A 121,896-nucleotide genomic window follows, 5' to 3' on the forward strand; every position below is an offset into this window, starting at 1 on the left:
GTTATTGGTGCGGAAAGCAATATTGAAATTAAATTTCTTAAAAATGTTAGTAATCTGGTAAATATTCCCGTTATTATAAGTAAAGGTGGCGAAGTTCTTCTTTTTATGTTCTTTTACTAGCTGCGTTTGAGGTTTATTCTTCATTTTATTCACTAATCTATCTATGTAGTGTTTTGTGTATCCGTTGCTTATCGCTATTTTATAAATGAGATTAATTTCTTTTTGGAGGTCGTTTTTAGATAAGGGAATGTTGAAGGCTCTGTTTAACATGCTTAAAAAGGAACTCCTTTTATGTGCCTCAGGATGGTATGAATCTTTTCGTATGGTGTTTATAGTTTGAGTCGGTTTTCTAAAGATTGTAAAGGCCAACTTTTCTTCTTTCCTTTCGATTGTTAAATCAAGGAAATTTAGTTTTTTATTGTTCTCGGTTTCTAATGTAAATTTTATGAAAGGGTCTAAACTGTTGATTTGGTCTAATAAATTAGTGCTACTATTGATTTGTTCATCTATAATTGCGAAGATGTCATCGACAAACCTTAGCCAGATAATGATGCCTTTTTCATCGTTTAAAATTTTATGTTTTTCTAAGTGATCCATGTATATTTCAGCAAGGATACCTGACGCTGGAGATCCCATAGGAAGACCACTTTGTTGGTATACTGTGTTATTGAAGGAAAAATAATTATTGTTAAGTGTGAATTCTAGGAGTAACATAAATTCTTCTATTTCATGGTTACTAAGTTTTCTGTGTGTCTTTAAGTTGTTCTTAATTATATTTAGAGTTTCTTTCGTGGGGATCGTAGAATACATATTAGTGACGTCAAAAGAGTTCAAGGTGAAGGATGATTTTAATTTTGTGTTCTTGATAATTTTACAAAATTCTATTGAGTTATTGATTGTGGTTCTGCTTTGGAAAGTATAGTACTTCTTTAGGAAGCTATTGATAAATTTAGAGGTTTTGTAGGTGGGGCTATTTCTAAAGTTAATAATTGGTCTAATGGGTGTGTCAGGTTTATGTATCTTAGGCAAAGCTCTTGCCGTTGGTAGTCTTGGATTCATATTAATTAGGTTTGATATTTCGTTCTCATTAAGGATGAAATTAATGTTTTTAAGTATTTGTTTTAGTTTTCTTTGGACAGAATTAGTCGGATCTTTTTTAATTTTTGTGAAAGTGTTATCTGAAAAAAATGCTTCGGTTTTTTCTATATATTCTTTTTTATGCATAATAACTGACACATTGCCTTTATCCGCCTTTGTGATTATAAGGTCATTATCTTTTATTTTTTGTTTAAGGCCTTTTATATCTGTAGAAGGTAAATGGGGTGTGTTAACTTTCTGATCTTTAAATAATTCTACAAGTTTCTTTTTGACTTCGAATTTAGTTTCGAGTTGTTGATCTACTGGAAGCTGAGCTATGACCTGTTCTACTTCAGCAATGGTTGTTATGTATTGCTTTTGGTTGTATGGATTAGACCAATTATGTTTGGGTCCTTTGTTGATAATCTGCAATTCTTTGTCCTCGAAAACAACGTCAGTTAGATTCTTAATCGGGGGGTGAAAGGTTGAATTGGGTTCAATGTTGATGGAGGATTCTTTTGACTGATTTATGTTTTTTTTGATTTAGAGTAAGACCGTGAAGTTTTTTGTTCAAGATTTCTTGTTTCTTATCCAAGATATTTTGAATTTTTATATCACCATATTTCAAAAAGGAATCCCATTCAATAGGGGCCATAAGGGAGGAAGCTTCTAGATGAGCGTTATATAACTTAGAGTTTAAAAAAGACTTTTTTCTGTACAGAAATTTAATTTCATTTTTGAGCCATAAGTCGTTAGTTTTTTCCTGAGTAGCTTTGTGCCATTTTGTTGTACAAGGTTTTCTCTGTACTGAATTTAGAAATTTAGGAACGAGTTTTTGATGTAAACATTGTTTTAGGAAATTTATGTCTTTGCCAATTTTTGACAATTTAATCTTTAAGTTCAAATAGGTATTTGATTGTTTTTTTGCCTGGTTGGCTAAATTACAGCTAATAAATCTCATGTTTATTCCGTATTGGCTCAACACAACTAAGGTTAAGTTATGAGTAAGTTCCCACCTTCCAATACTTATCAATTTCTATATAATAGACTTATTAACCCGGCAGTGGTCGCGCGCATGGTGCATCTTAAAGTGGTCGCGGTGGGTCACCATGACCCACATATTATTATTTAACTTATTTCGTCAGGACTTGTTATTTTTTAAAACTATGTTTGTACATCAATTAATACTATTATCTAGGACATAAAAACAATTGAACCTTTATTTATGTTCTTACTATACATCTACAAATGAATTTTTAAAACTTTAATACAAAACCTCAACTTAATTGCATGCGTTACAAGGATTAGTAATATTTTCTGGAATATTGTTAAATTTCAGAAATAATTTTACATGAATGCCTTCTAAGAACATGAAGAAAGATTTAGAGATCATTTTTGAATAGTCATGATATTGAATTTTTCAATGATTTTCACACATTAACTTTTGGTACGAGTAAACATATAAAAAAAAAACAGAAAATAATAAATGGCGAAACCAACTGATAAATTCAGAATCTCTGGCTAAGATTTAAAAAAATATTTACTAATACACCTTCTCACAGTTCTCAGTCTCTGGTTTAGGCATTTTCCAGACAGTCTAGGCAAGTCAGTTTGCCATGGATTCCACATACAAACTTCTTACAGATCGCACACGTCTGATACGTTTTGTTGCCAGTCCTGGAGCATAGCGCACATCTTTTCCGTTTTCTGGTACCTTCATCTTCTTGAGGTCCCTCAGGGAGTGAATCCGTTTCTTTCAGAGTGCGTAGAATTTCCGTCCTAAGCTGACGGCTGAGATTTCCAGTCAGCAAACGGGTCCTCATATACGGCGTAACCAATTCCTTGGCGAGTTCTTTCAAGAACTGTCTCCTCACCTGATGCTTGTCTTTGTTGCTCCAGGAATAAACAACTAGTGCATTGATAGCTGTCACGTCCATAAGATGAAAAAATCCAGTAAGGGGCCACCTGTTTGTTTTTCTACCCACAGAGTAACTTCCCGACATTTCATCGACTACGTCAACCCCACCTTTCGTTAAATTATAGAACGTAGTGATCTCTGGTTTCTTCGCATCACCTGTGCTAGGATCAATAGATATACCGTGGTGCATCGTTGAAATTAAGATGACAACCTTTCCTTTCTTTGGTACGTAGGATACCAGAGTTGTAAGATTCTTGCCAAATCCAAACATGGAAGAATGTACCTCACGCCCCGTACTTTTCACAAAGCAAAGAGGAAGCTGTGTCTTATTTTTTTTAATGGTACCAACAGTTGTTAGGTTATGTTGCAGCAACATGTTGTGAGCTAGGGGAACGCTTGTGAACCAGTTGTCGTGGGTGACATTACGTCCACTTCCTGAAATAGGTGATACAAGCCTCATTACAACTTCAGCAGGAGTTTGTGTGACTTGATGATACTGACCTTGTGGTTGTTTCCCCAAGTAGACCTCCATGTTCAGGACGTAGAAAGTGCGAGCATCAACAATGGAAAACACCTTTATGCCGTACTTAGCGGGTTTATTTCGCATGTACTGACGAAAGGGACACCTGCCACGAAATCCCCACAGCATTTCATCGACTGTGGTATATTCCGATACACTGAAGTTTGCTTGACACTTAGCTACGATGTATTCAAAAACCTCACGCAGTGGAGCGAGTTTATCACCAGCAATTCTAATGTGACGATCCCCTTTATCGTCAAAGCGAAGAGCTCTGAGAAGAAACCGGAAGCGCTGTTGAGACATTACAGACCGAAAAATAGGCACTCCAGTCCCATCGTCACTCCACATTTCATCCGTATTCAAGTGCGATGATTTCAATACTCCTGCATAAAACAGAAGTCCTAGTAATGCCTTTATCTCCTCTAAATTTGTGTTCTTTGAGTCTCTTTCACGTTCGTAATTGTCTTTTATTATATTGATGTATATATTGGTATAATCAACGATCTTCTGTAGAATGTCATCTGTGAAGAAACACTGCCATGCTTTCACCGGTGTGTTAGCTTCTTTCGCTGCTCCTTTGCACCCTGGAAGATGAGTTACAATACTCCGGCGTCTTGTACGGACTGATTGTGTAGGTTCAGCCAGTTTCCATTTAGTGCCGTCTTTACCAGTGTAGTTACCTCTATAAAGCAGTGGGATGTCATCATCCGAAGTAGAGTTGCCTTCCGAATGTCCATCGTCAGTGGCTACTTCGTAATCACTGTCATCACTTTGTTCCGTATCTGTGTCCCGGACTTGGTCGTCTTGTATTTCTTCTTGTGGATCGACATCAGTCCCTACATCACTTTCATCACCACCCAGTTCATTGTCTGTTTCTGCCGAGAATGATTCATTTAGCAGAGAACGAATACGGTCTGCTTCTCTCTCATCCATTTCACCGAAACAAGGATAACGTACTGAAATGTAAAATTTAACTCAGAACATTTAAGTGAACACAAAAGGTCGCGGTGGGTCGTGGTGACCCGCACACTACTTTCCTCGAGAATTGTTACGCTCGAACTGAGTGCCGCCTGTTGTGCTGTGTAGAGGGGGTAGACTTAGGAAGATACTGGGAGGGGTGTTGCTGTGTCGCCATTGGTGGAGGGGGAGTGAACGGAAATGTAAGCGTGCGGGTCATGACGACCCACAGCGACCGTTCTCGGGTTAATTACATAATATAATCCATATAACCTCTAGTACATGTTTCGTTCCGATTATGGAACATCTTCAGCTAAAATTGGTAAAATGGCAAGACAATTAAAATACATTGATGTTAAGATGATACATAAGCTAAAAGATATGATAAAATGGCTCGAAAATTAAAACATATGATAATGATGATGAGATAAAGTTCATTCATGTTGGTTAAAAATACAACAAGTCAGTTTTCCAAATGGCGAATTAAAAACGGCGATAAGGTTCTTCATGTTGGAGGCGTGTACATTTTGTCGATCTTGAAGATAAATTGAAGAATACAGGATTTTCTTATATGTAATTTATCGGGGGAAATCTTGATAAAATAACCGTAGTTGAAGTTGAGTTTGGTAGAATTATTGAAATATGTCTGAAACGAGAAAAGGAGAAGTGAAATAGAAAATATTGAGGAGAAAACCTTGTTAAAAATGTATGTTCGCGAGAAAGAAGGATAATGGAGTTGATTACCTTAAAGACAATCTTGTCGTATTTAACGTCCTCCCTTACGCCGTGTTGTTAACTGACTGAGTCCTGTGTACGTGTGTGAGGTGCTTGCGGTGGGCGGGGAGTATTGGAGGGAGAGGTAAGTGACGTGAGGAGAGCGGGTGAAGTGTTGTGTAGGGTGGAGCTTACTGAGGAGTGGTGTTGTGATAGGCTGGGGGAAACGGACGGAAAGGTAGGGGGACAATTATGTAAGGTGGAGCTGTTCGGAAGGAGGTGTGTTGGTTGTTTGTTGGGATTCTTTTTGATGGTTTTTCTGGATGAGTCTAAATTGGTAGCCTCTTCTAATAATATATTTATGTTTTCCGTAATTTCGTTAACATTCTGGTTGGGATTTCGCTTCTGATCAATTTCAATAAAGATATTTTCAAGGATATTCATTAATTTACCTTTGTTTAGCGTTCGTAGGATGGTTAAGTCCCTTTCAATCGATGTAAAATTGTGTTTATATTCGGTCATGTGAAGACTCATGGCCGAGTACTTCCTGTGTTTTTCGGCATTAATATGTTCTTGATATCTTACTGAGAAATTACGGCCTGTTTGTCCGATATAAGAAGTGGCACAATTTGAGCATTTAAGCCTATATATCCCGGAATTTAAATATTTGTTATTGCTTGCAATGCTTTGGTGATTGAAAATTAACCGTTGATTGTTGTTATTGGTGCGGAAAGCAATATTGAAATTAAATTTCTTAAAAATGTTAGTAATCTGGTAAATATTCCCGTTATTATAAGTAAAGGTGGCGAAGTTCTTCTTTTTATGTTCTTTTACTAGCTGCGTTTGAGGTTTATTCTTCATTTTATTCACTAATCTATCTATGTAGTGTTTTGTGTATCCGTTGCTTATCGCTATTTTATAAATGAGATTAATTTCTTTTTGGAGGTCGTTTTTAGATAAGGGAATGTTGAAGGCTCTGTTTAACATGCTTAAAAAGGAACTCCTTTTATGTGCCTCAGGATGGTATGAATCTTTTCGTATGGTGTTTATAGTTTGAGTCGGTTTTCTAAAGATTGTAAAGGCCAACTTTTCTTCTTTCCTTTCGATTGTTAAATCAAGGAAATTTAGTTTTTTATTGTTCTCGGTTTCTAATGTAAATTTTATGAAAGGGTCTAAACTGTTGATTTGGTCTAATAAATTAGTGCTACTATTGATTTGTTCATCTATAATTGCGAAGATGTCATCGACAAACCTTAGCCAGATAATGATGCCTTTTTCATCGTTTAAAATTTTATGTTTTTCTAAGTGATCCATGTATATTTCAGCAAGGATACCTGACGCTGGAGATCCCATAGGAAGACCACTTTGTTGGTATACTGTGTTATTGAAGGAAAAATAATTATTGTTAAGTGTGAATTCTAGGAGTAACATAAATTCTTCTATTTCATGGTTACTAAGTTTTCAGCTTCCAGTAGATCAACAACTCGAAACTAAATTCGAAGTCAAAAAGAAACTTGTAGAATTATTTAAAGATCAGAAAGTTAACACACCCCATTTACCTTCTACAGATATAAAAGGCCTTAAACAAAAAATAAAAGATAATGACCTTATAATCACAAAGGCGGATAAAGGCAATGTGTCAGTTATTATGCATAAAAAAGAATATATAGAAAAAACCGAAGCATTTTTTTTCAGATAACACTTTCACAAAAATTAAAAAAGATCCGACTAATTCTGTCCAAAGAAAACTAAAACAAATACTTAAAAACATTAATTTCATCCTTAATGAGAACGAAATATCAAACCTAATTAATATGAATCCAAGACTACCAACGGCAAGAGCTTTGCCTAAGATACATAAACCTGACACACCCATTAGACCAATTATTAACTTTAGAAATAGCCCCACCTACAAAACCTCTAAATTTATCAATAGCTTCCTAAAGAAGTACTATACTTTCCAAAGCAGAACCACAATCAATAACTCAATAGAATTTTGTAAAATTATCAAGAACACAAAATTAAAATCATCCTTCACCTTGAACTCTTTTGACGTCACTAATATGTATTCTACGATCCCCACGAAAGAAACTCTAAATATAATTAAGAACAACTTAAAGACACACAGAAAACTTAGTAACCATGAAATAGAAGAATTTATGTTACTCCTAGAATTCACACTTAACAATAATTATTTTTCCTTCAATAACACAGTATACCAACAAAGTGGTCTTCCTATGGGATCTCCAGCGTCAGGTATCCTTGCTGAAATATACATGGATCACTTAGAAAAACATAAAATTTTAAACGATGAAAAAGGCATCATTATCTGGCTAAGGTTTGTCGATGACATCTTCGCAATTATAGATGAACAAATCAATAGTAGCACTAATTTATTAGACCAAATCAACAGTTTAGACCCTTTCATAAAATTTACATTAGAAACCGAGAACAATAAAAAACTAAATTTCCTTGATTTAACAATCGAAAGGAAAGAAGAAAAATTGGCCTTTACAATCTTTAGAAAACCGACTCAAACTATAAACACCATACGAAAAGATTCATACCATCCTGAGGCACATAAAAGGAGTTCCTTTTTAAGCATGTTAAACAGAGCCTTCAACATTCCCTTATCTAAAAACGACCTCCAAAAAGAAATTAATCTCATTTATAAAATAGCGATAAGCAACGGATACACAAAACACTACATAGATAGATTAGTGAATAAAATGAAGAATAAACCTCAAACGCAGCTAGTAAAAGAACATAAAAAGAAGAACTTCGCCACCTTTACTTATAATAACGGGAATATTTACCAGATTACTAACATTTTTAAGAAATTTAATTTCAATATTGCTTTCCGCACCAATAACAACAATCAACGGTTAATTTTCAATCACCAAAGCATTGCAAGCAATAACAAATATTTAAATTCCGGGATATATAGGCTTAAATGCTCAAATTGTGCCACTTCTTATATCGGACAAACAGGCCGTAATTTCTCAGTAAGATATCAAGAACATATTAATGCCGAAAAACACAGGAAGTACTCGGCCATGAGTCTTCACATGACCGAATATAAACACAATTTTACATCGATTGAAAGGGACTTAACCATCCTACGAACGCTAAACAAAGGTAAATTAATGAATATCCTTGAAAATATTCTTTATTGAAATTGATCAGAAGCGAAATCCCAACCAGAATGTTAACGAAATTACGGAAAACATAAATATATTATTAGAAGAGGCTACCAATTTAGACTCATCCAGAAAAACCATCAAAAAGAATCCCAACAAACAACCAACACACCTCCTTCCGAACAGCTCCACCTTACATAATTGTCCCCCTACCTTTCCGTCCGTTTCCCCCAGCCTATCACAACACCACTCCTCAGTAAGCTCCACCCTACACAACACTTCACCCGCTCTCCTCACGTCACTTACCTCTCCCTCCAATACTCCCCGCCCACCGCAAGCACCTCACACACGTACACAGGACTCAGTCAGTTAACAACACGGCGTAAGGGAGGACGTTAAATACGACAAGATTGTCTTTAAGGTAATCAACTCCATTATCCTTCTTTCTCGCGAACATACATTTTTAACAAGGTTTTCTCCTCAATATTTTCTATTTCACTTCTCCTTTTCTCGTTTCAGACATATTTCAATAATTCTACCAAACTCAACTTCAACTACGGTTATTTTATCAAGATTTCCCCCGATAAATTACATATAAGAAAATCCTGTATTCTTCAATTTATCTTCAAGATCGACAAAATGTACACGCCTCCAACATGAAGAACCTTATCGCCGTTTTTAATTCGCCATTTGGAAAACTGACTTGTTGTATTTTTAACCAACATGAATGAACTTTATCTCATCATCATTATCATATGTTTTAATTTTCGAGCCATTTTATCATATCTTTTAGCTTATGTATCATCTTAACATCAATGTATTTTAATTGTCTTGCCATTTTACCAATTTTAGCTGAAGATGTTCCATAATCGGAACGAAACATGTACTAGAGGTTATATGGATTATATTATGTAATTAATAAGTCTATTATATAGAAATTGATAAGTATTGGAAGGTGGGAACTTACTCATAACTTAACCTTAGTTGTGTTGAGCCAATACGGAATAAACATGAGATTTATTAGCTGTAATTTAGCCAACCAGGCAAAAAAACAATCAAATACCTATTTGAACTTAAAGATTAAATTGTCAAAAATTGGCAAAGACATAAATTTCCTAAAACAATGTTTACATCAAAAACTCGTTCCTAAATTTCTAAATTCAGTACAGAGAAAACCTTGTACAACAAAATGGCACAAAGCTACTCAGGAAAAAACTAACGACTTATGGCTCAAAAATGAAATTAAATTTCTGTACAGAAAAAAGTCTTTTTTAAACTCTAAGTTATATAACGCTCATCTAGAAGCTTCCTCCCTTATGGCCCCTATTGAATGGGATTCCTTTTTGAAATATGGTGATATAAAAATTCAAAATATCTTGGATAAGAAACAAGAAATCTTGAACAAAAAACTTCACGGTCTTACTCTAAATCAAAAAAACATAAATCAGTCAAAAGAATCCTCCATCAACATTGAACCCAATTCAACCTTTCACCCCCCGATTAAGAATCTAACTGACGTTGTTTTCGAGGACAAAGAATTGCAGATTATCAACAAAGGACCCAAACATAATTGGTCTAATCCATACAACCAAAAGCAATACATAACAACCATTGCTGAAGTAGAACAGGTCATAGCTCAGCTTCCAGTAGATCAACAACTCGAAACTAAATTCGAAGTCAAAAAGAAACTTGTAGAATTATTTAAAGATCAGAAAGTTAACACACCCCATTTACCTTCTACAGATATAAAAGGCCTTAAACAAAAAATAAAAGATAATGACCTTATAATCACAAAGGCGGATAAAGGCAATGTGTCAGTTATTATGCATAAAAAAGAATATATAGAAAAAACCGAAGCATTTTTTTCAGATAACACTTTCACAAAAATTTAAAAAGATCCGACTAATTCTGTCCAAAGAAAACTAAAACAAATACTTAAAAACATTAATTTCATCCTTAATGAGAACGAAATATCAAACCTAATTAATATGAATCCAAGACTACCAACGGCAAGAGCTTTGCCTAAGATACATAAACCTGACACACCCATTAGACCAATTATTAACTTTAGAAATAGCCCCACCTACAAAACCTCTAAATTTATCAATAGCTTCCTAAAGAAGTACTATACTTTCCAAAGCAGAACCACAATCAATAACTCAATAGAATTTTGTAAAATTATCAAGAACACAAAATTAAAATCATCCTTCACCTTGAACTCTTTTGACGTCACTAATATGTATTCTACGATCCCCACGAAAGAAACTCTAAATATAATTAAGAACAACTTAAAGACACACAGAAAACTTAGTAACCATGAAATAGAAGAATTTATGTTACTCCTAGAATTCACACTTAACAATAATTATTTTTCCTTCAATAACACAGTATACCAACAAAGTGGTCTTCCTATGGGATCTCCAGCGTCAGGTATCCTTGCTGAAATATACATGGATCACTTAGAAAAACATAAAATTTTAAACGATGAAAAAGGCATCATTATCTGGCTAAGGTTTGTCGATGACATCTTCGCAATTATAGATGAACAAATCAATAGTAGCACTAATTTATTAGACCAAATCAACAGTTTAGACCCTTTCATAAAATTTACATTAGAAACCGAGAACAATAAAAAACTAAATTTCCTTGATTTAACAATCGAAAGGAAAGAAGAAAAGTTGGCCTTTACAATCTTTAGAAAACCGACTCAAACTATAAACACCATACGAAAAGATTCATACCATCCTGAGGCACATAAAAGGAGTTCCTTTTTAAGCATGTTAAACAGAGCCTTCAACATTCCCTTATCTAAAAACGACCTCCAAAAAGAAATTAATCTCATTTATAAAATAGCGATAAGCAACGGATACACAAAACACTACATAGATAGATTAGTGAATAAAATGAAGAATAAACCTCAAACGCAGCTAGTAAAAGAACATAAAAAGAAGAACTTCGCCACCTTTACTTATAATAACGGGAATATTTACCAGATTACTAACATTTTTAAGAAATTTAATTTCAATATTGCTTTCCGCACCAATAACAACAATCAACGGTTAATTTTCAATCACCAAAGCATTGCAAGCAATAACAAATATTTAAATTCCGGGATATATAGGCTTAAATGCTCAAATTGTGCCACTTCTTATATCGGACAAACAGGCCGTAATTTCTCAGTAAGATATCAAGAACATATTAATGCCGAAAAACACAGGAAGTACTCGGCCATGAGTCTTCACATGACCGAATATAAACACAATTTTACATCGATTGAAAGGGACTTAACCATCCTACGAACGCTAAACAAAGGTAAATTAATGAATATCCTTGAAAATATCTTTATTGAAATTGATCAGAAGCGAAATCCCAACCAGAATGTTAACGAAATTACGGAAAACATAAATATATTATTAGAAGAGGCTACCAATTTAGACTCATCCAGAAAAACCATCAAAAAGAATCCCAACAAACAACCAACACACCTCCTTCCGAACAGCTCCACCTTACATAATTGTCCCCCTACCTTTCCGTCCGTTTCCCCCAGCCTATCACAACACCACTCCTCAGTAAGCTCCACCCTACACAACACTTCACCCGCTCTCCTCACGTCACTTACCTCTCCCTCCAATACTCCCCGCCCACCGCAAGCACCTCACACACGTACACAGGACTCAGTCAGTTAACAACACGGCGTAAGGGAGGACGTTAAATACGACAAGATTGTCTTTAAGGTAATCAACTCCATTATCCTTCTTTCTCGCGAACATACATTTTTAACAAGGTTTTCTCCTCAATATTTTCTATTTCACTTCTCCTTTTCTCGTTTCAGACATATTTCAATAATTCTACCAAACTCAACTTCAACTACGGTTATTTTATCAAGATTTCCCCCGATAAATTACATATAAGAAAATCCTGTATTCTTCAATTTATCTTCAAGATCGACAAAATGTACACGCCTCCAACATGAAGAACCTTATCGCCGTTTTTAATTCGCCATTTGGAAAACTGACTTGTTGTATTTTTAACCAACATGAATGAACTTTATCTCATCATCATTATCATATGTTTTAATTTTCGAGCCATTTTATCATATCTTTTAGCTTATGTATCATCTTAACATCAATGTATTTTAATTGTCTTGCCATTTTACCAATTTTAGCTGAAGATGTTCCATAATCGGAACGAAACATGTACTAGAGGTTATATGGATTATATTATGTAATTAATAAGTCTATTATATAGAAATTGATAAGTATTGGAAGGTGGGAACTTACTCATAACTTAACCTTAGTTACACCCATCAGGGTCGGTAGGTACGAAGGGAGTACTCATTTCTTTGGTGTACCAAATCCAGAGGTATGTTTCTGTTTCTCAGAAGTTTTTCACAGGATCTCCTCTATGTGTCTTTTGGTCTTAATCTTCTTGCAGGCGGTCCTTCGATACTTACGGCTCTCTGAACGAGGTGATTTTCATCTCGGTGTTGGATGTATCCAAACCAATTCATCTGCTCTTTATCTATTTTATCTGTTATTGCAGAGACTGTCATCAAGCCACTAATGTGATCACTTTTGATCCAATCTTCCTGTGTCACACACATTGACAAATGACATTTTGCAAGCATTCTTTTATCACTCATCACATCGATCACTGATTACCACTTTAGCCAACCAGCATTGATTCAGTGTTGTACATCAGCATCTGCTATTGCCTTGCTGCTCATGATAGATCCAAGGTACCTGAATTCATCTACTAACTTAAAGGGCTGATCATCTAGGAAAATTACATTGTGGGCCAACGTGTTGTGGATTGAAAAAGTTTATGTGCATATACTCGGCCTTTGCTCTGCCCATTCTTAGTCTGTGGCTATGTAGTGCTAGCCTCCATCTCTTAAGAACCTCTTCAACCCACTCTCTTGCTTCACCAATCAAGTTTAGGTTATCCACATACAAAATGTTCCATGGTAGCTCATACATGAGATGTTTGGTTAGGCAGTATATGACCAAATCAAATAAACACTGAACTCTGGTGAACACCAACCCTCACAGGAAAACTATCAAATTCCTCACCTCAGCATTGGATGTGTCCAAACCATTTCATCTGTTCTTTGTCCATTTTATCTGTTACCGCAGAGACTGCTATCAAGCCAAAAATGTGAGCATTTTAGATCCAATTTTCCTGTGTCACACCCATTGACAAATGAAGCATTCTCATTTTGGCAATGTGCAGTTTCTGATTATGCTTGACTTGCCTGGCCCACATCTTTGCATTGTATGTCATTGCTGATCTGATCACACTTGACATTAGTGAGTGGCATTTCATAGGATTTTTTCACTGCATTTACCAATCACTCTGGCATGTTTTGCCTACATAAGACGTTCCAAAACAATTCTCTGGGAACTCATCATATGCATTTTTCTAGATCACATGAAAATCTTCTTTTAGTTCCCTCTTCTTATCTGTTATGATTCAAAATGCCCGAATCACATTGGTAGTTGACCTTCCTCAAACAAATCTACACTGGTCACTGTGAATTTTGACTAGTTTTTGTATCCAGTTTGTCAATATACATACCCAGATCTTAAGCATGTGAGACATTAATTTAATTCCTTGATAGTTCCCACATTCCCTGGAATCACCCTTATTCTTGAAAATCGGTACCAGGAAACTTTCATGGAGCTGATATGGAAGGGATTCACCAGCTAGCAGCTTGTTGAACAGTCATTGCAGCCAAATATATCAATCTTTACCATACTTTTCCCATAATTCAGCAGGGATTTCGTCAAGGCCAAAAGCACAACCTTTCATCATCAACACTGCTTCTTCCACCATTACAAGATATTAGAATCATTCCATACTGACGGTTTTTACTTTACAAAGGAAATTTATTATGTCCTCCTATTCAATACATGCACATCTCCATCATCAGATGGAGTAATAATAGTCATACATGTTTCAACTCATTTGAGCCACCTTCAGTGAAAAAAGGTTAGTTTTTTTTACATAATATATGCTAAAAAAGTGTTAAAACATAATGAAGAAAAGAATGAAAACAAATGAGACATGACGGAATTAAAACAATAAGTGATTATGGCAAGGTTGTGGACCTCTTAGTCTAAAACGTGCAGTGTGTTACAATTAAAAAACGAGGACGAATTTACTATCCTATAATTTAAAATGACAGTCTGTCTTCTTTGAGTCACCATCACAAATAGTTAAGAGGGCAGCGAAAACTTGAGAAACTATATTTAAGAAGAAAACAAGTGACAGGTAAAATGTATGCGACACACAGTGGAAACTGCCAATTAAGTTCAAATTTAATAAATAGTTGCCTTCTCGAAAGGCCTGACCTTCTCAAATTTAGCAGTCTCGTTCTCATTGGACAAGAACGATTGTGACCTCGATGTTGGATTAAGGAATATGAATATGAATATGATATGTCTAATGCTGGCTCGGCTGTATTTGCCTTATTTTTAAGTAGCCAAAAGGGCAGCGAAAAATTGAGAAACAGCTGAGGCAACATTAGACACAATCAATGAGAATGGAACCGCTAAATTTGAGAAGGTCAGGCCTTTCGAGAGGGCAGCTATTTAATAAATTTGAACTTCAGTGGTGGTTTCCACTATGTGTTACATACATTTTACGTGGCACTTGTTTTCTTCTCAAACATAGTTTCTCAAGTTTTTGCTGTCCTCTTAATTATTTGTAATGGTGACTCAACGAAGACAGACTGTCATTTTAAATTTTAGCATAGTGAATTCGTCCTTGTTTTTTAACTGTTACATACTGCATGTTTTAGAGTAAGAGGTTCACAACCTTGCCATAATCACTTATTGTTTTAATTCTGTCATGTCTCATTTGTTTTCATTCTTTTCTTCATTATGTTTTAACGTTTTTTTAGCATCTATTACGTAAAAAAACTGTTTTAACTGAAGATGGCTCAAATGAGTTGAAACATGTATGACTGTTATTACTCCACCTAATGATGGAGATATGTATGTATTGAATAGGAGGACATATTAAATTTCCTTTGTAAAGTCTTTCACCATTGTTTTAAGTACCAGCTGACCTGACCCTTCTGTGGGGTCAGATTCCTCTGCTTCTTGATGGGGAAATTCTTCACTCAAAAGCACTTCAAAGAATTCTTTACATCAGTTGTGAATGTCGGGTTCTTTTATCAATAATGTGCCTTGTTTGCTATTAGTATATATCTGGAACATCACATCTTATGACTGTTTACACTACTGGGATGCCAGCTTGTACTCTTTGTTTGCACTATTCAACTCTTCTAACTATTTTGTCTCAAATTTCTCTTCTATCACAGCTCCTTTTGCTTTTTGCACTTTGGTTTCTCCTTTAGCTTTGATTGAATAGCTTATTCCCACCAACAGGTTTATTTTTCTATCTGTAATTTTCCTCTTGATACCCCTAGATGCTCCTTCACCTTACCTATGCAGATCTTTGAAGTGGCATCCACATTTTTGGCACACTCATCTCAGCACTGGTAACTAAATCTTAAATGAAAAATTAAATGTGTGGGCTCTTTCCTCATCTTTTAGCATAAACTATTTGAACTTTTTCATTGGTACAACTGGCTCCTTATAAATGGGTACTGCAGTCCCACTTCAGCTAATAAAAGGTGATGTGATATGAGAGACTTGGCCATAATCCCTTTACAATCCACAAAATATTGCGGTAAGTCCTTGCGATACCATTTTGGGATTATGATTTTTGAGTTACGAGGTGTTCATCTTTTCTTTTTTTGGAAGTGTGTGTTGACAATGGCCAAATCATATACCAGAGCAAGGTCTAAGAGCTACTGTCCTTAATCATTTTTTGAACCATATCCAAAGCTCCCATGACACTCTTTGTAATCTGGTGAATTTCTGCCCCTATATCCATTGAAGTCTGCACCAAAAACAATCTACTCAGATGGTGGGAACTTTTGTAAGAGTTGCTTAAGCACTTCCCAAAAGGCCTGCTTGGTCATTGTATCCTGATAACTAAATCTTGTCTGAAAAAGTAAATCTGTTGGCTCTCTCCTCATCTTTTAGCATAAACCATTTGAGCTTTCTATTGGTACAACTCACTCCTTACAAACTCACTCCTGCAGCCTCATTTGAGCTAATAAAAGGTGATGTAAGAGACTCACCTGGAATTAGCGGAGCATGTGCAGATATTACATCCTTATTCCACCACCAATTTTATTGACTTCAATAAAACATTAACTTTCTCCACACAGAATTGGATTTTCTTTGTCAGACGTTGATTAACGATGATGCCAACTCCTTTATGTCCATTTTTATAACCATTGTAGAAAACCTTATACCCCCACCCAATGTTTATGGCTTTGGTTCATGTCCATTTTGTCTCTTGCATACAAGCAGTGTCAACATGTCTCTGTTCCAACACTTCTGCTAGTTCACCTATCTTTTCCATCAAGTTATTGATGTTGCATGTTATGACACTTATTCTCTGCTTCCGCAGCTCTTTTCTTGCCTCACTGATGTAACAAGACTTCCTGTCACGCAATGGTGTGCTGATATGTGCCTCACTTTTATGGGAGGCAACCTATTTTGAACCTCACTTCTGCAGGGAGGTGACCTATTTTCGGCTTCACTTTTGCGGGAAGGCAACCTATTCTGTTTCAAACACTCTCTTCATATTGGATCAAGATTTGGCTAGGGATTTTTATGGCCGATTGCCACCTGATGCTAACCCAGAATAACCCTCTGACCAGGCCTGGAGGCTGCTGCTGATCCACTCTGAGTTCATCTACCACCACTCCTACTGCTAATACTGGAGTTATGACAGTGCCTGGGGATTTCAGTGGCATTTCCTTTACTTAGGGACCTTCACCTTCCTGGAGCTCATTCGCCCAAAGCCATTGGCTCCCTCAGGTTGTCAGGCTATTTCCCACTGCCGAACACTCGGCCTTGAGAAACTAGCTATATGGTCTACTCCATTATCAAAGCAGGATATCCTGTCTTCAACATATAAAATTAAAATTCTAATTTTCTTTCTATGAAGGTGACCCAGAAAAAATGCACCACATATTTTTTCTCAGCCCCCAACAATGGTACGAACACAAAACTTTAGATATGAATTCTTTGATATTTTCGGAGTGTGTGTGCAAAGTTTCCGTTTTTTCTGACAGATAGCATACTTGGAGCAATGGTTCAACATGGCATCTGTAAGTGATTAACATTCACAAACGTTTATGTGCAGTTTATGGAGCATCACCAGTCGACAGAAGTACGGTTAGTCACTGGGAACCGAGGGTGAGGCCATCTGAAAGTGGTTCGGCAGAGCTCCAAGATTTGCAGCAGGTGGGGGGGGCCACCCACGGCTGTTACACCTGACAAGATGCAGCGTGCTGATGTGCTCGTTCTCGAGGACCGATGCAGAACAACTTGGCAGTTTGCAGGGAAACTGTCAATCAGCAAAGGAAGTGTGGGTGTAATCATCAGTGCTCTTGATTATGCAAAAAAAGTGTTCACGATGGGTTCTGCGTTGTCTTACGGAGGAACACAAAACTCTCTGAAAAAACATTTCTTCTGAGTTGCTGCACCATTTTGAAGCCAAGGGGGAAGCCTTCTTGTTGCGGATTGTCACAGGTGATGAAACCTGGGTTCACCATTTTCAGCGTGAAGCAAAACAGCAATCGATGGAATGGCACCATCCTGACACTCCACAGAAGTAAAAATTTAAAGCAACTGCTTCTGCTGGTAAGGTCATGATCACTGAGTATTTGGACTATGATGGTGTCATACTCATTGATGTGATGCCGAGAGGCACCACCATTAAATCTGAGGCATATGGAAACGCATTAACCAAATTTAAGAGGTGCTTCTAGCGATTTGGACGCCATAACAACCTAGGTGATTGTTTGCTTCAACATGACAACACATGCCCTCACACAAGTTTGAGGATGTCGGAACACATCACGAAACAGGGTTGGACAGTGTTACCCCATCCAGCCTATAGCCCTGACCTAGCTACCTTAGACTTTCACTTGTTTGGGCCATGGAAAAATGTCATTTATGGGGGACATTTTGAGGATGTTGAAGAGGTGATTCACACAGTGAAGAAATGGCTTTGTGAACTGAACAAGGAATGGTACCAACAGGACATACACACCCTTGTGTCTCACTGGAGGAAGGACATAGAACAGGAAGGAAATTATGTGGGAAAATAGGGAGTGTAGAAGAAACATAATTCTTTCTTGTGTGTAAGTTTCACTGTGTTTAATACATAATTGTTGAAGAAAAAACATGTAGTTCATTAGTTTCTGGGCTACCCTGGTAGTTTTGTTAGATTCTTTACTTTAAATTTGACATTTTTTTCCTTGGTGGTTTAACATTGATTAACCCATACATATCTTCATTAATGTTGAAATGAGTTAGGGATAGGACTGGGAAGGTAAAGGCTTTTGCCATGATTATGGTACAGTTTCATTATTTGCCTATTTTCAAAATTGAAAACCACAGAAAACTTTGTTAGGGCTGCTGGTATGGTTCAAACCCACCATCTCCCACCTCGAATGCAATCTTACTGCTATTATCTGCGCACTTTTTAGCGATAGATTTACACCCTAGTGCTGAAGCGGTCGACCTCGGCAATCTTCGAGATTCATACTGGCAACCTTTGAAACACAAACTATGAATCACTTATGCATCGCTGTGCGACATCTGGCGTACACTTTACGTACTAGTACTGTTGTTATTTACACAGCAATGCCAAACTATAGAATTCACTCCAGGAATAAGATTCGCATTGGGAAATGATATATAATGTGTTTGTGAGACACAGCTGTTGGCTTAAGATGACAAAGGTTTAGAAAATTCATATCAATCGATCATATTATCGATTCAATTCAGATTTCATTTCCATTCAGTTGGCAATACTAATGGAACCGGAAAAGCTCCCTCCTTACTCCTCAAACCCGTACACAAATCATCACTAAAAAGTGCGCAGATAATATACGTCCTTATCACATTTTGAACTCACTCAGTGAGTTGATTTTTATCTTTAACATACTGAAAGAGCACTTCACGTCAAAGAATGATAATGTGATACCACTAACATTTTCACTTTAAAATTAGGATTGGGAAGGGAATGGGCATGGCCTTCATTAAGTTACAGCACCAGCACTTCCTGGGAAAACATGTGTGTTTGTCAATAAAAGTGGGAAGGGGAGGATGACAGAGCAAAGGTAGTGGGAAGTTAAATGCGAGGCAATTTTTCTTGGGAACTTGGCAGGGAGAGAAGTGTTGCTCTACAAGATAGTGGCAATTCTTAGTACACCATTTAACTAAAAAGATTTTCTAAAATAAATATGTAAAATTATACATTTATTTAACATTTCTTTAATGAAAGTTTCTAATTTAAATGCATTTTTATCTGTTTCAGGCCTAGTGTTACATACAAATGAGTTTCACAACATGAGAGTGTCAGAAGGTCATGAATACACCATTAGTGAAGGAAATAATACATAAATCTATGCCTACTACTAAGCTCTCCAGAAACTGTTTATAGCATGCTTTTCATCACTTTTACAATAAAAACCAGTCCAAAATTCCTTCAATAAATAGCCAATTTCTTATTTTTAAAAATCCAGTTATAATATCAAAATGTACTGTGTAATAATTATTTATGAAAAAGAAAGAGTATACCGGTACATATGATTGTCATATTACTTAACATTATTAACAGGATGTAGTTTCCATCATCCTAGGAACCTGGCAAGTTTAAGCCTAAGCCTAAGCTCCAGGGTATTCAAATTGTGGTATGTGTATCCCTATTTGTACGTGAGTAACCTTTTGAGAGTATGAAACAAGTTCTTAAGAAAGCCAAATTTACAGAAAACTTTGAAATTTTCTCTCGTGCAACTACCACACAAACTTTTCTACGCAAGAGTTGTGAACTAGAATTTGTATGCTGCATACCTAATTGTTGTCAATTACAGTGCAATTGTTAGATGTTTAATATTTGGTTTGTGTTGTTTTAATGACAGGGTGTGAAAACAAATCAAAATGTACAAGTGTCTAATTAAGGAAACTGGGCTTGTTATTAAAAAGCAAAAAACTAGAGAATTTAATAGATGGTGAAGCAGAAGACAGTAATAAGTTTATTAAGTGTTTAATCCTACTAGTGACAGTAGTCAGAAGCCCAGAGTAAGAAAGTACATACCAGAATATTTGTTACTCAGATTTTCTAATGCAGAAAGTGAATCAGAACATCTCTATGTGCTATTTGTCGTGAACCTCTTTCCAAAGAAATTCATTGAACCCATCTTTGCTAAAAAGACATTTTCAAACATACCGGTAACATGAGAATCTGAAAAATAATCCATATTAACTTTTTTAAGCAAAAGGATTCTGAGGTAAAATCTGTAATGCAAAAACTTACCTCTTTTATCTGTGTAAATATGGCATGCCTTGAGGCATCATTCAAACTCCCTCCCTCCCTCCCTCCCTCAATCAATCAATCAATCAATCAATCAATCAATCAATCAATCAATCAATCAATCAATCAATCAATCACTACTGACCTGCATTTAGAACAGTCACCCAGGTGGCAAATTCCTTATCAATATATTTTACCTAGCCTTTTCTCAAGTAGCTGGCCCTGTGGTGTAAGGGTAGCATGCCTGCCTCTTACCCTGAGGCCCCAGGTTCGATTCCCAGCCAGATCAGGGATTTTTACCTGGACCTGAGGGCTGGTTCGAGGCCCACTCAGCCTACGTGAATAAAATTGAGGAGCTATCTGACGGTGAGATAGCGGCCCCAGTCTAGAAAGCAAAGAATAACGGCCTAGAGGTCGCTTGGTAGGCCAAGGCCCTTCAAGGGCTGTAGTGCCATGGGGTATGGTTTGGTTTGGTTCTTTTCTCAAATAATTTCAAAGAAGATGGAAATTTATCAAACATCTCTCTTGATAAATTATTGATAATGATAATCCATAGCCTGTTTCCAGTCATTCGACCGGGTCAGGAATGAAATGAATGAAGCCCCCATCTAGCGGCGAGGATAGGAACTGTGCCAGCTGCCGAAGCCTGTCGCACTCCTCTGAGGGAATATGATAAATTATTCCAAATGAATATTTGCCCCAATTTGTCTCCTTGAAATAACTTTATGTTCATACTGTGATATTTTCTACTTTTAAAAACATCACCAAGTCTACTATTGTCATTCCACACCATTTCTCCAGTGGCAAGTCAGAACAAACCACTTGGTTGAGCAGCTTGTCTTCTAACTTACAAGTCTCCCAGCCCAAAGTTTACAACATTTTCATAACACTACTTTTTTTATCAGAAATAGCCAAAACTTGCGCTGCTTTGCTTTAAAAATTTTCCAGTTTTTTAATCAAGTAATCCTGGTGAGGGTGCCATACACTGGAAGCATACTCTAATTGTGGTCATAGCAGTGACTTACATGCCCTCTCTTTTACATCTTTATTACAACCTCTAAATACCCTCATAACCATAAGAAGAGATCTGTAACCTTTACTTACAATCCTATTTGTGTGATTACCCCAATGGAGATCTTTCCTTATATTACCACATGGTTACTTACAGGTAGCAGGTAGGGACCCTCTTTGGGGGCAGTCCTACCCAGGAAGTGGCGCCCCTGCTTATGTGAATAACAGAGCACACTGACTCAGTGTGTAACATCTGGTAAGGGTCCCAGCTCAGGATTATGAGTGAAGACCTCAGTACGGTGGAGATGGCGGAAGAGGCAGCCCTGGACTCGGGGATAAATAAGAGTACAATCTAAAGAGGCCAATGGCTTTGGGTAGATGGTCCCTCAGTAGAGGAAATGCTAATGAAACACCATTACTCAACGGTTTACTCAGCAGAGAAGATGGGCTTCGCTACAACAAGTGAATCGGAAGAGAAAACGCCAGGCAGACTGGCTATGAAGGCGCCACTCGATTTTCCTTGAGTCAGCGGCAGTCCATTGAAGTTTTGGTGTTTGACACCACATGTCTCATGCCTATGTGCCATGGTGAAGGATTCCAAAATCATAGTGTGTGGGTCACTTCCTGGGAAGCTGTGATCCACCTCAAACAAATCCACACCAGTGGCACTTTCTTCAGCTGTCACTTTCACTCCAAGTCCAACAGCGATGAGATAAGGACAGTGGAGGCAGGTTCTCGGGTGAAACTGGAAGCCTTCAGTTTGGACCTGCACAATGGCAGCAGGTGTGTGACGGTCGTCTTTCTAAGAATTGTGACTACTTGGGAATTCGGTCCTGCGCCTGTATTTGGGCAGGCCTATTTAGAATCACCGCTGCCCACCCCTAAATGGAGAAGTCCCTAGAAAGGAGAACAGCTCTGGAACTGATTCAAAGTGGAGGCCTACCCCTAAAGACTAGACTTCATACTCTTATCCTCTTAAAATGGGAAACCTGCAAAGTACCTGATGACCTTAAAAAGGCCACTATTGTTACTCTTTCCCCCCCCCAAAAAAAGGTGATTGTAGTGTTTGTGGCAACTATTGAGGCATATCATTGCTATCTATAACAGGTAAAATTCTTGCTAGAATTTTGCCCAATTGCCTGCAGATTATTTCTGAGAGGATCCTACCTGAGTCGCAATGTAATTTTTGAACGTCCAGGGGCACAACAGATATGATCTTCTGCGCAAGGCAAATCCAGGAAAAAAGCAGAGAGCAGCAAACTCTTTTATACCTAGTGTTCTATGATCTGGAAGAGGCTTTTGACTCAGTCCCGAGACCAGGTATATGGACAGTACAGTACGCAAAACTTTTAGTAATACCTGGGCTCCCTAGTGCTGAATCAGTAGACCTCGGTTATCTTCGAGATTCGTATTGCCAACCTTTGAAACACAAACCATAAATCGATTATGCATTGCCGTGTGACACCTGACATACACTTCACGTACTAGTACTGTTGTTGTTTACACAGCAAAGCCAAAATATAGAATTCATGCTAGGAACAAGATTCACATCGAGAAATGTTATATAATGATATATAATGTGTGTGTGACACAGTTGTTGGCTTAAGATGATAAAGGTTTAGAAAATTCATATCGATCGATTTCATTTCCATTCAGTTGGCAGTATTACCTGAACCGGGAGAGCTCCCTCCTTACTACTCACGCCCGTAAAACCGGGTATCACTAAAAGTTTGCGTACTGTACTGAAACACTTTGGCTGTCCACATTATTTTGTAAATCAAGTCAAGGCTTTTCATGATAACACGTCTGGGCATGTCGTTCATCAAAATATCATCTCTGATCCATTTCCAATCACTCATGGATTGAAACAAAGATGTGTGTTTGCTCCAACACTCTTCGTTTTTTACCTAGCAGCCATGCTATATGGAACATCTACAGACAACCAAGGTGTCAGATATCACTTCGATGGGGGACTGTTCAATCTGGCTAGACTTCATTCCCAATAGCTTACTAAGATTTCCTCCGTTACGGAATTGCAGTATGCACATGATGCTGCCACACCTGCTCTCACACCTGAGGAGCTGCAACAGTCAGTCAGTTGTTTCAAGACTGCTTGCGATTGTTTTGGTCTCTCCATTAATGCTCAGAAAACCAAGTACTGTCACAGTATGCACCTTGATTGAACCTCCCACCTTTCAATATCTCCACTGCAGATATTCCACTGAAGCAGCTTGACCACTTTTTATATCTAGGAAGTATCCTCTCAACAAATGCTAACTTCTCACAAGATGTTGATAGGAGAATTTGTGCTGCCCACTCAGCATCTGGACGTTTATCCCATTGTGTCTTCATGAATAAGGACCTTACAACGCATACCAAGATTGTGGTTTACCAAGCTGTTATCATATCAACACTGCTTTTTGGTTGTGAAACGTGGACCCTCTGCCATCAGGATATCAAAAAGCTAAGAGTGCTTCCATCTGCAAAAAGCTTAAATCCGTCTTGAACATCAAATGGGAGGACCGGATCACCAACCTTACAGTTCTTGTGAAAGCACATGCTATAAGCATTGAGGCTACCATCATTGGCCACCGTCTCAGATGGTTAGGGCACGTCCATCGCATGAGTGAAACCAGGCTTCCTCATCAACTCTGTTCCAGCACAAGACCTCATTGAGCCCCTTTAAGGCATTTCAAGGATCAGCTAAAGCATACTATGAAAAGAGCTGGAATTAACTCTCAATCCTGGGATACGCTTGCTGAGAATCATACACTTTGGCGCCACACTGTTTCTACATCAGTTTCAGTGTTTGAAGAGGAATGACGGCGATATGGAGAGGACAAATGGCAAACATGGAAGCTCCATCAAGCTTAGTTCCGCCCTCCCCCAACCATTTCATGTGATCTGTGTGGATATATGTTTGATGCCAAGATTGGGCTACTGAGTCATACGAAACATATTCACAAAGCTTTGTGAGTGTGAAAATGTAAACTGCTGAAGAATATGTTTACTTGGATACGACTTGTAGCCAACGACTGATGACAACAACGACTTACAGTGATCCTCATGAAGTACTTTCATTCCATCAACATAGTGATTCAAACTGAGAGCATTTTTCCACTTAGTAAAATTCACAATCTGGCTTCAATCTGTAGATCATACCATTTTCTGCTGTCCATCTCACAATATTGTTCAGGTCTTTTTGCATTTGCTCACTATACTGTAACTTATTTATTATTATTATATACAAATAACATCATCCACAAAAAGCCTTATCTCTGATTCTAGTTCTTTACTCACATCATTTATATATAAGAAAACATGAAGGTCCAATAATACTGCCCTGCAGGATCTTAATCATTACAGGATCACCCACCCACTCTAACTCTCTGAGTTCTATTTTCTAGAAATGTAGCCACTCATTCAGTCACCCTTTAGTCTAGTCAATTTGCTCTCATTTTTGTCAGTACTCCTATGAACTAACCTATCAAAAGCCTTGGAGAGTTGAAGTCAGTAGGTTAATAATCAGTTCAAGAATAGCAAGAGCAAGAAATAACACACTGATGATTGAGTCTTATTTACAACTCCTGCTGCCAAAGACATGGTATCAAGTGTTCTTGGCAAGCAGCAAGCAAACCAATTAGAAGCTATCACTTTATCCAACTATACTGTGCCTCACAGGATCATGAGTATGACTGATGATTTAGAGAAGCAATTCATAAGTAAACTGAAATCTGCAAAATACTTTGCTATATAATTAGATGAGAGTACAGACTGCACAAATATGGCACAGTTGCTATCATTTATTATATTTATTGATTATAGACCTACCTCTAATGTGAGGGAAGAGTTTCCATTCTGCAAGGAGCTTCCATGATGAACAACAGCACAGGATATATTTAATACACTTGATGACTTCATGCCTGAGCATGGTGTAGACTGGAAGAAGTTCATTGAAGTTTGCACTGATGTTGCACAATCTATGACGGGGAAGCATGATGGTGTTTCTCAGATCAAGATGGTACTTCTGCAGGCAAGATTCATCCACTGTAGTCTTCATAAGGAAGCTCTAGTTGTCAGAAGATGTCCAAATAATTTGAAAGAAATATTGACAGAAGCTGTTAAAACCATTAATTTTGCTAAATCAAGAACAGGTAATTCTACATTATTTGCTATTTTATGTGAAAATCACAATTGTGAGCATAAATTGTATTATTTCTACATCAAAGTCAGTTGGTTGTCCAAAGGAAATTGCCTTGCACGTTTATATGAATTGAGACAAGAAGTTCAAGTTTGAATGTAGGTTTGATTTTAGTGGCAGATTTACATATTTATTCCTTGTAAAAATATGTAAGAAAGTATGAATAGAGATGGATGTGAAAGAGCTGGTTATGGATACGACTGATGGTGGTGGTGGTGGTGAATATTGTTTTAAGAGGAAGTACAACTAGGCAACCATCCTCTAGGATAGGATTGATGCCTGAGCACTGAAATGATGCGGACATGCCCGAAAGATGCTGGACAAACCTCTTCTAAAGACACTGTTACCTTGACATTGGTGTGGGGGATTGTGTGCTTGTTGATCACAAGGGCTGTGTCAACTCAGGGTTAGTCATGCTAGATTGACCTCAGAGTAGAGCCAGACTTAACATTGGTCTCACCAGAAACAGGTCCCATGGTTGACCAATGAAATTGCAGCAACTATACTTCAAAAAATCAAATCAAAATCACTTTATTTGCAAATGAGGTGTCTACCTCGGTGGCAGATGGTACACTAAAATACATTATTATCAAGCATTAAATTTTAAATTAACTAGAGAAGAAGACATTTTCCTAGAATACAGTATTAGGCCTATACAATTTACACTAACAATATTTTTTCTATTAATATTTATATTGTTTACAAAATTCTACTTATAATATCTCCTGTACTTACAAACATAGTCAACTCGTATACAGTATGTGGAATTACTGAACATTGGCAGGCTTTCAAGTACTACTGTTGGAAATTTAGGTTGGCCATTCATATTACATTTAAGCGCCTGCACACTAAGACCCATTGTTTGATTTGAGTGGGTAAGAAAGTTGCTCGGGAAAAGTATGAAACTCCCACAAAAGCTCACACTCCATTATCACAACTGTTGACAAAACTCCGTTATATTATTGGAGTATGTAACTCACCACCAGAACTAGAAATCTCCATTAATGGAGGTCAGTGGCGTATGCTGCAATTAAGACATGGGCTATCACTAGACTTAGGTTACCCATTTTCGATAGTTGGTTTAGTGAACGTCAAGCCTTAAGGGTTTTGAGCTGCATCTAATAGCCATCGGAGTAGCCTGCTGTGTTAAGGGTGGTTCACAAGCCCTAGCCTCTGCTACTGCCAATACTCAACACCTGATCAATGTAGATGGTAGCTAAAGAATCAGCCTCTTCGTACTCTTAATTCCCCTAGCTCGGGGACTGGGTGCTTATGATGTCTTCACTATTCATTTCATCAGTTCACCATCAAGTCTTTCCAGAGGCTATGCATTACTATTACTATTATTATTATTATTATTATTTCTTAATCCGTTTGTCCTCCAGGTTGGTTTTTCCCTCGGACTCGGCGAGAGATCCCACCTCTACACTCAAGGCCAGTGTCCTGGAACGTGAGACATTGGGTCGGGGGATACAACGGGGAAGGAGGGCCAGTACCTCGTCTAGGCGGGCTTACCTGCTATGCTGAACAGGGACCTTGTGGGGGATGGGAAGATCAGAAGGGATAGACAAGGAAGAGAGAAGGAAGCAGCCGTGGCCTTAAGTTAGTTACCAACCCGGCATTTGCCTGGAGGAGAAGTGGGAAACCACGGAAAATCACTTCGAGGATGGCTGAGGTAGGAATCGAACCCTCCTCTACTTAGTTGACCTCCCGAGGCTGAGTGGACCCCGTTCCAGCTCTCGTACCACTTTTCAAATTTCGTTACAGAGTCGGTATTCGAACCCGGGTCTCCAGGGGTGGCAGCTAAACACACTAACCACTACACCACAGAGGCGGGCATTATTATTATTATTATTATTATTATTATTATTATTATTATTATTATTATTATTATTATTATTATTATTATTATTATTATTATTATTATTATTATTATTATTATTATTATTATTATTATCATCTCAGTTGCAAACAATAAGCAAAGCCAACAATAAAGTTTGTGAAGTTCGCATGAGCCACGGAACCACAAATACTTTTCATACTTAAGTTGAAATACCCTTTGTATGGATTCTTTTTCTCCTCCTGTTCACAATGTAACTAAGTAAGAGGTGGGGTAGGCTTATCATCTTTAATTATCAGCAATTTATCTTCATATTTCAGTTGCGAGAATGATTTATCCAACAACTTACACACGGTTCAGCCATTTCACAAAAGTAACATCACAAGGTCACAGTCACGTTAAACACTATAACTTCAAATAAACTAAAATTGTTCTAAGATCAACTGAAATATACCAATAATTTCCAACTATAAGCTACCAATAAGATGTCCTGCACATGCAAAAACAAACTCGTGATACTGTAGCACATGGGTAAATCCCATCAATTCGAACACTTCCGGAGAACTTCGAGTCTTTGGGCCTTCTCTTTCCACCACTGTCTCTCTCGTTAGCGGCGGCGATTTGAAGGACCGAAGCCTAGCACAATTCAAGGTTAGCATCCCCTCGTTCCCTGCACCATTCCCACATTCGCCAGCAAGCCTCGCGCGGAGGGTCGAGGGGTGTGGGCCGAAACCCTGGGCTGCGATGTTAGTCTCCGATGCCTTGCTCTCAGAAATACGAACGACGTTCTTTCTCAATACTTTCAAGTTTTGTAAATGGAAGAATGTGTCAGAAGCTTACATTACAATAAGATTTAGATTTCCATCGTTCTTGTCACCGGTTGGTGGGACGGAGAACTGAAACTACAGTGTGTTTGGAAATGTAAATTTTAATTTTTTATTTGTCTGAAGGATTTAATTTTTTGCAACTCTGGACTCTACTGGAATTTTATGTAACGGCAAGAAATGAACTGCATGAACATTGCAACATGCAAAAGTGTTTTGAAGTGATTTTTTTTTTAAATGTAGTTTTTATGTAATCTGATGTAAAATTTGTAAGGTGATTTATTTTGGAGCATCCTGTACCTGTACTGCAAGCGCGGTTTCCTATGATGAAATTTTGGTGTTGTAATCGTAATGTTCCAGAACTTGTGCAATTGCTAACGATGTTAAAATGACCATATATGGTCACTAGATTTCCTATTGGCAAAAAGGTCCAGGAATTTAGGGTAAGTTTGATCTTATTGGTTGATTGTAATCGGGCCATTTCCGGTCTTCTTGCCGGCTTGGGAAAAATGATGCGTGAGCTCGGTGTCAATTTCCATCCGACCGCCCAAGCGAGCGTTCGCGCTCGAGGGCTCTACCCTCGGGAGCTCCTGCCTTTCCGAAGTAAGTGTTATTTCAGTGTTTTTGCAATGTTATTCTCTATGTTTTCTGGTTTCGTTTCATTTAGTTTAATTCCTTTTGTGTTTCATTATTTCTTCGCTTAATGTCATTTTAAAAGTTTAATTTGATGTGTCCGAGTTTACCCTAGGTTCCAATTGCCGTACTTTCAATTCTTTCATCCATTAAATACTTTCGCTTTAAACTATACCTTTAAGGTAGCATCACCTTCTTTGTTAAATCACATTTTATGTTAAGTTACTTAAGTATGTCTTGTTTCCGTGTCGTGGAACTGTATTTTGTAAAACTTTGTCATTTTTAATATAGTTGAGCTAGAGGGTGTTTCTTGTAAGTCTTTTCTCCCCCATAACGTCATACGTTCCATGTACCTTGATAAGGGTTTCCCGCAGCTTCCACTATCCTGTCTTAGTTGTCATTTTTAGGCCTGTAAGTGTTCCTTTATTTGGTTTATATGAATTCTCCGCCACTGCGTCATTTTCCTATCATTATCATTATTATTACTATCTCTTCATCATCATTATTTATGTGTAACTGTAGTTGACCGAAACAAGCGGTTACAGTTCTCATTTGAGGCTTGGGCTTCACTGATAGTCTTGGTAGCCCACAGTATACGCCACTGATGGAGGTATAGTTACAATTCTTCTGTCACTGCAAAGCACATCATGTCACATTTTTCAGATATATCCAGCTCTAGAAGATATGCTCTGCATTTTTACATATAAAGCATGAGACAGAGGCTCACCAACTCTCTTTTGCCTCTAGTGCCTCATATTCCTATAATGTGCCTTTCATGGAATGGGAATTGTGAAGTGCACTTTCACTGTGCAGGAACATGAATCGTGGACTGTCTGGCTCTGTGGCTGGCCTTTGGTCACAGGGGTCCCAGTTTCGATTCGTGACAGGGTCGGGAATTCCAACCATAATTGGTTCATTTTGCTGGCATGGAGGCTGGGTGTATATGTCGTCTTCATCATCATTTCATCCTCATCATGATGTGCAGGTCGCCTATGGGTGTCAAATCAAAAGACCTGCACCTGGCGAGCCGAACTTGTCCTTGGACACTCCCGGCACTAAAAAAGCCATGCGCTATTTCATTTCATTTCTTAGTGATATCCTCACCCTACTCGATAGAATATGGAGTGAGGGAGAGTTTCCACCTCAAAGGCGTGAGGGAGCTGTAATACAAATTCCCAAGCCAGGTAAAGATCCAAAGTTTTGGATAGCTATAGGCCAGTACACCTAGCAAATGGTCTCTGTAAACCGTGTGTGTGTAAGAGAGTCTTGGAAGAGAGAGATCTCACGATTAACTACCAGTGTGGTTTTCGCTCTCATAAGTCTGCCACTGATTGTCTGGTAAGACTGGAGAACACCATTGAAGAGACCTTCCTTCAGAAAGGGCCCTTGATTGCATGTATTTTGATCTGGAAGAGGCATGGTTAGTCTCTCACAGTGCACTGGTACTGCTGGTGGCTCCAAGTAGCCTACACAGTGGACTCCACGGTGTGCACTAGCCATCCGTCTTGGTAGGTGTGCTATTTACCAACTGATGAACACAACTTAGCACACGGGGGGAAAATGCTGGCAACCTGGAATAAGTTAGGTGGAAAATTTATAATGTCCAATAACGGACCAACTATATTGGTATTATAAATTTATTCATTTGGAACAAATATTTCAGGTTCCCTATGGGAATCATCATCTCTGTTATTGATGTCGGCCTGTGTATCCAGAACCAGAGCTTTACTTACAAAACAGTGTCCTACCTGTGGTAGACATCTGCAGGATTCTGAGTCTCCATTTTGATAAGAAACTAATGTGGCAGTACCACATTCATCAGCTGAAAGTAGTATGCATGAAGAGACTTAAAAAGCTTAAGTTTCTCTATGGCATTTCATGGGGGGGTATGACCATGTGGTACTACTACAGTTTTACATGACTCCAGTTCATTCCCAGATATGCTACGGTAGTGTGGTGTGTCGTTCAGCATCAAAAACTGTGCTGAACGTTTTAGATAGTAGGCTGGCAACTGGAGCTTTCAGTAATAGCCCAGTTCCCAGCCTACTCCCTAAATTGGAAGTTCCACTTTAGCAAAAAGATGGCAGCAGATATTCCCCTAGTACAGAGCCTAAATTTGTGAAATACCACACCATCCAAGCTATCAATGCCTCTTTGATACCCAGTACCACCAGAGTTATGAAAACCAGGCAAATGCCACATGACCGGCTGGGATTCGAATTGATAACTTGTGTTGTGAGTTGGATGTGGCTATCGGTGGTTGTCTTGTGTGGACCCCTAGTGAGGTACCTCCGTGGCTACTTCCACAACTGCATATATGGATACATCTATTCCACGGGCCCAAGGTGAACAGGGATGCCTTTCTTCATTGGAGGTATTTCCATTACTTCATTCACCAATATCCACGACTTGTCTGCACGGAAGTTTCTAAGGTAGGAGAGAATGTTGGATGTCCATTTGTTTTTTATGTCGGCACCAAGATCTTGCTTTGTAAAGTCTGTAACATAAATACTGCAGAGCTCTTTGCCATCTTAGCTTTATGTGTGAGAGGATTATTCAAGAACATATATACATACATTATACATCTTCAGTGTTCTGTTGTTTGATATATTTGTTTACATTTTGGCTTAATAAAATTTTTTTTTTACTTTTTTCAAATTTATTCATTCAATAAATTATTTTATTTTTGTTTCCACTTTATTTGTTGAGAGAGGATCATTTCCTAGTGGCAAATCACCACCACAACTACTTTGATGAATATTATCCTGAGAATTTGGACAGTGAGTTTTATATGAGAGATTCATTTTCTGCAGTACAACACTCAAACCTACCAGGTTTATTATTGAAAAAGAAAGCGATGAAATTATTGAACTAACATATAATGAAGTCCTCAAAGGTAATTTCAAGGAAACATCTTTGACTGACTTCTGGTTTCATGGACTGAATAAGTTCCTTAATTTGCTAATCTTGTTATCAAGTTTCTGATGTCTTTCTCAACAATCTATCTTTGTGAGAGTTGTTTATATTTTGTGAACCTCAAAAATGTATGTATGTTTAGTCCTCAGCCCGAAGGCTGGTTGGAGCCTCAACAGCTCCGCCATCAGCTGTCATAGATGGCCTAGGCATCACTGAAGAGGCGTACTAGGGAAATGAGGAGTGAGGTAGTTTCCCGTTGCTTTCCTCACCGAGCCATAAGTTGCTATTACATATCAGTCTGCCAAGCCCACTGAAATGCATGCACCAACCGACCCTATGAGCAATATTTTCACACCATTCATAGCAGGGACTGGCTGCAGAAGGAATGGCATTACTAGCATCACTCATACCTCAGTCACTTTCATTTTGTCAAAGCCAAGGATAAAGCTGAGACAGATCAATGAAAGTAACAAGATTGCTCTAGCCCATACCAGAAGACATAGTGCACTGTAAACACAAGGTCCCGCCAGCAAAGGCATACCTCAAAAATAAGTATCAAAATAGAATAAGTTTGTAACCAGACTTTGATTTGAAACTTCCAACTGGACAACCAGACACAAAAAAAAAAAAAAAAAAAAAAAATCACTGATATTTAGAAATTTCATGATCCATATTGAAATGGGATTACAATAATTGAATACCATTCATATTAATAAATGTCTTTGTATTGAATAGGAGGACCCCTAATAATTTAAATTATTATAAAAAATCAATCACCACCGATTTACATTTAGGGCATTCACCCAGGTGGTCGATTTACCTAATCTATTCTTAAATCATTTCAAAGCATTTGGAAATTTATCAAACAGCTCCCTTGGTAAATGATTCCAAATGCTAACTCCTCAGCCAATAATTTAATGAATGAAAACCTACAACATGCTTTCCAGTCATTGACCGGGTGAGGGATGGAATGAATGAAACAGATATAGGCTATTATTACAATGGGGTCGCCACTCCCAAGGTAATATTGATGACTGATAAATGCTATGAAATGATAATGGAGAGTGTTGCTGGAATGAAAGATGACACGGAAAACCGGAGTACCCGGAGAAAAACCTGTCCCGCCTCCACTTTGTCCAGCACAAATCTCACATGGAGAGACCGGGATTTGAATCACGGTATCCAGCGATGAGAGGCCGACGCGCTGTCGTCTGAGCCACGGAGGCTCCCCAATAATTTAATATTTACCCCAATTTGTCCTTTTAAATTCCAACTTTATCTTCATATTGTGATCTTACTTTTAAAAATACAACTCATACTTATTCATCTACTAATGTCATTCCATGCCATCTCTTCAGCGACAGCTCAGAACAAGTCAAGCAGCTCGTCTCCTTTCTCCCAAGTCTTCCCAGCCCAATGTCTGCAACATTTATGGAATGCTACTCTTTTGTTGGAAATCACCCTGAACAAATCGAGTTGCTTTTCTTAAGATTTTTTCCAGTTCTTGTATCAAGTAATCCTGGTGAGGGTCCCATGCTCTGAAACCACGTGGTCTTATTAGAAACTTATATGACCTCTCCTTTACATCCTTACTACAACCCCTAAATACCCTCATATGAAGAGATCTGTAACCTTTATCTACAATCCTGTTTTTTGATTACCTCAATGAAGATCTTTCCTTATCTAACACCTAGGCATTTACAATGATCCTCATGTGGAACATTCACCCCATCAACAAAGTAATTAAATCTGAGAGGACAAAATATCTCAAAATATTGTTGAGGTCTTTTTGCAGTCACTCACTACCTTGTATCTTATTTATTAGTCTATAGAGTATCAACTTTCAATATCTCCATTGCAGATATTACACTACAGCAGGTTTACCACTTTTTATATCTAGGAAGTATCCTCTCAATAAATGCTAACTGCTGTTGACAGGAGAATTAGTACTGACCACTCAGCATTTGGATGTTTATCACATGTCTTCATGAATAAAGACCTTACAGTGCATACCAAGATCATGGTTTACAGAGCTATTGTCATATCAACACTGCTTTATGGTTACAAAACTTGGAACCTCAACCATCTGGATATCAAAAAGCAGAGCACATCCATATGCAAAAACTTAGATCCATCTTGAACATCAAATGGGAGGACTGTGTCACCAACTTGCAGTTCTTAAGAAAATGCATGCTATAAGCATTGAGATTACCATCATTGGCCATCATCTCAGATGGATAGGGCACGTCCACTGCAGGAGTGACACCAGGTTTCCTCGTCAACTCCTGTATGGTGAACTCTGCTCTGACACAAGACTTCATGGAACCCGTTTGAATCGTTCCAAGGATCAGCTAAAGCATACTGTGAAAAGAGCTGGAATTAATACTCAATCCTGGAATATGCTTGCCGAGAATCATACACTTTGGCACCACACTGTTTCTATATCAGTTTGTTTGAAGAGGAATGATGCAGACATGAAGAGGCTAAACAACAAGCATGGAAGCTCTGTCAGTCTTAGCCCCACCTCTCAGCCATTCCATGTGATTTGTGTGGACGTATGTTTTATGCCAAGATTAGGCTATTAAGTCATATAAATTATACAAAGGCTGTAAATAAAGTATAGTGGCTAAGTAGTCCAGACACTTGCAGGAGATCGAACACGCACAAAGCGTGGCACTGTTGGCAATATGTAGTGTGCATTTGACAGGCATCAAGTTGGGAGTGTTGTTGCTGTGTGGCGCTGAAGTGAAGAGTGTTGAGTTCACTGCTCTAAAGGTGATCAGTGTTTGTGGATTAAAATCTAGGTTGCCCATGGCAAAAATGCATCAGAATATTTTCGAGGATTATGTGAAGCCTGTGACAAGAATGCATTACCATATAGGACAGTTACACGATGGGTCAAGGCATTTCGTGTGGGTCGGAACAAGACTGTAGATTTGCACCGCACAGGCCGCCCATCCATTCTTCAAGATCAGATTGATATTGTGAGTGGTCTTGTTTCCGTAGACCATCAGTGGACTGTCCGGGAATTATCTGTAGAGGTTGGTCTCTGTCATCAAATGGTGTTGCAGATACTGACAAAATGACTTAACATGAGGAAACTTGCATCCCATTGGGTTCCACATCAACTCACAAATGTACACAAATGCCACTGGTATGCACTGGCTGACATCCACCTGGACAGAGACCGCAACGAAGGAGACGAATTTATGTAGTGTATTGTCACCACTGATGAGACGTGGGCATGAGCTTGAATTAAAGTGTCAATCGAATGAATGGCGTCACCCAGGTTCGCCACGTCCACAGAAATTTTGATAGAAACCCAGTCGGGTGAAGCTTATGCTGATTGTGGCATACAACTATGAGGGTGTTATTCTTATGCATGATGCACCTGAGGGACAAACCATCGACAGTGACTACTATTGCCAGTTTCTGGAGTGACACCTGCGTACAGCTATGCAGCGCAAACGTCCACGTTTGTTGCAAGATGATCACCCTATCCTGTTGCATGCTGCAAACCATGTCAAGCTCTTTTTGTAATGGTGGCATTGAGAGGTCTTGGAACATCCTTCGTACTCACCAGACATGAGTCCTTGTGATTTCGATCTGTTTTTGAAGTTGAAGGAACCCCTCCAAGGCCGCCGATTTCCTGATTTGCATCTGTACTCCACGCAGGAGAGCGCTTCGCTACTGTCGTCCACAAAGAAAACCTTACCAGTGGTCCCAAATGGCTTCCTACATTTGGCAAAAGGTAATAGACTTTGTGGGTGACTGCATTGAAGGAATGTAATACAATTGTACTTGTTAGTTCATTAAATATTGTGTTCTATCAATATTGCCAATACTTTATTTACAGCCCTCGTATTCACAAAGTATTGTGAGTGTGAAAATGTAAACTGCTGAAGAATTTTACTCGGATACATGTTGCAGCCGACGAGGCACTATACTATAACATTGTCCTCAAAAAGCCTTATTTCTCATTCCAGTTCTTTATTCATATCATTTATATATATAAGAAAACAAACTCAATAATACTGCCTTGAAGAATTCCCCTGTTAATAATTACAGGATCACCTGCTCTAATCTCTGAGTTCTATTTTCTAGAAATATAGACACCCATTCAGTCACTCTTCTGTCTAGTCCAATTGCACTAATTTTTTTTCAGTAGTCTCCCATGATCTACCCTGTCAAATGCCTTGGATATGTCAATCACAACACAAAATATCTGCTATATCTTTCTGGAATCCTATAAGTTTGAGCCTTTCTGAACCCAATCTGACTTCTATTAAACCAGTTAGTAATTCATTCATTCATTCATTCATTCATTCATTCATTCATTCATTCATTTAGTTTCCATAGACTGTACAATTATATATTTTGAAATATGCCAACAGTATAGGAGATGTCGAGTTATTTCTTAATACTAACAATAATAGATGCACAATAATGAACATTTTGAAAAAGAAAAAGGAAAAAAAAAAGAACACCAAATACCTCTATGTTAGGACAGCACATCCTAATTTTAAAAAATAATAATATTAATAACAATGTTTACAAGACAAAATAACAATCTACGAGTGTGGTGTTAACAATATGTACATAATCAGTGTGACATCAACATATTTTTAAGGTTATATACTAGATATTAAGAATGTTTACAAGTTAATAAGTAATAGGATCATTACCAGCACTTCATAATGTATTCTTCTGTACTATAGAAGCAGCTACTCAGCAGATTTTTTAAAGCTGTGGTAAATGAACCGACAGGACTAATATCTTTAATCTTATCTAGAAGCTTATAATATAATCTGATTCCAACAGAGTCTACATGTCTCAAGGGAATGGTTTTACTCTTGTGCTCAATAAAAATATTATTTCTTGGTCGCATCTGGTAATTGTGATTGTCAAAATTCTTTCTGAAGTGATCGATATTTGTTTTCACGTGTAGAATGCATTGCATGATGTATATACTTGGTACTCGGAGTATCCTTAGTCTCTTAAATAATGGTCTGCAATGATCTAACCTGTTATGTCTCGATGTAATTCTGATAGCTCGTTTCTGTATTCGAAAAATAACATCAAAATTTTATTTGTAGCAGCCCCAGAGACCGATAGCATAAGAGACGAATGAATGAAAATATCCAAAATACGCTATTCTAACATATTCTTCACTAAAACTATTAGACAAAATCCTTAAGGCAAAACAAACAGAACTCAGAGACTTCCCTATTTTTTTAAATATGACAATCCCATCTTAATTTTTCCTGTATATGGACACCTAAAAATGTTGTGGTCAACATATTTTCAATGCATTTGCATTTAATATAAGGTTGCATATTTTTGTAGTTTTGTCATGGTAGTTAGATGCCTTGAATTCCATGTATTGGGTCTTTTTTAGGTTCAATGTTAATTTGTTTTTCTTGAACCATGATTCTAACCTAGACAGCACTGCATTTGCTGCAATTTCTATAGACATAGGATCAGGATTATTAATAATTATGTTTGTATCATCAGCATACAGAACTGCAGTTTCTACTTGATTATTGTGAGGAAGATCATTCACATAGATCAAGAAAAGAACAGGCCCCAAAATACTACCCTGCGGAATACCTAAGTCTATGTTTTTCACCAGAGAGTGATATGTCTCATTATGCCCTTAACTGCTACAATGTGTAATTTCAACAAACTGGGATCGTTTATCCAGGTATGATCTAAACCAGTCGTTAACAATTCTTCTAACCCCAGTCTGCTATAATTTGTGGAAATAGTCCTATCACAGTTTCATCATTATCAAGAGCATTTACAACCAACTGTGTAAAATGTGATAAAGCAGACAAAGTACTTTTGCCTGCTCTGAACCCGTGTTGCGCATTATTTAACAAGTTATATTTGATTAAAAATTTAGAAAGCCATTTTTGCAAGTATGTCTAATATAAATATAATGCTTTCTCACAGCTTACATACGGCACATATCAAGCTGACTTGCCCATGATTAACCCTAGAACATTTCTCTTACATGATCCTTGCCTAGAACGCTTACCGGGGTGACGCGCCACTCCACCGTGCTCTTTTATTCTGTTTTTCGTGGCTGCACTTGCGCATTGGTCTCTCATTTTCTCAGTAGTCTCTAATAAAAGCAAGCCGAGTGACACCATCAATGTTGCTTAGGCATGTGTTGAGTGTAAGTGAATGGAGACGCGTTGTGGGGTTACGAGCCACCCCGGTAAGCGTTTACGTATGTGATATATTGTCCACTGCATTAGAAGTATTAGCCGTTTTTATAATGGAAATTAGTGTGACTGACACTAACTTTACTGATAAGGTTCTCGCCATACTTCATGAAGAAAGTGAAGGTGAAAATGACAGTGAATTTCAGGAAAGTGAGACCCGAACTGCTCTGCGCAATATTGTTGTAATCTACAAGACGGCAAAACGAATTGAGAAGATGAACAACCGTTCCTACTTGAAAACTCTTGGAACTGAACTTGCTAGGTCCTATATGCAATGACGATTGACTCAAGCAATCTCTAAAGACCTTGCTACTAATATCAGAACCGTGTTAGGTGCAGAAATGGTTGACACAGGTCCAGGACTGAAAGCAAAGGAAGTAAAACAATGGCGCTGGGCTATCTGCCCAAGAGCCCAAGACAGGAAAACGAAAACCAGCTGCGTTTCATGTGACAGACTTGTGTGGGGTGACATTTGTACAAAATGTGCAGCAAAAGGTAATAAATAATTCGATTAATGGTGAAAATGGGACTTTTGTTCGGTTTACCAGAGGTGCATTTAGAATGCTAGACTTATGCACAAGGAAACTGTGAAACGAGTAGAGCCATTTGTGTACTTTGTCCCTTGAATTTCAGACTGCTATTTCCCAAGACTGTGTTTCAGTATGCTTTTGTCTATACTATTATAGTTATCATAATTAGAGTTTATGGTAACTTTTTTAGAGTGCCTGACACTATTCGAAATATTAAGAATTTTGCAGGTGTGAATTTTACTAGATTAAAAGGAGGTATATTTTCTAGTGTATTGATTGTGTTCCTGATTTCTATTTAACTTCACACATCATATCATACTGCTCTATGGGTTCTGTGTAAACCTATATCCAAGTGCATAAAACAAAATATGTCCATATACCTCAGAAACAGGAAAGAAACTAATGGGGTGACGCATCACCCCAGGTAAGCGTTCGTGAGTAGCAGAAACAGGTAAGCGTTCTAGGGCACCCTTCACTTTGTACACAGGGGCTACTATAGCAACTCTCTTTTTGTTTGGTATAGCTCCTTCATTCAAAAAGTAATCATATAAGTACTTCAGGTATGGTACTATATCCCAACCCACTGCCTTTAGTATATCCCCAGAAATCTTTTCAAAACTAGCTGATTTTCTAGTTACCAACTTTTGTATCTTATTGTAAACATCTTCTTTATAATAGATAAATTTCTATTCCTCTACCTGGACATTATCCTTGTAACCAACTATCAGTACAAACTACTGTCCGGCTCCATGGCTAAATGGTTAGCATGCTGGCCTTTGGTCACAGGGGTCCCGGGTTTGATTCCTGGCAAGGTCGAGAATTTTAACCATAATTGGTTAATTCCCCTACCACGGGGACTGGGTGTATGTTTCGTCTTCATCATCATTTCATCCTCATCACAACACACAGGTCGCCTATGGGCGTCAAATCAAAAGCCCTGCACCTGGTGAGCCAAAGTCCTCGGACACCTCCCGGCACTAAAAGCCATATGCCATTTCAATTTTTTTTCAGTACAAACTACTGATTTAGTACTTCTGCCTTCTGTAAATCCTCACATTCATTAATGATTCCTGGAATGCTCTTTTTGAACTTTTTTGGCACTGTGAAAAATATGAGGGAAGCAATCAAGGCTAGAGACTTGAAAATAGAGAATCTAGAGTGTAAGCTTGCAGATTTCGAAGAAACAGTGAAAGCACAGATAGAAACTATCACAAAAAAGAGCAAGGAATCAGAACCTGATTATATTCCTATAGTTAACTTCTTACAATCTCATTTCACACATTTTTACTGTACTATAGGTTTATTTTAAATAATTGGTAGGTAAAATGGGTCTACCTAATCAATACCACACTAATAAAACATGTAACTATATTTGGTCAAAAATCAGTTACATTGACATATAATTAGTACATAGGACCAGTTTCGGCCGTTTGCGCCACCTTCAGGCGTAAAGATTTTAAAAATGGCAGAACTAAAAACATAAAAGACCATGAAACAAACAAAGACATCTGAAACTGTTACACATTAAAATCAATCTCTGATAGAAAACTTGATGTCCCCCTCAATCACTCACAAGTGTACGTAAGTTATTTGTTAAGATCAAGCAAGTTAGGAATAGATTCCACAATAATAACTCACCAATTCAAAACCAGGGCACAACATTTTCTGACGTATGGACACAAATGTCACCAAGCTTTCCATCGGAGATTTATTTAATGTGTGTTCTCTTATCTTGATAAATCTTAGCATTTTTAAAGTTTTTATTATGCCAAGGTCTAAATTCATTGTACAATATATAAGACACATGAATTTAATAGGTGGACCCATTTTACCTACCAAATGTAACTACTATCAATACAGTTCATAATGAAATTTTTATTGTGCGATTCATTTTAAATGTCACAACTGGTAACAATTTTGCAGTCATTTTGTACATGGTCATGTGACTTCAATGGCATACCACTTTGGCAGAGCGGAATCATCCTGCATGTTAGTTTCACAGAAAGTGTAGACTTAGTAAGCTATATTGCTGGAGTCTTCTGCAATGCAAACATTGTAGGAGAAAGAGGTAATTGTGATAAAAATACTTCAAAGATTAAAAAGCAGAGAAAAGCTATAACGCGAAAGTGAATATTACATATTGTACGTATGTTGGGTATTCAGCCCAAAGGCTGATTTGATCCTCCACAGTTCCGCCAACAACTGTCATAGATAGCCTAGACGTCACTGAAGAGGCATACTAGGGAAATGAGGAGTGAGGTAGTTTCCCGTTGCTCTCCTCACCGAGCCATAAGTTGCTTTTACATATCAGTCTGCCAAGCCCATTGAAATGCATGCACCAACCGACCCTATGAGTGACATTTTCACACCATTCATAACAGGGACTGGCTGCATAATGAATGGTATTACTAGCATCACACATACCTCAGTCACTTTCATATTGTCAAAGCCAAGGATGAGACTGAGACAGGTCAATGAAAGTAAAAAATTTATTCTAGCCCATACCAGAAGACATAGTGCAGTGTAAACACCACATCTTGCCAGCAAAGGCTCATTAGATATTATAAAGTGGTATGAACGTAATGAGCATACAGACAACATAGAGCTACAATAATATTAGAATAAGTTCTAAGAATGATAAAAAATCAAGTGGACAAAATGAAGGACAGTTGAAAACATGCAATGAGAAGGTCAACAACTAAGATAACAGGAAATTGTACCAACTATGGAGGAACTGGAAGGAATATTGACTCAATGGATCAAACTTGAAAATCAATGTGCTCTTCTGTTCTCCATCTTGGAAACAGGCGAAAGCGAAAAGAAAAATCAGAAAATCATTATCAGGAAAAGAAGGAAAACTTTTAAAGTTATACCATCACCTAATTGTGCTTGATGCTCTTGAAATACACAACTCAAAAATGCCAGTTCAGTTGTAAAAGGAAAGTGGTCTCTCATTTTGCAGACTTTACATGCCCCTCTTATCTTTCATCAGTAGGCTACTTAATGACATCATGCAAACTCTAGCCAATCTGTCAATTAAATTTACACTTGTTTTTTGTAAGTTTAAATAATTCATTTATAAATTATTATACTCTCAGAAGTAAAGTTTTCATTATAAAACATCCTTTTGAAGAAACCTCAGTCACTTTTCTCGCCCATGAAAAATTCAACTCATTTTATGTGATTTTGTGTTGCATGTGTATTTCACAGAGCCAATTAACCACAGAAAGAAAGAAAGAAACACATATATATATAGGTACTGATATATTGGATCATTCAACATTCTCTGGACTGCTGGTATCTATAATTCTTATTTCTCCGAACTTAACCCTACACTCTTGTCTTGCTGAGATAAAACTTTCATGTTCAAGAGGATGAATTTGATGAATGTGAGCCCTAATATTACTATTTCCTTCGTAAAACTTTCAATAGTGCAAAAAATCTAGATCACAAGATATATCCCAACATGCTGTATTGTAACTGTATTTGCTTTATTCCATGGGACTAGTAGTATGTACTGTTATGTGCCACAGTGACCTCTGCATTAGCCTAAAAAGAAAAAATTTACCTTTTAAATAAAGCAGAACATTTAAAAAGTGTAATATAACGTACAGCTAACAGGCAAGTGTACAGAGATAGGCTACCAGGTATCCTGATTTAGGCAGGATTCTCCTGATTTTCCTGGCAAAAATCTGACTGTCTAATAAAGCCAGCCAGGATTGGTAGGACTTGCAAAAACCCTGACTACCCCAAAGTAGACAATATTTCACATAGGCTACTGTAATTGATAGTGTCTACTTTTTGATTGTCCATTAGAAGAATTAGAGGGTTTAAATGAAATGAAAAGGCTGTATTATAAAGGCGACATAATTGACAATGATATGAAAATGATGCTCCTAGTATGGTACTTCCCTGAGTTCTGTGGTAGTAATTATTGCACCCCACTACAAAAAGTGACAATTCATTAGTCGATGATATATTTGGGGACAAAGCATGATGGCCTCAGTTCCTGGAAGTGACTGGAAGCCAGCAGTCAATCACACCCTGCACCCTGCTGAGTTAACGAGTTCTAAGTGATCCTCGTTTGGTGCGGAGAGGTTGTCGAACCACTTTCTTCCATACTCTGTAGTATTTACCCACTTTTTTTTTGTGTGGAGTGCAGTAGACAATTTGGCAACTCTGGCTACAGGAGATGTAGTAAATCCTACAAGCCGCTAATAGACTCCGGGCTGCCGCTGGAGAGTAGTGGTGTGAGGTGAGGTCGTCATGTTTTGTCCCCAACTATATCATGTCCCTGACAATCACTGAAAGAACGTCACAGAAGTTTTTGCAATATTTCACTATTGATTGTTACAGTGTATTTTACAGTTTTGCACAGCATTTTAACAAATGGATTTATGATTAGGCAGTGAATGTAGTGAAGTACTGGTGTTGATAAAGAGGCAAAAGTTTGATAGTAAATATTCTTCATGCCTTAGAAAAGGTAAAGATGACTATAACACTGGCTGAAATAAATCAATCAATCAATGATCCATTTAGGGCTGTCACCCAGGTGGCAGATTCCCTATCAATTGTTTACCTGGCCTTTTATTTAATGTTTTCAAGAAACTCGGAAATTTATCAAACATTTCCCGTGATAAATTATTCCTCGTCCTATAAATGAATAAGGGAAACCACTCCCTAAAAATACCCGTATTCTATCTCTCGTTCCACCAAACAAAATCTATATAAAATGGTGGTTCCTGAGAAGTAATATGCTCATATTTGGATCTCTGGATGGCAACTATACCAAGACGATGAGAACAATGAATGAGAAAGAAAACTAGAGAATATGAAGAAGGAAATGGAAATATACAAAATCAGTATTTTAGGATTATATAAAGTGCTATGAGAACAAGAAGGAGAGTTGAAATCTAGAGAGTTCAAGATCTACAAGAGAGGAGACCACAAGGAAGGATGCATAGTCTTATTGTACAAGAAAATTCTAGATAAGAACATAATTAAGGTAATGCCTGTAAGAATTCTGGTGCCTTATTTATTCAGGTGTATATGCCCACATCAGAAGCAGATGAGGAAGATTCAGCAAGATATATGAGCAGATAGAGGAGGTGTCTGAAGAAAAAGGAAAGGGCCAAGTAAGGCTGGTGATGATGGGAGATTGGAACAGTGTAGTGGGTAGAAGGTAGCGAAAAGAATAATATAGCTGGAGATTATGGCCTAGGAAAACGGAATGAAAGGGCAGAAAAACTGATAGGAGTTTTTGAGATTCTTGATCTCTGAATTGCTAACACCTGGTTTAGGAATCATATATGAAGACTGTATACATGACAGAGTCCTGGTGATAAAGCCAGGTACCAGATAGATTTCATTTTAACTAACCAAAGGTTCAAAAAGATCAAGTAGCTAATCTTTCTCTGGAGCAGATGTCTATTCAGACCACAACCTGTTTGTGGCAGATAGAACATGACTGAAACATATTGAAAGGAAACATGTAAGGAAGTGGGATACGGCAAAAATGAAGAAAGATGTTAGTTTAGTTTTGTAATGTTTTATTTTACCTGGCAAGATTAAGGCCTTCAGGCCTTCTCTTCCATCTAACCAGACACTGAAATATACATATATTACATTGTATTACTTACAATAATTAGATTTAATACAAATTAAATTATTAATAATAATAATACAAGAATGGTAAGATTACATTGAAATGAAATAAATTAAGATTAAGATGAAATAAATCAGATATAATAAAAGGATAAATTCTTAAAACTAATATCCTACATGTACAAAAAGAGGTAGTAAATAAAATTTTATTTGAAAAACAAATTGGGTAAGAATTTTAGACTCTCCATTACCAGGACATCCATAACAATAAAATGGTTGTGAGTAGCATTATCAAGTTTACAGATGATCCCCACTGGTGCATAAAATGTCTCCAAAGTGCTTCCTTGAAATTGCGAATAGCGCATAACCCCCTGATACTTTCAGGAAGGAGATTCCACTCACGGTAGGCAGTTACTGTGAATGATTTATCATAGATGGCAGTTCTATGGGTAGGTAAAGCAAGGATGGAATTATTAGCAGATCTGGTGTTAAGACTGTGATAAGAGGATAGGTATTTGAAATATGAAGTAAGGTAAAATGGCTGTGAAGAGTGAAGCATTTTATGGAGATGGAATAGGTACGCACAGTGCGACGGATTTCTAGTCGGGGCCAAGATAGGTGGTTATATGAAGGAGTTATGTGGTCATAGTACCATAGGTTACAGACGTATCTCACACGTGCATTTTGACCATGTTGTAATCTGTTCAATAACTTGCCCCGAGCGTCTCTATAAATCGCGTCACAATAGTCAAAATGAGGGAAAACCAGAGCTTCTACCAGCATTCATTTGAGTTTTTCAAGAAATAAGTATTTACGCTCGTGCAGCATGTGCAATGCAGCCCTTCTCAGGTAAAACAGACTAATGATTAGAAAGTACAGGACAGAGTAGGGATGTATCAGAAGAATGGATTATCGTCAGGAATGTAATGATAGAAATCTTAGAGAAAGTCAAAGATGTGGAGATAAGAAGAAATAAAAAAAGAATGGATCATGCAGGATATACTTGATAAAATGAATGAGTGAAGAAAATGGAAAAATGATTCTTCAGATGAAAGAAATCAATAGTATAGAAAACTCAACAATGAATTAAGAAGGGCTCCTGGCAAGGTCAGAGAGGATTGGATGGAAAGAAGAAGTAGGAAAACAGAAAAGCAAGGAAAAATGGAACACATGTACAGAGCAGCAGAGATTTAAAACATGGAGAGAACCAAGGAAAATTAGCAAACAAGGAATGATCAACAGACAGAGAAAGAAAACATAATGCGTTGATGAAAATAAAGACATGTGGAAGACATACATAGAAGAGTTATATGATTCTTCAACCGATCACCAAAGATCAGTATTAGAGAATGAACAAGAATATGACAACGATGTCAAAGGACCAATTATAAAAAAATGAGAAGTGAAAAAAAAAAAAAAAAAAAAAACAATGATAGAATACCATCTGAGACTCTAAAGGGTTTCGGAAATGGTGCAATAATTAGATGGACCAATCTAATCAATAGAATATGATACAGGGATTTGAAGATCTCCTCAAGGCCATTCTGTTCTCCTTAGAGAAGAAATGCAACACCAAAGAATGCAAAGATTAGAGGAAGATTGGATTTATATGTCATATTGCCAAGGCTATGACCACGTTAGTGCTGAGGAGAATAGAAAAGAAGATTGAAGAAAATATGGGAGAAGTCCATTTTGGTTTAAAAAAAGACATAAGTATCAGAGATGCAATTGAGTGACCGAGGATGATGACAGAAAGAATTTTGGAAGTGAACAGGGAAATGTATATCTGTTTTATTGATTTGACAGAGTTGATTGGTGTATGATGTTGAAGATTTTGAAAGATTTTTGGTATTGACTGGAAAGACAGAAGACTAATAAAGAAGCTGTATATGGGACAGAAAGTGGTAATATTTAAATTTTTCACAACTATTGGCTAGCTTGGTGCAGTACTTGTAAGGCGGACTATCTATCAGATGAGGTTATGTAGCATCTGCCGAGTATAGGAAACTGCGTGTTATTGTGGTGGAGGGTAGTGTAGTGTGTGAATATGATTTTCAGGGATATTGGAGACAGCACAAACACCCAGTCCCTGAGGTAACGGAATCAAACGTTTAAGATCAAAATCCCAGATGCAGCTGAGAATTGAACCTGGGGCCCCTCCGAATTGAAGGCCACTATGCTGACTATTCAGCCAAGAAGGCAGACTACAGAAAATGGTAGTTCAAGTTCAAGTTGAAGATAATATTAGATGAGGTGTGAGACCAGGATGTATGCCATCAACACTTTTCAATATACAGTACATGTTGAAAAACTAACCGAGAAGGCCTTGGAAAAAATCAAGAGGATTTGTATTGGGGGAAGAAAGAATAAAGACTATCAAATACGCAGATGATATGGTGGTGTTGGCAGAAATCAAAGAAGAAGAAGAAGAAGACGAACAGGAAGTTATAATCAGTGATTTCCAACCTTTTGTGACCCATCTCCCTTTTCTGGAGGTTGAGTAACATCTATCACCCACTTTTCATTTCCATTGTATACCTAATTTTAATTTGAAGTAAAGTGTAAATAATCAAGCAGTTTTATTATTTTAAACAATTTTACTACCGTATATAAAAACAACCAAAGCAGTTTTATCCGGTCACTCTTAAATAAAAGAGAAAAAAATTAAAATGTAAATTTTTACAGAATTTTTTAAGAACAAAGAAGTGAAATAATTATCTAAGATCATTGACAAACATTTAATAAACAGGAGTACGTGTTTTCATTTTTAAATTGGAATCTGGAAAAATTGAGAAAGTTGACAGTTAAAATTTAAAAAAATAAATGAATGTTTGAAAACCTTGTTATTGTTTTATTTTACCTTTTCAATGTTTGGTGGATTACAGTTAAAGCTTGAATATCCGGCTTAAATATTTGTCAAGTTCAGGCGCAAGTCTCCTTTGAGACAAATGTCCATCTTATTTCTTTGTTTGGTGAGGAGCTGGACAATAGAACTAAATACTTTTTTAACTAAATATGTTAACGAGAACGAGATGAGAATTGGATCAGTTTTTTTTTGCACAGTTGTGGATAAGTGTCAATAAGCTTCACCCAGGCTAACTCGTAACCGCTCTGCTTGAAAATGATTTTCGCCTCACAGTCATACTTCGGATCTAGAAACTCTGTCTGCAAATAGTTATCAAGCTTATCCACAGCTTCAAACGAGAATGTATCTAGAATCAAATTCGGAATTTGTAACTTGGTCAAATCTTCAATTCTTGATTTCATGTCAGTTTTTAACTGGTCAAGGTGATCAGTAAAAATTAGAATTTTGTCTTCTAGGAGTTCATGAGTCTCGTTATCCAACATGGAACACTTTTTAAGGGTCGGAAACTGAACCAGCTCTTTATGGCCAATATCTACTTGGCTATGAATGATGAAATAATTCCTTTGGCCTTGATAAGGTTCATCTTGTTTCCTTGAAGCCTTTATATTGACTTCATTCATTTAAAAAAATATATATGTAAGGTACGCAAGTTACAACTTGCGTTGCTTCAAATCCTCACTTAAGACAGGATCAGACGTGTCGAGAAACTCAGTAACCGTGTCAAATAATTCGAAGAAATGGCACAAATAGTTTCCTTTGGAAAGCCACCTCATGGCCGTATATAGAAGCAAGCCTTCAAATTCCTCATCGTTTTCAAGGCAAAGTTGACTGAACAGACAGTCATTGAGGGAATTAGCTTTGATATTGTTGACACCAGTAATAACCAGTTGTAGGGTTTCATGCAGGACACCACTCAGTTTTTTCGCAGCTAAGTGTTGACGATGAATGACACAGTGAATAGTGATGACCTTTGGCACTTCTTTCTTAAGGTGGGCTTAAGACGACCTGACATGCGTAAGCGCTCACATTTGTTAGGGGAATTTCTTTTTCCTCAAAATAACCTTGCACCACTTTAAAAATCGACCATCCCTTTGTATCAGTGAGCAAATAACATTTCCTCGGTTATTTCCTTTTGTTCATTGATAAACCTCACATAAGCTAATAAAATTGCTTTGTTATCAATCACAGTTGAATCATCAATCTGCAATGCAAATTTATTTTTTCAACCTATTAGTGAATTTCGATTCAACGTCCATAGCCATTTCGTCAATTCACCTGAAAACAGCATTGATGCTCAAAGGAACATGATTTCAACTTTTTTTTTGGTAGCCAGTAAAACAAGAGTTTCGTCAATTGTGTGAAATTTACCACATTTAGCGAACAATAAAGACACCTCGTAAGAAGCAAGAAGACCTTCGTCAAGAGCAGCCGCTCGTTTTTTAAATAATTCACTCACATTAGGTCGTTTATCAGCTTTAGCTTTGAGGTGTTGAAAATAATTTCTTTACTCACTTTATCACTGTGTACTCTGGACAAATGATCTTTCATTCGCGAAGGCTTCATGGCTTCATTACTAGTAAATGTTTTATCGCACAAAAGACAATGTGGAAACTGCACATTTTGGGGTGATGCAATAAAACCGAATTTTAAATACTCAGCTGAGTATTGACGACACTTCTTCTTTTTTGAATCCATTGTGCAGCAGGTAGGGAACATTTTCGGAGGCAGCCCTACCCAGGGAGTGGCGCCCCTGCCTATGTGAGTCCCAGAGCACACTGACTCGGTGTGTAACATCTGGTAAGGGTCCCAGCTCAGGGTTATGAATGAAGACCTCAACGACTTCTACAGCGGAGAAGGTGGACTTTGGTATGGTGGAGATGGCAGAAGAGGCAGCCCTGTATTCAGGGATTAATATGAGTACAACCTGCTGCCTTGTAGGTTGAGGTGACTGGACACCAAAGGCTAAGGGAGAAAACCCTGAAAGAAAATCTCCGTCTGTGTTAGGCTCAGCAGGTCAACAGAAGGATTACTGAAGAAGTTGCTTTCAAGAATAATACGAGCCTCAGATGTAGGAATTCACGACGACATCAGTTTGGTGCGAATAATGGTTTACGGCCCGATGTTACACCAGCTACCCAAACCAAATGAAGACAAAGTATCAGAGTGGGAACATTAAATATCCTGACACTGACAAACAAAACTGAAGAGCTGGTCGACCTCATGGAAAGGAGGAAACTTCTGATCATGGGCCTGAGTGAAACAGAGTGGAAGAAAACTGAGAAAATGAATATCAGATTGGACTATAGTCTCTACTGGTCTGGAAATGAAGTAGAGTCTAAGAATGGAGTAGGATTTTTAATACATAAAGGCATAGATGCTTGTAGTGAAGTTGAGTTTGTTAGTGAAAGGATAATTAAGTTATCTGTGAACTTAGGAGGGAAAAAGTACAATGTGATCCAAGTCTATGCTCCACAGGTAGGATGCTCAAAAGAGGAAAAGGCCAACTTCCTTAATAACTTGGAAGAACACACTGAGTATGACAATCTAATTGTAATGGGTGATTTTAATTCACAAGTTGGCTCACAACGAACAGGATATGAATCCATACTGGGCCCTCATGGAATGGGAAATAGAAATGAAGAGGGAGAATATATGCTAGATCTATGCATGAGAAACAACCTGATAGTGAGTAACACTTGGTTCAAGAAAAGGGACTCCCATAATATCACAATATAAAGCTGGGATGATAAAATAGGTACAGTAATAGATTATATTCTGATAGATCAAAATGTATGGAAAAATGTCAATGATGTTAAGGTTATTCCAAGTGAAGACCTTGGTGGAGACCATAGACTGTTGGTTGCAGTTATTGCAGAGGAAAGACCTCCCAAAGTCTGTAACGAAAGAGTCCCAAAAATAAAACTTGGCGACTAACCGAGCCAAGTGTAAAGGAAGAATTCAGGGAAGGTGTCCGCAGGTTGTTGCCAAGAGAAGAACTGAAATTGGTAGATGAAGAATGGGATACTCTAAAGAAGGTTGTGGCTGGTACAGCAGAAAAAGGATGTGGACGACAGAGTCAAAAATCTAAAGAAACTGCCTGGTGGAATGATGATATTAAAAAGGCTATCAATGACAGAAACCGTGCAAGAAGATCCTTATATCAAGCTTGAATGTGGGGAGATCAACAAGAAATAGAGGAGAAGCTGTCACTTTACAGAAAGAAAAAATTACAGGTCAAACAGTTGGTTGTAGCTGAAAAGTAGAAATGCAAGGAAGATCTTGCTAGCAAAATAATGCAGGATGGAAATAAAAAACTGTTATACAGTATTGTTAAGAATAGAAGAACTCAAAATGAATCTATCCAATCTGTAGAACTTCCTAATGGTGATGTGACTAGGGATAAGACCAAAATATTACAGGAGTTCCAAAGGCACTTTGAAACTTGGTTGAACTGTTATGAAAATGTCACCCCATTAGACGACGAACCTTATGATTTTGGCAGCACAAATACCACTAATCTGACATGGTTGGAAGTAGAGACAGCAATATCTAAGCTGAAAAACAACACATCAACTGGATCAGATCAATTAAGTGTTGAGATGATCAAAGCACTAGGAGAGGTAGGACAACAGTGAATGTACAGGGTACTAAATAGAATCTGGAAAATGAATGTAATACCCAATGACTGGAAGCAAGAAGTCATCATCCCATTGTTGAAAAAAGGTGATAGAAAGAAATGTACCAGCTACAGAGGTATAACTCTGCTGTCACATGGCCTCAAAATCTACGAATCCATCCTTGAGAGCAAGATTAGAAAATATGTTGAACCTACACTTGAGGAGGAACAACATGGATTTAGACCTCATAGATCAACTATAGACCTCATTTTTGCCACCAGAATGCTCTATGAGAAGTATTGGGAGAAAGGTAAAACACTTATAACCATTTTTCTGGACATCGAGAAAGCATATGACCATGTACTACGCAGGCATATATGGGAATGTTTGAGACATAAGAAAGTGCCCGATGACATCATAGCACGAGTACAACGATTATATGATGAAACCAAGTATTGTGTCCAGGCCCAAGATGGAAGGTCAAGTTGGTTTGAAACGAAGAGTGGAGTCCAGCAAGGAAGTTGTCTTTCACCACTTCTCTTCATAATCGTAATGGATGAAGTTTTAAAAGCGGTTAAGAGAAAGGATCCAACAACTAATGCCCTGGTTTTTGCTGATGATGTAATGGTATGGGGTGCGACAGAAGTGGAAGTACAAACTAGACTAGATCTCTGGCATGAAGCTTTTACAACCTTAGGTCTCAAAATCAGCAAAACTAAGACAGTTGGCTTGGTGATGAGTAGAAACTCTCCAACTGTTCATCTAAGAATTGGAGATGAGGAGATGGATATTGTAGGCAACTTCCAGTATTTAGGTAGTGTTCTGTCATCAGATAATACCATACATCAAGAGATTTGTAACAGAATACAGAAAGCTTCCAAATTCTATCATGCTGTACGTCAAATACTTTGGGATGAAACATTTCCGTTAGTTTCCAAGATCAGCTTGTACAAAATATATCTAGTACCTATATTGACGTATGGCCTAGAAGCAACAACACTTACTGGACCAACAAAGAGTCGCCTTCAGGCAACAGAAATGAAGTTTCTCCATTCTTGTCTACAAAAAACAAAAATGGATAAAATAAGGAATGTGGATATCCAACAACAGCTTGGATTGGAAAGAAGCTTGCTGAAGACTCTAGAAGTGAAGAGATTGCAATGGTATGGTCACATGAAAAGAGTGAACCCTCACAGGACTCCTTGAACATACTTTGACCACAATGTTCCTGGGAAGAGACCAAGAGGAAGACCTCGTTATGTTTGGGAAAAACAGATAATGAAGGACCTTGAAATTAGAGATGTGAACTGGTGTCGTATATATGAGCAGCATCTGTGGATGGATAGAACAAATTGGAGGAGGCTCGTACACAACCGTACCCGGCTTGCTGGAGCAAAGAAATGATGATGATGATGATGATGTGCATGAACTTCTACACTTCAAAACAAATGCACAAAAACAGAAATGACATGCACAAAAACTGATGGTGAGGCACACAAAGGCTAGTTAAGACTGAAGACGAATGTAAGTCAATGGTGTGTTGTGATGGCAGGAGGGGGAGGGGGTTTAGTCACCAGTCAGCTGCGCTAAGCAACAACAGGTGGGGACTATGGAGAGGCGTGAGTGCAGTGAACTCGCCGGCTGATAATAGCCAGTGACTCGTGCTACCCAGCAAATTCTATTGTACAGTAGTATTGTAATTCTTCCCCCTTTGAATATTCATCACCCTTCGCTTATTTATTGCCTTACTGATAATCCAAATCGCCCACTTGGGGGCGATCGCTCCCAGGTTGGGAACCACTGATTATGATGGAGGGTTCTGCGAAGAGTTTGAAATGAAACTGAACACGATGAGAACTGGAAGTGGACAAAGTGGTATGGTAACTAGAGGGAATGCTGCTGGAATCATTTCAGTATTTGGGAAATTTGGCAACTTGGAATGGAAGCTGTATTGAGGAAGTTAGAAGCAGAATTTTTATGGAAAAGAGAGCTTTTACGGGTGTGAAAAGGGTTTGTTGATGTCCAAGAGCTTCCCAATTGAAATAAGGAAGAGGTTTATTGAGTGTTTTGTATGGAATGTGGTTTCTTATGGCTCTGAAATGTAGGTAAGGTAAGGTAAGGGTTGTTCTGCCTGAAGGCAGGTCCGAACCTCCGCAGAGGTGTTCCCGAGCCGGAGTTTTTACGTGCGGTAGGGTGGCCAGTTCCTTTCCGCTCCTCGATTCCCTTACCCCCCACCAACAGTACGTGGCAACCCATCCAACTCCTGACCACGCCCAATGTTGCTTAACTTCAGAGATCTCACGGGATCCGGTGTTTCAACACAGCTACGGTCGTTGATGCTCTGAAATGTGGACAATAAAAAAAAGATTGAAGAGAAGTAACTGGAATGCTTTGAAAACTGATTATGGAGAAGAGTGAAGAAAGTGAAATGGACAGACAGAACAAGGAATGAGGAAGTACTGAGGAGGGTAGGAAAGAAGAGGAACCTGATAAGGATGGTGTACTACGGAGGATCATAGAGGGGAAAACTATAGATGGAAAGAGAGGATGAGGAAGGAAAAGGTTTGGAATGCTAAGAAGTATGAAAAAATAAAGAAATTACCAATGAATAAAGCAAGATGCTCAGGACTGAGAAAAACAAAGGATGTCCAGTTAATACCTGTCTGAGGACAGATTAACTGAAGAACAACTGGGCAATCATCTTTTAATTTAGAGATAAAGACCAAGTTAGGAAACAGTCTCTATTTATGAATCAACTTAGGCCATGGGATCATGTACAATGAATTCAGTGAGTTAACTTTTAAAACATGAATTTAACCACAGAGGAGATTAGGCCTAATTTCAGATAGGAGTGGGAAAATAGCTGCACATAGTGATTATTACCGGTATGAAGCAAGTTAGTCCTCTCGTGTATGAATTAATTTTCATTTGCGTTTGGTGACTAAAAACACTCGTACCAGTATGTGATGTGGTTAACCAAAATGGAACATATAAACAATTTTTAGTGAATACTATTTGAAGCTTTTAACATTCAAAGATTGATCATTGCTGCCCCTGGCTATGCATTGCAAAGTGCAAGTATACTTGCAGGACCGTAGGTCTGTAATGTCTTAGAGGTTGATGCCAGAGTTACTCCTGAAGCCTGTGGTAACTGGATAGGGAGGGCCGACAGAGTATAAATGGTGGTGTTGGTTTGCACGGATGTTGACGGTGGAAGGAGTACCTGTTTTGTCGTCTGTTATGTAAAAAAAAAAAGGCATCACTGTTATATGTCGAAGACCTCGTATGAGGCACTCATGCACGAGTCATGTAGCTGTAAGCTTACATTTGGGAGATGGTGGGTTTAAATTCCAATGTTGACAGCCCTGGAAATAGTTTTTATGGTTTCCCATTTTCATACTAGGCAAATGCCAGAGCAGTACGGTACATTAATTATGGTCAAAGTTACTTCCATCACAGTTCCAGCCTTTTCCCACACCACTGTTCCTTGTTAAAACAATATATTGCAGCAAACAATGTAACATTCAAACTTTTGCTAGTTGCTTTACGTCGCACCAACACAGATAGGTCTTATGGCGACGATGGGACAGGGAAGGGCTAGGACTGGGAAGGAGGCGGCCGTGGCCTTAATTAAGGCACAGCCCCAGCATTTGCCTGGTGTGAAAATGGGAAACCACGGAAAACCATTCTCAGGGCTGCCGACAGTGGGGTTCGAACCTACTATCTCCCGAATACTGACCGCACTTAAGCGACTGCAGCTATCGAGCTCGGTAACATTCAAACTGAATGATGAGCAAGTGGCATGAAATCTTTTAGCAAAGCAAAAAGCAAAGTCATCTCCGTACAGGCCATGAAGGCTCTTGGAGGAATGGAAGGTAAAGGCTTCCACTATGAATAACCTCTGCACATGATGGCCACCGTTGTCCACAGCAATTAACCTGGTAAAGTACTCATTTCTGGTGTAGACTGAGCGAACCTCAATTTTTTTTTTTTCCGTATTTTCCTATTTCATGCCTCGATCAACACAGAATGTAACTAAAACCTGTTGCAGTATTATTTAAGGACTTGGGAGGGGTCAACAGTCTCATGTCCTTACTACATGATGGTGAAATCTGTACAATAACCTGTGTTATTATGGTGTCTGCAAGTAGTGGTTACTTTCGTGAAGTCACACCAGGCAAATTAAGGCCACGGCCGCTTCCTTCTCACTCCTAGCCCTTTCCTGTCCCATCGTCGCCGTAAGACCTATCTGTGTCGGTGCGACGTAAAGAAAAAAATAAAAACTTTCGTGAAGGTGGAGTGCGGTTGACAATGAAATTCGAACTCGCCTGTCAGGTCACTGGTATTAACCACACAAGTTCGGTCATCTGCGGGTTAACATCTCGACGCATTGTTCTTCGCTGGCATGCATATGCAAGCATAATAAAACAATAACAATTGTATTCGATCGTACAGTACGCTTAAAAACAAAAATCTTGCGTACCGTATCCTCGATTTCTGCTAATTTGAATGTCAGATACCGCATCTTATTTGTCAGAAATGGGCAGTGTACTGCGTAAGACTTGAACGTGACATCAAACCACGTGTTGATGTTGATAATAATGATAATTCTAATCCAAATTCCAAGGTCATATCAGAAAGTCTCATACATTTTTCACAAACAAAAGTGCCAACGTAAGCTGCTACCCGCTGCTGAGCGCTAATAGTGTTCTGTACAGTATAAGTTTCTGTATGCTCAAAACGCAGAGCTGCTAGCCGGTGCTAGGAAATACCATATTAGGTGTTGTATGTTACTATCGTTATAAGATGGTCGCAATAAGGAACTGTTTTCGTTTATCAAATACATTGAATGGCTTGCTTAAATCATCTTCAAGACGACTTGCGTCACAGTACTTCGCTGTGAATGATGATGTTTATGGACTTACTGACGAACAGAGAGAGGTACAATTTATTTTTTTCTTCCGATGTATTCCAAGCGTGTGTGTTCTATATTTTGACGACGAGGATTAAATAAGTAACTACTCCATAATATTGAAAACCATAATAGCACACTCCACTCTGAAAGCGAGATGACGAAAAGCAGTAGCAATGATGATCTTCATCATCTTCGTTATTGTACTGCACGGAGGTTAGAAACACAAGTGCACAACATGGCGAGGAATGCAGTGGCACTATTTCTTACTTCACTTTATTAGAATAAAGTACGCAGTGTAACTAGGTAGCAATATTCAAACGATAGCAAAGGTCACTACGGGCTGTTTTTTTTTACTGAGTCTGGTCAGTTTTATTCTTAAATAACCGGAAAATTTTTCGTGTTGATTCGATCAGCTCGTAAATTAATGTCATACCGAGGTGATGCAGCTCTTTTCAGTCACACTCACACCTCCATTGGAGGTGAGCTACATGACATGTACCATTTTAACCACATACCAGCTCTGCTGCCATTCGCAGTACCGGGAGTCGAACCAGGGCACCCGAGGACGGCTGCTATTAACGCGAATCTTAACACTATTGTATTGAGACGGACACTCGATCAGCTGATATTCTGACCCTGACGAGTCAGGGGGCAGCAACAGGCAACAGCATTAATAATCATTTAGCACCTACGATGAACTACTGTATAGGATTGCTTAAAATCCCAGACGCCTTGTTGATTGACTGAATTCTCGTTGACCGGGCGAGTTGGCCGTGCGGTTAGGGCTGCGCAGCTGTGATCTTGCATCCGGGAGATAGTGCGTTCGAACCCCACTGTCGGCAGTCCTGAAGATGGTTTCCCGTGGTTTCCCATTTTCACACCTGGCAAATGCTGGAGCTGTACCTTAAATAAGGCCACAGTCGCTTCCTTCCCACTCCTCGCCCTTTCCTATCCCATCGTCGCCATAAGACCTATCTGTGTTGGTGCGACGTATATAAAACAAATTGTAAAAAAAAAAATTCTCGTTGATCCGGCGAGTTGGCCGTCCGGTTAGGGGCGCGCAGCTGTGAGCTCGCATCCAGGATATAGTGGGTTCGAATCCCACTGTCAGCAGTCCCGAAGATGGTTTTCCGTGGTTTCCCGTGTTCATACCAGGCAAATGCTGGGGCTGTACCTTACTTAAGGCCACGGCCGCTTCCTTCCTATTCCGAGGACTTTCCTGTCCCATCGTGACTATAAGACCTATCTGTGACGGTGCGACGTAAGGCAAAAAAAAAAAATTGTTGGTATTCAACAACATAGCAAAGAAATTTCACGTGTTATAAGACGTGGATGATATTGGAATGGACCACAGGTGCTGTTACATGGCAACGACCTTGCAACTTACCCTTGCCCCGATCGGGGCGCAAAAAACGGTCGCGACTTGGGATCATTCTGTCACGGGTCTTGACATCCACCTGGTAGACTTCTCCGAGTTTTCCTGTCATATTTACAGTTAACAGTGTTAGACTCTCCTCCCTCACCTCTTCATCCAGATTCCATATTAAGGTATGGTATTTTTGACTCTGCTAGTTACCATACACTTTCTGGTCCTGGCGTCTTTTATGGGTATCTCTTACAGTTTTCTGACCAAGTAGCCTTGATTTATGGGTACTACATTCTTGAAGCATGCTCAAATTGTAAAGTAACTTGAATTTTGTTACTCATTCTTTACTCCACTACTTGCCCCCATTTAACTCCAGGATGAGCATATATACTCCACCAATCAGCTATAACTTCAAACAGAGCTCTGCAATGGGGAGGTGATGGGCTGCCCAACTGTCGGCTGTCATGGAAGTGGTTTTCCGTATTTTTTGTTCTCCTCACTAAGGCATATGCCACCTCCTGCTGCTCCCCTCTCGCTTCTCTCTGTACCTCAAATCACTGCAACATGTTTCTTGGCCTGAGAGAGAGTGGCATCGTGTAGGAGGCCTGTTGTAAGGAATGAAAGATTTAAGTAGTATAGTAGTAGTAAGTTAGTAGTATATTGTATTCTCACATCCACTTCCCCAGTATGTTATCACAAATGTAATTTACTAACCTCTGTTGTGACCCCTGAATACCCATAATTTTCCTCTTGACCATTTCCTCTAATAACTTAACATAAAGTCATCAGCCTAGAGACTGGTCGGATACTTCAGTAACACCACAGAAGGGTCGGGCTGAGTGGCTCAGACGGTTGAGGCGCTGGCCTTCTTACCACAACGTGGCAGGTTTGATCCTGGCTCAGTCTGGTGTTTTTTGAAGGTGCCAAATACGTTAGCTTCGTATCAGTAGATTTACTGACACGTAAAAGAAATCCTGCAGGACTAAATTCTGGCACCCCAATGTCTCTGAAAACCGTAAAAAAAAAAAAAAACCAATATTGGTTGCACTATAATGAAGTGTAAAGGCAAAATGAGGAGGGATGTAGTTCACTATTACTTTTCCCACTCAGCCAGAAAGTGCTTTTTCAGCACAAATGACAAGCATCCAGGTGCACTAGTTGTGCTTCAAATCTCATTATTTAGCACCACCCATATCACACCAGCTTTCATACTATCAGAGTCCGCCTCTGTAGCGTAACGGTTAGTGTTATTAGCTGCCGTCCTCGGAGGCCCGGGTTCGATTCCCGGTACTGCCAGAAATTTAAGAATGGCAGGAGGGCTGGTATGTGGCTGAAATGGTACACGCAGCTCACCTCCATTGGGGGTGTGCCTAAAAAGAGCTGCACCATCTCGGGATGAGGACACGAGTTTACTTTATACTATCAGAGTTGTAAAGGGGACTGAGCCTTAATTTTCAATTTTCAGTTGCCCAGGTGGCAGATTCCCTATCTGTTGTTTTCCTAGCCTTTTCTTAAATGATTACAAAGAAATTGGAAAATTATTGAACATTTCCCTTGGTAAGTTAATCCAATCCCTAACTCCCCTTCCTATAAACGAATATTTGCCCCAATTTGTCCTCTTGAATTCCAACTTTATCTTCATATTGTGATCTTTCCTACTTTTAAAGACACCACTCAAACTTATTTGTCTACTGATGTCCTCCCATGCCATCTCTCCTCTGACAGCTCAGAACATACAATTTAATCAAGCAGCTCATCTCCGTTCTCCCAAATTTTCCCAGCCCAAACTTTGCAACATTTTTGTAATGCTACGCTTTTGTTGGAAATCACCCAGAACAAATCAAGCTGCTTTTCTTTGGATTTTTTCCAGTTCTTGAATCAAGTAATCCTGGTGAGTGTCGCATACACTGGAACCATACTCTAGTTGGGGTCTTACCAGAGACTTTAATGCCCTCTCCTTTACATCCTTACTACAACCCCTAAATACCCTCATAACCATGTGGAGAGATCTGTACCCTGTATTAACAATCATATTTATGTGATTACCCCAATGAAGGTCTTTTCTTATATTAACACCTAGGTACTTACAATGATCCCCAAAAGGAACTTTCACCCCATCAATGCAGTAATTAAAACTGAGAGGACTTTTCCTATTTGTGAAACTCACAACCTGACTTTTAACCCCGTTTATCATCATACCATTGTCCACCGTCCATCTCACAACACTATCGAGGTCACCCTGCAGCCGCTCACAATCGTGTCACTTATTTATTACTCTGTACAGAATAAGATCATCTGCAAACAGCCTTATCTCTGATTCCACTTCTTTACACACATATATATATGTAAGAAAACATAAAGGTCCAATAATACTGCCTTGAGGAATTCCCCGCTTAATTATTACAGGGTCAGATAAAGCTTCACCTACTCTAATTCTGAGTTCTATTTTCTAGAAATATAGCCACGCATTCAGTCACTCTTTTTTCTAGTCCAATTGCACTCATTTTTGCCAGTAGTCTTCCATGATCTATCCTATCAAATGCCTTAGATAGGTCAATCGCAATATAGTCCATTTGGCCTCCTGAATCCAGGATATCTGCTATATCTTGCTGAAATCCTACAAGCTGAGCTTCAGTCAAATAACCTTTCCTAAACCCAAACTGCCTTCCTGACAAACCAGTTATTAATTTCGCAAACATGTCTAATATAATCAGAAAGAATGCTTTCCCATAGCTTGCATACTGACTGGCCTGTAATTTTCAGCTTTATGTCTATCACCCTTTCCTTTATACACAGGGGCTACTATAGCAACTCTCCATTCATTTGGTATAGCTCCTTCAACCAAACAACAATCAATCAAGAGACCAGTGCAGAAATGCTGCAGCCATTAAGGAATAGCATTTTGTGAATAATGATTGATAGACAGGGAAATGGATGATGATGAGATATTAATCAATCTTAACCCATTAGTGTATACAGTTATTTTGTAAAATTTTTATTTCAATTTATCTATACATTTCTACTCTTAAAAATTAGATAAACATATTCCAACAATCAGAATGTTCATACAAGTGATAGTTTTATTTACACAGGCTGTCTGATATATCAGACGCTATGCACTCGGGTCAGTACATCACTGGTTAATCAGCATTACATTGTACAATAATGTTGCAAGCTAGGCAGTGCTTAGAGAGTTGTATTACCTTATCCAAATTACACTGTAAAGTGGTCCTGCAATTTGCACTACAGACATATCACAATACTGTAGGCTATATGAAACTCTGTTTACGTTGATGCATTTACTGATTACGATATCCACAACAGCATTTCGGTTGCAGTCCAACCATACATTTACTGCATGTGAACTTTTACCACTTTTATGGATGTAGGGCCCATCTTTCTCTAGGGCGATCGATCTCCATTAATTTTTAGTACATTTACTGCAGTGTAAAGACAAAACTTCCGGAAACCCTCAGAATAGTTAGGTTGTACTTGCGGTGCAACAGCCAAGCATACACAACACTTACATCCAGAAAATATGAGAATATCGACCATCATCAGTTCTTCTGTGTTGTGTTACCTGTAGAAATTGGCAGAAATTGGTCAAGCTGATCCTTCCTGTGCCTTTATTTTAGGACTTGAACGGATTTGGTTGCAGTTCAGACATTTTGAATTTATTGTTTTTACGCTGGGCCACCTTGATGCAGCGCCTGTTTCCATCTGTTTGTAGTTCGTACCAGCAGTACCAGTCATTCCAGTGCACTAACAACACACCACCACAACTTTTGTTGTCATATGATCCCCTTTCTTCCTTATTCATGTCTGCCGTGATTCAAGGGGGTACCTCTCTGTCTGGTTTTCTTGAAATGTCCCTGTTGCACATTCCTTTTATAGCCAGACTTCTTAGAAATTTCACAGACGTAAAGTAGTTGTCAAGTATATTTTATTATCCCTGTTGGATTCAGTTCCACCTGCGTCAGTGAAAGATAAGAATACACTTCAAGTACAAATTCCTTTGGCCATTCATTTTACATTGCTATACACTTGGAAAGCCGGCCCTGTGGTGTAGGGGTAGCATGCCTGCCTCTTACCCGCAGGCCCCGAGTTCGATTCCCGGTCAGACCAGGGACTTTTATCTGGATCTGAGGGCTGGTTCGAGGTCCACTCAGCCTACGTGATTAGAATTGAGGAGCAATGAGATAGCAGTGAGATAGCAGCCCCGGTCTAGAAAACCAAGAATAACGGCCGAGAGAATCCATCGTATTGACCACATGACACCTTGTAATCTGCAGGCCTTCGGGCTGAGCAGCGGTCGCTTGGTAGGCCAAGGCCCTTCAAGGGCTGTAGTGCCATGGGGTTTGGTTTGGTTTTTATACACTTGGAAAAATATTCTGTAGCCACTGGCAGAGAAAGAAGTTTAGTGGAGTTTCACAATTTTTCACATCATCTGGTGGGTGGGGTAGGATATCAGATAGTCACCAAGTGACATATAGATTGTGATCTTGTCCACTTTCGAATTGCTACTTGTATGTTACAATTCGACCTACTGATGCTTCTGGATTTCCTGAAGGGATATTAGAAACAAAGGCCCAATCTCACATATGACTACTTTTATTTTCATATGACAGCTTCCTTTTCCTCAGTTTTTCTGGTTTTTAAATTCCATTTGTAGATTTTTCAGTAATGTTTTGACTTCCACATGACCTAACCTTCCCTATTTTTGTATTCTGTTGTATCAATTTCAGATTTACTCAAAAGCAAGTTTCTACCAAGGTAATTTAAATTACCCTCATACTCATCTGTCACTATAATCATCAGTTTCACATCCATCATCAGGGGTTTGAAGTGCTCCTCCTCTCCGAATGTTGGTTCTTCCTCCAAAACGTTCAATATTTCACTCACCATCAAACTAGTAAGGGAATACAAATATTTAGGACAACAGGGCACCCTCTGCACAGTGTCCAATTTTCAGGACAGCTATGTTTACGAGCCTCTGTCACCTCAATAATAAGACTTAATTGACATCTTTGTGTGTTGGCAGATTCACAGGAGTGTCAACAACATTATCTGTCCCAAAGCTTACTATTATTGGAAATATTTGTTAATTCATAAATAAAAATCTCACCTGTTGTTTAAAACTGTACACTCTTTTGCTGCCATGCTCGCAAGTTTAATTCAACAATGAATGCTAAGAATGAAGAATTATTTATTCTTGGTTCTTGATAGCTACAGCCTTTATGAAGCACAGGCAATTATAATGAATTGTGCATAAATATCACACTAATGGGTTTTAAAGTACCGGCACATTCCAATCTATTAAAGTATATGTTCATTTTTTGATCAAGATAAGAGAAAGATATATAAGCATTAGTTAAAGAAAATATTTCTGTTTTTTTTTTCTTTTTTTAAATTTCATGACAAGACCTTACTCTACTTTTGGCAAACTTTCATTTCCCTTGAATCCCTGTTAAAGACGCAGGACATTATTTGTTATGGAACATTTGCATATACCACACACAGAATAGATGTGGAAAGTCCTGGAAGAGAGAATTTGCCTGTTGCATCTCTTCTTCCTGTGTGAATATGTATAGATCAATTAGAATAGAAGAGCATCCGTGGCTCAGGCGGCAGCACGCCGGCCTCTCACCACTGGGTCCCGTGGTTCAAATCCCAGTCACTCCATGTGAGATTTGTGCTGGACAAATCGGAAGCGGACAGGTTTCTCTCTGGGTACTCCGGTTTTCCCTGACATCTTTAATTCCAGCAACACTCTCCAATATCATTTCATTAATCATTCATTAATTAGTGCCCCAGAGGAGTGCAACAGGCTTCGGCAGCCGGCACAATTTCCATCCTCGCCGCTAGAAGGGGATTTCTTTCATTCATTCCATTCCTGATCCGGTCAAATGACTGGAAACAGTCTGTGGATTTTCAGTTAGAATAGACCAGTCTCGCAGTGTGGGGGTAGTGAGCATACCTCTTACCTGGAGGCCCTCAGTTCAATTCTTAAGCAGCTTAGGGATTTTTACCTTTATCTGAGGGCTGGTTCAAGGCCTACTCAGCTTACATGAGAACAGTTGAAGTATTTCATGGCAAGATTGTGGTCCTGGTCTTGAAAGCGAAGAATAATGGATGAGAGGATTCGTTGCTCTGACCACTCATCACCTCGTAATCTGTAGACCTTCAGGCTGAGTAGCAGTCACTTGGCAGGCCAAGGCTGATAAGGGCTGTAGTACCATGGGTTAAAACAGAAATTATAATAGAAAAGAAACAATAAGACTGTTATAGTGATAGTGTAATTAGATAGTAATGTGAACAAGTGTGCTTAAAAGTTACTTTCTATAATTCTCTTTTCCACAGATAGCCTGTCAGCTAATGTGCCCTCTTTCATATGCTAGGTTCTTATCTGTGGTTTTACTTTCTGAGTTATTGCTTTCCATCTTGATATATTTCTTTACTTTTTGATATTATTATCATGCTCAAATTCTCCTTGTTATTTCCAGCTTCGTCAGACAGTATTCAATTTTGTTCAGAAAGAGCTTGCACCTAAAGCAGCAGAGATTGATAAAACAAATGACTTCAAGGATCTCCGGGTAAATATATTATTTAAGTCTTCATTTTTAAAATATACTAGGTGTATGCATAAGTCTTTTCCTGTTTCACTAAGAGATGGCACAGCAAACAGTACGCAGCGTATGAATTTGATACATGTCGAGTTTGTTCGTCTGACATTAACCTACCAACACACACAAGTTGAGACCGCCAAACACTGGCGTCTGTGTTGCATCATTCAGTGATCATGTTGATTTTTGTGCATGAAAAAGAGCATTGCTTTTCTTATTTAATTAAAAGAAAAAGGCTGTGGAAAGTCATAGTTTGCTGGTAGAAACATATGGTAAATACGCTCTATTTCGACAATTTAAACGTGGTGATTTTGATGTGAAAGGCAGTGCATGCTCTGGTAGACCACAAAAATGTGAAGATGAGCAATTGCAGATGTTACTGGATGATGACCCAACTCAAACTCAACAGCAATTGGCACAAGCATTAAATGTGTCACAAGAAACAATCAACAGGCGTTTACGAGCAATGGGGAAGATCAGTAAACTTGGTAAATGGGTCCCACACGATTTGAATGAATGGCAAATGGAAAAATCGTTAAGTCACTTGTGAAATGCTGCTTCAAGGCCGAATTGTGGCAGGTGACGAAAAATAGATTAATTTTGAAAACCTGAAGTGAAGAAAATCGTGGCTGTCTCCTGGTGAAGCCGGTCCTTCAACACCAAGGCCAAATCACTTCAGCAAGAAGACCATGCTTTGTGTTAGGTGGCACCAGAGTGGTATTGTGTGTATTATGAACTCTTGAAGCCTGGCGAAACCGTTAATGCACAACGCTATTGCCAACAAATGATTAATTTAAAATCACACATTGATTAAAAGACTACTGGAATGGGCCAGAAGACATGGTAAAGTGATTTTGTTACACGACAGTGCATTGTCTTACACAGCAAAACCAGTGAAAGACACCTTCATATCGCTTGGATGGGACATCCTTCTGCATCCGCCGTACTTCCCCGACAAGACAGATTTTCTGGCATGGTATTCATTATTTACCTGAAAGATGGGGGAAGTGTGTAGAAACTGATGGCCAATATTTTGAATTTAAAAAAAAGAATTTCCCATGAAAATTACGTATTTTCTTTACCACAAAAGCCGGCAAAAACTTATGCATACGCCTGGTACATAAGCTATAATAATTTTGGGATGAGAAATTGAAAGAAAACTTGGTGTGTTAATTTCAGTAGTGATTTTCATTGTGAATGTTGAAGTTTTGCATCAGTTTTGTCTAATTTTCCCTCTGTTCATACTGTTAATCTGTGCATGTGTTCCTGGCTTAGTACTGAACCATTAGTCTCAGACTTGTTCACTGGATCATGAATTGAAGTTCTGGAAGGAAGCAAGGCTGTATTGGTTTGGTGGATCTCCCCAAACATTACAATTTAAAATCTGGAGTCAATACGGAACAAGGATGAAGTTTTTAACTTGTAATAATAATAAAGGAGGCAATTGCCTGGGGAACCTCCTTCCCATCTTTGCAACCAAATGCATACTAAGACTATAGCATGGGAAGTGAAGGACAGGAAGCGAGCCAGACAGCCAGGTGGACCATGAGTGTGGGGGAAGTCAGCCAGCTGATCGGCCTTGGCTCAACCACACGCAAGCGGTCAGGTTTCATATGGAAAACCCTGTACTACTACTACTACTACTACTACTACTACTACTACTACTACTACTACTACTACTACTACTACTAGTTTCAATTTGTTCTGATAAGTTTTTGACTAATATTGTGATTTTGTCTTGAACAGAAATTCTGGAAACAGCTTGGAGAAATGGGGATGCTGGGAGTTACTGCACCCTCCGAGTATGGTGGCTCAGATCTTGGTTATGTGAACCATGTCCTTATAATGGAAGAGATATCTCGCGCAAGTGCTGCTGTGGGTCTTAGCTATGGTGCTCATTCAAACCTCTGTGTCAACCAGATATCTAGGAATGGAAATCAAATGCAGAAAGAGAAATATCTGAGAAAGGTAGTTTTATATTGAATTGTTAGTCTGGAGCCCTGGAGGTAAAGGGAAGGAGGGAGTGTGTGTTTAAAAAGATAAATAGATATGTGGTGAATATGTTAATACCTTTATATTAGGAGTCTAGTTTCAAAATGTGACTTTTCCACTTTGACTAATTTTCAGTAAAATGAGAAAAACGTCTGTGTTAATTGTATGTGCCTCTGAAGATCAGCTTTCAACATTATCCAATTTATTTTGTGTAAATTGTGTTAAAAATAAATAATATAGAAATTTGCCATGCAAATCCAGTTTGAATTGGAAGAATCTCACTTTGAAATTAACTGTATAGGGTAGTTAAAACAGAAAAGCAAACTGTATTAAAAATATTAACAAATTTCAGGAACAGACTAAGCCTGACATATACTGTATTCAACAAGTTCTGAGATAAGTGCATCTGTATTGGGGTGACTAGCGAGAAATAGGACTTCATGGAGAAATGCTATAAATTCGTTCTTGAATCTGGATTTTCCTTAGATACTTTAGAAGTTAGCACAGCAACAGGAGCAAAGAAACATCCTGCTGCTTTGCCATGTATTTAAGAGATTAAAACTGGGAGTGTTTCTAAAAAACTTGCTTACATTTTTCGTTGAGAAAGCACAACTGTTCTAAATCAATAAAGATCACAGTGAAATGAGAGTCCAAAGGTCAGGATATATGACATGCAGTAAAAAGTTTTAAACTCAGATAGGCTATTGTAAGCATCTGTTTTAAGAACATTTTCTGAATCTCTCATGTGCTATATGCAATATAACTATGTCACTGTTAAATAAGACAAGTGTATGTGGAGGACAGTAAATTATATTTAATTGAACCAAGTTGGCTGATCACTGTTAATTGGTGGTAAAATATCATCATCATCATCATCATTATCATCATCATCATCAATGTCCCACTCCAGTCGCCCGGGTGTGGTTAACAAGTCTCCTCCACTCCTTAGTTTGTATTGATTCATGTATGTTTGTATAAAAACTTCATTAACAGTAATTTCATAATGTGAGGTATGCGAGGTAAAGATCGGATACTCAAACTACAACATCCCGGTGTATACAAGATTCTATGTACTAGTGGTGAAGTTCACATAGGACAGACCACATGCATTAAAGAACATGACAGATGCATTCGACTTAACCAAACAGATAAGTTGTCATTAGTAGATTGTGCCTTGTCACCTACAGTAGAAATATGAAAATATCCTCATAATTTCAATGGGGATGCATGTCACATTCTTTGCAAAGTTTGGTTCCCGGTAATTGCTTCACTTAAAGAACAACAATAGTCCGCAGCATAGAGAGCACATCTTGATGACGAGTGCAATTTCATTTGTCAACATTGTCCTGATGAAGATTGCCATAGGTCAGTTAAAATGTTGAAGTCTTTTGTTCATATTTTGAATAATTTCTTCCATACAGTTTAGCCCAAAAATCCATATAATTTCAGACCGGGAAAGCTTCAGTTACAGTAATAACAATATTAATGATGTTTTTTTCTCCTCCTAGCTCTTCTAATGGCTGTTCCTATGCTCTGCAGAGGACCGCTTTATACCACATGTAATTGTAAAGCATAGGTGACAGCCGCAGCATAGCCAGGAGGAAGGCGAGAGCTCCCTGAAGGGGTTGCCTCGGTTGCTTTATTATTAATACAGAATTTTACAAGCAAGGAAAGCAGACCCGGCCAACAGCTGGAAACTGCAGATGATGATGATGATGATGATGATGATGACAAGTTAGGACAGGAGTTATTTGTGTCTTCACTAGGAGGGACAGAAATGCTTATATTTGTCTCTTATACTTACAGCTCTGTTCAGGGGAACATATTGGAGCCCTGGCCATGTCAGAACCGGGATCAGGATCTGATGTAGTATCTATGAAGCTCAAAGCAGAAAAGAAGGGAGATTATTATATTTTGAATGGAAACAAGTTTTGGATCACAAATGGACCAGATGCAGATGTTTTGGTTGTAAGTATTATTATTGTTGTTTCAAGCTTTATAGGCTATGGAATAATAATTAAAAAACACAAACATTTTATCTTCATTGTGGTTACTAATTGAGGTCACGACATATTTTTAATAAACCTGATATACTGCAAATATGGAGGCAATTTCACAAGTCACGGCAACCATGCATGTTAAGTCCAGTATATTGTTTGAAAACCTGTCACTTTATTGGTAGTTAGTTAACAGCACACAGAAAATATCATGTACTACCAGCTGTACTTCAAGATGACTGCATGTAAAGTGGAACAGTGGTCATATATGAAAATTATTTTTCTGTGGCAGAAATGCATGTCTGTATCATATAGAGTTCTTAATGGAAGACATGCATTGGACTGTGCAGGAATTATCTACATATATGAGTATTTCTGCATTCTCAGTGTTCTGAATTTTATGACAGGATTTACCAATGTGCAAGTTTGGTGCAACAGATGCGCAGAAGTAGACTCTATATGCCACATGTCCTATCCATCTGGAGCATTTTCACGGTAAAAGAAATGACATGATAAGTCAAATTATTGCATTATTGATGTTACGGGGATACCTGTGGAACAGAAAGAGGTTAAAGAAGGTGCTGGGGTGAATGGGTCTATCTACAACATCAAAATTAATTTAAAACTTGAACTGAAGGTTATATTTCTTCATAAAACAACAACTTCACAAATTTTCACTTAGTGAACATAACAACATGTCAGGTACAAAAGCAATCTTGAAACCAGACTAGGAAAAATCCAAGATTAGTGAATTGTACAGATTCTGGGCTTCAAGCCCAGGGTTTTACAATTTCACAGATACCGGATCCAGTTTACAACTTTAATTCAAAACAAGGATTCATTTATTCAAGGGCAGAAATACCCTAATTCAAGAGCAATTGCTCCCAAAGTACAATATCTAGCCTTCCAGAGGCACTTGTTACTCTTACAAAACTTTGAAAAAGAGCTAACAGGCTCTCAGTTTCTTACGGCCCACTCAAGGCAACATTACATCAAAATTTACAATCTCTGGCCTCTCAAGCCACAATTTACAATTTGAATTGGTTTTTACACAGGAGTATCTAGTACCCAACCTACAGGGCCTTTCCGAAAAAGAACAGGTTAAATAAACGGCCTGAACACAAACTGAATGGAGGCGTACCCTGCACTCCAGATAATGAAATATAAAATCCTACAGGGCTCTTGGCCGATGAAACTGGGGCTCTTCCCACACTACTGAGGCGGCTCGGATGGAAATAACTTTAATACATTACAGAAACGAAAGGTTGCAAAAACGTAGCCACCTCAAACCAAGATGAAGGGGAGCTCGAGAGGGTAACTCACTCTCTATCCCCGATTTACAGTTAGAACTTTATGAAATTTTTACATTAGCCGAAAGAAGATTTACATTTTAGAAAAGAATTGTTACATAATTAAAGATTCGGACCTTCCCCTCAGATAAAGTAGCGGAGACAGCAAGAAAGATAGAATTTTATGTGGCCATTATCTTATAGATGTTCTGGCTGCTGACGAAAGAGGCCTCCTGCCTTAACACACACACTTAGAAAGACGACGATCAATTGGCAAGGAAACACGAAAAGCCGCAACTTATATACCCTCAGGGAAGGTTCGAGAGAATTCAAGACTAATCCAGGCTCGCCCTCTCAAATTTTATTGGTGAATTCAAAGTAAACAAGAAATGCGGGATTGGTTGAAAATTAATTACAAAAATTTATGATTGGCTAGATTCAAACCTGGCGGAAAGAAAAAGAAGTGTTACCAACCCAAAAATAAATGAACATAGTCAGTAATGGACAACCTAGAAATACAAAACTTCTTTAAGTTATTTCTTTCACCTTGCACCAGATCACCATGATCATAGTCTTTTGGTAGTGTCATCTGTGGAAAAATGTCCAAACTTCTTGATGTATAGCAAAACAAAACAAGGAGAAATTCAGTCAGTTTAGGAAAATTCACAATAACAAAATTACTTAATATTTCAGTGGTAACATCTTCCGATTAAAATTCCAAGTTCAGATATTATCAATTTCACCTTTTGATCGATAGGGGAGTTTATAAAGGTGCTTATTTTGAATTTGCGGCGTTGAGGTGTACCTCCTGGTACAATTGACAAAACATGATTATAATGTACTTTTGAGTTTATTTTATGCATAGTAAAACAATTACGGTATATCTGTTTGTGTCTTTCAGTTGCGTTGTGTTAGCTCCTATACCTGGACCCACTTTGTTGCTAGCGTTGAGAAGGACATTCCAGTGACCTTCAAATGCATATATTGGATTTTTGTTGGTGCAACTTTATTGGAAGATGTAACACAGTTGCGATGACTTATGAAACAACTGTTGTACAAATACAGTGATTACTTAAAGATTTTGAGTGACTATATAGTGGAACTATAAAATCACACTCTGAATAAGACTGAATGATTCTAATGCATTTCGATGCATTGATTTCAGATGTGTCAGTTTTGCTGAACACACATTTTTTTAGTGGAAAGTACTTTTCGTTGGAGGAGTCAGCAGGCCAAACACTAGTAAACCAACCATTTTATTGTTCCTGGAGATTTAAAACACTTCAAGGACTCTAAAGAGGGATAAATAACATCATAATTATACTTCAGTGTGAAAACTAATTTAGTTCTCTTTATTGAGAATTGTCCGTCTGTGAAGGTTAGTGTCCACAGTAGTAGCCTTCTGTCTTGACCTGCCACATCCTATATTTACATGTGTTTTCTTGTGATATTGTGCATCTGAGTGTATTTATAGACTATGAGGTTATATTTTATTGTTATATGTTGACTTTCATTGTGTAGTGATGATAACACTAATCATCCTCCTCCTGCTCCACATCCCTCATCCAATTCTGCTAGGTTGGGGTGTTTATAGCATTTTTCCATCTTTCTTTGTCCAACCACCATTATACCACTTTAAATGTGTTCTAATCCAGGTTTCTTATAATTATGCTATTATTGATCATTTTCAACCACCTTAGTCTGGATCTCCCTCTTGCCCTCTCTCCTATCCCAATCTCCATCATCCGCTTCAGCATTGTTCACTCTTCCATTCTCTTAAGATGTTCAAACCATCTGAGTTTGTACCTCTCCATTTTGATTTAAAGCTTTTTCGCTCTGAGTTCGAGCCCCGCTGTCGGCAGCTGTGAAGATGGTTCTTCGTGGTTTCCCATTTTCACACTAGGCTGTACCTTAATTAACGCCTTAGCCGCTTCCTTCCCATTCCTAGGCCTTCCCTATCCCATTGTCACCATAAGACCTATCTGTATTGGTGCGATGTAAAGCAGATTGCAAAAAAACATTTCAAAAGATTCCACTCTGATATTTCCTTCTTGATGTCCTCATGTCTTTCTGATTGTACTTCTTAAAAATATCATTTCACTGGCCTGGATTTTATAATCCTGTCATTGTCCAAGTCTTCGCTGCATAAATCAGTATTGGGCAGTAGTACATCATGTACATCACCTCTTTACACTTCATTGGTACTTACTTTCTAAACACCAGGTTTCTCACACTCTGTAGAATGCATTTCTTTGTTGAATCCTTTTACTGATCTCCATATCCAGCCCTGCATCTTGCATCAGTTTGCTTTCCAAGTACTTGAAGTTCTCCTCAATTTCAAGGTTTGTCCCTTTATTTTTATAATTCCTTTCCCTTACCTTTTTCCTCTACTCAGCACCATTCTTTTACTCTTTTCCATATTGATTTTCATTCCATAATTTTTAATAATCTCGCTCAACATATCAAGTTGCCCTTGTACTTCCTCTCCGTTTGCTCCCCACATCACAATATAATCTGCAAACATAGGAAAGAGAAGAAAGGACAGATAAGAAATGAGGACAACAGGAAAGAAATATTGGAGTGGAAAAGCTTACAACAAAATGGAGAGGTATAAACCTTCAGCTCCCTCCCCATATTTTACCTTTGTCTCCTTCACAGTTTCATCCGTCGTGATTATGAATGACAGTGGTGAGTGCAGAATTCCTTGCCATAGTACGATTTCATTCTTTCCTATATGTGTCTGCTGCAACAATTTTTGTACATTGGACATATTCTATCATTTGTTTTCTAAATCCTTTCTGTTGCATTACTTTCCGTACCTTTGCTCTGGGTACACTATCATAAGCCTTTTCTACATCAAGGAATGTCATCACCGCCTAATGTTTATCCATTAATACGTTCATCCCGACATGCACCACCAGTGGTACATGATTTAAAAAAATTGCCTTTCAAAAATGGCTTTGTATTTAGTATTGCGTTTCTTAAAAGACAACATTGAGTTTTTATACAAATAATGTTGTTATTCACACAAAACCCCTTAATCAGTGGTCAGTTTGCATATTTTGAGAGTTTTAGAGTCACTTTACGCACTTTATTTTGTGCACCATTGATGGCACATGATGGCATTTGGAAATCAAGAGAATAGGAGAGGAAAATTATCCACCTTTTTTAAAGCCCTGTGTTTGTAGTATTTTAACGTTGTTATTTTTTAGATGTTTTTTTCTAGGTTTTAAGTGTTTTGTATAGTTTTATTAACTTGCCGATTTTAAATTACATGGCTGAAGATGATCCTACGCAAGGGTCAAAACTGGTCCCATATAATATATTGAAAAAAAAAAAAAAAAAACTACAACCTGTGCTCCAGTCATTGACCAGGTCAGGGAATGAATCAATATATAGGCTATTAGTACAATGGGGTCACCACTCCCAAAGTGATTTATTAATGATTGATAAATGCTATGAAATGAGAATGGAGAGTGTTGCTGGAATGAAATATGACAGGGAAACCCGGAGTATCCGGAGAAAAACCTGTCCCGCCCCCGCTTCGTCCAGCACAAATCTCACACGGAGTGACCGGGATTTGAACCACGGTATCCAGCGGTGAGAAGCTGACGCGCTGCCATTTGAGCCACGGAGGCTCCTCCCATATAATATATTAAATAGTTTAATTTTGTTATTCCATTTCATTTTGTATTGAAAGGTGGATAATTCCTCTCCTATTCTCCTGAATATTGTGTTAGTACAGATCAAATATGAAGTTTCTTATTCATGCTGTCGTGCGCCACGTGTGGTACATGCAATTTCATGGTCATTGAAGTAGATTTTGAATTTTTTAAATTTCCATTACTGCTAGTATGAGTGCAACAACTCCCATAAGCAATCAGTAGAGTGCTCATTCAGTGCATCTGTGAACCTCTCACGTTCGAAAAATATTAAAACAATTTACAGTTCATTGTTTATGGTTTGCATAGTTGTCTTTGGCCTGTGGCATGAAATGGTATGTTTTTCAGGCACTGTTTTAGAAAGAGTAAAACCACATTCCTATTTTAATTTATGGTAGGCTTAAATATTTGTTATGGATCCTGATGAGATTGATGAAATCCTAAATGAGGGCACATGTGTATCTGAACTTAGTGATATATTAGGGTCTGGAAGTAAATATTTACTATCAGATACTGAAAGTGATAGTGACTTTATAAGTGTCGTGGAAGAAAGTAAGGAGGAATGAAGTGTTACAGAAAGGAGTGACGGTGATCCAGTATAAATGGTAGTAAGTACTATTCATAATGATCATGTAAATAATATTCCCCTGTAATTTTCACAATTTTTACATCACCTTTTTTTTATGATTATGGATAACTGTGGCTTTCTGGTTGGTTGTATCCATTCTAAATTAGGTTTAGAAAACTGAGGAATCTTTGTTTGAAAGGTTCACTTGAGTATTTGAGCAGTTCAGAATTAATTCCCTCTTCTCCAGGTGTTTTACTATTTGTAAGTTTCCTCAAAGTTAGTTCTAATTCTTCTAAAGTTACAGATTCTGTTAGATTGTTGTTAGATATTGGCAGAGTGAGCACTTCATCTTTTGAACTTGTCCAAAGTGTCTGAAAATATTTAAGCCATTCATTTGATGGTATTGCACTGAGTTTTAAGTCTTCCTTTGTTCCCTATTTAATTTCTTCAGAATTTTATATGTATGTGATTTTGGTCTTGTTAAGTCTATTTCTAATGTTGATACAAAATTTTCCCAGCTTTTTCTGTGTTTTTGTCTTACTTCCCATCTTGCTGTTGTGCTGTTATGAATGTAATTCAATATATCTCCTAGTTTACCAGTTGATAAAAACTTCCTGTAAACTTGTCTTTTATCTAATATAACCTTTCTAATTTCTTCATCCCAGATTCTCAGTCCTTTATTCCTCTTCTATTTTTTCTTCATTCCTAAACTGAGCTAATATTTGACCATTCTTCCTTCTACATTAGTACTCACTGATGTTGACTGAATTAGGTTATTAACACTTTAGCGTCGACGTGTACATTTGCTTTTTTCAATTTTAAACTGCGGAAATGCAATATACATATTTCAGGTTGTTGTGGGCTATGGATGTTCGTAATTTCATTCGTACATGATAATCAAAGACATAATTTATGTTCAAAGTTACTATTTTTGTGTCCCCCCATTGGGGTAACATATGGTTATTAGGTTGACTATGCAACAGAGAAAGTAGGGGTGACGGCCTTTTTACCTTTGCTGCTGTGGAACGCTGTGCTCTGTGTTGTGAGCTGTTGGTTTACGCACCTTTCAATGAGTTCCTTGTAATTTACAGTTTTGTGACAAGAATTTAATTCATGTTATTTGTGTTTCTGTGTTGAGTAAGCCATGATTACCGATAGAGAGAGAGAAGAACAACTTGAAAAGGGTTCGAGTGCTGAATCAAGTGATCTTGACATTTAGGATTTGCAATGTGATGCCACCTTTTCCGAGTCGGAATTCAACAGTAGATTGTGTAGTGAGGACACTAGCAAAGATTCTGGTGCCGCATCGTGCGATGATTCAACCAAATCACCAGCCAGTGACAATTACTGGGGAACATTCTCAGGTTTGCAGAAACATTTTTTATTTACACGTAGCCCCGGTTTACAATGTCGTGACCCTAAGGGATGTACAACAGGCTGAGGACTTGGGTTCGGAGTTTTGGGAGCGTATAATCAGATTGGCAAAGTTTAAACACTAATTATATTCCAACACCCAGAATATTTACACATCAATATATACAATAATACATACAACACAAAATCTCTGACACCAATTACTCTCAATCCCTTCTCAACTTCAGATCTCTGAGAAAGTTCAAGTCTTTTTCCTAGTACACAGAAAAATACATATAATACATATATTTACTGGTTGAATACTTAACTACGGAGTATAGCTGATTCTTGTACAGCTGGCGTCTTCACTCTTTTCTTCTTGCCTTCTCCTCTTCTGCGTAGATATCCCTGGAACTCGTTACTCTTCACGGCGACGTGACTTCTCCCAATTAAAATTGAGCTGCTAGTCTATAAGCTTATATTCCAATACCTACTTTGATAATCGGTATGGAAAACCCTTGTGATTGTTTACCAACAAATCACACTCAGTTCGGGAGCCTGATATCCCTCTATCTTACTATCACTTTACTGCGTACTGCGACTGAATGCTAAGTCTACCACCTCTCCAACAGTTCTCCCTAATTGATTATTCACTTCCCCGCGCGATATTGCCTACCGTCGAAAAGCCTCCTTTGAGGTCTGCCAGTCCAAAAAGCCTCCTTCGAGGGATGAAAGTCAAAAAGCCTCCTTCGAGGGATGAAAGTCAAAAAGCCCTGTTGTTTACAAGTTACCAAGTTATATAGTTTCTTCTATTCTTTCTAGAATAATCCTACTGATTCATATACCACCACCACAAGTCACTAGTTCACGTCACGACTGCACTGTTCTCTGATTGGTTCTTTCACATGGAACCACCCAGTCACGTTGTATCACACACATTGTTCCAGAACACTTTGGAAACTGTTTCTATGCCCTTTACACGTGACTCTGTATATTTCCAACCCAAAAGAAGTGCGTATTTCACTTACACAATGTTTCACAATATTGAGACACAAAGCTCTTGGCTTATGAGGTTCTACGCGACATCGAATATTCTAAATTCTTCGAGTTACTCAGTTATTTATCTTATTATTATTACAATCATTTATGAATTATGAACATACACAAACTCTACTGTAATTTCCCTTCATATATACATGCGTTCATATGCCTGCTACTTTTTAAATCACAGGCTTTTTACCCTGGAGTTCGCAGATTCGAATCCCATTCGAACCCTTTCGCTCTCTCGTTAATACGCGGAAGGCGCGTCGTGAGCCGTCGTTCACGACAACAATTTCATCTGAGTGCTAAATCTCAACCAGTACTTAAGAATAAAGCAATAATAGACTCCAATCCACATTATTTTCCTTGCCATTAATAATTGAATTCTGATGGTTGCATATGTCAGAGAAATTCCACTGTCTGTTGCGCAATGCACAGCGTGCTGAGAAAGGAATGGGCACTGCGCTGCACTCTATGAACACCTTACTTGAACAAGCAATGCAATACAACAGCGAATGGTAGTGCTAGTTTCGTGCAACAGCCTAAAGTTGAGAGGCCTGGAGACACTACCATGTCACCCCTCATTTTGTATGAGCGTCCGTCAGCCCACAAGGGATGACATCGTCTTCAACGTGTTAAGTCTATTTTGACAGAGCCATTTTATGCTTGGGTCGCTTAAAAGACCCTGTTCTGCACAGGGTGTCTTTTATTTTCCATCCATCTTGGCTTTAAGTGGACTGGTGAAACTACTAAGGAGTAATCTGTTTCCATTTCAGGACTTCAAAATACTCTAACATCTAAAATTAATGCTGCTAGTTTTTGGTTACAGATGACATAATCAATGATCGATTTTTGATTCCTATCTGACCATGTGTACTTGTGACTATCGTTATGTGGAAACATTGTATTAATTATTTTTAACTGATTGAAGAGAACAAAATCTATAAGTTTCATTCCATTACTGTTATTAGTTGTTTCTCCATTTGTTCCTATATTGTTCTGAACTTTTCTATTTTCTACCTTGGCATTAAAGTCTCCCAGTAAAAGTATCATATCTTGCTTATTTATTTTGTTAATTACTTTCTGTAAATTGTCGTAAAAACTAACATCGTCTTCTACTCTTCCCTGTACTGAGGCATATAATCCTATGACTCTAAGACAGCTCGTGAATAGCTTTAATCTTATCTGAATAATTCTTTAATTCCAGAAAGTATAGCTGTCTATTCTCGATCCTAGTCTTTCATGTATCATGACCATGACTCCTGCTTGGCCTCTAATCTCTTTCTTGACCCCACTATAGAATTGTAGGTAATTTACTGTTTCTTTGAAGCCTTGTAGTTTTCATTTGGTTTTGAAATTTATATTAACATCATTTGTAAACCTTTTGTAGAAATAGACTAGAACACATGTGCTCAGCCTCTGATAATATGAGATTAAGGCCCCTCATATGTACACACACACAGTGTAGCCTTACCTTTGGCCTGCTCAGTTGAAGACCGAAGGCATGACAGCATTAACAGCATGTACAATTTGCTTTTTTATATTTTATATATATACACCTGGTTGGCTGCAACATTACACACAATGAACTTCATTATTAGATCTGTATTGACATATAACTTTTTCAATTCAACTGAATTTTTCAATATTTCTAAAAATATAAAATTACAATGTTATATTATACTGTACACTCATTTGACATCTGAAGCATCCAGTGTTTGTATAACAGATACTGTCAACTTAATCAAGGACATTCTTTCTCTTCTGTAGATCTAGATCTTCTCATTTTGCTTATAGAAAATAAAGGCATTCTTCTCAATATTTATATTCATCTCAATCAAATAATCCCAACAGTACAAGCCTTACCAAAATTAGATCCATTATTAATTTTAAAACAGCCCTATGTATACAGTCATAAAGAAAACATCTGTGTGATCTTGTTCACTTAATCAAGAAAATGTAAACAATTAAACACATTAATAATAATAATAATAATAATAATAATAATAATAATAATAATAATAATAATAATAATAATAAATTTTTTTTAATGGTGTCTATAAGCTGAAGTGTTCTCAGTATGAGGCTAGCTATATAGACCAGACTGGAAGTTTTGTTACCCATTGTCAAGAATATATTAATACTAAAAAGAACATAATAAATATTCCTCCAGGATCATTCTTTCCTTTCTGTATAGCAAGATCACCGAGCAAGTTGGCCATGCGGTTAGGGGCTTACAGCTGTGAGCTTGCATTCGGGAGATAGTGGGTTCGAACCCTGCAGTTGGCAGCCCTGAAGATAGTTTTCTGCGGTTTCCCAATTTCAAACCAGGCAAATGCTGGGGCTGTACCTTAATTAAGACCATGGCCACTTCCTTTCCACTCCTAACACTTTCCTATCCCATCATTACCAGAAGATGTCTGTGTCAGTGTGACGTAAAGCAACCCGTAAAAGAAAAAAAAAAAAAAAAAGCCCCACCAAGATTTTGCCATTACGCATATAGAAGATAAAGGCACTCTTCTCGATATATTTATCTCAATCAAATAATCCCAGTGGCAAGCTCAGTGAAATTTCAGAAAAACATAAACATCCTTCTCTACAAAATAATTGAAATATACTTCAAGCAGTGGGGCAACAATTCAGCTTTGGCTAGTTATACGCGAACTTCTCTCCGCCCCAACCCAGTACCACTCCCTCCACCTTCTCCTCCACCTCCTTCGATAGAGGCTGCTCTTGACAACCACTGAACAGCATCAGTCTAGTGTAAGTTCATCTGCTAAGCAGAGCCAAGCCGACGGGGCTGTTTCATTTCATTTTAGACTCCTCTTTCAAGTTCAGGAGATACGAAATACATTCACAAAGTCTACATTATGGTTTACTTCAAGTTCCAGTTTGACTGCATTTACCAGTATATTTTTACCCACAGATACAGTTTCCCAAGATAATTTTGCCATTGCATATTTTCTTTTTTAGGAAGTGTTCCCCAGTCCATACGTTCCGGTCAGATGTGCCACATTTACTACTAACAACAAGCAGGATTGATAGTTATAATTTTTGATTTTACCATTTGTTTTCCCATGCAAAAATATTCTTGAAAGATTGTATGGTAAATTTCATTTTTATAGTCATTGCTGGATTAAGAGTGTGTTTGACTACGGTTAGGAGTTTCCTTATACGATGGCATTTCTGCATTTGACCCTCATTAAGAGGAAAAGTAGGTGTCAAGACAAAGAAAAACATTGACAATTTGTTTTCTCCATTTTAAATGTTGTGTTTGCAAATATTTTAATCTCTTTATGTATATATTTTAGGATTGGAGTTTTTAACTGTGATATACTGTCAATTGTAGCTGAGGATGATCTCGAAGGAGATGAGGCATGTACTACATTAGAAAAAACACACACACTCCCTCTCTCCAATACATTACTACAATTTATCAAAACTAGAGGAGAATGTGCATTGTATTGTCTCCAGCGTGCCAATAAAAGTTTGCTTCGAGCAACTGCTGTGATGTTTTTTCTCGTCCAACCCAGCATAGACCCTGTTACACGAAGTGCACTCATCAACAGTCTGCCCCCAGATTGCAGAACACCACTATTCACACACTTATGCTTAAATTGCATATGACCGAGCTCGATAGCTGCAGTCGCTTAAGTGCGGCCAGTATCCAATATTCGGGAGATAGTAGGTTCGAACCCCACTGTCGGCAGCCCTGAAAATGGTTTTCCGTGGTTTCCGATTTTCACACCAGGCAAATGCTGGGACTGTACCTTAATTAAGGCCACGGTCGCTTCCTTCCCACTCCTAGCCCTTTCCTGTCCCATCGTCGCCATAAGACCTATCTGTGTCGGGGCGATGTAAAGCAACTGGCAAAAAAAAAAAAAAAAAAAAAAAAATGCATAGGTGTATTTTTATTTTTTAAACTTTTTTGATACAAGTATGTTTTGAGTGTTACTGAGAATTTACAATTGCTGTAGCATCCACAGATGCCAGCCAGGATGTGCAATTGTTGTCTTAGCAGCAAACTGGATTCTATACATTGGCTCTGTCATCTTCCTTATCACTAGAGATGGGAATTATAGGCACAAATAAGTTAGAATGCAAACGTATTTAACCAAGGCGCAAGTGTCATATATCCGCACAACAGTTCTGCAATGAGATTTGCATAAATATTAGCGATATGAACTATCAGAACCCCCAAAATTTATGCAACTCACCGGCATAGCTGTAGAGCGGCTAGATTACACTCGTGCCTTGTTTAAATACGTTTGTATTCTAACCTATTCGTGCCTATAATTCCTGTCTCTACTTATCACCTTCCAGATCTCTTCCTTGTTTTTTTCTATTGAGAGACTTCCTCCGTGTATAATAATGTTCAAGGATTAGAATAGGTTTACATAATTACCTTCACAAAGAATATTGACTCAAAGTGCCCCAGAACCAGTTTGAACTCTTAACAAATACATAACTCAGAACAAAATTCAACTGCAACTGCACTACATTGGTCATTGTTGCCACCTATCATACATGTTAGCAATGTGGGACATTTATATTTTTAAATTCATGATCCCACTAGAAGTTACACTAGGCTCTGTTTGTTTCGTGGAAGTACCCATCTCGAAGGGCCAGTTCTTCCCAAAGATTGAGCACCATTATCTACAACTCATCCTTTGAGCTCATGTGATGATGGCATTTCTGCAGAGTCCTTCATTAGAGACTTCACTCATTCTCAAAGGGGTTGAATTGTTTCATTTCACTCAATCTTTCACACAAGATTTTAGAAATTTGTCTCCAACTAAATCCTGCTGCTGTATGCAACTGCCCAGTTAACCACTCCATAAATATGGCCCTTCTTAAATATTTCATAATTTAGTTTTTGTGGCTTTATTTCATTCTGTTTTTTTTTTTTTTTTCCACCTGAGATGTAGGTTACGTTGTGTGTTAATATGTGCTTTTTGGGTTTCATTTACTATTACAGTTGCAATGTTGAATTTTGTTAAAACGATCTTGGTATGTCTGTCTAGGTCTATGCCCGAACAGATCCTAATGCTAGTAAACCTCAGCATGGTATAACAGCATTCCTTGTAGAGAAAGGTATGCCTGGCTTTCGAACTGCTCAGAAGTTGGATAAATTGGGTATGCGAGGTTCTAATACAGGAGAGCTGATCTTTGAAGATTGTAAAGTACCGGCTGAAAATATACTGGGAAAAGAGAATAAAGGCATTTATGTATTGTTTAGTGGCTTGGATCTTGAGAGATTGGTGTTGTCTGCAGGTCCTGTTGGGTAAGTCATCTACAACTGATATAGGAGGGTATAGATGTACATCTTTACTCTGATATGGAATGTTTGTTAAATCTGTTTAGTTCAGCCATCTTTTCTACATTATAAATGGTTAAGAATGTATCAACTATATTAGAAATGAATACATATTGTCCCTTAGTACTAAAACAGATGCATTATGTATCTCGATAAATTTTTACTATGTACAGTACATATGTAAAAACCATACTGAGAAAGAGAATATAAACTTTGACAAAATACCATAGGAGTGTATACTGCTTGCAGACATTTCTTTGAAGAATTATTGTAAGACAAGCTCTTTTCAACACTAGAAACACACAGTGAAACTGATATTAACTGCTTGTGAAGTGATGATTAAAGGTAATACTGCTATGTTACGCAATTTTATTTCTATGTGAATGCAAACAAACCAACCCATGGCACAACAACCCACTAAGGGCCTTGGCCTGCCAAGATGATTGCTGTCAAGCCAGATGACCTGCAGATGCCAAGTTGTCAGTATAATGACATCCTCTGGTCGTATTTCTTGGCTTTCCCAACTGGATCTGCTGTCTCTCATATCAGACAGCTGCTCGGTTGCAGTCACAAGGCTGAGTGGAACCCCATTTCAGCCTTCAGTGCAGAATTTAAATCTTTGAACTGGTTGGGAATTGAGCCTGTGGCCTCCAGGTAAGAGGCACATACACTAGCCCTACACATTGGGGCTGGCTCCTGTGTGGAAAGGCTCTTTCTGATTTATTGTCCTGTGATTGTTCATATGCAATAATAATTTTGTCTGCAACTATGTTCATGGATGTGTGTATTTTGATAAATGGTACTGATGTGGTGTAAAGAGTAGTGTGCTTGCCTCTTACCTAGAGGCCTCAGTTTGGAACGGGATTTACTCAACCTCATGAGACCAACTGAGAAGCTGCCTAATATGAAAGGCAACAGACCTGGTCATAGAAACCAAACAATACAGTTGAGAATGTTGCCACACTAACCATATAACACTCCAATAACTGCAGATCATATGACTGTGTAGCAATTGTCTTAACGTCTGACTCGTTGGCTGAATGGTCAACGTACTTGCCTTCGGTTCAGAGGGTCCCGGGTTCGATTCCCGGCCAGGTCGGGGATTTTAACCTTCAATGGTTAATTCCAGTGACCCGGGGGCTGGGTGTTTGTGCTGTCCCCAACATCCCTGCATCTCACACATCACACATAACACTATCCTCCACCACAATAACACGCAGTTACCTACTTATGGCAGATGCCGCCCACCCTCATCGGAGAGTCTGCCTTACAAGAGCTGCACTCAGCTAGAAATAGCCACACAAAATTAAATTAAATTGTCTTAATAAGCCAAGGCCTTATATATCACAGGATATTGACTTTTTTTCTATATTCCTGTTTATATTCAAATAGATATATAAGTGCCTTTGAAGTGTGTGTGTATATAAAGTGTATTTGAAGTACAAGACAGAAGACTCAGGCTCACATTTGGCATATTCTTTTCTTTACTCTAACTGCCTTTTTTTTGTTTTGTGGATAATCTGGAGGCTGTTATCCTGATTGCTGACTTATCCCATAATGTTTAAAGACTGAGTGAAAATGTTCATTAAAGGCACTTAAAAAGAGTATGCTCAATTGTGGTTCTTCTAGTAAGGCTAGCACACTGTTCAGGGACAGAGATTGTGCAACCAGACCTTTTCCACCCTAAGGAACACACAAAGCTATGTTTATAGGCAATCAAATTGCTGCAGGGGCGTGGTAGCCGAATGACATTGTCACTGGTTTCTCACCAGGATGTCTTGTTAGTTTCTAATGGTTGCCTTATTTGAGGAAGAAACAGTCATTCAGGGTAGAGTACTGAAGAAACAGTTTACCAGCAGAAACATATTTGTATGTGCTTCAGTGTAAATTGTGTTTAATATTGAATGCTAGCTCCTGCAAGTATGTAATTGGAATATCACACATTGATCAAGGTTAATGTTTTTTTCACCAGGTACACTCCTTAAATATAAGAGCAGAACAGTAATCTTCTTTTCATGTTTCATAGAAGCTAAATTTGTGTTGGAATTCTAAGGATGCTTGAAATAACTCATCTTTGTAAACTGAGTCCTGAATTTATGAATCGTGCTGTCACAGACTAAAAGCATATGAATGATTGTATTGAAAGTGGTATCAGTCCCATATAATATCTGAACCATTCACAACTACAGTATATTCATAATGAATTATGCCATATTTTGTTAAGCTGAAAGCGAGAAATGTCAGCAGGTTGATTTTCTCCAGTGACAATGAATTGCATGACCACTGGAATAGTAAATAGTTCATCATCTATGTTTGGTTTCCAGGAATAAAACAAAAAAAGAAATTCCTCCAAATCCTGTGCATTTGGTCATAGTACTTTGTTCACTATTGTTGTAAGTTCTTCCTTGGGTTTATCTGATGTTTTTATGTACCGTATTTTCTCGCGTAATTAACGCACTTTTTTAAATGAAAAATACAGGCAAAAACTTCAAAAGCATAAATTATTTGAGGAATTCAGGTATTTAAAAAATTATATACAATTCATTTAAATTTAAAAGATACATAAATATCATATACATGCAATTGGTTCAACTCATTTGCAGTTAATCGTCATTTGGCGTAAAATTCCGGCGTGAGATTTGTTCTGAAAAGTCAAATAGAGTACATCAGGTAAGTTGGACGCGTGGGTTTGAAGTACCTGTACCGACACTGGAAAATATTCTTCCTGTTACGAGCTGACAATATGACCTGAAGTGAAATAAACATGTACAATTCATGTAAGTACATAATAATGACATACCGGCAAAAAAAGAAAACTGTCCAACACGAGAAGGGCTGGGCATTGAAAGTGGGACCCCTGCTATATTTTCCCAAACTGTTTGTATCCAATCTTGTACGAGTGACGTGCCCATCCACGCTTTTTTTAAATGCGAACGTCGATCCCTCGCGTAAATTTTACTTTAGGCATTGTTTTAGAACAACATAAAGTGCAAGCTTTCTGCCATCACATGTTACCATACAGGAAACATTGCAGTACATCATTCTTTTTTGCTTCCCATAGTGCGTACGATAAACACTCAATGTCTTTTTTTATCGATTGTTCGAGTTTGTGGCATATGGAAACTGAATGGCATCTGACCTGTGGTTCCTCCCCTACTTTCGGAAATTTGCCGCTGTTTGATCCACAGAATGCTTTGCAAGACTTGTTGGTCGCTTGAAGTACCCTTCTCTGTTACTGTGGTAGCACACATTGCATTCGGACACTGAATACTTGTGTGGCCCACTGCCTTATTCCCGTATGTTTCGACGTACTGTAACTGATCACCGCAAGTTCATATGATGCAGTATTACTTGAATACTTGCTGAATATGGACTAACAAATCAATTTTGATATCACAGAAAACGCACTTCCTGTACCCGAAACTCTCGTAAAAAAGAAAGTTTCCACCATACTGGAATAGAGTATCACTTGTCACTCCTGCGCTGATTTTCTCACTGAACTAGTGCAGTGGTATTTCCTGCCGGCTGATAACGGCATGTTGCCCGGTATTTGGAATGCCCTGTTTCGCAACAGGAAGACTGCTACCTTGTAACTTTTTGATGATAATAATAAATAAAATCATGAATAAAAATATATAAATAAAATTACTCAAAAACTTAATGAAATTAATAAGCATAATTAACCGAATGTCCGTAGTATGGGCGCCAGAGTTCACCAGAATGGATCCCTCGAATTTAGATAAGAGCATGATAAACTGTATATCCCAGGGCGTGTACATAATGCTGCGTACTGGTACATCTGCTGCAGGCCTTACCTAACCTCCTGAAAACGACTAATAAGTTAGGAACTGCACCTAGGTTCATCAATAACACTGATTCTAAAATAGCTAACTATATTCTTAACAACATCCGTGCATGAGCACCTCATCGACATACAACATTATACATATAATACACACATAAAATATTGCTGGAAGACTCCATATTTACAACAACAACAATAATAATGAAAATCGTGGGAAAACGAAAGCGAGAACTAAGCTACCATTTGTAGATAGTCCGATGAACAATGTACATGTATGAAGATAAATACCCTTCACTGTCTCTATATCAATTCGACTTACCGATTCTCATAATCGGCAGTTATCACATCACACAGATACTGTACCTTGTACTACTGTGTTCACATATTTTAACACTTGTTGCAAAGATATATACACACGTCTGTCGATCCTCAACATAAATTATGGAAAGTCTGAGATAGCTTTCACCAACATATAATGCTAGGCTGCCACAAGTGCTACAATACTTAATGTGCCAGCACTCTCCACAATCAGCCACTTTCCACGAACATAACAAGACTATGCTCCACGAACATTTGAAGTCCAGTCCATTACAGCCGTGTTACTCCAGTACCGTGTATCAGCACCACTTCCTTCCCGTACAGTGTGTCAGTTGTAGTTCTCTTATACAGTGTCACTGGTTGTAGTTATCTTCCTTCTCGTTCCTTTACAATCCCCTCTACAATGTCCCTGGTTGCCGCCGTATGATCAACCTTTATAGACATCAACATCCCCCTCCTCTCAGATGGTACATCTGGATTGGTGCTTGCCAGCCAATCATGAGTGAACCTCTAGTCAAGACCCAGCCCTGAACTCATACTTGGTCTCAAGACAATAACAAACGCTCGGGTATATCATATGAGTTATACGAACTTCCCTAATTCAACAACAAGCTCATCTCATCAGGCTGGGATATATACATGACTCATTGAATATCCCGACACAAGTACATCACAACAAACACTGGGGTATCCACATGACTCAACCAAATTACCAGAGTTATTAAAGCAATGTTTTCCCACTCGTGCAAAACAAATTACTCATACCTACATATGTGGATATCTTCCAGCTTACCAATATAAATGGCAAAATATACAAATGAAATACTGATAATAATATGATAATAATAATAATAAATCGAATACTGACAATAATATCTCTAACTTCTACATATAATTCGGGGGTGTGATATATGTACTATCACAACCTGAGTGGCTGACATCTTTATTTCGAAACGCATCCGGATCTGCGTGATGGATGTTTGAAGAAGTGGTGTGTCAAATACGTAAACATTTCTTTTTTTCTCCAATTTGGAGCCAAAAATATTGAGATGCGTTAATTATGCAAGGGCATTAATTATGTGAGAAAATACGGTAAATACTGGGTGGTTATAACTAAACTGTTGGTGTTCAGAATGGTATAGCATGGGCTGTGGTGATTATAGGATTCTGCAACTTTGTTGGTATGGTAATGAGGAGAGAGCCTATTTGTTCGAAGATAGCGTGATTTTGAAGAGTCAAAAGGTAAATTACGGGGCTGATAATAACCATTATGTTCCCATTTACACAAAGGGCATTGCTGTGAGTCGGCGGTTTGTAGCGGGTTGGTGGGAAGGATGTCCGAATTTTGTTTTCATTGTTAGGTGGCCTTGGTGTACTTACATCAGAGGGTGAAAAGTTATCAAAAAACATTGTAAGATCATTTTCATTGTCACTATTCATAGATTATACATTCGAAGCTAATACACTTAAGAAAATGGAAATTGCAGCACCATGAAGGCATTGGTCGTTTGTGTTGATTTTCAAGATATGGAACGATGCCATGTAGGTATGTAAATGATCAAAGTTTCAGACCCATTGGATTGTTGCTACAGGTCTCCCCGCGTGATTGGTCGCGGAGGAATCATCTCCAGGATACGGACTCTGGCATAGCGTAGTTGACTTGCAGTCTGTGCAGTGAAGTGTTCCCCGTCAAACATGCCTCGACGACAGAAAAGAGCACGCTATTAACAACTGTCGCCGTTTGAGAGGGCTCGAATAATTGGGCTGTGTGAGGCTGGATTATCGCTAAGGACTGTCGCTGCACGTGTTGGCCGACAGGCATCTACAGTACAATGTGTATGGCGGCAGTGGTCAAATGAAGGTATCCACACTCGTAGACCTGGCACAGGCCCAGCGCAACAGACAACTGTGAGAGAGGATCGCCGCATCATTCGGATGGCCCGGATGGAACCACGTGCAACAGCAGCGCAAATTCGAGCAGCTGTGACACCCCACATTACACAACAAACGGTTGGTAATCGCCTGCGTGCAGGTGGCTTACGAGCCCGTGTCCCTGCAGAAGGTGTTCCATTGACCCCACAACAGCGACGTGTAAGGCTGACCTGGTGTCGAGAAAGATCGACGTGGGTCGACGAATGTCATAGGGTCGTCTTTAGTGATGAATCATGCTTCTGTCTTGCCCGCAGTGATCGCCGGAATCGTGTGCACCGATGTACCGGGGAGAGGGGCCGCCCAGATCTTCTTGTTGAGAGGCACACAGGACCAACACCAAGCATTATGGTCTGGGGAGCTATTGGCTTTAATGTGAAATCGCAATTAATGCTTGTTGAGGGCACTATGACTGCTCGACAGTACGTTGATAGGGTGCTCAATACAGTGGTTGTCCCTATGATGGCGAACATTGCTAATGGAATGTTTCAGCAGGACAATGCCCGGGTTCACACTGCACGCATCTCCAGAGAAGCTCTCCACGACATCACAACCTTAGAATGGCCACCAGATCCCCGGACCTCAGTCCTATCGAGCATGTGTGGGACATGATGGGTTGACAACTGGCCAACCGTCCTCAGCCACCCACAACTCTGGAACAACTGACCCGTGCAGTGCAGCAAGCATGGGCCACAATTCCTCAGGAAGCGATCCAGGGCCTTATTGACTCCATGCCTCGACGCATTCATCAATATATTGCAGCTAATGGTGGGCACATCCTGTATTGATTGTTGTCCAAATTTGCGGTCAGAGGGACCTGAAAGTGTAATCATCGAATCACAACTGAACACTCGTCCTGCATGTTCAATTGCAGCAATGTAGCACCACTCCTTCTGGGTGTTGCAATTTCCATTTTCTTCGGTGTATATCACCTTCACAAATATCTCTATTTAGTTCATCTATAATATCATCACTTGTGTCCAGAAACTCCATAGCATCACTTGTAATTTGCAAAAGATGAAGCATTCACAGTTACATTTAGAAAAACCAAAAATATTTATAGCTACGAAGAGCACAAATAACTATCCACATCGGCGGCGATTGTAACACTGCTGTAATCTGTGGTCTAATGGTGCGCCAAACTCTTACACTGTAGGGAGTATACGCATTTCCATCAGAGACCACCACCATACAGAACTAGGATTTGTACAGCAACACTATACGAATAACTGAAAATGTTAAAAATAAAAATAAAAAATAACCACCAGATGTTATATTACGTCAGTAAGCTATTAAGTTCTTGGTACTAGCCTAAAACGACAAATGCTGTGCTCCCTCATGTGGGACCACACGGCAAATGCCGTGCTCTATTGACTGTCCTTACGTGTACTCGTCAACAGGTTAATTTCATGTCTTGTTTGACATATGTTTGCACATGGCCAAATATCTTGCATGTTTTATGGCATTTGTATGTTCTTTATATCTGACCGCTATATATATTTCTTCCCGATTGTCCAATATAGTGTTGCTTACAATTTTGACACATTAATATGTATACCCCTGATTTGCTAAATTGATTGTCTTCATTAATATTACTTGAGGCCACATAAAACTTTTTATTATTATCTGTTTGATATGGCATTTTAATATTGTATTTCTTGAACATTTTGGACAGATCATAAGAATGCCTGTTCCTGTATGTGTACACTAGGTATTTTTTCTTTTATTTTTGCTTTTCAAGAAGCATTTTTTGTTTGTTGATGATTTTGTTCTTTATTTTATTGACATAATTTCTTGAGCACGCACCCCCTTTGGGTGCAGGATGCAGACGAAGAATACACCAATGGTATCCCCTGCCTGTTGTAAGAGGCGACTGAAAGGGGTCCCAGGGGCTCTCAACTTGGGAGTGTGGTTTGGCGACCATGGGCCTTTAGCTGAGTCCTGACATTGCTTCCACTTACTTGTGCTAGGCTCCTCACTTTCATCTATCCTGTCCGACCTCCCTTAGTCAACTCTTGTTCTTTTCCGACCGTGACGGTATTAGAGCATTCGAGGCCTAGGGAGTCCCATTTTCACGCCCTTCATGGCTCTTGCCTTTCTTCGTCCGTTACTTCATTTTTCAAAGTGATGGATCCCTTCTTTTTTCTTCTATTTTCTCCCTGTCTGGCACCAGTGGGTGGGGGACGCAGACGAAAAATACACCCATGGTATCCCCTGCCTGTCATAAGAGGCAACTAAAAGGGGCAACCCAGGGATGATTGTATTAGAACCATGAACTTACTTGTGATTAGTACCATCACGCAGGGAACACCATGGGTCGCTTTTACTTGCGAGTAGTACCACTATGTTAGGTACACAATAGGTTTATGATTAGTAGCAGCAGATAGTGGTTCACTGTGGGTTTCCAGTACCCGTAATTAGTACCATTGTGAGAAACACCACGGGTTTGGGCGTTGCCTGTGTTTAGTACCACTATATGAGGACCACTGTGGGTATACCGGCACCTGTGATTAGTACTCCTAGGAGAGGAACACAATGGGTTTGCGTTGCATATGAGTGGCGCCATTATGTGAGAAACACCATAGGTCTGCATTACCTGTGCGACGTAAAATACTCGTGAGTAGTAGCATAATATATGGAACACCATGAGTCTATACTACTTTGGATTAGTACTGCAACATGACAAATACCAAGGTTCTACTTTACTAGCAATAAGTACCATTTTTAGGGGCCGTTGACCTGGATCTTGGACCACTTTAGACAACAAGCTTCCTCGATTCAGCAGGCTTATGGTTTAAGAGGAGTCCCTTGATCAGTAATACTATTGTTTATGACAGATTTTTGGTCGGATCCAATGATTGTTTTAAATTCATATCCATCCATTCATTCTTCACCTCATTTTTTATTCTGTTCAGTGGATGATTTTGAACTTGTAACTTGTCATTACATTTCGTACCATTAGGGGCCAATGACCTAGATGTTAGGCCCCTTTAAACAACAAGCATCATCATCATCTTCTTCTTCTTCTTCTTCTTCTTCTTGAGTACGTATTACTTATTGCTATGTCAAAAATTAATTTCATTTCTTTTTTCATGTCTTTCTTCTAAAAGTGGAATGTTTACCGGCCTATTAATTAAATTGTGTTGGACTTGTGTTGTCCTGGGTGATTAGAGTCATTTCTAATTATTGTATTGGTTTGTGTTGGTTTTCTATATATTTGATATTTCAAGACATAACAACCATTTTGAATATGCAGATCAGTGGTAATTGTTCAATGTTAGAAATTGTGTTGACAACAAAATATTTTCATTTGTATTAAGTCATGTAAAGGAAGATAGGAACACACAACAGTGGAAACAGAATAACTGGTCAGTGTCTTTCTTTATGACTTGATGTACACTTGTTTGTTCCTGTCCATTCATATATGACCTGTTAGATTCCTTTTTTTTGTTTTGTGTTTGTCTTGTGATACTAGTCTGTTGCCTTCTCTATTTATCTTTTAATCTCTTCCTTTTTCCTTTCTTTATCTGGCCTTTTCCTTTCCTAAATTTCCCATATCAAAACTGAATATTTGTCAAGATCTGTCAGTGAGTGTTCAAGTTGCCACCCTGATGAAGCTGAAAACAGAAAGGAGCTCGTTGGGGGCTGAGGTGAAATGGATGTAGAAGATCTGAGATTGATAAAGAGAGAGCTAGTCTGTCTAACAATGGCAGTGTATGAAAATATTGAGGTTGTCCTTATCCTATTGTGTTTTCTTTCTTTTTGTTTCTCCCAGTTTACACACTGACCTGCCATTGTGCTTTTTCTGTTGTGTTCCTTTCAGTATTCCTGTCTTTCTTCATATGACTTGATTTGTACTTGTTCATTATTTTCAGTGTGTTAATATACTTCACTGGTCTGCAAAGTAGGTGGCGCGAAGAATAATCTGGACGGGTAGGGTTGTCTAAGATTGGAAGTTCATTTGACGATACAAACTTTATTTCATTTTTGGATTATTATTGCTCTCCACAGATTCTCAGTACACTAAGCCAGGCAAGAAGCTCTCCCACTCCAATTCAAAACTAATGTACTTTCACAGAAACACACTATCATACTTAGAATTTCACAAGTGCTGACCAGAAAGGCTGGCAGTTAGACCCTGCTGGTATGACTTAAGAGATTTAGTGGTTAGACGTCTTTGACTTTAGCAGTTACCCTAGGACCCTTTCAGATCCAAACCTATCCCCCATGGTGCCAACTTCCATCCACTGTAGCTTAAGGACAATAAGCCACTTGATTGTGATACTCTTCTTTCTCTGCCTGAAACTCATTGTCAATTACTGCAGCGACTATGAGAGAACAGTACTGTACTAATGGATTTCTGTGTGTTCTGAGTGGGAGTAGTTAACATTTTTTTACTGGTAAATGTATAGTCGTAATCAGGGAACAGATTTTGTATGTACTAATAATTAATGAAATATGTACATATAGATTTAGTTATTTTATTTTTATTGACATATGGAATTATATATGGACTTAAAATTACAAAAAAATGATAATTTCTACTTAATATGAAAGTTTGATTAAGCTAAACAAACTAAACTTACATGAAACATAATGTTACACTACTCATTTTAAAATGAACTTCGAAGAAAAAAACAATCTTTTATACCCTGTTACTAAAACAATGGATTACAAAATGTTCTTTTAAGTGCTGGAAAGTGAATCAGATTCATATTGACTGAATATGCCTTCCAACATCAGAAGAGGTAATGAGGGCATGTTTGAACTTAACAATGTCTACCGGATTTAAATCCATCGTTAACTTCACACTTTAATCTCCACACAGCATTACAGCAACCTCTCCCATTTCTTTATATTTACGGTTCTCTTAAAGTACAGTGTCCATCTTCATTTTTGCTTTTGCAACTTGACATCTACCATGATCCTGTTCCCAATATATTATTCACAATTAAAAATTTTCAGAAGGTGACAGACGTGTCATTTGGAGCCTTTTAAGTGCTTTTCTGATGCATGAAAGATTATCCTGATGAGCGTAATGTAAGTCATTCCTCACTCTTGTGTCGCCTAATTGAGGCCGCATTATGAGTCCATAGCATTCAGAACTTTCTTAACAGAGTGTATATATTTAGCATAATATTTAATTGGCTGCAGACAAGTACCCCACCTAGTTAGAATTTGCTTAGGTGACAATGGAATTTCTGGGTACATTTCCCTCTAAAGATGAGGTCTTCTGTGGGCTTTGAGGGAAAACCTTTTTCACTGAGGAAATCAACAAATCTGCTTTGGGGTAACTGCCTCTTACAACTTCTGCCACATGATGAAAGGCTTGTGCTATATGCTACACAAGGTAAATGAGCCATCTTAGGATATTCAACAGATAATGCTTTTCCAGATTTTATGGTATTTTTTTCAAGTTTTAAATAGACTTACGGCAACACTATGTATAAACTTTTAATTGTGATAGTTTTGAGCTATGGAAGTGTATTTTTAATATTCAAGATTTCTCTGTAAAACTTAATGTACTATGTCTTTAAGCTTTTGTAAAGCACGTAATTGATTGTAAGATATGTACTTTCAAAAGTCAAATCACCGAGCTCGATAGCTGCAGTCGCTTAAGTGCGGCCAGTATCCAGTATTCGGGAGATAGTAGGTTCAAACCCCACTATCGGCAGCCCTGAAAATGGTTTTCCGTGGTTTCCCATTTTCACACCAGGCAAATGCTGGGGCTGTACCTTAATTAAAGCCACGGCCACTTCCTTCCCACTCCTAGCCCTTCCTTGTCCCATCGTCGCCATAAGACCTATCTGTGTCGGTGCGACGTAAAGCAACTAACAAAAAAAAAAAAAAAAAAAAAAAAAAAAAAGTCAAATCCACTGAAGATGGGCCCATACCAAGGGTCGAAACATGTATAGTCAATAATGAAAATTTGACTTCTTCATAGAAGAGGTAGCATTGTATTGAATACGAGGACTTTATTAAAACCTATAATTGATACTTTCAATACAGATACGAAGCTGATATCATGCAATACTACTTTCTACTCATAATTCTTCTGCCTAATCTGTAAAACCTTCATTATTGCTTTAGCTCCACCTTCTCCATTGGGTGTATAACTGACACTGCAATCTCTCTCCTCGCCACTTGTCATCAACACGCTGGACGTGTTGGCACACTGCACCTAGCCAGCCTTGCCAGCACTCTGTTCTCCAGTTAGCTGCACACATCGCTAACGTAAACAAGAGTCGGTTCTTCTTCTTCCTCTTCTTCTTCTTCTCCTCCTCCTCTTCCTCCTCCTCCTTCAAGGCTGCGCTTGCTGGCTCTCACATCACTTGGCAGCAACCTGATTTTCAGCAAGGGAATTCTACACCTAGTCAGCCTGTCATCTTTAGGAAGTGGTTCTAAGCCACTAATTCTCTACAGTGGCTGACTAATATTTTTACTGCTTCAATCTCCACTTGAGGCAGATGTCTTACCATGTAATTTTAACTACCTATAAGACCTTCACTAATTAGAACAGACTTCTACCATCAAACTTAGCCAACACTCTTCAAGCTCTTGTATGGTTTTCTTTTAATTAATTCTGTATTATACTGTTTCTAAGAAGAAGAATATTAAAATAAGTACTCAAATCTCCCTATTTCAATATAAACTGGTACTTTTAACCTTAGCCAATCTAGTGGCATCTAAATTTCAATTCTTTTCTCTTCATCATCTTAAACAGTGTTATAGTGTTTCCTTTTTCAAGAAATATTAATACAAAATCATTCACTTCAGACACTACAATGTAAAATCTTGGACTAGCAAGTTTTTTGCCTTTTTTTTTTTTTCATCAATGATTACATATTTGTATTCAGCTACTATCTAATCAATAATCGTGTTCTGGAAGATTTTTCACTTCAGACACTACAAAGTAAAATTTTGGACTAGTGAGTTTTTTACCTGTTTTTGTTCTGCATCATTTTTTACGTATTGAAAGGTTATCTTGTCAAGAAGTTAATCTTCATTTAATCAGTATTGTTAACTTCTTTCTAAATGTTAAATTTGATATTATTTGTTGTATAAAGTGTTTTGATAATATAATACAGTGGAACGTTGGATTGCGAGTATAATTCGTTCCGGCATCATGCTTGTAATCCAAAGCGCTTGTATAACAAAACAAGTTTTCCCATTAGAAACCAGTTAAATGCAGTTAATTCGTCCACAACACAAAAATATTTATTCGCATACCAGTTCTGAAACAAAATATAACTTAAATTAAACTGCACTTTATCTTACAATAGAATCATTGTTGGTGTGAGGGAGACGAGAGACAACATGAGAAGAGAGACAACATGAGAAGAGAGACAACATGAGAAGAGTTACTGTGTAGCACAAATTTCACTAACGGAATCACTGCTCTCTGTTGGCTCACTGGAATTGTTTCCTTTTCGTGCAACTTTAACGAGGAACTTGTCTAATGACTGTTGCTTTTGCCACTTTTTGAGGATTTCATAAAAATGTGACAATGCTTTGTCATTGAACTGATTCATCGCTCGTACTGCTATAGCCTTATTCGGGTGGTGTTTTTCTACAAAATTTTGCACCGTTTCCCACATTTTGCACTTCTCCCGAATCTCAGTTGAAGTGAGAGATTCCATTGACTTTTCCTCCTACTCCTCTTCCCCATGCGAGATCTCCTCCGTAACCTCCTCCTGTTGTTCGCGATGCAGGTCCATCAGTTCGGTGGTGGACAGTTCCTGGCTATGTTCTTCCACCAGCTCTCGAATGTCCACATCATTCACCTCCATCCCCATAGTCTTCCCTAAGGACACAATTGGCAGCTCATTTTCACCAACAATCTCCTTAAAGTCATGTCCAAGAACACAGTCAGGTCACAGCTTTCCACAAACAGAAGTGAGAGTTCTCTTGGTGACTCCATCCCAGGCTTTATCGATGATATTCGGGCAGTTCACGATGGGGAAATGATTTCTCCCAAACTCTCGGAGGGCAAGGTTTGTTTCTTCGGTCACTTTGAAGCATCACTCAAATATTGCTTTGATGTATAGCTTCTTGAAGTTTGAAATGACTTGCTGATCCATAGGCTGGAATAGTGGAGTAGTGTTGGACCTGCATCGCGAACGACGGGAGGAGGTTACGGTGGAGATCTCGCAACTTGACCTTAACGAACTTGAATTCCTCCAGTAAGTCGTCCTCAAGGCCTGGAGGATGTGCAGGAGCATTGTCCATAACCAGCAAGACTTTGAACGGCAGATTATTTTCTGAAAGGTATTTCTTCACTACAGGACCAAAAACCTCGTTCATCCACTCAATAAACGAACAGGGGAGAGGAAAACGTAAGCACACATGACTCTTGTATTGTGGAACCTCACTCGCTTATCAAGTTACAATTTATTTAAAATATTTGCTCGTCTTGCAAGACACTCGTAGACCAAGTTACTCGCATTCCGAGGTTTCACTGTATTTGAAAACTATTGGGTTTCTTTGATTTCCATTCTCTCCTATGTTCCCATCCAGTCTACCTGACAAACTTCTTAACCCATCTCTTGGTAATCCTTTACCGTTGCCACACCAGTCCCACCATTTGAAAACAGATAATTCCAGTCTTGGATTATATTGAAATTTTCCCAGGTGTGTTGACTCATTAATATGAGGCCCACCTGCAGAGGTGTCCCATTGCTGAGCCCTACTTTATGTTTCATTTTATGATTACGGTCTTAATTTGCTTAGACAGTTGTTCATTCACACAATAATTATGATGTAAGATCAGTTAGTGTGCATTGATACCTTGAAATGAATCATGTAGATTCATGTGCTGATATGATGCCTTATGTTTTATGCACCTCACTATTTAAAAAACTCAAGCCTTGTGGTTGTTCATATCTTGATTATGTCACTTTTGTCCCAGAAGAGTGATTTTTCTTTTTAGTACTTAAGGCTACTTTATTATTATATGAACTGTATATACGGGTCTAATTCAGCAATAAACTCAGATTACCTGGAGATACAGATATGAGACATAGCTAAGCTGAATTCCATTTAGTCAAAATTTGTTCCAGTTGAACTAGTTGTAAAGGTAAATCTGACGACCTGGTCAGTATATTAATATGAAATACCCTTTTGCTTTTTATTTACATTTTTTCATGTATAATTTCATATGTTTTGTATCATTTAACTTCCAGAATTATGCAGGCATGCTGTGACACAGCTTTTGAGTACCTTCACGTACGGAAACAGTTTAAAAGAAGAATAGGAGAATTTCAACTAATGCAGGTAAATGTTATTACAGTATTTTCTTACTGTAAGTCACTTTTCGTTATTCTACTATCACCTAATTTTATTTATTTTAAAGCAGGAGGCAAACTGGTGGGAAAAAATATAAATGGATGGCCAGAGTATGACTCTGAAATTTGCTTGTGATGTTGCCAAATGCAAAACGTAAGAGAAGGTAAACAAACCCAACTGTTCAACATGACATATTAACAGAAGTATGATCAGTGTTACATCATCATACTTGAATATGCAAAACTCTGTCTCAACTTCTGAATTAAATTTTCATACATTATTAACTTGATTAGAAATATTGTACATTACTTTGTGTGAATAGCAGATTTAAACTTAAAGAACTAATCTACAGAATAACAAACATTTGATTACATGCTTACCTTCACATTTTTCTTATGCAAGAGAGTAAAATTAGGCTAGTAGTATTGATCTTCTAAATATTCTTTGTATGCTTATTGTACTCCTTAATGCATGTAGGTTTCATAACCCATTCACCGAGCTCGATAGCTGCAGTCGCTTAAGTGGGGCCGGTATCCAGTATTCGGGAGATAGTAGGTTCGAACCCCACTGTCGGTAGCCCTGAAGATGGTTTTCCATGGTTTCCCCATTTTCACACCAGGCAAATGCTGGGGCTGTACCTTAATTAAGGCCACGGCCGCTTCCCTCCCACTCCTAGCCCTTCCCTGTTCCATCATCGCCATAAGACTTATCTGTGTTGGTGCGACGTAAAGCATATAGCATAAACCATTCATTCCCTTTGTTCTGTTTGTACATTACATTGATCGGTACACTAATCTTGATAATCAAATAAGGATGAAAGATTGGTGGTGATGAACATTGATTATAAATTATATAAAAAAAATTGTCTTTAAGATGCTCAGATCACAGTTCAATCTTCTCCAGGTCCAAATAGAATCCATCAGGTAACTTCAAAGGTCAGAGTGATAATTGTAGTAATCTTCAGAATTCAAAGTATTGTCTTATATGAAAGAAGGAGAAATATTGTTAATCCATGGTATTAGAAAGGTGTACTTCGTAAATACCACCAGTTTGGTATTTATAAGAACAAGATCTTTACCTCATAGTTTTCCAACTGCTTTCTCTGAGAAATAAACAAACAAACAAACAAACAAACAAACAAACAAACAAACAAACAAACAAACAAACAAACAAACAAACGACCAACCAACTGTCGCTGATCTGTATTTAGGACTGTTCTCCAGGTGGAAGATTCCCTGTCAGTTGTTTACCTAGTCTTTTCTTAAATGATTTCAAAGAAGTTAGAAATTTATCAAACAGTTCTCTTGAAAAATTATTCCATTTCTTAATTCCTCTTGTTATAAATTAATATTTGCACCAATTTGTCTTCTTGAATTCCAACTATATCTTCAGACTAGCAAATGTACCCATGCTTCATTATGCGATTCCACATTGTATGCAGATTTCTACGTAAATTGCTGAACACGCAGTGAGTAAGATTATATGAAATTGCATGTCCCTTAGCGCTATCCGAGAAATGCCACGGGGAGGACCCCATACGTTGATTCTGATGTACAGAGTGCGTTGGAAAGTTTTGATGAAAATGGTGGGCCACGTTTACTATTGCTATTCGCAGTCGAGTTCGGGAATTTCTACTATAACAGCAGTCTCACCTGCCTAATGCCATTCACAATGGCGATGGGGAGTTAACATTATAAAGGGAGAAATACACCGTAGGTCGGCAACTTGGCGTCTCTCTTGCCTTCTACCCAACGAACAACCACAAGTTTACAGGAATGACACAAAACAGCATTACAGCAATTCCCTGCTGGCAAGCAGCCAGAGAAATTGCCATGGTAACCGGTAGGTTGATTGTCGGTCACTCAGTAGGTAGCATGAAACCTGCAGAGGACAGCCGAATAGAACAAATAGAACAAATATGTAAAAAAAAAAAAAAAAAGTGGATGTTTTGAAAAAACGAAATATCTCTCACTAAATTGTAATGATATGAGTTACGGATTTAAGAAAGCATTAACAGAGGACAAATTTAGGCTCAGGGATTCTTAGATAAGAAGGTGACTTATGGTGTTACTACTTAAGCCTAGAGGCAAGGCAGAGGCAAGAAATAAAAAAGGAGAGAACAGAATAGAAGAGAAGTATTGTTGAACTATGAACAGCCTCCCTCAGTGCCAATCAAAGACAACTGTAACTCCCAACGGTACTTTGCGGATATCGCACAGAATGGCAGCTTGACATCTCTCTCACCTTCTATCCAACGAACTACCATGAGTTAACAGGAATAATGACGAAAATGGCATTATATTACTTCCCTGCTGGCAAGCAGCCGAAGACGTTGCTATGGTAACAGATACAGTAATTTTCTCCGTCATTTGAAGAGTAAGCAAAAGTACATACATAACCAAAGTTGTTTAACATGAAGGTACGTTTCACATTATAGTCTACGGATTTTACACAAAATCATTAGTATAAGAGAAAATTGAAGAAAACCTGTTCTGGTCTTCCTATAAACCCTCAGTCTGTTCAGTGATTTTTAAATCATATGCATATCTAAACCTGCTTCTGTATGTGTATACTCTAAATATGAAGTTTGTTTGAGATCTATCCAGCCATTTTGCCATGACAGACATACAGATAGTCAGACACGAAAGCTAAAAACCACTGATACAGTCTTGAGTTGACCTAAAATGGATAAATATCTAAAAAATTGGAAAAATAAACAAAATTACAGACAGCGGACCGCCTACAACTTTATTTATATAGATTATGATCTTTCCTATCTTTGAAAGCTTATTCATCTACTAATGTCATTCCACGCCATTTTCCACTGACGTCTCAGAACATCCCTCTTAGTTAAGCAGCTTATATCCTTACTCCCAAGTCTTTCCAGCCCAAAGTTTACAACATTTGCATAACACAACTCTTTTGTCAGAAATCATCCAGAACAATCATAGTGCTGTCCTTTGAATCTTTTTCCATTTGTTATGTCAAGTAATACTTGTGTGGGTCCCATACACTTGAACTGTAATCTGATTCTGGATGTCAGAGGTAAATGTCATGAGTGACATTTCACTAACTTTACAGAAGAGCAAAAAGAATCTGCTGAAGTGTGTATTTTGCTACCTTTAAGGCAGGTCGAATTGACAGTTCTGACCATTGTAAAGTATCGTAAGAGCCAATACATTAAGCAGTGTGGTGGATGGCGTAAGGTTGAATTGTTGCGTGATCACTTACCATTGTTTATCTCTGGGTTCTCTTTGCACGTACAATAGCATCACATAGCTTATCTTCATTCCTGCATAACATTTAATAGTGTACTCATAAGAAGACACGACCAAAACAAGTCACAAGTCACAATAGTTTTTGCTTTTACGATAGTTTACCTCTGACGTCCAGAACTGGGGTTTTTCCAGAGACTTCCTTCTCCTTTATATCCTTACTACAACACCTAAATACTCTCATAACGATATGAAAAGGTCTGTAACCTTTATTTACAAACTCATTAATGTAATTACCCCTGTAAAGGGGGTACAACTACTCCGTACATTCAAACTGAGCGCCTTTTAGAAGGCCATCTGTTATTCGATCAGTGAACTGTCTAGCTAAAGAAGTTTCAAACTTTATCTTCAGGTGTCTCTACTATTGACTTATGTGCCTCCTCTGGTGGCAGGATGGACAATCAATTTTCAAGAAAATTTTGCTATTTATAAGTTTTCTAAACTGAATTGTTTGTAGATTGCTTTTGGTGTTCTAAGGTTACTAGCACTTTCTTCCCTCCTTCTTAAAATTTTAACCTATCACAAATTTTGGATATTTATTAAATTAGCCAGTAGAAAGTGTGGGTGTGTACAGGGCTTCAGCCCAGAGAGTTGTAGAACCTTCCTCTCCGCTATAAAAGCTGGGACCTTTTGGGCCATGTTGTCTTTCCATCACTCCAGTCAAGAGGTTTAGTGTGTGTTGAGGAGGCAGGGGGCAAGCGTTGCACATCTCTGTAAGACCCACCAGCTCAAGGTAATGGCAGACATCTTTTTTTTTTTTTTGCTAGGGGTTTTACGTCGCACCGACACAGATAGGTCTTATGGCGACGATGGGATAGGAAAGGCCTAGGAGTTGGAAGGAAGCGGCCGTGGCCTTAATTAAGGTACAGCCCCAGCATTTGCCTGGTGTGAAAATGGGAAACCACGGAAAACCATCTTCAGGGCTGCCGATAGCGGGATTCGAACCTACTATCTCCCGGATACAAGCCCACAGCTGCGCGCCTCTACACGCACGGCCAACTCGCCCGGTCAGACATCTTTTAATCATGTAACAGTTTCAGAAATATGACTTAAGGGAAGGTTTCAAAATTCTTTCTTAATGTAAAACTCAATCTTTCAATGTAAATCTTCAAACAAGTCTAAAGACCTTATTCTAACACAGGGAATAAATAGTGTGAACCCTCTTTTAATTCTCATTCAGCTTGGTATTGGGGTGACTATGATTTTGTAAATAAAATTTATCTCTTCTTTTTGGAATTAAAATTTTTCTCTCCATCTAATCACCTCTGTAGTATAGGCTTAGCCTCTGTAACTTTGGGCCATAAGCCCAGATAGGTTTTTTTTATTTTCAAGTGAATTTCAAAGGAGTGCAAGTGTTCACCTCCAAACATTTTGGTTTATGGCCGATGTATTAAATATTTTCTTTTTTCATTAAGGTCATGTAGAATGGAAAAGTTTAACTTTTCTGTTTAAATGTAACTTAGGCTGTCGAGCAAATAAGACAGTGAAAACTGTTTATATTTAATCTAATGTAAAAATTTAGATTGCGCCTTGGAGAGGCTTGATTGTACCTAATAAGTTTTGGAGAGTAGTCTCCTAGAGTGTGAATTGTGTGGAGCAAAGATACTCTTTTGAAATTTGTAATTTGGGAGCTTCAAGTTCATTCTGTACCTGATTGTTCTAGAGTTTTCTAATACTGTTACTAGAGCTGACAAGCTAACCTTTATCTATCCAATTGTTATTTGGTGTTGTGCATCTAAGTCAATTCGGGGGGGGGGGGGGGGGGGGGGGGGGGAAGGGGGAAAGAAATAAAATTTCAAATTTTAGAGTTTTAAATTATACCTTGATCTTTTCTCTGTCCACTTATTCATGCCCACACCTTCTTACACCTCTGTAAACTATGGAATGTCCGTTACAACCCCAATGAAGAACTTCCTTATATTAATAACTAAGTATTTACAGTGATCCTCATGAGGTACTTTCACACCATCAAGCTGTGACACTGAGGGGACTTTCCTCTTCACAAAACATACAACCTGTCTTTTCATCCTGTTTACCATCCTATCATTGTCTGCTGTCCACCTTCCAATATTGTTAAGGTTTTTTTTGCAGCTACTCACAATCTTGTAACTTCATCTACAAAATGCCTTATCTTTGATTCCACTTCTTTACTTATATCTATATAAAATAACAGTTTAGTCTGTATATCACATTGAATTTTAAAATATGGTATTTCTAAATCAGTCATGTCCACAGTAAAAAGGAAATGCAATTCTTTATATTTCTTCTCATATGTATGTACTAGCTGATGTACCCGTGTTTTGCTACGGAATTCTACATTGTATACAGAATTCTAGGTTATGTAGTGTTCACGTTGTGAGCAAGACTGTATGAAATTGCATAGCTCTTAACGTTCCCGTAGAAACCTGACAGGGAAGTCAACAAATGTCTTTTCTCATATGAAGACTGAGTTAGGGAAGTTTCACTGTATTGGTAAGCCCACTTGCCTACCATCAGTCACAATCAGGTTGGGGAGCTTTCATTATAATAGTAGACACTCACTCTCCACCTGCCTTTCTGTCTTAGTGGTTTTCCCAACTGAAATGAACATACATTACAATGACGTTAGTAGGAATGGCGCGATTAAAAGCAATGCTTTCATATGAAATACTCGATCAAATGAAAAACCACACATTTTCTCACTTTTAACGAACAGGACTAAGCTGCTGATCTAACAGTCCAAAGTTGCAGAACTGGAGTCCGGCTCCATGGCTAAATGGTTAGCGTGCTGGCATTTGGTCACAGGGGTCCCCGGTTCGATTCCCGGCAGGGTTGGGAGTTGTAACCATAATTGGTTAATTCCGCTGGCATGGGGGCTGGGTGTACGTGTCGTCTTCATCATCATTTCATCCTCATCACGACACGCAGGTTGCCTACGGGAGTGAAATAAAAAGACCTGCATTTGGCGAGCCGAACATGTCCTGGGACACTCCCGGCACTAAAAGCCATACGCCATTTCATTTTTTTTTTCCAGAGCTGGAATGACCAAACCGCAGACAGCCTTAAACACTCTTCTTCCCATTTCGGCAGGGAGGGGGTCGAATAGTGGCGACTCCCAGGCCTTTTTACTGATCTGTTTCCTAGGAGTACCCGTTAAGTCGAAAAGTATCAATTCACTACACTGGCGGCGGAAAATCTATCTGACTTGGAGGCAAATTTTTCCTCCAAGCCAGAGGAGAAACCCCTTCTTCACTGCTAATTAGGAATAAAATGAATGTAGAATTTAATAAAAAAATGAAGAAGAAGCTTTTCTTGAGAAATGGCACTTTTCAGAGTTGAATTTTGAGGGTTTTTTAGTGAATTGTGGTGCTATAATTTGGAATAGGCCTAAATTGTTATTCTAGACCAGGCCATACTACTACTCTACTAAGTGAGCCTCTGCCTTAAGTACGACCACTGCTCATTCAAAACAGTGCATCAGAGTAGGGATCGAAAATGTATGAACCAGAGGAATGGAATGCTAAAGAAGAAAGTTTTCTAACTCCCCGGCTATTTCCTGCCAATATTCAGTCAGGCTATTATACTCTGTACGCAACCGTAATCCCATCTATCGGAGTTGAGAGGCAGCATAAGAGACAAAGAACATCACAACAAACAATGGTTAATGTAATGTTATTGTTGATCAATGTTATGCGCTTTCGATATTGTAGGCTTCCACATTTAGTTTTCTTCCGACTCTGAATTACCACTCTTATCCTAGTCGGTACGGTAAAACTGAATAAAACATAAATTACTGGAAATTGTATTCTCTATAACTTTTATGTAGTACTTTTCGATAGGACGAATAACATACGTATTTAGTAATTAGCTTTTAGGCGCCTTCCTTTAAACTACCATTTCACTCAGCGTGAATAAAATGATTTTAGCCTTGATTTTAGCGACTTATATTCCAACGTTGCACGCCAATTTTTATTAAGATAGGACCACTAATAATATAAATATTTGAAAATTAAATGTTAGGCCTTCCCCTAAACTACCATTTCAGTCAGCATGAATAAAACTATTTCTGGCCTAGATTGTAGCGACTTATTTCCCGACTTTGCATACCAATTTTCATTAAATTATCTTTAGCCGTTTTCTAGTGATGCAAGTACATACATAACATACATACATACATACAGACAGACAGACAGACAGACAGACAGACAGACAGACAGACAGACAGACAGACAGACAGACAGACAGACAGAAATTACGGAAAACTAAAAACTGCATTTCCTTGTTACTGTGGACATGACCGATACAGAAATACCATTCTTTTCAAATTCTGAGCAATGTACAGACAAAACTCTTATTTTATATATATAGATTATATTTCAGGCCTTCCCCTAAACTACCATTTCACTCAGTGCGAATAACATTATTGATAGCCTAGATTATGGCGACCTATTCCCCGACTTTGCATACCAATTTTCGTGAAGATACGGCCACTAATAAAATAAATATTTGACAATTAAATTTTAGGCCTTCCCCTAAACTACCATTTTTCTCAGCACGTATAGTCTATATTGTAGCGAATTATTTCCCATCTTTGTCTAGCGATTTTCATTAAGACACGACCACTAATAACATAAATATTTGAGAATTAAATTTCAGGCCTTCCCCTAAACTACCATTTCACTCAGCGTGATTAAAATAATTTATAGCTTAGATTGTAGCGGTTCATCACCCGACTTTACATTCCGATTTTCATTAAATTCTCTTCAGCCGTTTTCTCGTGATGCGTGTACATACATACATACACACAGACAGACAGACAGACAGACAGACAGACAGAAATTACGGAAAAGTAAAAAATGCATTTTCTTGTTACTGTGGACATGACCGATACAGAAATACCATTCTTTTAAAATTCTGTGCAATGTACAGACAAAACTCTTATTTTATATATATAGATATATGTATGTATGTACGTACGTACTATGTATGTATGTATGTATGTATGTATGTATGTATGTATGTATGTATGTATGTATGTATGTATGTATGTATGTATGTATGTATGTACGCCACAAGAAAACGGCTGAACAGAATTTAATAAAAACTGGTATGTTTAGTGAGGAATAAGAGACTACACTTTAGGCCATAAATGTTTTTATTCACCCTGAGTGAAATGGTAGTTTAGGGGAAAGTCTGTATTTTTCTAATATCTATGTTATTAGTGGTCTTATTGATAAATACTACATAACAAAGGTTATAGAAAAAGACATTACAAGTTATTTATGTCTTATACAGTCTATACAGTTTTACCTAACAATGCTGAGGCTGTACCTTAATTAAGGCCATGGCCGCTTCCTTCCCACTCCTAGCCCTTTCCTGTCTCATCGTCACCATAAGACCTATCTGTGTCGGTGTGGCGTAAAGCGACTTATAAAAAAAATTATCAACTGAAATGAAAATAGAAAAAACTTCTGTTTGTTATAACAAAATGTATCCCTATTTTAAAGAACTTATACCACAAGAGGTTAAACAAATAAGAAAGAATTATTATTTGAATCATTATTTTGGTAATCAAATTGAACAATGATAAACAACAAAAAATCTAATTAATTTTATAACATTTCTACACATTCATATGTGGTTTAAATTGGTTTTGAAATTTCCCATTTGTCGCCATAAAACCTATCTGTGTTGGTGCGATGTAAAGCAAAATAGTAACAATAACGAAATTTCCCATAATTTTGCCATGAATCATGGAAGGTATTGTTATTGTAAGATTTTGCTTAATAATTCAAACCAAAGATCCACACGCATCTGAATAGCAAAATAGATATGAATTATCTTCACAATAAATTCTCGAACTCTGGTATCTATAGGCTTAAATGCACCCATTGTGGATTCTCCTATATCGGACAGACTGGACGTAGCTTTTTGACCAGATACCTTGAACACTACAACGCTTCGAAACATAAAAAGTATTCCGCCATGAGCACCCATATGGAAGAGACTAGCCACAGTTTTACTACAATTGAAAAAGACCTTCAAATCTTGAAATACGTCAATAAAAGTAAACTTATGACAGAGTTTGAGAACATTTACATATTCCTAGACCAGCATTTTATCGGACATCAAAATTTAAATGATACTTCAGAAATTAAAAGTCCAATAATCGAGAAAATTCCAGAACTACTCTCTCTTTTCAATATAAATAATAATAACTTTACGAGAATCTTTAATTATACAACTGTTAATAATACAACAACTACTACTCTACTGCCCTCTCATGCGACACCCCCTCCACGAATACCCGACCCGCCCAAGGAATCGGTCACCCCTCCTCCTCACATGACTCACTCCCCGCCTCTACGTATACATACATACAACACTAGAAGCAGCAATAAGGTTACTCGCCAGTTTGCTTCACGCAGCCAACGTTACCGAACACCTCACACTAGTCCCAAGGGTAAGCCTCCTTTTTCAAATTCCCCCCCCCGTTTTAACATAACTTTATTTTTCCTCCCTTTTCTTTCATTCCAGATTTCTAACTCCAATTGTGCCATAATCTGCTCCATCCATCTCTGGTTTGCTGGAACTCTCCCTACTTTCAAGATTATAGTTACTCTTTAACGAGTCCACATTGGTGTCCTACGTTGTATACGATTAATTTTACTGCTAGCTTGTAAATACGGACTAGTTCAACTTGTATTTCCTTCTGGCATTGTGTTTGGCTCTCCTACAGAATTCCTAACTACTGGAGTTCACGTCATTTCAACCTTAGTTTCGTCGCCATGCGCCTTTTAACTGGTTCAGTTTGACTCGTACTATTCGATAAACTCTATTTCAACTTTTGTTTTTGCTCAATTTAAGAACTCCATCTTCAATAATTAATCCACGCTTCACGCATTGACATATATTTTAAGATCCACTATATCTATATTTTTTTTACTTTAACAACCTCATGATTGTTTTAACTTTACAGACTACCATCGTTCAATGTATTCCACTACAAATACTTGCTGTTAATCTGTACATATTGTTACAATTTCAAGTCTAATGTTATCATTTTACTTTTTATTATGGCATTGTCACTCTTTTAACATTTTTTATCATTTCAGCTCAGGGCCCTGACCTAATCTTTGTAAATTAACGGCTGATGATGTTCGCTATGTCAAACGAAACATGTTCCATTATTTAAGACACCTCATGATTATTTTATAATTCAATGAGTAATGTATTGTATTGAGTAGGTGGTTGTTAATAAAAGGATTTTATAATTTTAATATTTGAAGGGGCTGCTGAATCACACTGTATTTTATATTTGTAATGCCATAAATGATTATGATACTGAGTAAATCATCCTTAATGTTGACAGTATATGTTTTTACCACTTGGAACTTGTGTAATTTATATTTGTTTGAGAATTGATCATAATTCAAATGTTTTGTATAACACTACTGTCAGAATGAACTGTATTGTTCTATTTCTATAAATTGAGTGTAATAAAATGATACATTGTTGTAAACACTTACACAGTTTTCTTAAACTAGAATAGTAATTGGATTCACTCGTTGGAAGATTGACTCCTTTCTTACATGCAAAATAAGTTGATGATCAGATTCACCCCACCTCGTGAAGTATCCAACTAACAGTAGTAATTTGATAATAATTTGCAAACCAAGCATTAAGGGTGAGAATTATGTTATAAATTATTCAAGTTAGTGGCAGAGGCTCTTAACTCATGTCAGTGTGGAAACCACAGTCGATCTTTTGACCAACAAGGTAAATAAACCTTTGATATTCTATTAATTCTTACTGTAAAGTATAGGTTCCATTTTTATTTTCAATTTCCAGGGTAAAATTGCTGATATGTACACAAACCTTAGCGCATGCAGAAGTTACTTGTATAGCGTAGCTCGTGCCTGTGATAAAGGACAACTCCATCGGAAAGATTGTGCTGGTGTATTTCTGTACTGCAGTGAGAAGGCTACCCAAGTTGCATTGGATGCAATTCAGTGTTTGGGTAAGTTCATATTTATTTATTTATTTATTTATTTGTTTGTTTATTTATTTATTTATTTATTTATTTATTTATTTATTTATTTATTTATTTATTTATTTATTTATTTATTTATTTATTTATTTATTTATAATAAATATCTAAAAACAGACCTCTTAATTAGTAAAAATTTTTAATTTTTAATATTCCTTATCTCAATCGGCAATTTGTTATATGTTGCCATGGCAGAATATGCTGTACTTTTTATTCCATATCTCGAAGAAGATACGTGGCCATTTGTATCCGATCTGTTGACCTAGTTTGATAGCTATGAATGTTTTCCCTGTACCTAATTTCTGTGTTTAAGGAGATCGTACCATTTTTATATTTGAATACGGGTAGTGCTTCAGAATATGTCTGATGCATTCTGACAGGTAAGATGTTCGCATCCTCGTATATTTCAAAAAGTTGTATTTATAAAGTGATCATAAAGACCTTTTTTTGAAGTATTTCAATTTATTTATTTTCTATTGCATGTTTGATTCATTTGTTTGTTTGTTTGTTTGTTTGTTTGTTTGTTTGTTTATAACACAATAACAAACATGAAAATACAAAAGGACAAGAACAATCTCCACATCTTCATACACTGGCATCTGCAAATAGATAAGTGCTCTCCTCATTAATCCTGGTTCTTTAAGTGCTCTCCTCATTAATCCTGGATCTTTTACCACGTCTTCTCAGCCCCGGATAAGGTCATTTCTGCTTCTTAGCTTTATCAGGTGGGTGGGCTTCAACACTCATTGGGAGGCCATCTTCATATATCTTGATATGGGAACTCTAGGATAAGAAGAAATACGGTTGAGTACTCCCACTTCCCACAGTGGACTGTCATTTTGTTTGTCCTATTATGTGTTCCTTTTCTTGTTCCTATCTCTCTTTATATGACTTGATTTGATTTCTTTGTTCTTTTCCAATACTTATACTATTCTTCAAAGACTGTATATTGAGTTTTTGGTATTCTATTTGAGGTGCCATACCAAGTTTTTTTTTTTTGGAAGATTTGTGGGAAGAAATTTGGCTTCTGTCTTAGGGATGAGATTGTAGTGAAGCCCACCTCCTGATGAATAAATCCTGCCAAAGTAAAAAAATTCTCAATCTTAATATTTGATTGATTTGTTATAGCTGTGATGTAAAATCTCTGGTAGTGACTGTTCAGAGTCCTTCATTGGAAGGCAGTTTTGATAATAAAAAATAGTAACATACTGTAGTTTCAAACAAGTGTATTTTATTTTGTTTTGAAAATAGTTTTTCATATCTCTCTCTTTCTCTCATTAACTCTAGACTGTAATAATTATTGTTAAGTCATTATACAAGTCTATATGTCAGCATGTAACATAAGCTGCAGCAAACCAGTGAAGCAAAGTAAAAGTAGGAAACTGGACTGTGATCATTCTTCCATAGTTCTGACTGGATCTTGATTGTTCTTCCACAGTTCTATAACTTGATCCTATATCTCAGAATAATTTGGTGATTACTGAGGACCCTAGTAATAGAAAGCTAACTTGGCTACAAAATGTTTTTTTAATGGAACATTTATATTATACACTGTATTTATTATGTATTTCTTCTGTATTAGAATTTCATATCATTAGATGCATATTTAAACAAATCTGTTTCAGTTATTCAAGCAAATAGTGAAAATATTTCACTTCACTGTACCAAAATTTCAAACCATAAAATTTGCTATAATTATAATCCGACTTAAAGGCTTTTCAGTCTGTTGAACACCTAAGTTCAGTATAAATATTATGCTATAACATAGCTGTAAAAAATACACTATTAAACAAGGAATAAAAGCCTTTAAGTTGCATTTAACTGTGTTGACACTGGAAAGTATCATTTAATAAAGTAATGATAATCTGCATAACTTCATCAGAATTATATTGTCTAGATTGCCATATGCACAATTCTGTTGTTAACTAGCAGGTATCGCTTCTTTTCCTTCCATCAGTTTACTTCCCCACATTCTCTGTTCATTAACTTCACAGTCATATACAGCTGGGTTTCATTATCAATTTTTCTCATATCCTCCTCATTTGTCTCTTATTTCTCTTTCCTCTAAGAAGTTTCTATAAGATGTGCCCATCCCATTTCTTTAGGATATAGTAAACATTTATTCTCATCTCTCTTTTGTTTGTGTGCTTTATTTTTGTGTACCCCCATTAACCAGCATATTATGCCCCTCAGTTCTCTTTTTTGTCATATTATCTACATTTGTCCTCATTATCCCAATTGCATTACAAAATTCCTGTTGTAACCTCTTATTTTTACACTGTGAAGCAACTACTTTTACCGAGCAAGTGGCTGTGCCGTTTTTGTCATGTAGTTATCGGCTTACATTCGGGAGAGAGTGTGTTTGAACCCCACTCGGCCACCTTTTCCCATGGTTTCCCATTTTTACACCAGGCAAATGCTGGGGCCATACCTTAATTAAGGTTATGGATGCTTCCTTCCCACTCCTGTGACTATCCTATCCTTGCGTCGCTAAAAACCGTTGATGTGTCGGTACGTTGTCAAACCACTAGCAAAATAAAATATATTGCGACTATCCTTGAAAGCAAACGGTCATGTGACTTTCCTATCCTTGCATCACTGAAAACCTTTGATGTGTCAGTGCGATGTCAAACCACTACCGTAGCAAAAGAAAAAATATATATAAAAGAATTAGCTATGATTTTAAATATTTCTGCCTCTGTGGCTCAGACGGCAGCGTGTCGGCCTCTCACCGCTGGGTACCGTGGTTCAAATCCCGGTCACTCCATGTGAGATTTGTGCTGGACAACGCGGGGGCGGGACAGGATTTTCTCCGGGTACTCCGGTTTTCCCTGTCATCTTTCATTCCAGCAACACTCTCCATTCTCATTTCATAGCATCTATCATTCATTAATAAATCACTTTGGGAGTGGCAACCCCATCGTACTAACAGCCTATATCTGCTTCATTCATTACATCCCTGACCCGGTCAATGACTGGAAAACAGGTTGTAGGTTTTCATTTTTATTTTTCATTTAAATATTTCTAAGAATGATCCTTGTGCTGAACATGAAATGCTTTAGCATTTTATTCTTCTGTTACAGACAGACAGACAGACAGACAGACAGACAGACAGACAGACAGACAGACAGACAGACAGACAGACAGACAGACAGACAGACAGACAGACAGACAGACAGAACTGGAAACAAAACAATGAATCCATTAAAACAGACTTTCAGCTTATTAGGTTAGACTCAACTTCTCTTCAGTACATACTCTGCACAACCTAATAAGCTGAAAGTCTGTTTCAAGTACAGTGCAGTCATAAAAGCTAAATATTCAATGAATACCATCCTTCAAAATTGAAAGTTAGAGACCATAAAAGAAAAGACTTGTCCTTGTTTACCACTGATAAAAGCTTCTCCACATACTCAGATCCATTTTTTGATCCATAATGCTGCTGCTGCTGCTGCTGCTGCTGCTGCTGATGCTGATGATGATGATGATGATGATGAGCATGATGATGGTTGACAATACTGAAAAATCTAATAGATTGAGAAATACTGAATGTTGTGTACATACTATGAACTTTTTTTGTAATCAAGTTGCTTTTGTTGTTGTTGTTGTTGTTGTTTGATTTCTTTTTGTGTTTATTCCATATTGGGAATGATTTTGCTGTTGGCTTGGCACCAGGTACCAATTCTTGTATGCAAATATTCCATAATGTACTGAGAAGGCAGATGAAAAATAAAAATGACTGATCTTCTGGTCTCTATTGAAAGCAGCATGGTGTGTTACAATTTACACTGCTTAAATATTCTAAGTCATCATCACTTCTATAACCAAAAATAACAACAATGAATATAGTAGTAGAAATAAAATAATATACAATAGGTATATACAGTATCTTCATTTATACATAGAACAATTTCTCCATATGTAGAGGCTGTTTTACAAATGTCAGGAGAATAGGAAAAGTAATTTGGTGAGGGCAAGTTTCTTTGAGACAAGTGGGTATCTCAGTGTAAAGAGAATGACTATTAGTCAGTTTAGTGAAAACATTTAATTTAAACTACTTATATTTGAGAACTTTAATTGGTATGTTTGAAAGACCTATTTGACTTTCCTCTCTTTGTAATAATACTTTCGATTTTCATATAGGTGGGAATGGCTACATTAATGACTATCCAACTGGTCGATACTTGAGAGATGCCAAACTATACGAGATTGGAGGTGGTACCAGTGAAATACGAAGATTGGTTATTGGACGTGCTGTGAATGAAGAGTATTCATGAACTTTACTAACTTATATTAGTTTCCAAGTTTTTTGAATTGTGACATGTTTTGAAGTTTTCCAAATCATCCCTTTACTGATGAATATTTTTAATTTCATTGATAAATTGTTAATCTTCTGTTGCCAACATATCTGAATTAAGCAGATATTACTTTCAAAAGAGGCAAACAACAAAAATATACCAATTTTCTACAGTAATTGCAAAACAGGGGGAGTAAAATAAGCAAAGTTTGCTGGAAAATTTCCTTTACCAGTCTAGAATTTTATTTCATCTTTGCCTGCAAATCAATTTGGTGCCCCAAAATTTGCCACAGTTCTGCTCGTACTTGGAATCTTTTCCAGTTTTATTACAGATTTTTATTCTTTATACCTACAAGGACAATATTAATTGTCTTTGACTTTTTTCCAAAGGAATATTTTATATTCTTATGATTGAGATGATATGTTTATAATGTACCTGTGATAACCATACCGACTGAATCCAACATATTTTTATATGATGATTTTCAAATAATTAGTAACAATTTATATTTAAGGCATTTGTAAGATTTTATTTCCACCCTTCTTTCCCTTCATCCAAGATCAGTATAATTATGATCTTTAAATTCATGCGTGATTCATCCAATTCATATAAAACGGGTTTTACCATCTGATATCAATCAAATCAAAATCTCTTTATTTGCAAATGAGATGTCTACCTCGGTGGCAAATGGTACACTAAAATACATTATTGTCAAGCACCAAATATTAAATTAACAAGAGAAGAAAATTTTCCTATAATACAATATTATACAATTTATGCTAACAATTTTTTCTATTAAACACACAGCTCATCCTTAATAAATTTATATTGTGTACAAAATTCTATTTATAATATCTCCTGTACTACTTGCAAATATAGTCAACTGATATGCAGTATGTGGAATTACTTCAGATGATACTATACAACTGGTATAAGATTAAAATTTACATTGGATTTATTTACTTTCTTTTTTACCCATTCTGGAACCTAAGTAGCATAACGACCTGCTTCATCTTAACCAGACCTGCTTTTGCCACCACTTTTCAGAGTTCCTGAAGGGCCTTCACAGCTACCGTAATGGTCCCAGGGCCCTCGAAGTTCCCACTGTACTTCACCCCTACAGGCAGTCCCCTACTTCGGCTGTCCAAACTCCTTTGACCAGGAGATGGAATTAATTTATTCACACACATTTTTTATTTACATTAACCTGCACTGGTCGAATGCCCTCTAACATTTCATTTATTTTCTCTGTTGCTGTTTATTCTCTTCTTGAATATCTATACAGATTTTGGAAAAGGATCAAACACTACCCCTGGTAAACTGTTCCGCTCCTTCACACCCTTCCCAATGAATGAAAATTTACCCCAATCGCTTCTGCTAAAATTCCTTCTAATTTTATATTTGTGGTCAGTTCTGCCGATATAATTATTTTCCAACTGAAGCCTCTCACGGATATCTCCCCATGCTTCTTCTCCTGTATAGGCTCTATATAATCCTCTAAGTCTAGTTTTCTCCCTTCCCTTGCTTAAAGTTTCCCACCCAAGTTCCTTTAACATTTCTGATACACTACTCTTTCTCCTGAAATCCCCTGTTACAAATCTTGCTGCTTTCCTCTGCACACCATCTATTTCTTTTATTAGGTATTCTTGGTGAGGATCCCAAACACTGTTTGCATATTCCAATAATGGACGAACCATACTTAAGTAACTTTTCTCTTTTAATTCTTTGTTGCATCTTTTAAGTAGCCTCATCATGACATGTAACGATCTGTATGCTTTCCCAACAATGTTATCCACATGACCCTTCCAGTGCAAATTACTTTCAAATTTCAAACCTAAGTATTTGCACTTGCCATTTTTTGGGATAACTACCTCATCCAAAGTATATTCAAATTCAGTTTTAAAACTCCTGTTTGTAAATGTTGTAACAGTTGATTTGCCTCCATTAACCTTCATATTATTCTCTTCAACCCATTGTTGGATACTCTCAAGGTCCCTTTGTAATTCTGAACAATCCTCAGTGTTATTTATTTCCCTGTAAACAATGATGTCATCTGCATACAATCCTATTTTCGATGTTATATTATTCCCTAAATCATTTACGTATATTAAGAAAAGTAACGGACCAATTATACTACCCTGTGCAATTCCCTACCAAATTTTCTCTTCCTGCGATACATTATTTCCTACTTTGAATTTCTGAACCCTTGAATTTAGAAATGTTTTTATCCAACATGTAACCCTTACGTCCAATCTTATTCCCTCCAATTTCTTTAATAATATTCCATGTTCCACTCTATCAAAGGCTTTGGAAAGATCTATGGCTATGCAATCTAACTGGCCTCCTGAATCCAATTGATCTGATATGTGCTGCTGAAATCCCACCAGTTGTGCTTCACAAGAAAATTTCTTTCTAAATCCATACTGGCTCCTCATGAACCAATTTTTATCATCACATATCCCTCTGATGTACTTTGATATTAAACTCTCCAGTATTTTACAAACTATACTGGTCAGGCTGATTGGTCTGTAGTTCTCTGGTTTCCTTTTATCACCCTTTCCTTTATAAATTGATATTATTATAGATTCCATCCATTCCTTTGGTATTACACTATTATTTATGACATAGTCAAAGAGAAATTTTAAATAAGGCACTATGTACTTCCTGCTGCTTTTCCTTGCTGAAGCAGTTGGATTTCTCTGAAAATATCTTCATTTGTGATTGAGAAGCTTCTTGTTTCCCTCTGTGTCTCTCCCTCTCTATCTTCTGTTTTGGTTTCCAACTCTTGACAATCATCTACTGAATCTCTAAATTCCCTACTAAATAGGTTTGCTTTCTCAGTATCTGTTAAATAGTGTTCACCCCCTTCTCCCACCATTGTAGGAATTTGGATTCCTTTTCCTTTTTGATTCCTGGTATATGAATACAGCTTTTTCCATTTCCCTTTGTGGTCATTACCCTCTTGAAGTATGCCATTCATATAATTCTCTTTTGCTTCCTTTTTCACTCTATTCAGTTCCCTCATTAGCTGTTTCTAGTTTCTCTACTCTCCCTACCCTCTTTGATTTTCCTGTTTACTATTCTACATTTTCTTTTTAATTTTCTTATTTCCCTTGTATAATAAACAGGGTCTGAGGTCATTTTACCCTTCTTAACAGGTACAAATCTCTTCTCTCCTTCCCAAATGATTCCTTTAAATTTAGCCCAAAGTGTATCCACATTACTCCCTTTGCTTATTCAATAACTGAATTGTGATTTAAGGTAAGTCCCAAATTCATCAACTTTAGTTTTTCTGTACAATTTCTTGTCTTGTATGACCCTCGTATTAAGCCTTTTTGGTACCAGTCCTACATCCATTATTACAGCCTTATGGGCACCTATTCCTTCAATTACCTCAGTTTTATCAACAATTTCCCATGGTTTAACCAAGAATACATCTAGTAAGTTATTGAGACGAGTCGGTTCTTGTACTACTTGTGTAATTCCTCCCTCCCAAATTAACTTATTTGCCAGTTTCTGTTCATGGGCTTCACTTGCAGCTCCATTCCATTCAACTTCAGGCAAGTTTAGATCTCCCCCAATTATTACCATATCATTGTTATTGTTTTTATGAGTATAATCTATTATTTTCTCAAATATTTCCATGTCTCTTTCCTCTCTTCCAGGCCTGTATGTTCCTATAATTCCCACCTCCTTCGTATTATCACAAACTAATTTTATCCCTAATATTTCATCTCTTTCATCAGTAAACCATTCATGTGAACAATAAGTTTCCTTCACCAGAATAAACACCCCCCCCCCGTCCCTTTTTATCTCTTTGGTCTCTACGATAGACTGTGTACCCTTCTGGAAATACTTCTCTATTACCCACCCCTTCTCTCAACCACAATTCCACTCGTATCACCACATCAGTCTCATAAGATTCCATCAATGTACCAAATTTTAATTGTTTATTTACTACACTCTGACAGTTTACCAGGAGCAATCTCAGACCCCCTCCTCCCTAAAACTTGACTGTTGCAATTGGATAACTTGAAATTCCTTACTTTTCTGAGTTTCATTTTCTAGTTGACTGAGCCAGCTTGAAGTACAGCTGGCTCTTTCTACTAGTTTTCCTGGTCAGTATTATAACTCAAGGGAGTTGCCTTTTTTACAGTACATATCTTAAGATTAATAAAGTCTAGAACAATATTTGCTATCTTTCGTTTACCTGAATTGTTTAGATGAAGGCCATGCTTTGTGTAACAGTGTCTCTCGAAACTGCTGCTATCTGTGCTACCTGTGTATTACGAAAATGTTTACAAGTTTTAACCATATCTGTATTAACTTTGTCCACTTCAATGCTCACACACGAGTCTCTAATCAAATCATGCCTGTGGGGCACGTTCACTACAAAGATGTTAGTGTGAGTCAGCTTACCTAGTGTACTTTTAAGTTGAGAAATGACATTCTTAGCGTCGTTGTGAGCTACGGCGTTCGTCCCGCCAATGATCACTACTGCATCACGACTTCCGAGATTTCTTGCTGCCTGTTCTGTGTTTTCCAATACCTTCTTGATTGGGGCCCCAGGATAGGTGGCGGCCGATGCTGCAATATCTTCATTGTTCATTTTCTCCGCAATTCCCCTCGCCTGGCTATCAGCAAATATTAGAATGTTCGACACTTTCGCCGGTGCAGTGTGTGGGATTTTAGGCCTAACTTTGCCGCTTCTCGTAACGGATTTTGCACTATACGTTTGACTGCTTCCCATACGGATAAGTCTTTGCCAGGGCTGAAAATCTATTTTTGGTGTCAATTACAAAGTTGTACTTATTTAACTGTACAATATATTTATATACTGTACAAAATGCAGTCAGAAAGTTGCCATCTTCATGTTACATATTTGAAAGTTGGTGTAAACTTTAGTCCTCTAGGCGTCACCTATCAAGACACCAAATTTCTCTTGTCTTTTTATCATCTTCCTGATGTCGTAATTGTGGAACTCATCCACCTGAGCTCCAAACCACATCTCCACTTCCTTAGTCATGATCTGCTATCAAAATGACTTCAAAAAAAAAAAAATTGTGTGGTGGATGCGGCATGATGTCAGAGCTGGACTACTGGACAAGGAAGATAGTGTCATCAACTGTATGAACAGGCACAATGTTATGAAACAAATGGACATCTCTGTAAAGCATCTGGCAACTTTCAGGCTTGATTCTTTCTTGTAACTTCTGGAGAAGGCTTTGGTATTGTGTGGAGATCTTAGTTGTTCCAAGCCAGACATTATGACCATGAGGAAGGTAGTCAATAAGTATGATTCTGCAGCAGCCCTAGGAAATGACAAGCTTGAGTTTTCTTGTAGAGGATATCAATATTACTATCTTTGATTTTGGCACTCTGAAATGTTTTCATTGCTTGTTCTGGTTTTAAATTATGAAATTATAGAAATACTCCCGATAATTGTCCACAGTAACTTATTGACAAAAATAAAATCCATTAGCACTGCAATGAATGGGACTGCCTAGGCTAAATTCTGCTCATGAAATGGTAAGAGTATAGTGACTCTATATGTACAGTGTGGCCAAGTCCAGTCCAGCTGCCATGTTTTAGCCAAATACTTAATCACCTGATAGATGAAGGAGAGTGATATGATTTTTGTTTCAATAAAGAAATGTTGATAGTTTTAAGATGTTATTTATTTTTCTTATACTGTGAGTATAAATCAGTATTTGTCATATTCAGAGTCTGACTACCTGACATAAGACTTCAAAATTTAGATTTATTCATGGTATACAAAAAATCACCATTATTTAGGTTAGAAATTTTGTGTTCGTATGTAGGCCTATAATAACATTTATAAATACATGTGGCATAAAAGAGCATACTCGTTGTCTTGAATAATGAATATGATGACTTTAAAGTCAGCCTGTATTTAAACAAAAACTTTTAACAATATCATATTTCTGGTTACATGGTTTTGCATATCAGAATATACTATACAGTATCATCAAGCTATACATAGAAATATACTTTTCTTTATGTATGACTTATTGGTATGTATATAATCTTGACACACACAGAAAATAGGAAATAATTATGAATAGTTAGGCCTGTATTAGCTAATGGGTAGATGAAATATTACCTAGTTCCATATTTGAGTTAACATAATATACTCTACCATTCTACTCATGGTACTAATATAACTAATAACAAAAACCTGCTACTCTTTAGTGGTGAAAACAAGCAACTGCCATGGTCCTGGGGTAGTTGTGAATAGTGCTCTGTTAATGACGGCAATGGTTTGATCCCCGCAATCAGCAATTAAATATTGGTACCACTATACAGTATAGTTTATTACCAGACAAGTTGTCCATACGGTTAGAGGCGTGCAGCTGTGAGCTTGCATCCGGGAGATAGTGGGTTCGAACCCCATGGTTGGCAGCTCTGAAGATGGTTTTCCGTGGTTTCCCATTTTCATACCAGACAAATGCTGGGGCTGTATCTTAATTAAGGCCACGGCTGCTTCCTTCCTACTCCTAGTCCTTTCCTATCCCATCGTCGCCATAAGACCTATCTGTGTCGGTGTGACGTAAAGCCACTAGCAAAAAAAAAGTATAGTTTGCGAAAATACTACTTGTTGCTCAGTGCAAACATGCAGTTGTTATTGTCCCGGAGTATTTGTATTCAGGACTCAGTTTCCAACCACCTGCAATTCGATACCCGTGATGTGCGACTAATTATGTGCCCTACTTCGGTTAGTACTAGTAGATGGTATCCCCAGTATTTTAAACATTCTGGTTGTTACTATCGGTTTTGCAAATATATTGTTGTTGTTGTTGTTGTTATCATCATATTTTTCTCTTACCACTCTTCCCATAACTTTGGGGTCATGTGTGCAAACTGCATAGCACATCTGGATTTGGCTGTGTTTTACGGTCGGATGTCCTTCCTGGCGCCAACCCTGTATGGAGAGATATAATCACTATTACGTGTTTCTGTGATGGTTTGTAGTGTGGTGTGCTGTCTGAATATGAAGAGGACAAACACAAATACCCAGACCCCAAGCCAGAAGCGATTAAAATTCCTGACGCGGCTGGGAATCGACCCTTTAGCCAAAGAGTAGGACTATTATTGTTATCATTATAATGTGTGGGAAAACTCAACTTGATTCTAGGCGGCACTTATAACCTGGTCCTTTAAGAGATGAATAGCCATAAAAGCTTAAATTTGAAAATATTTCCATCATGTTCCATCATATGATGAAAATGAATGAGAAAGTGACCTTTCTTGTAATGCTTGTTATGTACAGGGTTTTGACCAAACAGATATTTTTGGGGATATTTGGAAATTTGTGAAAAAATTATAATCGAGAAAATATCCATAATTTTTCCTCACACAGTAAAAACACACGAAATATACAAGATCAGAAATTATATTCCAAATAACTTTTGTTTTGTACAGATTTTTCGATACAGCAAATATTAACAGAGAAATCTGACTTTTACTGCCTTTGCTTCGTTAAAATTACTGACCGATTTTGTTATTATCGTTACCATAATGATGCACAAGACAATTTTACTGGTTACTAGGTGCGTCTTATAATGTGCTACTTTCAGAGCTGAAAACAAGCAGTTGTCCAATTTCATTTTAAAACTCTTTCCGGATCTGCTTCTGCATGCATACGCACAACAGCCTGGTAAAGTTTTCTTCAAAACTCAGACCTCAGAAATATGTACATTCACACACATTTCAAAACTAATAATACTAGATAATCCCCGTGTTTAATAAACACACATTTTCGGTACTATTAAAATTAAAACAGGTAGCTTACATTTCACTGAAATTGCATAAAGAGTGATCCTACCATGTGCGGAATACATACGTTTGAATCAATTGACGGGGTATTTGGCTAAAAGATGATGGAGCCACTCAGAATGAAGAACTCGTTGGACACACTGTACATATAGAGTTACTGTAGGTAAGAGAAGACAAGGAAACCATCTATTGAACACCATTAATATTTCTCTTTCATATTCAGATTTTGGTACAGATCAATCATCCATGTCGTATGCTACATAAAATATGTGGGAGGGGGGAACTTTTCTGTTTGTATTAAGAAAGTAGAATATTTTGAATCTTCCATCGCTACATAAGTAAAATATTGTCATTTCACATTACATAGCTGAAGACAAACTGATAGGCTAAGTAGCATAAATAGTAGAGCGCTGGCCTTCTGAGCTCAAGTTGACTGGTTCGATCTTGGCTCAGTCCGGTGGTATTTGAAGGTGCTCAAATAAGTCGTCCTTGTGTTTGTAGGTTTACCAGCACATAAAAGAACTTGTGTGGGACAAGATTTTGGCACTTTGGCATCTTCAAAAGCTGTAAAAGTACTTAGTGGGACATTAAACAAATAACATTATTATGAATAAACAAACAAACCAATGAATGAATGAACAATTCTAAAATTATGTCCTAAGGACCAAGTTTTGAGAATACTAGAGTCCACAGGTGTTATTGAACTATGTTTGGAGGTTTCTACTGGGTGATTTAATTCAAAGAAACTGGCAGCCGTGGTATCGGCTGAAGTTTGGTTTATGAAATACTCGAAGTTCTAGAAGTGTAGAGTCAAGAGATGATTGATTTCTCCATTGACATTTGTTCTGTTCTCCTTGGGAAGCATTTGTATACATTCTTGACTTTTCTTTTTTGAGAAAGTTCTCATTTATCATATGAAAAGCTTCACATGTCAGATATATTATAGGTGTGCCCTTTTTTCATTTTGAGGCAATGACAGGTTAGTCTTGTAGATGTGAAGACCAGAAGATCGACTACTATTTTATTACAAGTGCTCAGCTTCTTATTTCCCTCAGTATTTGACATGCAACTCATGTTGAAAGATATGTATTGCATTGCTTTTGGATATCCGGGCTGGCACGTCATGAAGTTTATAATTGCTTGTTAAAATGCCATTTGATAGTTAGAAATCACAGCCTCACGGTTACCTATTTAGCCTCACCAAAGTGAGAAGTGTAGCTTAAGATCAGCTGTGGATGCAAGTAACACATCTACATCTCCAGTTGTAGTGATTTTGCTCTGATTGTCTTTAGGTTGGCTCTATGGCATTGTGTGCTCACCAGCCACTAGATGGCACTGTTTTCAACGTCTGTGGTAGGTTTCAGCATTATCAGATCAGTACAGGTTGCGCTGTTGCGACATAAAGATGGCCGCATCACACTCTGCTTGCACCAAGGAAGAACAGCAGAACCATGGCTAATGTGCATATGTTTTGCAATGTCATCAACAGTCACTCATCTATTGTTCAGGATCATATCACGCACTTGTTTAATATTGGCATCAGTTACGGTTGCAGATGGAGGCCCGGATCATTCCTCATCCTTCACGCTCGTGCGACCCCTTTTGAACTGTTCAGTCCACTGGTAAACACATCGCTGTGGCAAAATATTGTCCCCGTATTGTGCTGAAAGTCTTCTATGAATTTCTGCTCCTGGTACACCCTCTGACCACAAAAAACGTATTATGGAACGCTGTTCTTTCTTGGTGCAAACAGAGAGTGGCGCAGCCATATTTATGTCGCTACAGCACAAGCTGTACTGATCCGATAATGCTGAAACCTACCACAGACGTAGACAATGGTGCCATCTAGCGGCTGGTGAGCACACAACGCCATAGAGACAACCTAAAGACAATTAGAGCACAATTACAGATACTTATTGACTTGCCTACGTATATTTATCCCACTGGGAAATGAGACGATCAATTCCAGTTTTGTAGAAAGAGGGTGGGGGAGCATTGCGATGTTTCCATTGTTGGCTTTGCCGTTTG

General features: G+C 37.9%; 2 protein-coding genes across 5 annotated transcripts in view; both read left to right on the top strand.

Annotated features, from left to right (window-relative positions):
* Positions 1–20,001, top strand: part of LOC136866972 (sodium-independent sulfate anion transporter) — a 239,988-nt gene extending 219,987 nt beyond the window's left edge. For all 4 annotated transcript variants that reach the window (XM_067144074.2, XM_067144067.2, XM_067144082.2 and 1 more), the window contains one exon: positions 19,742–20,001. In XM_067144074.2, coding sequence (XP_067000175.2) covers positions 19,742–19,827 — 86 coding nt within the window. In that variant the 3' untranslated portion in view covers positions 19,828–20,001. The remainder of the gene's footprint in view (positions 1–19,741) is intronic.
* A 35,681-nt stretch (positions 20,002–55,682) lies between these two features.
* Positions 55,683–112,588, top strand: LOC136856903 (isovaleryl-CoA dehydrogenase, mitochondrial). Its single transcript, XM_068226734.1, has 8 exons — positions 55,683–55,950; positions 63,794–63,883; positions 65,660–65,881; positions 67,712–67,873; positions 80,840–81,099; positions 96,367–96,457; positions 107,575–107,743; positions 111,917–112,588. The coding sequence occupies exons 1-8, from the start codon at positions 55,816–55,818 to the stop codon at positions 112,048–112,050; spliced, it is 1,263 nt and encodes a 420-aa protein (XP_068082835.1). The 5' UTR covers positions 55,683–55,815; the 3' UTR covers positions 112,051–112,588.
* Positions 112,589–121,896: the final 9,308 nt, after the last annotated feature.

The sequence above is a fragment of the Anabrus simplex genome, chromosome 1 (genome assembly GCF_040414725.1).
Source record: "Anabrus simplex isolate iqAnaSimp1 chromosome 1, ASM4041472v1, whole genome shotgun sequence".
NCBI lineage: Eukaryota > Metazoa > Arthropoda > Insecta > Orthoptera > Tettigoniidae > Anabrus > Anabrus simplex.

What these genes read in the sequence shown, in the direction of transcription:
- LOC136856903 (XM_068226734.1), top strand. Translation starts at nt 55,816, where the DNA reads ATGGTCGCAATAAGGAACTGTTTTCGTTTATCAAATACATTGAATGGC. An exon ending in TTACTGACGAACAGAGAGAG is followed by an intron (nt 55,951 to 63,793) that starts GTACAATTTATT and finishes TGTTATTTCCAG; the next exon opens with CTTCGTCAGACAGTATTCAA. An exon ending in CAGATGCAGATGTTTTGGTT is followed by an intron (nt 67,874 to 80,839) that starts GTAAGTATTATT and finishes ATGTCTGTCTAG; the next exon opens with GTCTATGCCCGAACAGATCC.